At 41.8% G+C, this 126,106-nt stretch overlaps 7 protein-coding genes across 10 annotated transcripts; 4 read left to right on the top strand and 3 right to left on the bottom strand.

Moving 5' to 3' along the window:
- Positions 1 to 6,211: 6,211 nt before the first annotated feature.
- Positions 6,212 to 47,483, top strand: ephb4a (eph receptor B4a). The gene is made up of 17 exons (XM_004563983.4): positions 6,212 to 7,162; positions 29,259 to 29,329; positions 32,750 to 33,031; positions 35,768 to 36,158; positions 38,536 to 38,688; positions 40,610 to 40,945; positions 41,028 to 41,152; positions 41,497 to 41,665; positions 41,987 to 42,086; positions 43,171 to 43,235; positions 43,388 to 43,501; positions 43,940 to 44,187; positions 44,297 to 44,512; positions 44,919 to 45,068; positions 45,247 to 45,440; positions 45,982 to 46,140; positions 46,255 to 47,483. The coding sequence occupies exons 1-17, from the start codon at positions 7,084 to 7,086 to the stop codon at positions 46,361 to 46,363; spliced, it is 2,961 nt and encodes a 986-aa protein (XP_004564040.3). The 5' UTR covers positions 6,212 to 7,083; the 3' UTR covers positions 46,364 to 47,483.
- A 12,362-nt stretch (positions 47,484 to 59,845) lies between these two features.
- On the top strand, positions 59,846 to 81,848 carry LOC101487699 (voltage-gated potassium channel subunit beta-2). Of its 2 annotated transcripts, none has more exons than XM_012922695.4 (14): positions 59,846 to 60,592; positions 74,496 to 74,539; positions 74,634 to 74,671; positions 74,943 to 75,022; positions 75,292 to 75,336; positions 75,765 to 75,809; positions 75,912 to 75,955; positions 77,684 to 77,770; positions 77,924 to 78,009; positions 78,125 to 78,245; positions 78,336 to 78,430; positions 78,542 to 78,662; positions 79,097 to 79,185; positions 79,299 to 81,848. In XM_012922695.4, the coding sequence occupies exons 1-14, from the start codon at positions 60,297 to 60,299 to the stop codon at positions 79,386 to 79,388; spliced, it is 1,281 nt and encodes a 426-aa protein (XP_012778149.1). In that variant the 5' UTR covers positions 59,846 to 60,296; the 3' UTR covers positions 79,389 to 81,848. The 2 variants fall into 2 exon arrangements, with proteins under 2 accessions (XP_012778149.1, XP_004564039.1); XM_004563982.5 differs by lacking the exon at positions 59,846 to 60,592 and adding an exon at positions 63,927 to 65,374.
- Positions 81,849 to 84,430: 2,582 nt separating this feature from the next.
- On the bottom strand, positions 84,431 to 87,667 carry LOC101487017 (sialidase-3). 3 transcript variants are annotated; one of them, XM_076889106.1, is made up of 4 exons: positions 87,649 to 87,667; positions 87,107 to 87,242; positions 86,686 to 86,925; positions 84,431 to 86,571 (listed from the first exon to the last, which is right to left on the bottom strand). In XM_076889106.1, exons 3-4 carry the CDS (start codon positions 86,908 to 86,910, stop codon positions 85,570 to 85,572), a joined length of 1,227 nt encoding a protein of 408 aa, XP_076745221.1. In that variant the 5' UTR covers positions 86,911 to 86,925; positions 87,107 to 87,242; positions 87,649 to 87,667; the 3' UTR covers positions 84,431 to 85,569. The 3 variants fall into 3 exon arrangements, with proteins under 3 accessions (XP_076745221.1, XP_004564037.1, XP_004564036.1); XM_004563980.4 differs by lacking the exon at positions 87,649 to 87,667 and having other exon boundaries at positions 86,686 to 86,944; positions 87,107 to 87,614; XM_004563979.4 differs by lacking the exon at positions 87,649 to 87,667 and having other exon boundaries at positions 87,107 to 87,614.
- Positions 87,668 to 87,733: 66 nt separating this feature from the next.
- Positions 87,734 to 95,062, top strand: xrra1 (X-ray radiation resistance associated 1). The gene is made up of 17 exons (XM_004563978.4): positions 87,734 to 87,920; positions 88,588 to 88,733; positions 88,816 to 88,887; positions 88,979 to 89,051; positions 89,156 to 89,253; positions 89,414 to 89,562; positions 90,921 to 91,025; positions 91,244 to 91,353; positions 91,431 to 91,480; positions 91,569 to 91,658; positions 91,738 to 91,831; positions 91,917 to 92,032; positions 92,422 to 92,556; positions 92,674 to 92,803; positions 92,942 to 93,057; positions 93,153 to 93,258; positions 93,351 to 95,062. The coding sequence occupies exons 1-17, from the start codon at positions 87,809 to 87,811 to the stop codon at positions 93,503 to 93,505; spliced, it is 1,857 nt and encodes a 618-aa protein (XP_004564035.2). The 5' UTR covers positions 87,734 to 87,808; the 3' UTR covers positions 93,506 to 95,062.
- Positions 95,063 to 108,921: 13,859 nt separating this feature from the next.
- chrdl2 (chordin-like 2) lies at positions 108,922 to 115,846 on the bottom strand. The gene is made up of 11 exons (XM_004563977.5): positions 115,601 to 115,846; positions 115,055 to 115,167; positions 114,869 to 114,962; positions 114,614 to 114,759; positions 113,858 to 113,951; positions 113,615 to 113,676; positions 112,919 to 113,081; positions 112,608 to 112,796; positions 112,340 to 112,513; positions 109,978 to 110,070; positions 108,922 to 109,856 (listed from the first exon to the last, which is right to left on the bottom strand). Exons 1-11 carry the CDS (start codon positions 115,665 to 115,667, stop codon positions 109,723 to 109,725), a joined length of 1,329 nt encoding a protein of 442 aa, XP_004564034.1. The 5' UTR covers positions 115,668 to 115,846; the 3' UTR covers positions 108,922 to 109,722.
- Positions 115,847 to 117,367: 1,521 nt separating this feature from the next.
- On the bottom strand, positions 117,368 to 120,818 carry spag7 (sperm associated antigen 7). The gene is made up of 7 exons (XM_004563976.5): positions 120,660 to 120,818; positions 119,619 to 119,686; positions 119,425 to 119,513; positions 119,224 to 119,308; positions 119,049 to 119,138; positions 118,472 to 118,628; positions 117,368 to 118,384 (listed from the first exon to the last, which is right to left on the bottom strand). The coding sequence occupies exons 1-7, from the start codon at positions 120,742 to 120,744 to the stop codon at positions 118,269 to 118,271; spliced, it is 690 nt and encodes a 229-aa protein (XP_004564033.1). The 5' UTR covers positions 120,745 to 120,818; the 3' UTR covers positions 117,368 to 118,268.
- A 559-nt stretch (positions 120,819 to 121,377) lies between these two features.
- defbl2 (defensin, beta-like 2) lies at positions 121,378 to 122,725 on the top strand. The gene is made up of 3 exons (XM_076889105.1): positions 121,378 to 121,881; positions 122,161 to 122,272; positions 122,379 to 122,725. The coding sequence occupies exons 1-3, from the start codon at positions 121,704 to 121,706 to the stop codon at positions 122,398 to 122,400; spliced, it is 312 nt and encodes a 103-aa protein (XP_076745220.1). The 5' UTR covers positions 121,378 to 121,703; the 3' UTR covers positions 122,401 to 122,725.
- Positions 122,726 to 126,106: the final 3,381 nt, after the last annotated feature.

Raw genomic sequence — 126,106 nt, 5'->3', positions numbered from 1 at the left:
TTAAAGTGATTCATGGTTTGCAACCCTGATTCGCAGATGTACAAACACTCCAGTGCATGTATCCCGTCTTACTGCCAGGATGGGAGGGGGGGGGGTTCCTTTTAAACAAAAAAGGGTGCTATGATTTACCAATCACTCGGACCCAAAAGCAGCACAAAGTCAAAGGGAAAACGTCTAAAAGATTTATTGACTGAGAGATGGTGGACTGAGTAGAGGCTGAGGAGTGAGTAGTCTTTAAATGGCGAGCTGGAGAGTAATGCATTGAGCAGCGAGGGAGTGATTGAGCAGGGAGGTGGGCGAAGAGAATGGTTTGGTGGTCATCTGTCTGCAGACAAGCAGATGACAGTGAGCAGACAGGCGATTTGGCACACACAGGAGGCTCAGCGGAGGTGACCGTGCGATCTGCCTCGGAGGAGTACCGAGGGGTTGGTGTGCCGCTGAAGCTGACTGAAAGAGGACGTGCAGGTGTGGCGGCCGCAGGGACCTCGGGCAGGGAAAGGAGTGGCCATGGCCAGGGAAATGCAAACACACAGAGATACACAGAAACACCCACAGAAACAGAAGGGAGAATGCAAGAGAGACAGAAACACAGGGACCAAACCAGATTTCTGGCAGAGCCACGACAGAGGGATGAGGAATGAACGCTTCCAAATGTAATAATTAAATCATGCCAGTTATTAGAATCAAATTTCTCTCCAAATATGAAGAATGTGAAATCTGGTGGAAGGAAATTAATCGTTAGACTGTTTGATCTTATAACTCTGTGCAATGGAGCCTATAGTCATTATGAGTTGCAAGTCTGTCGCGTTCCACCGGCAATTATTCACAGCGGGCTTCAAAATGGGCCGATGAGGGAGCAGTGCCTCTTTTTACCTGTTGCTGTACAGAGCTGCAGTGACATTGCTGGATTTGGATGAAAGAACAGCTGACGTGCGAGTGCTGGAAAGAAGATTCAACTGAGAATATTTTTTTTCCTAGGTATTCAAAGCAACCTCCAAACCTCTGAACTTCTGTACGGGGAAACCGGTGAAGCATTTCAGTACAACACAAGCTATCGCACAACTCAAAGCCAAAAGCCTTCAATGGACCTGAAGGCCCCCTCCTGTGGTCTTCCTGGAACCTTTACTTTTAGTCCTAACTTCAGCAGGGGTAGCCTTACGAAAACAGTGGGATATTTTCAGTAGACAGGCCCACTTTTTTTCTTCTTGTTTTTTTTTTACAGTTGCATGAGCTGTCAGAAAGGCATGCCTGTATTCGTCTGAACAGCTGTAACTCTTTGGTTAAGCTAATCCTCTTACATCTACATGATAATATAGCAGGCATCCAGGAGTCTTAAAAAAAATTCACCAGGAACAGTCAGCGATAGGCTTGCTTCACCGAGATGCTTCAGTCACACAGCCAAACATACGGCTCTAACAGACGACTGTCAGTATCATTTGTTACCTTAATTACAACACGACAGCGGCAGCCTGAAGTGGAGGATCAAACGCAGAGCCATTCCTCCTCGTTCATATTTCATACCAGCCCGCTGTGTTTGACTGATCCCTTCTTCTCCTCGTTATGCTCTCGCACCCCCGAGGCCCCACCTGGTGCCAGCTTAGCTGTTTGTGCAGGATGACTTTGAGTTCATTGCTCAATTGTTCGTGTCTCTATTGTTTATCACGTGCCGTATTAGTAAATCTGGATGATGTCAGTTTGGATGCTTCATTGCTCTTTATCCATGTATCAGACTGTCTGCATGAAAATGAGATGATTCATCCTCAGACTGATGATGGGCAGGGTGTGGTGCAGGATTTTTGCCATTACGATGACACTTTACACCGGTGTGAAAACAGCTGTCATCCCAAATCCCTAGACCAAGATAATAACTCCTCCTGCAGTTAAGTCTAATGGGTTCCTTTGCTTTTCTCTGAGTCTTAAGGGCTCATTTAAAACACACATACACACACACACACACAGACACAGACACACACAGTGCAGTCAAGACAACCATCAAAAATATTTGTATGTGTTTTTCCCCTTGTTTCTTTTTGTGATAATGATTTGAAATGGATTGTGATTTTACTTCTCTTGAAAAAAGAGAAAAAAACCAAACTGAATACCCATGCGCACCCAATTAAAGTGAGGAAGGGCGGTTTGTGAGAAATTTTACCTCGTGCTTATTTAGCCGAAAAACAGCGACGTGGAAAAGATTTTAATTTTGCACCGTGAGGTTTTGCCAACCCGAGAGAACGAAAGCGATTTCAGAGTACAGCCTTGTGGTGTCACTTTTACTAAGCTGCATCTGCAAAAACAGAGCTTAACCAGTGAAAGCTTATAATGTCACCTGAGCCAAATGCACACGTTTCATTTTGTAGTATTAGTGATGAGGTACGATGCCATTAGGATGATGGCCCACAGAAACATGCCAGCATTTGCATTTTTAAATTTCTGCTTAATACCCCCGTTTGCCTACTGAGGAATACACAAAATACCAAATGCACACGTGTACAGCTGGAAAATAATAGATAATGAAAGCATGCAGACATTTTAGGGCATTTGTGGATGGCTCCTGTTCTGTTGCTTCAGAAAAGGAAGAGAAGCAGAGCTGAAAATATCCGATTGTGCAGTGAGTCAAGATAGAAGCTCGTGCGTGGCTCTGCCAGTAGAGCTTGGCTTACAAAATGTTAATGTGCATTTTTACCACTTGTTCCTGATGTGTAAATAGCTCTTTAGCTCATTACATGCTCTGTGTCATTATGTCACTGTGAAAACAATTTAAGACCGTTAGAAGTTCACATCTACTGAATGTCAGGCTGACCGGACTTAGACAAACCTGAGGATGCTAAAGATCAGCTAAAGTTTGATCTGCTATTGACTGCAAGGTGATTTGACATCCTTGGACCATCAAATGATTAGTTAAGTGATCTTGAGCAAAATCCTGAATGCCAGACTTTTAACAAGCCAGGGTTTTGCTACTTTTTTTTCCTTCCCAATACTGACATCAGACTGAATCTCATAATTTTAGAGACGTTAAATGTAAAACCACAAAAATAAACTTAGTAAAGGAAAGAAAAAGCGGAGAAAGGGATACTTCAAATCAGCAAATTAAGTCGATTACCTAAGATCCACAGACGGGTCCAGATTCTGGGTCTGAAAGGTGAAGTGCATTTAGTCTGCATTCTTTCTAATGGCCACCAGGGAGTAATCGCTCTCATTTTGTTCTACAAACCTCTATGATCAAATTCTCCGACTTCTCCCTTAGTTTAATACCTCCATAAACATTTACCTGGTGACTTTCTTGTCTCAATTGCTAGTTTGAAGTTCCATCTAATACAGCAAGGTGTCTATTTTGTAAATGATGGTGCTATTTAGAGTAAAAACGTATGATTAAGCCGAGTACGCTTTAGGGTGTGGCTATACTTGTGAGTGACAAGTTGCTACTGGATAAGCAGTGTTTTTGGTTTCTCAGACTTGGCTTCAAAAACCAAGATGTGGGCAGTGTGGCTACATTCATGCTTTATATACAGTCTATGATATCACCAGTGTCAGTGAGGTCAGTGAGATACATCACATGAGCGATGTTTTAAAAACAAATATTTCAGTTTTCCACTTTTTTTTTTTGACACATTTTACACAAAAAAGATAGAAAGCGGTCACCTCAAGGCTAATGCTGAGGGAAAAGTCAAAACACCGCTGAGGTCGGTATGATTTTTTGCTTTGTGGCGGTGATTTTTGCAGCTTTACATCCAGTTTTCATTCTAGACCGAAAGGACTAACCAGCTGACAAACTAACAGCTTCGGTGTATTCTCTGTGACCGTGAAGTGTCATTGCTTTGCCAAAGACAGTAAAATGACCTGCTTTGAGTGCGTTTTTACATACAACATCAACACCGTTAGAAGTCTGGCAGGAACGTTTTTATGGCTCCATGACATTTATCCAAGTACATCTTCTGCTCGCGTCTATGTTTGAATCCTCAAAACAACTAGCTCTACTAGTCTCACAAAGCTCTGCATTTTAAAGGTTTTGAACATTTCATGGCAATCACTAAAACAGGGATGACATTCAGGTGTCCTAACTAAGCGGCGTCGACAATAAACGGGGTGTGAAAAAAAACGCGGCTGACAAATAGCTTTGTTTTCTACCTTTAGTGGGTCATTCTGGTCTAAAGGCTCCTCTGGCTCACACTCTGGAGGTCTTAGAAGTTTTAGATTTATATTTTAAAGACAAATTGAACTTCACAAGGACATTTCTCATTTTATGTTTTCCTGTTGAAGCTCCCATTGCATCTTCCTGCTGCAAGAAGAAGAAGAATTTCATGCATTGAATACAGTAAATATGACAGCTTTGATGATATGGACACCCTCAAGCGGCATCTGAATGCATGCTGTCTGGACCCTCTGACCACTTACTGTATATAACAGACAAACAAACAGAAATAAAGTTTGACGCTTAGCCTATAAAATGTGCAAAAGGCTTTGTTACTGAGTCGGGATGAGTTGTTGACTTTTTGCTTGTACGATATTTGCACTCCAGTGAGATCCACAGAGATGCAGGCAATGCTTTTTCTAACATTTGACCTTTATATTTTCCGAACAACTTTCACAGCAAGTAAACAAATACTACTGTTGTGCACACGATATGTAGAATATAGACCCCTTCTCTTCATCATGTTCACATATAGCTCATTACAGACGTTTGCACATCTTCACAATCCATCCTCTGACATTTGTATACTCAGGTTTTTTGCAGCTGAGACTTGACCTCTGACTCAACTGTCCATTTTTCTTCTTCAGTCTTTCTCTCTGGGACACAGCACATCCTTAACCTCGGATTTTGGGTGATATACCATGTGCTGTGTTGTCAGTGGGCTGGATCATTTGATGGTTGGAAGTGGATGTACAGTAACCCAGATGTTTTACTTAATTATTCTGCTTTACAGACATTACATCAACAACAACAAAAATGAAACAGCTGACCCCAGGAGAACGGGAATTGCTGGTCTCGCCCTGCCCAAATTAAGCATTGGTCTGGCCTTGTTAGCAAGCTTGAAATGCTAATGTCTGATTTACATTTTATCACTTAGATTTAAAATATGCATTTTCTCTTGTTTATGCCGCTGTCTTTGCCAGACTTCCCAGAAAAAACAGCCATGAATTAAATAAGAAAATAGGTTGTGCTCAAACACCAGTGCTGTGATTTAGCAATGTTATTAGCTCTCTTGATATCACACTGTGGTCAAAATGACTGAACTTACAGAAGAACGAGCGGATCCGTGGCACATTTCATTACTTAAGTACTGGCACATCTCGTGGAAAGATGCGCTTCAAAATGGACAGAGAGATGGTACAAATTCATGCACCAGATTTCTAATGCTATTTTTTTTTAAAGAGAACACAACTTCTAATAGCCAAAGGCCATATTGCAGAAAAGTTGCATCATGAATCAGGTGAAGTAGTACTGAGCTGATCCATCATCATTTCGTATTCTTTAGCATTTCAGACCTTAGCTCGATTCCATCATACTTACATACATACAGGTTAATATCCCTCCCTGCTCCTTAAAGGCAATAAAGGCTCAAAAATTGTCCTCTCTGTTTTGTCCAAACACACTGATTTCTTATTCATGGGGATTAATTCAAGGAATATTGGCTGGAGTCTGATGGGCTGGATTATAAGTACCGCCAACTTCCTGCTGATTTTATCTACAGCACAGTTTACAAAAACTGCATGCCAGCGTTTGCAATAGGACGGAATTAATTGTAGTGTTGGAGTCAAGACGCTCGTGAAAGTAATCTAAGCGACACCGGAAATCGTGTTACATTATTGTCAAAATAAAAGCATTCCAGAAAAAAAAACAAGATACCAGCTGAGTGCGAAACTGAGATGCGCAAAGAAATGAAGTGCTTCCTATAGCGCCATGTTTTAAGATATTTTTATTCAACAAATGTGTGAAATTACAAACATGTTATCAAACAGACACCAAATATATTAGTTTGCAAATAGGAATTTATTTGTCAAAACAATGAATGGTAAGTTGTGAATCATGTAAAGGTCATATATTCTCTATTTAGTTCTCTTTTTTCCCCAACTTGCTGGTTCATTCGTATAAAATGTTATCGGCCTATATAATTTTATTTTGAAGGTGCTTGCCGGAAATTCCATAACTTTCTTTTGACCTACGCTTTTGACGCTGCTGTTATGGTAACGAGAGTGGGCGGAGCTTGCCCGTGCCATTCGACTCTGGGTTTGATGCGGTGTTGAAGTCCTTGGTGACCAGCTTACAGTAGTCAGAGCCACGAGCGCCCAACTTTTGATATCCAGCGCACATTCAGTTCGCTGACTTACTCAGAATACAAAGTAGACGTTTTCTTCCAGTTTCAGTCTAATTTTTCGAGTAAAACCAGGCCAGCTTAGACCTGTCGCGCAATATATCCCCACCACCTTTCGTTGGGTTTTTTCCCCCCCGCAGCCAAATAGTCTGGTTGCTGAAGGAATTAAAAAAGGAAATTAAATCAGACTTTTTTTCCTGGATATTTTTCCCGAACGTGGAGATGTGGAAGAAGGTATGAAGCGACTGCTATGTGAGGACTAAATGTGTATCTAACAGATATGCAGTGAGGTGCCCTGGTTGCAGTCTGCTCGGTCATCGAGCTGAGGGGGGAGAATCTTTCTCTTTTTTAGGGGGAGAAGTCGTGTGGTGCACAAAGAGCTTATTAAGCCGAGCATACAAGTTTTTTTCTTAACCATGCAGCCCGTGTGCTGACAGAGGGCTGAGCCTCACGAGGAGTTGCAGCACCGCGGTTTGTTTCTGCCTGTGTGTGTGTGTGTGTTTTTTCTAGACTTTCACCACAACACAAAGTTGGACAAGTTTTGAGCCTGCTTATAAACGCTCACTGTCAACGGAGCCACGTACGGACAGGCGTTAGTCAAAGTGTGCTTTCTCTCTGCGGCACAGTGTTGAGGCTTTTACTGAAGTCCAATTTAAATGCGGACTGGTTTTCGGTCAGTGGGTGCACAGCCGAGCTGCCAGTCGAGTGGCTGCCAGCGCCACTTGGTTTTTAATTCAAGTCGATTCATTTTTCACCTTCTGGTAACGACACCATGGAGCTGATATACCAGAGCATTGTCCTGCTGGGGTGCATCTTCCTGGACTGGGCTCTTCTGTCGACTGCAGATGAAGGTGAGTGGTTTTTTTTCCTCTTAAATATTTATTTATTTTCATATTATTATTATTATTATTATTTTCTTGACGTGCTGCCCACACTTGTCTGGGTGAGTGAAATGTCCAATTAGCATCACATCCCGTCTCTTACCAGCGGGAAGTGTCGTAAAACCACAATGCATTTTAAAAAGCATGCTGTGCAAAACACCACACAAGTCATTTTTTATCCAAGTAATCGCAGAAAAATCACGGCCACAAGCTCACTGTTACTGATAAATAGCAGTAAGAATGTCACTGTAGACACTGTGTTTGCAAGAAATGGCTTTTTTCTCCTCCATCTGGCAGTGGATTATTTAGTTTGTTTTGACAGAACTGTGTCACCGTGGTGCCAATCAATATTGTTTTGTTTTTTTTTTGTTTTGTTTTTTTACAAGCTCCTTGTGGCTTCAGAAAGGCCATTTCTAAGACCAGCTCACTATTGTTTTTTTCTTCTTTTTTTCACTTTTAAGTCATCACAAGGTTCCCACTCTGCTTCCTGGGGGATTATTAACCAGTTTACCTTAAAATCAATACTAAAACATTCAGTGGATAGAGGCTAGTACAGGCGTGGTGTGGTTTTAGTGGGTTAATGTAGAGTGCTTTTAAACTTTTACATTAAGCCCTGGAGGGAAAAAGGAAATCAAAACAACAAAAAAAAACATCTCACATTTCATATCAAATGTGTAATCTGGATCATAATTTCTATTCAGTTCTGGCAGCAGGCTTGACATTAACAGGCAAATTGTCCTGGATCAGCTTTGTGAACCATGAAGGGGGAGAAACAAGGCAGCCTGAAATTATCTGTCATAATGTTAAAGAAGATGATGGTTTCAAATGGTCTGGTTTTTACAAGGGAGTATAGCTCCACATCATCAGCATAACAACAGGGGCAGTGTCTGGATAATTTGCTTAATGCAAGGGTGGAAGAGTAACTCTGAGTGAGCCACGCTGACAAAAAGCAGAGGAGGCTGAGTGTTTATTTGTTCCTAGTCTTCTGACACGTCTCTGTCTTATTGTGACATTAATAGGGAAGTTTCGGCTACGCGGAGGGTACTGCAAACTGATTTGTTAAGGCTGCTGCCGAAACATCTCTCTGCAAAAGCCATTTATAGAAAATGGTCTTTGGAAATAATAGGCCTGTGTTTACCGAGGATCAAAGGATCACAACTGGGTTTCTTTAAGAGCTGTTGAACTGCAGGGTCTTTAAAAAGTACCTTACTGCTATGTAGGCTGCTCGCTCCTGTTCACCTGCGAGGACTACGCTTTATTCCACGTTGTGCTTTTTTGTTTTTGGCACTGCTTATAACTTTGCACACAGCACTGTAGTCATATTTGCTCACTGGCTCACAGCTAGTATGTTTATTTCCCTCTCCATCACTTGTTGGCATTAGTTAATCAAGGCGAAATGACATGCAGTCTATATATTAAGTTAAAGCAAAATGCTGGCGTTTCTCTTGTAGTTTCCCAACACGTGCTTCTTCAGGTAGTTTTACTAATTTTACCATTATTCACCCCCCCACCCCCCGCAAAAAAACCAAAACAAAACAATAAGGCTATTAAAAAAAAGCCCACTTTTTCCTGGGTATTTCCATTCCAATCGAAAACCGTTCTAAACAGGAACTCCATGTACATGCATGACTTCACATATACAGTGCTGTGAACACAAATCTGTCAGCTGCATCTGGTTTGAGGCCTCAACCCTCCCTTCTTACTGAGGCTTCCAGTTTGGCTTCATGCTGTACATACACATGGATGTGGCGTACATGACATGGCCCGCAGTTTTATTAAAGGGCTTTTAAGGATTGGATTTGCCACTTGTGCACGCACACCCGTCACATGTAGAAGTTAAATTACTGCAGCTACCGAGAGCCTGAATTCTTGCGGGGAAAACTTTGTTGACTTTGTATTTTGAGAGCGTAGTATGGGATTTTCCCAGACACTTAATTTTGGTCAGTTTTCTGGGAGTTCGGAATTTGGCCGTTAGAGGAGCTGGAGATTCTCCTCCAGCTGGAGCAGCAGGTTTTTTGCAGCTGAGACTTGACCTCTGACTCAACTGTCCATTTTTCTTCTTCAGTCTTTCTCTCTGGGACACAGCAGATCCTTAACCTCAGACTCTGTGTGGGAGGTGACGTCCCACATGTTTTTGGTGTCGGAGTTATTGAGCATCTCCTGAATAGCTTGTCAACTCGTCTCCGCTTGACCTTTTCTGCGTATTTGCAAAGATGCTGGTTCCAAACAGGTGCGGCGCAGACAGTGGCGGTGAAGAACTGGCGTGTAGACGGGAGCCGAGGCCTCGTAGCACCTTGTCGGCCGGCTCTAGAACATCTGTGTCTTGCCAAGTGTGAACAAGATGTCTGGTTTTTCGTGTCTTGGGTAATGACCCACTCCTCAGCCGGCACACTCTGGATCACTCCCCCCCCCTTGTTCTCCACCTAGTAGGGAATTCTGTAATGAACTGATGGGAGGGCAGATGAAGCTCACAGCTGCCAAATCTCTCCTCCTTTTCCAACTAAAGGATAAATGACTCATTTACACACCACTTGGTTGTTCAGAGCATGGATCTCTCTTCCCTCTGTCTTTGTGAAGATTAAAACACAGACCTTTTGATCAGATAATTAGTTTGGCTGGAAATTAATACCACTCTTTCTTTTTTTTTGGTTGAAATCTGCAGCGAGGATGAACACATACAGGCACACCAGACAACATTTTTGTCTGCCTTCCACAGAAAACACATAATTTACAGAAAATTATAACCACGGGTTTAAAGTATTAACCGCTATTAATAATTCCCACTTATGTACTACAATTTTAAAACATATTTGACTTCATAAATGTAAGCCATAATGACGCCTTATCCTCCCACACGCACACTCAACCTAGAAAGTGCTCATTTTGTTTCTCTCCCAGCCCCTTTATATCTTTCATGTACAATTTCTCTTTCTCAGCAATGCCAAGATGCAGCCGGTGACAGGACCACTGCAGTCTTTTCCACCTGTTCGGGTCCAGAGCTTTAATGATATGCCAACACTTATCACTTATCAGTTATCTCTTCCATCTTGCAATATGCGATGTGGCTTGAAGCCATTTTTGAGTGCTAGTGCACCTCTGTCACCCCTGTGATCATCTAAGAGGCTAGACGTAAATTCTTGATATGAGTAAATGCACTTATTTGGCTTAAATCTGCTGCAACTTTCATAAAATTGGGGAAAATGGATTAATGTAGGTGTGTTTTGTTGTTGTTTTTTCTCTATCCATTATTACACCACTGCAATTCTCCAGCGGGGTGCCATTAAACTGTAATTAAGTAATTAAAGAATGACTTCAGCTAAAAACAAATGAAAACAGTGTGGAAAGCGTGATGGGGAAAGGAAATGGCGTTTATGTTGATTTCATGTATTAATTTGAGGAAGGTTGTGCTCATTGGTCCACACTGATCACTTTACTGGTTCTCTTCTATCCAGAACAACTTGTGCTTTTCTTTCTTATCAATACATCAACTTTCCATGTTAGCCAAGTGTTATTTTTTGTAATCATTTCTACGATTCACCTTCTTTTAATCAAAGTCAACTGCACGTAGGTTTAATTGGTAGTGGAGAAATGGCTCAGTTGATGACTAAATGTCTCTTGAACTTGACGTAAACAGTTTTGAAATCCATGTCCATCTCTCTTGAACAGGAATGGGAAGTACATGTGCAATATGGATTTTTTTTTATTTATTTTTTTTACTGCAGCTGTTACTTCCTTATAATTTACAAGTCATCTTTTCACATAATGCACAACAAGAGAGTGCAGCTGCCAGAGTAATATATTTGGCTGAGGCCTGGCTTGTTGGGTTGAAAAATACAGACAGCACTTTTTTAGCTTCTGGCGATGGAGCGAGGAGGGGGAAGTGTCATCCTGTCTCTTTAGCGGTTTCTTCCATATCACTTTCTCAAACCACGGCTACCCTAATGCTAAAGCAGGTGATGGTAACATCTTTTTGTGTGGCACCTGAAAAGATGCACCATCCACTCTCTATTCCAAACAATGAGTTTGCACAGCTACAGGTTGGTGCCTTGGAGGCAAAGCAGTTAGTAATGAAGCCACTTTTAAAATAGTCAACTGCGTCAAAACGTATTGTGATACTTTGTCTGCAGGTAGGCATCTTTATCGACAGAAGCGCCAAGATTTTTCACTAACGAAGTTAATGAAGCTCCTGTTCTATTTTGGTGCAGATGCTTAATTAATGTGATTAGCAGCACCTGTGTTTACCTACTATTTCCTGTCCACATGGCAAATTTTTGCTGAGTAGTAAAGGCACTGAGTTTCTGGCATATTGTTAATTATTTCTGAAAAACTAATATAAAATTATTAAACCATCTGTTGAGACTATCTATTTTTCCTTATAAAATAGGCTAACCCCATTAGCTGACAGTGGTGCAGCTCTAGCTGACAAGTGGTGCATCTCCAAAGTGTTTTGGGTGAAAGTCACATGGAATGGCGAAGGTGAGACTACCCTCTAAAACCCAACGCCCATCATCGGTTTATTCTTTTTCCTCCTAGCTCGTCCAAGGCACAACTGCTGTGATGAATAGCGTAATGCCGCTCAGTCTAATCGAAACCCCAGTGTCTCAAATGGAGAAAGGATGTTTTTTCTATTTTTTTTATCCGAGAGGCCTTACTTGAGCCTCAATCCTTTCTTTCACAGACATGTATCCTTTTCTTTTGCTACTCCTTCCACATCCTCTGTCTCCTTGATGTTTGACTGGTGCTATGCTGTTTTCTCTTGCTGACTGTCTCCCCTGCCGTGGAAATGTGGATCGTTTCCCAGAAATCCTTTTAAATGGAACCGATTTTTATAAGAAAGGGATTTGCATTTAAAGCAACCTCCCCCCTCTCTGAAAGCCTGTAGCCCATCATCCTCAGTACCTCAATCCGATGATTAGCTTCCTCAAGAGTTAAACAGGCATCTGAGTGCCACAAGTACTCTCAGTCCGTGTCTCTCTCGTTCCCTTTCTCCCCTCCTCCTCTTCAGAGAGGGATACATATGGCAGCTGGGAGTTGCAGGTGGATGATAGTTTAGCTTGGTGAGAGGATACACCCCCAGCCCATACATCCATGTCAGGCATTCACTTTGGAGAGCCAGTCTGTCCTCCACCCACACGCTACTCTCTGAGAGTGGGACACAATGGGGACAGGCTGCAGCGGAGAGGGAATGAGGCCACAGCCTATCAGCCATAAGCACCAAGGAGAATGGCACTTTTAGAGGGATGGGGGTTCTCTTTGAAGTGAGTCAAGGAGAGATGGGCAGACCGGCATGAGTCAACGAAATGGAAAGAGCAAGTGCAGTGAGGGCAAGGAGGGTGCAAGTATGTGCACGTCTGCACAGCATATAATGAGCAAAGTTAGGTATACTGCCTATTTGCATTCTTTAATCACACACCTAGGGCCAGATATGAGAGATATATGCAATGGGCTAAATATGTGATTATAATAAAGGGATTAAGAAGGCCTTTAATTAGAAGACAACAACAGAGAAGGAGCTATTTATCTCGGGTCCATCTTTCTCATTTATCTTGCACACTAATCACAGTTCTCATTTGAGGCACACCGAGTATTGTGTTGGAAATAAATCCTTTGTGAAACGTTTCTTCATGCCATTGTTGCACGATACCTTATGATGTTTTTGTCGCTACATTCGAAAATAGAATGAAGTCTTAACGGGGAAGAAGCAACATGAGGCCAGCGAGACATCTGAGGCTGGATGTGCAAGAATTGATTAAAAAAGGCAACCTTGATTTAACAACAAAAAAAAATTCTCTGCTTGAAGCACGCTCCATCAGTAGACTTGATTCGATTCGTGTCTGGGATATTTTTCCTCACTGCGTCAGAGGTTGACCTACATCTTCCGTTTGGCTGTTTTGAGTTAAAATGCAACTCATTTGGTTCGACATCAACCTGGAGAGCACGTGCATATTTGATCCTACCTTCATGCATATGTACACATCTTGAGCGTGTCTCCCAGGTACTGCTTTCATATACCACTCTGAACCAAGTGGGCTCTGCTATATACGGCGTAACATAGAAGCACTGCCGTGTAGCTGCCCTCCTACAGTTCTCACACAGCTTAAAGCTTTAAGAGAATGTCATGCTCCAAAATAGAGAGGGTCAAAAAGCATTAAACACCTTTCTTTTTTTTTGCAGCGTGGTATCTTAGTATCTAAATTTCTGTGGATTTGCCACACATGAAAAAGTTCTTTACCTTCTTGTCTTCCTTCATATCCACAAATAGCTGCTCAATCCCATCCAATCATTGCGCTGTTAAACTTTGTCCTTTTTTCTGTCATTGGACAAAAGCGTGGTTTAGCAATTCAAACAGTTTGCAAACTACTGAATCCGCCTCCTAATGAAACCATAATGTAGCTGGCTGAGGAGGCAAAATAATGCTCTTTGTACTCGAGCAAATAGCTCCACATCCGAAGATGAGTTTATCTTTATTCCAGATATATCGGTCACCGCCACACAAGCAGCCAATTGCAGCCTCGTAGCGGCAATTCGTGGCTCAATGGAAGAGAATTAACTCTCAGTTGGGTCTGTTGTTGGTTGAATGTGGGAAAAGTGTGATGTGTCAGAATAAAAGGGAAAATTCTCGCCGAGAGTCTGTTCTCTTGTATCTTTACTTAGATGTGTCAATCCTTAGATGGTTTATTTAGCTGGAGTCTGCACTGTTAGCTTCAAGCTGTCCACCTCCCACAGCAGATTAGTCACTGGGAGCTGTGAGAGTGAGTGTGTGTGTGTGTGTGTGTGCATGCATTTTCTTCTGCAATTTCTTCCCCCCAAAAATGAATTGGAGATTCTGCTTTAGTCGAGGCTTTGATAAAAACTCAGTTGTAAGTACAGCAGCAGACATTTTTGGGGCTCGTAGCAAGGTCGTTAGATGCATCACAGCAGTCGATGGCTCTATGTGGGTTTTTAATCTTTTCATCTAGAAAGATTTGAAATAATATAGGTCACCTGTTATATATTATTTTATAAAAGTAAAGATTTGCATGTCTTTTCTCTCCTTTATATATATATTTTGCAGCTTCCAAAGCTGTAGTGCATCAATCTTTGTGAATGAAATAGTTTGGGTGTTTTTTTGGGTTTTTTTTTTTTTTTTGTAGTCACGACTAAATGGCACAAAGCTCCAATCATGCTAATAATTAATCTATAGTTATCTAGCTTGCAAACTAGCTTGTCTAATTATTAAAAGACTAAATCAGCACGGGGGTGGAAGAGTATCCTGCTGGTTAGGAAGATCATCCCAGATTTCGGCGCTGTGTGACTCCAAAGTATCCACTCTGCGGGGGTGCCAGCCTGTTACTGACCCAGACATCAGCCTTCCTGACAGGAGAACAAAAGTATGAATATCCTCTTAAGACACCGAGAAAGTGTTTGAAAACAAGAATGCAATTTGCACCTTCCCCTTTTGCTTTTGTCAGCTCTGGACTTTCAGTTTACGTTCTTCAAACTTTTAAGATGCTGACCTAAATTGAGGCTTGCGGGCATTTGAGAGCAGTGTTGACCACAGCGTAATGGTGTATGGTGGGTCAGTTATAGGGCAATGAAGTGTCTTTATAAACTGGTCACACCTGAATTTGGTCTATGAATATCTTCTGCTCTGGTTAAATAAGCAAATTAATTGCGTGCTGTAGGCCAAATGTTTATGCATGTTTGTAGAGGTATTTTCCTTCTTTGCTGTGATCAGTGTTGGAGTCGTTACTCAAAACGGCAATTATTACACATATTTCACTGAACACTTTTAAGAAAAGTAATGCAGTATGTTACCTAATTACCCCTGGGAAAAATTAATTTGTTATACTATTCGTTACATTACCTACTCGTTACGCTGTAAAATAGCTGAAACACACCGTCTCATAATCACCGTTTAACAATATAAACCTCAGGCTACAACCCCACACACCAACACAAATCCCTAATGAGGACACACATCTCTAAGTTCTTTCTCTTAGTAGAATACAAAGCTGACAACACAACCAAGGGTGGTTACAACCTGACTGCTCATCTGTTTGTTACCTGTTGAAATTCTGTATCTCAAAAGATAGAACTTCAGTGCTGATCCCAGCAGGCAGCATTCACTCAGCTTTCACTGTGGGTTCTTGACTATCTAATCCACACTCTAGATTGCATTGCTATTTTCCTCCTCTGACACTCGAACTGAAATCAGCTGATTGTAGTGCAAATGCAAGACCCGGGATCAATAGGCAGGCAGACTAACAACTCCAAAGAATTGGACTACTTGGAAACAGTTTTCTTCAAGAACCGGTTCTCGATTCCCATCTCTCATCCAGGGTGATTTTTTTTCTGATGTATAACAAACTGAAAATTTGTGACATTTGTCTTTTTGCAGTCAAACGTGCAATTGTGGCAGTTTCTTCTACCAACTCTATCACAGGATTCAAGACCATTTTATACCCAAAGTCAATGTTAGATTGATGTTGTGGATAGACGTGATTTTTGCACGATTTTTTTTAATCTGCTGCTTTGTGCCGCTGCTGCAGCAGCTGGGTTGGAGACACATGTATGATGGCGTCAGTCATAGTGATATGTCAGCAGAGAAGCTCAAAGATTTACAGATTACACCGAGGGAGATATTGCGACAGTTTGAAAAGATTCAACTTTGTGGAAAAAACTTTGAAAAAACACTGTAAACATCATATTTAAATGGATGATTTTTCATTTAGGCAGTTTCTGTATATCTCTGTACTCCAGCAAATATCAGCCTTTGTATCAAAGAAAAACTTTTTATCTAAGGCACAGCTGTGCAGGCTTCCATAACAGAAAATGGTATTGTAAAAGTCTCAAGCACTAAAATGCACCATCTTGTAAATGTCTGTTTTGTAAGATGCTTTGCTTTCAAAATCCTTGATAATGAGTGATAGTCTTTCAAGATCAGAAGCTTGAACTGAAAGATTAAAAGGTGTAGCACCCTCGCAAAAACATACCATGGAGTATTAGGGCCACCATTTGTGCAGTATTAGGGAACAAGTTTTGTTCATTTTGAAAAAGTTTCCAAGTGCAAATTTCAACAACAAAATACTATTTATAGAATAAAGAAAAAATTAAGTCAACTCCTTTAAGATGAATTTATGGCCCAGGTTAGCTAATGTGTTTGCTGTCCAGGGATAGTGGGTCTGTGTCCAGAGAGCCTTGTTGCTAGTTTGGGGCAGTGTACAAAGTATGTGGCCACTACTGCTTGTACTGTTGTTGGTCCTTCAACAAGCCAAAGAAATCAGCAAATATATAACATACTAGAAGCTGGAGCGAAACAAGTGGTAAAAAACAATGAAACATGTCCACTACAGTCCCCGTCTGTGCTTTCCATGCTTTATTTTTATATTTGAAGTTGTTGGGGTTTTTTTTTTTTCTTTTCATTGCTCTTCCATTCCCGGTGAACTCCGATGTCATTTGTTTCCCTATTCCGGATCACTTGTCAACCAGTCAGCATTTGACAAATGCATACTTCATCTGCTTTCAGCAATGCAAGGTTTTGGAGAACAGTACAGGAGCATGTAATGTGGCTCTAAAAGGAAGGCGTTACTTGTCCTATCATATTTGCATTTGGTGCCCGCTTACAAGTTAATTTGTTTCTTTAATTCAGTTAACTTTCAGTAACTATCCTGTGTAAATAATGTTACATTTTTTAAAAAAAATCAATACTTATAACCCTAATTTCAAGGAGCCTTCCTTCTCTTATCTCTGTGAGTAACAACAGGGAGCGTTCATAAAGAGAAACTAGATCAACATTTTGATGCATTTCTACATCAAAATGTAGGACCATGGCCACCTTTAATTGTCTTTTGAGATACAGAATTTAAGTTAAATTGCATAATATAGGCGATTTGAGGGAAAAGAGAATATGAGTATAAATAAGAGAAGACGAATGAAACGGGAGAATCAAGAAATCAGTCAGCTGACAGGATATACGTTGCAGGTATTTTTTCTGAATTGGATAGTTATTTGTCTCTTTTTTTAAGCAAAAGTGTCCAACCATGGAGGACTTTGCTTTTCTTTTCTTTTCCCTATGATACTTTAAAAGCAAACAGATTAATTTTAAAGAGTGCATTAATCCATTAATCACCACTAGTGGTGGGGTTTCGTAATTATGGTCTCCAGATTTCAGTAAAAATGATGCATGATCTGTTCTGCCTCGAAAGTCAACACAATCAGCCAGCACCAGTAATTTGTCTTCTTTGTATTTTGGGCCTCATCAAGTTATGTGTCTGTCTTTCTAATTTTATACGTTGTACAGTATCCGAAAGCAGAATGGCTTGTGGAATAGCAGAGGTTTTGAGAATTGCACTCTACCCTGCAAAATAAAAAAAAAGTCTCATCAAGAAAATCTTTTTAAGTTTTCCTTTGTAATTCATTCTTTCTTTTATAAGATTCTGGATCAGGAGGCCACTAGGGAGCTGGTGCAGCCCGCAACAATGTTCTCAAAAAGCCTTTCAGTTTTTCTCAGACTTGGGTTATTTTTGAAGAAGACTTGAGAAACTGTTGCCCATAATTGGAAGCAGCAGGAGGTGAATTCTCACAGTGGCAGATCAATATGCCAAAGAATGTGAAATATGCAGCAAGGCAATTTAACCAATCATGCTTTATAGAAGTGAGTGCAGGGCCTTACGTGTTTAAAACCTGAAGTTTTTAAATGTGTCTGCTTGGAATTTAATTTGGAATGATTAACAATTTGGGCAGAAAGAAGGACGATCAATTCCTTTTGCCGCTTCTTGCCAATATTAGCCAGTTGCTCGTGTTTGCGGAAGTCCATTGGCAGGTATTTTATTATAGAAGTACTCATACAGTGGGGCAAAAAAGTATTTAGTCAGCCACCAATTGTGCAAGTTCCCCCACTTAAAATGATGACAGAGGTCAGTAATTTGCACCAGAGGTACACTTCAACTGTGAGAGACAGAATGTGGAAAAAAAAATCCATGAATCCACCTGGTAGGATTTGTAAAGAATTTATCCGTAAATCAGGGTGGAAAATAAGTATTTGGTCACCACAAACAAGGAAAATCTCTGGCTCTCACAGACCTGTAACGTCTTCTGTAAGAAGCTTTTCTGTCCCCCACTCGTTACCTGTATGAATGGCACCTGTTTGAACTCATCATCTGTATAAAAGACACCTGTCCACAGCCTCAAACAGTCAGACTCCAAACTCCGCCATGGCCAAGACCAAAGAGCTTTCGAAGGACACCAGGAAAAGTATTGTAGACCTACACCAGACTGGGAAGCGTGAATCTACAATAGGCAAGCAGCTTGGTGTGAAAAAATCAACTGTGGGAGCAATCATCGGAAAATGGAAGACATACAAGACCACTGATAATCTCCCTCGATCTGGGGCTCCACGCAAGATCTCATCCCGTGGGGTCAAAATGATCATGAGAACGGTGAGCAAAGATCCCAGAACCACACGGGGGGACCTGGTGAATGACCTGCAGAGAGCTGGGACCAAAGTAACAAAGGTCACCATCAGTAACACACTACAACGGCAGGGAATCAAATCCCGCAGTGCCAGACGTGTTCCGCTGCTGAAGCCAGTGCATGTCCAGGCCCGTCTGAAGTTTGCCAGAGAGCACATGGATGATACAGCAGAGGACTGGGAGAATGTCATGTGGTCAGATGAAACCAAAGTAGAACTTTTTGGTATAAACTCAACTCGTCGTGTTTGGAGGAAGAAGAATACTGAGTTGCATCCCAAGAACACCATACCTACTGTGAAGCATGGGGGTGGAAACATCATGCTATGGGGCTGTTTTTCTGCCAAGGGGACAGGACGACTGATCCGTGTTAAGGACAGAATGAATGGGGCCATGTATCGTGAGATTTTGAGCCAAAACCTCCTTCCATCAGTGAGAACTTTGAAGATGGAACGAGGCTGGGTCTTCCAACATGACAATGATCCAAAACACACCGCCCGGGCAACAAAGGAGTGGCTCCGTAAGAAGCATTTGAAAGTCCTGGAGTGGCCTAGCCAGTCTCCAGACCTCAACCCCATAGAAAATCTGTGGCGGGAGTTGAAAGTCCGTGTTGCTCGGCGACAGCCCCAAAACATCACTGCTCTCGAGAAGATCTGCATGGAGGAATGGGCCAAAATACCAGCTACTGTGTGTGCAAACCTGGTAAAGACCTATAGTAAACGTTTGACCTCTGTTATTGCCAACAAAGGTTATGTTACAAAGTATTGAGTTGTATTTTTGTTATTGACCAAATACTTATTTTCCACCCTGATTTACGAATAAATTCTTTACAAATCCTACCATGTGAATTCATGGATTTTTTTTTCACATTCTGTCTCTCACAGTTGAAGTGTACCTCTGGTGCAAATTACTGACCTCTGTCATCATTTTAGGTGGGGGAACTTGCACAATCGGTGGCTGACTAAATACTTTTTTGCCCCACTGTAGATGTCAGATCTCCTTAAGTGATTTTTTTCTTCTAGTTTACCTGCTTTGGGAATATACCTCACAGCTATGTGTATTTTTGTGTGTTTGAGATAAAAAAGGACTGTTTGAGTCTGAGTTGCACAAGTGCTGTTCAGCAGTTGACATCACAGGTCAAGACTCATTATTCGTAGGTGGCAATATAAAAAAGCCACGGAGGCAAGCTGATGTCTCATATCCTCTTAACCTTAACCTCTCATTTTATGCCGTGGCTAAAATTTTTTCATACAATTGAGATTAGAGGTAAATATCCGCTGCGCGCTGACATGACTTGAATAAGTTAACAGTTTTTCTTTTCACTTAAACGCAGTTAATTAAGAGTGAATTGCAGTGCATTACAGGTGCACCCTTTGAATTCTTTTACCTTCTTATAAATCAATATTTGTTTTGTGTTTCAGAACCAACACTTTCTGGTGCGACATACAATAAAAGCTACTTTCCCTTATTCACAAAGGGTCACCACAGAGGGTAGCTCTGCATGTTTGAGTCTGTGTATTTTTATGCCAGATGCCCTTCCTGGCGCAATCTCAAAGGGATTCGTGTCTCCTCCTGGGATCAAACCAGGTATCTCTCGCTCGATAGGCGAATGTGTAAACCCTTTACGCTATAAACGTTTTACTTTAAAAGGTGAATTATCCAGGGATTAGGGCATACCTTCAGCAATGCAAGCAGTTTTAGTGTTGTAGTGAAATTATTAATAGCTAAGGAAGAGAGGGCGATCTTTCATACCGGTTCTCCAGCGTGAACTCGAAGATTCGCTGGGGAAATACACCTTCACTTGGAAATGATTAACATAATGATTCTGTCGAGCAAATCTCAGGTGACCGTGTAAGCCGGAGCCAAAACATTCAGAGGGCAGGTATTGTAGACCTGGTCTTAAATCCACAGAGCTTTGGGGTCAGTGGGTTTAATTCGGAGCACCGTTGATCTCTCTCCCAGCTTCTTTTGGTTTCTGTCCAGATTGAAGCTTCCTCCTTAACTAGGTCACATCCTGTCCTGGGACAGAAACCAACCACAACACTTATTGATATGCGTCCCTGCGGGCAAAAAAGAGAAAAGGTGTCGAGCATTAACACCTTCCCCAGCTCTTTCATCTTACTGCTCCTGTGAGGCTTACTTATAGTACCTGGGCTCATCCACATGTGCCTCGAGGGGAGGGGGTCTTTGTTATACAGTAGGTGGGGAGTGAAACTGTATCCTGCCCGGCTGCTGTTCACGTGAATGATGTATGCATTGGCGGCACCAGACCAGGAGACAGGAAAAGGACAGGAACTACAGGAAGCTGGTGTCTAATCCCAGTAGACACAACTTTGTCAAAGACACACAAACACGCTTTATACACATACATTCATTTCATCACTCGCTAAGCATTCATTTTCACGTGCACTCGCCGTACAACAATAAACTGTTGAAATGTGACGGAAAATCCCCTCTTCCTTCTTTTCCGTGTCTTCATTTGCACTGTGAGATAAGCTTGGTGTACCAAAAATGATCATTCTTGCATACTGTCAGTAAAGCCTGGAACACAGTCACTTCTACCTCCTTAGCTTAGCTAATCATACAGACATGACAGCGCTATCAATATTCTCATCTAAAGCTGGCTTATTGGTTGGTAAGCTTCAGAATCTCTCTCTTTAACACCTTGCAGCCCATTACCCACGATCCTTCATTCCTCCCACTCAGCGCCGTGTTTGGCCAGCTGAGTAGAGGTGACAGAGGAGCTGGGCATTGTACTCCTCAGTCTCTGCATTTGTAACTTCACAATATGCGACACTTCTCATGTGACCAACCCAATGCAACAATCTCTGTGTCCCCAGAGAGCCTGTCTGAAAATGTGCACCATTATCGCATCTTTAAACAGTATTGCATCTCTGTCAGCCATTCTCTGTGGCGACTTTTTACTCTAAGCTGCTGCTGTGGACAATTGTAACCCATCACTCCAGCCTTAATTCCTGGCAGGAAAGCAAAACGCTGAATGTTTAAATGTGAAGCGTGTAGCTTTCAGATGGCTCCGGGGCAACAATCATGTCTGATTTCAGGATATTGGCTTTGTAAAATTACATGTGCCAGCAGTGTCCCCTGATAAACAGAAGATTCTCAGTTATAGCCAGAGGACAGAAAAACTCCTATCAGGAATCTACTTTGCTGCCACCGAGAAACAGAACGACCCTTCATATCAAACAAAGAAGACAGCAGATTATATTCCAAAACTATCAAATAAGTAGTATCCAAGTGCTTTCCTTTATTTAGCTGTTTATTAATTATTATATTTGTGTATTGATTAGAATACTTGGGAGGGAAGGAGACCTGAAAAATGGTATCATATGTTCAGTTGATGTGATATAAAAAGGATAATGTGTTCAAATAAATTGTCAAGATGACATCAAGATGTTAGCGTGTTAGCTGGACAGGCTAAATATTCAGAGCAAGTTGCTGTGGAATGGAAAATACATTGAGCCCATCCACTTTTTATACATTCGTCATCTGTGAATCCCAAATTTTCCCCTTCTCACATTCCTCTTTTTCATTATCCCTGCTCTTCTCCTTTGTTTCAATTTCGCCAGGTGTACAAGGGTAATTGGCTCTCTGTTTCTTTAATTAAAATGAGGTCTAATTGTAGCTGAAGCAGGGCAAATGTTATTAGGCCTATAATTTCCCTATCATACTCCAGAGCCACAGAGAGAGTGGAAAATAGGCAGCAAACGGGCATGCAGGGAAGGAATGAACATACAAGTTAAGGATAGAGAATGAAGCAGTTGGGGTGGGGGGTCATTTATAATGGCTCCAGATCTTGAATATGAAGGCAGTTTGAAACCTGAACACGGCTCGATATAGAACATGGGGGTGAGGTGTTTTCTGTACATGCCCCAATTTAAAAAAATGAAGGGTCAGGTTTTACATTTCAAAAGAAAAGCATGTACAACACTCCCTGTTGTTGTCTTGCTTTGACATAGAACAGTTAAACCCATTTTCTTTTGATTCCACAATATTTTTTTTTAACTTTTTGCCTTAACAATATTTAACATGTTGATACTGTGTTTTTTCTGTAATTGTTAGTCGAAGGCTAAGGCCTAATCATCTCGCCACCACCCGTATCAGTTTAGACTTCTCCGGTGTCTAGTATTGCGTACAGTTGTCCTGTAATTACTGTACAGTTGTTTGTTTTGGATGTTAAAATTCATCCAGATGACGAATTTTCATTGTTCCTACATTTTTCGAGCACTGGGGGCAATTTTCCGGCGGTGGGTGGTCGCCGCTGCTGAAAGAATGCAGGGGAAAAGCCAGCTTCCTCTAACAGGGCTTAAGACTGTATCTACTTCAGCGAAAGGCAAGGCCATGCAAGCACATAATAGGAGCGCTCACCATCTCATAGAAACACTCACGCTCACGCATCCTGTCTCATAAACCTTAATGATAGAGCAGTGATAAACAGTGATTACCATGCCTGTGGGGGTGGGGATTTCATCTCTACTCCTTCAGAAAAAAAAGAAAAGAAAAATAATTATAAACACAGAGGCAGGTGTGTATATGAAATGTGGAGATGTGGAAATATGTATAGCCTTTGTGGTAAGGGTGTTTTTTAGATTATGCTGGAGTGAACTCAGGGTAGACTAAATGTGGGGAAATCACCACTCTGAACTTTGTCATCCAATTATCCTCCTCATCCACCTCTTCCCTCTTTTTTTTTTTTTTTTCCCCCTCTCTGCTCTCTCCAGGCTTTCCTTTCTTTTCCTTTGTCACCTTAGATTGTTGTTAGAAAGCTGGTGGGCTTCTGTGGTTTTGAAGTGGAAATGGCTGAGAAGCACGGTTGTGTTTCTTCAGCTTTCAAAGAGTGTAAAATTGTGAGATTATAAAAAAGCGAAATGGGGTATGAGAAAGGAGGACTTAATGACGAAAGTGGACCCGTTATGCTCATTTACAGCTCGCTCTTTTCACTTTTGGGCTCTACTAGAATAGCTTTGACTTATTGACAGCCTCCTTTAATCCAACTTTTTTTCTGATTGGTTGCACCTTGCAAACAGAAGGTTTGAAGACCAGGTGGGTGGAGCCGAACCCAAACTCAGAGCTGTGTGTTTTGACCATATTAAGGATGTCCCCTCTCCATGACATTATACAGAGCCAAGATAAGGGGGAAAAAAGCTCAGGATTTACCTGAGCTTTAAGTTCAAAGGGATTATTTGCACATATGTTGAACTTACTATTTAAAACATTATAGTTCCATACTAAAGCCACGTCCCTTTTTCTTCTCAATATGATGCATGACCTGTTGCATATGCAGTGCTGATGACAAGTGATGCCATGTCCTTGCTTTTATATGCAGGTGGAAGGCAGTAAAAAAGATTTGACTAATTTGCGTGTACAGCAGGGAGAGTGCTGCGGCGAGAGTGGGATCGAGAAGAGTGAAAATTCTGTGTTTGAGTGTGTGTGTTGGCCACAGAGAAAATGTATTAAATTAGCTGGAGAGAGAATGTGAGCGGTGGTGGGCGTGATTGAGTGATCAGTGAAATCATTATGGGAAAAAACAAAGAAACAAAGAGTGACCTGTTATGGATGAAACAGTTTATTTTTATTTCATAATAGTATTGTTATTGTGTTACTCATTTATTGTAAGTTGTGTTTGGTGTTGCGGATATGCGTGTTTAGAATAGGTTTATTTAAAGATAAATTATATAAGATTATTAGTTTAAAAATTGAGCACTGAGATTTAAGAACTTAATTACAGTATAGATAATGTATATAATTTGCTTGCTTTATGCATCCTCTCACAGAGTGACTGTGTCGTGTCTTCAGCTCAAACTTCACTGGGTGTTTTAGCCCTTAACCATGAGTAAACAGAGGTTGTGGCTAAATCACTGCCCACCAGCTCCAGGCTTCTAACCCCCCTCCTCCCTTTTATACCCGAGCCAACAAGAGGCTCTTTCTGCTGCTTCCCCAGTCCTGTGCACAGCTGTTTTCCTGCTTGTTCCCTGAAACTCCAACTGTAGTGTGCGACTGTGCTGGGAAACCTCTACACTCCACTTTTACAGGAAACAGCCATACTTAACACCTTTTCTCTCCACACTCCTGGATGAGGTTATGGTATTTTAGATTTGTCCTTTTTGTGAGACTCATCACAGCCGTTTTCCCATGGCCGCAGTGGTATTTGACTTCTGGTGCCGTCTCCGCCGGTGTTGTTTGTGCAATTCTTCTCATTAGTCGTATTTCAGTCCTGCCCATTACCATTGTGTCTCACCTTTCAAGCTTCTTGTCCTCTCCCACTTTCAGGAGACTCTGGGGGTATTATTCTGTTTTGTAATTGGTAACATGTTGCGGTGCCCTCTTGCACATAGTGTACATCAGGTTTCTAGCCTTAATCACCCATGCCAGACTTTTCAGCTGTCTTTCACTCGTCTTTCCAGCATCACCAATCAAAATCATTCTTGTTTGCCATCCAGTCTCTTCCTGGATGTCACTGGTTACCAGAGTTTACTTGCTGAATGGGATGCCACAACTGCAGATACTCTATAGGGTAACAGTGACTTTCCACCTGGATCTGCTGTGTAGAGCAGCTTTGACGTATTGATAGCTCCCCTTTTAACTTTCTTCTGATTGGCTTCACCTGGCAAACAGAAGGTTTAAAAAGCAAGTGGGTGGTGCTTCTGTAACTAATCTCTACTCTGTGTGTCTCTCTGTGTCACTACAGAGTCAGAGAAAGAAGTAGGACTTCTCAGAGATAATTTTTTTCTTTTATAAAGATAACAATGCCGATCTGATTAACAGTCACTGCACTTATGCTTTCTCACACCCTGCTTATAACGCCCCTCCCCTGCCCAATGGCATCAGGCAAGGCAGACGAGTGGAGACTGTGTAGCTTCTCTGGCAGATCACCATATAGGTTAGTTGTATGATGATTCCTATTCTCTAGCACCAAACAGGTTGAACTTAAACACTGGTTGTTTTAAATTAAAGAAAAGATTTAGCACAACCTAGCATTTGGACACCAAGTGTTACTGAATAGCTGCAACCCCTTTATACAGTAAGGTATTCTAAATATTGCTCTCTTAATAATATAATCGCAATCACCGCCCAATTAAAGTGTTAAGGTCATCTATTCAACTGCTCGTTAATGCAAATATGTAATCATCCAGTCTAATGACTGCATATTTATGCATTTAGGTATGTAGACGTGGTCCAGAGAACCTGCTGAAGTTCAAACTGAGCATTTAAATTGGGAAAGAAGATGATTTAACTCACTTTGAATGTGGCCATGGTTTTTTGCTGCAAGATTCGCTGGTCTGCGTATTTTAGAAACTGCTGTTCTACTGGGATTTTCCTGCACATCTCTAGGGTTTACAGTGAACGGTCAGAAAAAGAAGAAAATATCCAGTGAGCAGCATTTCCCGTGGGTGAAAATGTTAGAGGTCAGAGGAGAATGGCCATGCTGCTTCCAGCTGATAGAAAGGCGACAGTAACTCAAATAATCACTCGGTACAACCAAGGAATACAGAAGAGCATCTCTGAAGGCATTGAACATGGAATCAGATGGGTACCATTCCTGTTAGCTAAGAGCAGAAAAGTGAGAATACATTTCACACAAACTCACCAGAGTTGAACAATGAAGACTGGAAAAACAATGCCCAATCTAATGAGTGTCCATTTCTGCTGCAATGATCAGACGCTAGGGTGTGGGGGATATTTTCTTAGCATACTTGGGGCACCTTAGTATCAGTTGGGTATTGTTCAAATCCCACAGCCAACCTGAGTGTTTATGACCACAGTGTACCATCTTCTGATGACTGCTTCGAGCAGGATAATGACAAAGCGATCATCAAGGGCGATCGTGGCTCGAAGAGTTGGCAGTTCGTCTTGTAACCGGAAGGTTGCCGGTTCGAGCCCCGGCTCGGACAGTATCGGCCGTTGTGTCCTTGGGCAAGACACTTCACCTGCCGCCTACTGGTGATGGCCAGAGGGGCCGATGGCGCGATATGGCAGCCTCGTTTCTGTCAGTCTGCCCCAGGGCAGCTGTGGCTACAACTGTAGCTTGCCTCCACCAGTGTGTGAATTATATAAATGCAATCTATTATTATTATTATTATTATTATTATTATTATTATTATTATTAAAGCTTAAATCGTCTCAACACAGTCACCAGATCTCAATCCAGTAGAGCACCTGTGGGATCTGGTGGGACAGGAGATTTACATCGTGGATGTGCAGTCACCAAATCTCCAGCAACTGTGTGATTCTGTCATGAATCTGTGCCGCAGAAATTAATGGCAGTTGTCTGGATTTATAGGACATGAAGACTTGGTGAGCTAGAGTTGTAGCGCTTGACACAACAGGAGCCAGATTCAGCTTTACCTCAGAATCTTTTTGCACCTTCGTGTGTATTTCACTGGGATGTGGGCTGGTAAGTGGTAAATGCGATTGCCTCTCACTTCACACAGGATCACAGAGATTAGTAACTGTAGGCGTTGGAGTTATTTTTGTAGAATACTACAAGTGCTGGTGTTTTGCAAAATATATTCAAAGAGCACGAGGAGTCCATGACAGCCTTGATGTCCTCGTAATGTTCGGTGTTAAAGGTTTCCCCAAACACCCTCTTATCCTGTACACAATCTTTCACAGGCAACACAATATCTACAACATCCACAGAAAATGAAAGTAACTGAGAGAGCGATATTAGGATTACACTGTGAGGATGAATTTTCATAATTTTGGCAGCAATATTTATCACACTGACACTGCTAGTCATCAGTCTGGGGATGGTGGTGTGAGAAATGGTATTAGATGTAAGTATTTTTCTTTACTTAGGGCTTGAGTTAATGAGTGTTTTTATTATTGATTAGCCTCCTTCTTTTTTTTAAATAAATGCCTAGCACTGTTTTGTTTTCTTTTTTCTTTTCAGAGCCTAGTCAAATCTTCACATAGTTCTCACATTTTTGCTTAAACTTATCTGATGATAAGATTGCTGGCAATTCATCATAATTAACCACTGTGTTTTACAAGCTGACGGTTGTAGAGGAAAGAGAGAAATCATTTCTACTCTTGATGTTTTGTAGTGTGTTTTGTGTAGTTTAAAAGAAAATTCCTTTAATAAGCCTTTATTAAACTTCAATGGCTGAAGTCATTATTGAAGCAATAAAAGAAGCCCCATTGAAGAACTACGGGCTTTAGATAAATGCAGATGGAATCACAGAGTTTGTGTTTAATGCCGGATGCGTGATTGTATGACACACGTACGCAGCAGATGTTTTGAGAAACAAAGCAACATGTTGAAGCGAGTAGGCGGTGGAAACGCATCTTAAACAACTGAGAAAAGCAACACGTTGTCCTCATTGAGAATTCAGAGTAATTGTTTAGTTTCTGAATGAGCTGTTCAGCGGAGTTTGTCAGCTCGAGGTAAACGAACAGGCAGCAATGCGAGGCAAGATATTGATATGTTATTAAAATTAAAATTCTATTTGAAAGTATGGATTTCCGAGGAATTCGAGCACTGCTTTATTATTTATGTGAAGGATATTGATCTAATGGGAAAACGTGTGAGTGCAAAAATCGAAACGTGGGGGAAAAAATAAAGCACAAAAAGTGGAGATCTGGGGCAGATGAAGCGTTGTATTTGTCTGTGTGTGCAGAGGGTGTACTGCGGCGTTATGGCATGCTGACTTAACTGCCGAGCCTTATATTGGAAGCCTAATTCAACAAAGCACCTTACTAACCCCAATGATAAACCTCCTGCTGAAACCCCCATTTCCTCCAGCATCCATTTTCATGGAAGCGCTCCTTGGTTTGTAGCCACATTAAATCTGTTTATTCGTAAAACCAAACTGCGCAACCCTTTTGGGATGAGCTTCTGTGGGGAACAGGTAGGGCACTAAAAGCCACTCTGTGACAGAAACCGCATCCCATCAGTGTAAATATGACTCGGAGCCTGCTAATGCAGCTAAAGCGGGGAGGGGAAAAAAAAAAAGATGTCCTCACATCAAAAGAAGTCCCTGCACCCAAACTAAACTGTGCTTCCAGTTGCACGCAGTTCAGGTCTCGGATTTTATTGGGTTACTGAATCATAGCAGAAGTCCTCAGATTGTTTGTGAGCTGGCAGCCTAACCCTCAAAAGATTACAAAAAATCAATTCTATTGTAATCACAGATTGTGACTGGAAGGGCTTAAATCTTGGTGTGCCTGTGCACACGCCTGTGCATGCGCGCGTGTGCGTATCTGTGTAAGTCTGTTCGATTCTGCTGTTCTACTTGTCCCTGCTCTCCCTGGACAGACTCCTTTTTTTTGAGCAGGTTCAGTTCGACCGCAGGCGTGGCGTGTCGCTGGGAACTGGGGGGAGATGGGGGGAATAAAAACAAACATGAGAGGAAAGACAATTTTAGAGTAGTGGGAATGTTTCTGTGGATGTAATTGACTGGTGAAACCTCATCTTCTATACTAATCCCAGCATAAGCCATAGCTGATACTTTGCAGAGCGCTTGGGACTCAAAATATGTTCTCTCTGTGATTTTTAGATTCGATTGTGTGTTTTCTGAATGTAAATGAGCCTTATACGTGTCGTTTTTACATTTCCTGCTGTGAGTGGTGATATATTTTTTTTATCTCTTCTGCAGAGGTCCTGATGAACACTAAGACAGAGACTTCAGATCTCAAATGGACCGTCTTTTCCCATGCCAAGCCACAGGTATGTAACCTCAGCTTCACTGTGTTATCTGTATTCCTGCCACAGAGCCTAGTGGTGACTGGGGATTTTTGGCCTCCAGCTGTTCCTTTGTTACTTTGGCTATAAAAGATTTCCTTATATGGCAGGTAACTGACAGAGTAAAAGAAACACCAGAGTGAATGTGGGATTTAAAGTGTATTGAAAGCAGATGCTTTGATAGATCTCATCAACCTTGGAGTCGAAGTCACAGTCTGCTCGCAATTTTTGGTCCTGCAGCCAGAAAAAGACATATTTGTAATTTGATCAGCTGAGTAGTGGTTGCTAAGGTATTTCTGCCAGCAGCGTCTGTGACCAGAACTGCTCAACTTGCCGATTGCCTTGGAAGGAAAATGGTCCCAGTGATGGCGGTAGGAGGATTTCTGGTGCTGGACTGAAATACTCAACAAATGTGTCTGTGCTTTTGATTAAGATGCAAGGCTGAAGCAGGCAGACTGTCTCTAAATAGCCTGCACAGCATTTATCATTTGAAGCAGTTTATCAAAAGCTCTGTGTTGTCAGAAGAGTGGCCGGGCTTGTGTTTTTAAGCATTACCTTGGCACAAAAGAGTATAAAACCGTGATTTAGTCAATGATGACAAGCAGCGGTGGGGAGATGCCACGAGCTGTCTGCTTCAAAAGTGCAGACATAAAAGGGATACTGTATTATTCTTTATTTTTAGGATTAAAGGATTATGATACCCTTGTAGGAGATATTTGTGGCAACTTACAACCCAGTCAGATAAAAATTTCTGGCTTCTCAATTTCAAAAATACTTGAATGTCACTGTTGCATTAATAATTCATGAGGAAGCCAAATAAAGCTAATATTCATATTAAACCTTTTGGTGTAATGATGCGAGTGTGACAATTGTTTTAATGAAACTGGGATGTGCTTCCGACTAAATCTGTCACAGTTAGACCCTGTTGCATATTAACACACATCTATGGGCCTCCATCACACAGACGCGCACATTTGAAGGTAGTGCCATTGCGCTCTTTGTGCAGAGATCATGGCTCCCAGTTTTTGAACTTTTTGATTAGTTGTGCATCCATTTAAAACTTGACTGTCCTGAAACGACTCACAATCTTATTCATGAATCACTTGCTCTTTCTCACATATTAAGTGTACGCAAAGCTTTATTTTTATACTACATTTCATTCCAAGCAGGAGCACAATGCACTGCACAATGCACAAGCTCCTTCAGAGTGTGTATCACCAAACTATAAAGATGCTGTAAAACGAAAATGTACGTAAGAACGATGATAACCAAAAGTCAGTACAAGGAGTAAGGTGAAAAAAGTGAAGTAATAATTATGATCGTTTGTTGTCCAGTTAGAGTAATAAAATCCTTCAAGGTGAAGTCCACAAACAGTCAGAAATAAAGTAAAATGTTAAAGCCAAACAGCATGGATAAGCAGGACAGGTTTTAGTTTAGGTTTAACATTGATGATTTATTAGGTTTTTACAGTCTGCATTAGCCAGCATCAGATGCATTCAGTGGCCAATTCATTAGTTACCAGGTTGGACCCCTTACACCTTCGTGACTGACTTGAACGCGTGGCATAGATGCAGAGTGGCACAGATTTGTTGAACAGCAGTTTCTAAAATACTCAGACCAGCCCATCTGGCAGCAACAACCTTACCACGTTCAAAGTCACTTACATCACCTTCTGCTCACTTTGAACTTCAGCAGGTTCTCTGGACCACGTCTACATACCTAAATGCATAAAGATGCCATCATTACACTGGATGATTACATATTTGCATTAACGAGCAGTTGAATAGAGGTGTGGGAAAAATCCAATCCATCTGACAAGAACAGCCATGCAACATTCAAAGGCACTCGAATCACTTTTCTTCCTCATTCTGATGCTTGTTTTGAACTCCAGCAGGTTGTCTTGACTATGTCTAGATGCTTAAATACAGACATTTAATTGGCTGACTAGATACCTCATGAAGACGTGCCTAATGAAATTGCCAGTGTTTGTATATGTATAGTATTCGTCTAAGTTGGATTGGCCATGTGTGCTACCTACTGACTGCGACTCCACCAGAGGTTTACCTGGATCATTCTCATAGGTGCAGTTAGACATGAACACACACTTTATGCTAAATAGCTGGCAAATCAAAGAACATTTATTGTCCAATCTGACTGCGTTAGACATTTGCTCTCTACGTGTCTAGTAAAGTTCAGTTCATGCGTGAAAATGGCTCTAAACAACAAGGCAAAATCAATGATTGTAAAAGATTTGTTGAAATGTCATCAGTGCCGGATGTATGTCGTAAATGTCATCCACTGTGATGTCGAGACTTCAGTACTATTAAATACAGAAGGTGTGACTTGCTGCCAAAGAGATGTAATTATTTTTTTCAGGAGGTAATCTATATCTTGTAAAAAGTATTAGATTACTTTTTTAAAAGTAACACTATATGCTTTTTTTTTTAAAGTCCCATTTATGTAACTGCACTTTGTCTGTGTACTTGTAGCTCATTCTCTCATTTGCCTTCAAGTCACACTTCTCTTTGAATGGTTTTTGTCAAATCCAGATGAGTCCTCACAGATTCGGTGCATCTTCATCACAGAAAACATTTTGTTCACAGACACATGTGCTGCCAAAGTCCACGGTATTTATTCTTTTTTGGGATTAGAAGGGAAATTCTTCTTTCCAGCGTCTCAAACCTGGCTCTCGGTGCTCTGCTGCACTGTAATTCATTCACACCACAATTCTGCCTCACTCAACACATCATCTGAAAATGGATTTTTAAAGATTTACATATTTACATAACCGAATTTCTGAGCCTCAAGTTCAGCAAATCTGCTAAATTCTGCCCCGAGTATGTTAATTTCTTGCTTGTTTCCCGCTCTTGGGAACATAGTGATGGTGAACATTTTGCTGTTGACTCAGAAGTCAAACATTAAAGCATTTTTCTGTTGCATTTGGCTGCCCAACAAATGTAGATTTCTGTGCAGTTTTTTTTTTACTTCACTCATATTTGCGATATCCCCTCTTTATTCTTGTGTTTTAGGCTATAAATGTGTTTGAAAGGTGAAAGCTTTGTCTGTCTCGATGCTGTTTGCAGAAGTGTGCTTTGTTTGACAAGTGAGACTTGTATTCCCACTGGCTGTGCTGGAGCTCAGTGGGAGGAATGATTTAACAACCCAGATTCAAATTCGGGCTGGATTAAAATCCACAGTGGGCCAGATCTGTCCCACGGGCCTCTGACAGGTGCAGAAGGCCAACAAAAGATTGTAACATTATTATGATGAATAGGATTTTTGATGTGACCAATTATATAAATATATAAATACCCCAGTGAAAGTCTTTATAGGTGAAGTAAATCTACTCTGTGCTCACAAGTTATCTGGGTCAATCTGACAGCCCTTTGTTCTCTCTGCTCTCAGTGGGAGGAAGTAAGCGGTTTAGATGAGGAGAACAACAGCGTAAGGATCAATCAGATTTGCCAAACGGACAGTTCGTCCAGCCACTGGCTGCGCAGTGGCTACATCCAGCGACGGGGAGCGTCTCAGGTGTACGTGGAACTGCGATTCACCATGATGGAGTGCTCTTCCAGGAGCACACACCACCGTAGCTGTAAGGAGACCTTCAACCTCTACTACTATGAGGCAGACTCCAACGAAGCCACTGCTACGAACCCACCCTGGATGGAGAACCCCTACATCAAGGTACCCATTACATTACATTATAAAAAAATAATGCAGGTTTCTTTTCTGTTGGCTAGTCTGATAAATATTATAGGAGCTAATTCGTTGTTTAATTGTTTGAGAAAATCAATTGAATTGAATTCTCGTGGTATTGCCACTCGGCTTCTAAGACTGTTGTATTATTATGTCTTGCTCAGCAGGAACATTTTTATATTTGACAGCGTAATAAACTGCAGGGCTTATCTTGATTATCGATCAGTCTGCCTATTATTTCCACAATTAATCGATTGATTCCACTGTGGTGGCTCTAATTTGCTTTGCTTTACCCAAAAGTATAAACAAGTGATGTATATCAAGAAAAATAGGGTAAAAACTGCCTGAAATGGTCGTGTCTGAAATTGTACTCTTAAAAAAAAAAAAGAAGCAGCAAATCAATGGGAAAAAAAAGTTCTGTCGCAATGAGGGAACTCGAAGCTCCAAATCTGAAGGTTGCCAAGCAGTGAGGACCTGAGAAAAATAAGTTATTGAATAGCTGTGTGTATTGCTACCAGTGAAAGTCTGTTGCATTGAATTTGATGACTCACAAATACCCTCATAAACTGGATAAAAAAAGCTGTGCATGATGTCCAAGTCATTGTTGGGGAAAAAAATTAAATGATGAAACCATTAACAATAAGTATTCTTGCCTTTCACTTTTGCAGAATTATTTATAATCTCACCATGTTCTTGTTTTCGCTGACAAACAACTGTTTTTGAAGCCTCATAAGGCGCATGTGTGTACAGCATGCAGTACTGTGAAAAAGTACCAACTCTCACTTCTTCTTTATATAGGATATATGAAGCATATAGGGTAAATGGTGTGGCGATTGACTGAAATGTCTGCAAACAAACATGGTATATAAACAGAGTTTGTCTGAATAGCTTGAAACTCAATATTTGGTGTGACCATCTTCATTCTTCAACACAGCCTGAACTCTCTTAGACAAGCTTGCCTGCAAGTTCTCTAAATGTCTGCAAGAATAGTTTTCCAGGCCTCTCGAAGGACATTCAAAACTCTTCTTCAGATGTTGGCTGCCTTTTTTTCCCCATTTTCTGTAAAAATGATCCAAAACTTGCTTCATTAGTGTTGAGATCGGTGCTCTGGTGAGACCAATCCATGACTGATAGTGTTCCACTGTGTGTGTGTGTGTTTTTCATTCAAGTATGATTTTACTGCATTGCCAGTGTTTTTGGAATCACTGTCGTGCTGAAAAATGAAGCCGATGCCAAGCAGATTATAGCTGCATTGTGCATCATAATCTGATGGTACTTTTCTGTGTTCATGATTCCATCAATTTTGACAAGATCTCCACTGGCAAACTATGACAGATCCTCCATCGTGTTTGACAGATGGCTGTCGACACTCAGTGCTGTAGCTCTCTCCTGAACTTCTCTGCACATATTGATAAAGGCTTAAACCAAAAATGTCAAAATCTCGATCCATCACTCTGTAAGTCCAGTTATTGTGTAATTTAGCATACCGCAACATTTTCTTGCCACTTCCGTTTCTTAAGAATGGCCTTTCTGATGAGGCTTCACTTGGCCAGATGCATCTGCCAGGTCCTGTGTCAGGTCTTTGCTGGACTTTTTGCTATTTCTTAAGGACATGAATATCATATAGTGCCCATCTGTTTGGTTTTTAGGTCTGCGACTTATTCTTGTGTCCTCCACATGCCATTTTTTCTCATTTGTCTTTTAGGACACACTGCACTCCAAGTTATGCCAAGTTTTTTGGTTTACAGCTCTTTGTGAATCACCTTGTTGGTGCAAAAATAATACTTTATGCCTGTTAAACTGTTATTTTTTTATTCCTTTGTTAGTGTGAAGTAGCTTTAAAACACTTATCTGAAAATGTCTAGGTATTAGGACTGGATTAAAATGAGTAAAAAAGCAGACATGTCCAAAGAAAAACTTTAAAAGACCTTCTTCAGACCACTTTAAAAAGTTACAAGAAAGTCTGGCTCCTTGGAAGCAGGCTCAAGTCTTTTGCACAGTACTGTACACGTTTGTGACGGATTTCTTTCCCCCTCAGTGTGCAGCTTTTCATACAGATTCAAAACAAGTTTGCAGAGACCAAGATTTCCTTTAAATGTCAGTTTCACAACATCGTCAATGTTCGGGGACTTTTTTAATGTTCCAATCATGTTCTCGCCTCTTGGGAGCAAGCACTGCTTTAAAACCCACCTTGTCAGTGCATTCAATCTGTTTCACAGCCTGAATCTTTTCGTAATGTTTATCTTCTGGGTTTCATTTTCCAAACACATAGCTTAGGAATGCAGCACAGTCAATCTAATTGTCAAACCTTAGTTGTTGGCCGTGTCCTTGAACACAACACCAAACAGTGGCGTCAAAATAGTCCCTGCTTCTCAACTTCATTACCACCTAATAATGTAACTTTGACAGAAAAATAAAAGTGATGAAATGTTCGCCGTGATGAATTGCCTTCCTCTCCAGCAAGTTTCTCGTCCCTGCAAGTTGAGGTTCAAAGCACACTGTAATAAATGGGAAACAATGGCTGCCAGAAAGGCAGTGAATCAATGTAAAAATCACAGTGGTATGCTTTGTAAAATTTTCAGTAATATGAAGCATATGTAATTTCTAATTAATGGGCTAAACATGCAAAACTATCAGTTTGATCTTTTTCATGGCTGAACAGGAATGCAGGCGTGCAGGAATCTGGATATTACATAAGGTCTTTTCTCTTTCTCCCTGTCTTAGGTGGACACAGTGGCTGCAGACTTTCTACTAAGGAAGGACGGGGAGAAGAAATTGAACGTGAAGACCTTGAGACTCGGCCCTCTTAATAAGAGAGGCTTTTACTTGGCCTTTCAGGCTCAGGGTGCCTGCATGGCTCTGCTGTCTGTCAGGGTCTTCTTCAAGAAGTGTCCTCCCCTGGTCAGTGCTCTTTCCTCTTTCCCTGAGACTATACCGCGTACTCTTGTGCAAGAGGCACAGGGTGTGTGTGTGGAGCACGCAGCTCAGCAAGGTCCCCGTCCTCGGCCGCCTAAGCTCTTCTGCGGGGAGGATGGCCAGTGGGTGGGCCAGCCAACAACCTCATGTGCATGCGTACCAGGATTTGAACCAGCTGAGGGGTACACGAGATGCACAGGTAACGAAGGAGGCAAGGTTAAGCCAAATAAAACTGACATGCGTGCATGTATGCATATAGACTACACCCATATAGGCAACAGGGCAGGCAGACTAAACAAGAACACAATGGTAAGGCGAGGGTGGCGGGGAGTTCACTGAGGGTTGAAGTGTTTGAGAGGAAATGAGAGACCGAGGAAGTTAATGAGGCAGGGGAATGGCTGTGACACAGAGGGGACAGAAAGAGAGGTCAGGTGGAGCAGCACTTATCTCTGAAAGGAAGAGCAGGGTCAAAGGCTTACTGCTGCGACAACTCCTGGCTCAGCCGAGATAGGAGCGCAGGAGGACTGCAGAGGTGAGGGGCGAGAGGGAGGGGAGGTGGTGCTCGGGGTAAAGATCATAACACTTTGAGAACATCAAAGCAAAGCAGACAAAAAAAGAAGGAAGAAGCAGGATGATTCTCTCAGGAGCCGTGCAGCAGCTCTGCCTAATGAGTCCAATTAACAAGCCTCGCGCATGGACTACCCCCTCACACGCGCACAGACTCGCCGCATCGCAGCGACACAGATAAATGGCGAGCACTAAAAACACAGAAACAAAAGGAGAAATGCCACATTTTCCCAGGGAAACGCCTGGTTTCATCTGTCTGTGTTTGAAGGTAGGCTGTAGTTTGATCTCCGTGGGCGGTATAATGATTTTTCATAACAAAAAAATAATTTCCGACATTTTGCTCCTGGTGAGGTGGCATTTTCCAGCGTTCTGTCACAGAAGAGAGTTGCAAGGCAAAACATTCACAAGGCCATAAAGGGAAATTGCCTCGCAGAAAAGACCGGACAGTTAATTTGCTTGGGAGGCTGGTCATTTCGGAAAAATGAAATCGACGCCAGGGTTTAAAATTAAAATTCATTTTGCTGTAATACCATTATTTGCCAGAGACTATACATATATTTTCTGGGGCAAACACGAGCATTTAAATATAAAAGTTATGAATGCTGTCAAGTTGATTTAGTGTTTCATCTAAGTATGGTTAGAATATTTAAACCAGGTCTCTGAAATGAACTATAAGACCATAAATACTGCTCTGGGGGAGGGGTATATTTCCCCTCATGTGGCAGTATTGCTTTATTATTGTTAGACAAGTACATCATTATAAAGGTTAAAAACTAAATAGGTTAGAACTAGCCCCTAATCTACTCCAAACAAGATTCATTTCTATTTCAAAAGCTTTGTTTCGTTCAGGAAAAAATGCCAGAACCAGAATACTGACTTATCTTAATGTGAACTGCTGCAAGTGCTAAACAATCTTACAGCTGAATTCACTGAAAAGTTGCACAGTAATCGATAGCGACGGCTCCTGTAAATCACAGTGTTATTTGTGTCATCTTGTGGGAGCTCGTAAGCACCGAGGTTACAGCCGCCTCTTCACATGTGGCAAATTCCTTGCGGTAAATGTCAGTCAGGAACGATCAGCGAGAGCGTTGACCCTGTGAAATGTGTCAGTTTGTCGCTGCAGCGATGCTCCCGCTCGGTGTGAAAGTTTCTTGTTGTATTTCTCTCGCTCAGCAGCTGCGTATCAGCCGCCCAGACTGAACGCAGAAAGTAAACACGTTTGCTGCCATTGTGTGCGGTATTAGCAGGGTGACGGCTTATTACACATTCACATGTTAGAACAAGCGTTGGATCGGGCTTTGCTGGTGAGCAGAAGCTGAGGTGTGCACGGTTTCAGACCATGTAGTGACTGCAGCTAATGACTGTTGTCATTCTTAATTTCTACGTGTATTTATTTTCTTTGATCGATTGATTGTTTAGTCTGAAACGTCAGACGTGGTGATGTTTACTGCGATATGAAGCGAAGAAATACAGGAGTGGTGTTGTAGATTTGGTCAAAATTGTGCTTAATTGTTTTTCCATCGCTCGACTAATTGATTGTTCAGCCAATCCTTTCAGCATGAGTTCAGACTCCATTCACGGTGTCCTTACATGTTACCGCGGTGCTGGTTTGGGCTTTACAAAAGGAGACCTGGAACAATGTTTGAATCAATAAGCAATGACAGTTTTTTCATAAGGACCGCCACATGTCTGGTCTCATTATCCAGATATGGCCAGGTAAATTCAATGATAAGCAGCATGTCAGTCACAGGCAGTTTTTTTTTTCCTCCACTAAATTGACTATTAGTGTCAGTCTCATTACTGTGATTGTCTCAGTTTATAGCCCTCATTACATGCTTCTGTCTGTCAATCTGCAACCATCTGGCACCTAAGCACTCCGAAATAAAGGATTTATTTGCAAATTGAGTTTGACCCAGGCCTATACAGGACACAGTGAAGGCGTTATGCAATGTACTGTTGTATTTAATGCTAATGTGCCTTTATTTGTTCTCACATCTTGTCCTCTTCAGCGTGTCCTGTGGGCCAGTTTAAGTCAGGCATAGAGGGACAGTGCAGAGGCTGCCCAGGATTCAGCCAAGCCACCAACAGGGGGGCGTCAATGTGTGAATGTCGCCCTGGGTACCTACGTGCCGAATCAGACACTCCTGACACACCGTGCACTAGTAAGTAAAACAGTGCTTAATCCACATGCAAATATGGAGGTGCTAAGCAACACTCTTTACTGTCTCCTCCTCTCTTTTTTTGTCTTCCTCTGACACCTCTGATGCTACTTCTTTTTTTCCCTCCGGTGTCATTTAGCCAGGGTCCGCTGAGCTGCTTTGTGGCTTTTGTCTCACGGCTGGCCATTGAGATGCATGTCCTTTGTGACAGGTTGTTGGTGAGGGTGGGAGGGTAGGGCTTTCTGTCCAAAGTGAAGTAGGCATTGATGGTCTCAAGTGACACATCCATGCGGATTGAGGAATTTCAATTCAGGCTCATTTTGGGTGTGTGTGAATGGGAAGGGGGGTCTTTAATTAGGTGCGCTCTTTCGGAAGGGCCACAAAGCTGATGTGAAACAATGTGACACTGTGACTGTGGCTGTTACCCCTGCAGGTGTGATATAAATACCAACTGGAATTCACACCCACCAATTTTATTTTTTACTGATAACTTTAATTACAAAGACTTATCTTAATAATGCATCTCTTTAAGAAGCTAATTTCTATTATGTATTCTGTTGTTGTATCAGATTGCCTGAGCAGTTCGGCACGTAACGTTATTTTCAATTTGTATGCAAAGTTTTAAACCAGCCGAGCCACCTGAAATTCACGCCAGACCTTTTCCCTCCTGAAAATAGGCATACGTTTTTACATTTTTGCGACAGGCGTGGTGGTTTTTAATTAAGCGCATTGTGATTGCCAGGACTTAAAAATGCGTCACCTCCAAAAATCCCCTGTTGCCAAATGCTGAATTCAGAATTCATGCTCGCCCAGATTGAGCGTGATGTTACTCCACTCGGGTTTCCAATGAGAACACCATTAGCACTTAAGTTAGCTGCAGGCTCAGTGACAAAGCTCTCTCTCCTTGGCAGGAACAGAAACTCATTCACAGTGCCTGAGTGGTCTTGCTGTTTAGTTATGCTTGGCTTGAGGCAATAGCTATCTTCTTACAATTTTCAGGCGGTGATCATTATCATCCAGTTTTAGACAAACGTAATTGCACCAGTTAAATCCAGCAGCACATATGCTCCCGCTGTGACGCAAAGCCACTGCAAGAGCATTGTTCTGCTTCGTGAGTACATGTGCGGGCTGAGTAAAATGGCTTCAGCTTATATCAGAAATCATAAAGAAACAATATGTGTGGGTCATGGAAAAGTAAAACAGTGGCAAAATGGCACAGCAGAGATCAACACAGAACTTTCATATATTGTAATTTCACCGAGGCAACTTTCCACAGGGGAAAAAACATGAAGTACGATTCAATATTTTTTCCCATATAACTTGATAATATGTGAAGAACAGCTACTGGTGCTCCCTGAAGGTACTTTATCATAGCAAAAACAAAAAAATCATAACAGGTGATGCTGCTATATTGATATTGTTTAAATGGTCTTAAGAGGTTTAGAAAATGCTGCCTTTGGGATCAGGAAAAGGCCAGATTGAACGGAATAGTTTGACATTTTTGCGATATTTGAGTTTGATCGGATTAATGTGTAATTCTGTCATGTATACATGATGCTCCAGTTCTGAAAGAGAGTCATGTTCGGTGGGTTATGAAATCCCGAACATGCAACATGCAGGTCTGACCAACCATGAATCCTGCTTTTATGGTTAAGTCAAGCTAAGTGGATGCTGCCTGCAGCAAGAGATTTACTCATAATCAAATTTAACAACATCATTTGTTGTATTTTGTTTTAGTGTATATTACCTATAAGTAAAAACATTATAGGTAAGCACATACATGAAAGTTTCATCAATTTTCTCATTCAGCTCTTTTTTTTTTTAAGCAGATTGGTTCGCATACAGGAACTTGGATGACTGCCAGTTTGCAGTATTTTTTAAATGTGGAAAAAGCGTGCTATTTTAACTATTTCTCTCACTGTAGGAACTCCCTCGGCCCCTCGCGGCATAATCCGTAAGGTCAACTTCACCACAGTCACTCTGGATTGGAATGAGCCGCTGGACAGCGGCGGCAGAAACGACCTGAGCTACGCCGTCAGGTGCTCTCTGTGCAGGTCACCAAAGGAAGCGTGCCTCCCCTGCGGAGATGGCGTCAGTTACCGGCCTGCGAAGGACGGCCTGCTGGGTCACAGGGTAGAGGTGTGGGGCCTGCTGCCACACACAACGTATACGTTCACTATTCAGGCACTTAACGGGGTGTCTCAGCTCAGCGAGAAGGAGCCTGCCAGCGAAAGTGTCAACATCACTACAAGCCATGACGGTAAGAGCTGCAGGAGGATGGGTGGAAAGGTATAAATAGTCCGAATTTCACTGTATTTATAATTCTGCTGCCATCTGTGCAGTGCCGCCACTGGTGTCTGTGATTCGGAAGAGCGACTCCACAGAGAGCAGTCTGACTCTACACTGGTCGGCCCCGACTCAGCCACACTACACCATCCTGCAGTATGAGCTGCGCTACTGTGAGAAGGTAAGAGCTCCCTGACGACATCCCCGAACTTTCCCTTCAGATAGATGATCTATTTTTTTTTTAACAGGCTCATGAGAAGAAAGCACTCTCAGTGCAGATGTAGTTAAAGGGTCACGGCACGCGGCTTAGACCATGTGGATCTGTGAAGAAGCTCTCTAAATTGTGCAGTATACACTTTAACAATTAAGATATTAGTAACATATTTGTAATGTTTTTTTTAATTATTATCTGATGTAATTGAAGTTAGTGTTCAGTTCAGGACAGTTTGACTAATTAACTAGCTTGACATCATCATCTGTTCTTCTTTCACTATTGCCTTGGACTCATTCTTTTTTTGCTTTTAGAAGGAGCAGCGTAGCGAAGATCAGTGCCACTCCATACAGAGTAACAGAAACCAGGCTGTACTGACAGACCTCCGCCGGGCTAGTCAGTATGAAGTGCAGGTCCGGGCGCGTACCCAGGCCGGCTACGGCAGTTTTAGTCCACCAACCATTTTCCGCACGCTGCCCGATGGTAAGAAGAGGTCTTGTTTTCTCTTGAAGAGGAGCCACACACACATTACTCTTTTTTCTTATTTAAAAAAGTAATTTCCAGTGGGGGTGTGACAGTCATTTATCCCTGCATAATCAATCTCTGCATAGTTTCTTTTATGAATTTATCATCTACATCTTTGTTGACTCTCTTTAATAACCTAAATTCCTGCCCCCCACCCCCACCTTTCTTTACTACCTATGTAAACCTCCTGTCATGGCTTCTGTCGTTGTGTTGCTCTAACTCTCTCACTTTCTGTCTGCTATTTTCTCGTCTCTCTCTTTTGTTTGCCGTCTCTCCCAGGACGTGACTCTGGCTCCGAGTTCTTGGTACCTGGCATCTTTATCGCTGTCGGGATGCTGCTGCTTGTCACTTTCGTCTTTGTGGCCGCCTACTGCATACGGTGAGAACGGGAGGAAGGGAAATAGGCACAGGAAAACAAGATAGATTTGCAAGTGAAAGAAGCTCGCGGAATAACAGGAAATGGAGCGAAAAGGATAGAAATCAAAAACCAATAACAAACGTGACCCCAATTTTACAGTTTTGCACTGCTTTGTTCTTTTGTTTATACAAATCATATCTTATCAACGGTGGTTTTGCACTCTGTTACCCACACCTTTTCTTTTTTTTTCTTCCCCCTCTGTGAAGCAGTTCAGACACAAAGCAAGGCTCATGATTTCTTTTGCTTACACAGCTAAAAGCTATCCTGCTCATTAGAACATTTTCCTTAGGCTTCATTGTTTGAGTAAATAATGTCGGATGGCATCACGGGGAAAAAGAGAGGGAGAAGGTGCGTGCATTTGTGTGTGAGAAGGATGACGATAGAGGTAGAGGGCAGGGAAAGACAGGATGCAGGCGTCCCAACCCTGTTTCCACAGGACAGAACAATAGCTGTGACCTTGTGACACACACACACACACACACACACACACACACACACACACACAAACCAGTGAGTGAGGCCCAGATCTGCCACTAACTGAGGGTGGTGCATTATTGCTATTTTAGGCTTCTGAGGTGGAAGAGAGAAATGGAGGAAGGCAGCGATCCAGTAGCTACAGGGTTGTTACTGTACTGTAGGGATGAGTTTGCTCCAGCAGAATTATAATGGAGCCGCTTGCGTCAAAGAGCAGAACCATATGGGTTGTCTCAGGTATTCAGCACCACCACAAGTCACTGTGTATTGCGTGTTTACAGCACGGACAAAACTGTCCACAACAAGGCGGTGTTGGCTTCTCAAACCATAACAGTTATGATGTATTTTTAAGAGTGCATGTGGCTGAAGTGACCTCTGACCCGTGATAGCTCTGTTATGTGCTGTGCTGTTCTTATTGCATCTGAACAGTTGGTTGATGTGCATTACATTGGGTTGATAAAGCATTAGGAACACTTGTCCAAAAAAAAGTGAAATAAAACATCAATTCCTCAGATAAGTGCGCTGCAATCCTAATCTTGTTTCATTTATACTGATCTCTTTGTACCTGCAGCCGGCACAGCCGAATAAAGGATCCGGAGCTGAGTGACAAAAACAGCCAGTACCTCATTGGCCAAGGTAACACATCAAGGACATGCACGCTGAACCACAGCTCTGATTTACAATTCATTCACGTCGGGGAAATCATTTTTAATGTGACCGGTCTCTCTGTCGCTCATGGTTCTGTAACATTCCTGCTCCCACGCTTCTGTTTGTCTCCCCTCTCAAAGGGGTCAAGGTTTATATCGACCCTTTCACCTACGAAGACCCTAATGAGGCAGTGAGAGAATTTGCCAAGGAAATCGATGTTTCCTTTGTCAAGATTGAGGAGGTCATTGGTGCTGGTAAGCCCATCAGTATGCTTTTCCTGTGATTAATAAATCTGTAAACTTTGCCCTGGTCCATTCTTTCTGAGGACTTGCAGACTGCACAGGTTGCGTTTTGTTGTGATGTGTTGTTTTTATTTTTAGCATATTGTTCTCTCTCAAAATAACCTTATTAAAAAATACCTAATTACTAAATTAAATAGATTCAGTGACATTTAAAACCATTGCCCTGTTTCTTCTTTATCACTCAAAATTCAATTTGGCTGCAGAAAAAACACAATTAACTGATAAATATGTTCCCGATATTGGTGGCCCTCATTCAAACCAAAGGGCACTGCTAGCTGCGAGCAAGCGTTGCGTTTGTTAAATGTAACAGTTGTCTTCATAATGAGGTAAACTCATGCTGGGGAGGAAAAAACGGCCATAATAGTGTGTTTACGTGTCTGTGTGCTGCAGGCGAGTTTGGGGAGGTGTGTCGAGGACGGCTGAAGATACCAGGAAAAAAGGAAAACTACGTTGCAATTAAAACTCTAAAGGGTGGCTACACCGACAAACAGAGACGGGACTTCCTGTCTGAGGCGTCCATCATGGGACAGTTCCAGCACCCCAACATTATCCATCTGGAGGGAATCATTACAGCCAGCTGTCCAGTCATGATCCTGACAGAGTATATGGAGAACGGCGCTCTGGACTCTTTTCTACGGGTCAGTATGAGTCGGACAAACCAACGCCAAAGCACGCTTCTCTCAAAACACTGAAACACACCGTAGTGCCGCTCATTCTCAGACTGAACTGGTTCTGTCCTCTCCGTAGCTGAACGACAGCCAGTTCACACCCATCCAGCTGGTTGGTATGCTGCGTGGCATTGCTTCTGGCATGAAGTACCTGGCAGAGATGAGCTACGTCCACCGAGACCTGGCTGCCCGCAACATCCTGATCAACAGCAACCTGGTGTGCAAGGTGTCTGACTTTGGCTTGTCACGCTTCCTTCAGGAGAACTCCTCTGACCCGACCTACACCAGCTCTCTGGTGAGACAACAGCCATCCTCAGTTAATGCTTAAGGAGAAAAGCCTGTCATTCATTTCATACAAAGTAGTCTAGTAGGATGGAAACCATAGAAATGATCCCAATGTGTTAATTTTAATCTCTAGCACAGACATCAGGACACTGATTATCAACAATAGTGGTTATCAGTGTGATTTCTGCACTACAATTAGTTGTCAGTTAGATTTTTAAGATTTAAATAAATGCATAAATGAATAGCAGAGTTTTATTTATCCACATGCTTTTCATCTCTTGAAATATTATGTTGATCGTAAAACATTTTTAACTTTAACTTAGGATTTTACCTACCTTCAGTTTCCTCCCCAGCTCCCTGCTGGACCATGTTTACGTGAAGTTTCTGCATCACTCACTGTTTACCTTTCTGTGTAGGGAGGTAAGATCCCAATCCGCTGGACAGCACCGGAGGCAATAGCCTTCAGAAAGTTTACCTCAGCCTCAGATGTGTGGAGCTACGGCATCGTCATGTGGGAGGTCATGTCTTTTGGAGAAAGACCGTACTGGGACATGAGCAACCAGGATGTAAGTTGAAGCAAGAAAAGCCTTGCTGGGCTGTTTTTTAGATTTTTGGAAGGACTTTTCAGGTTTTGTTAGCCGAGTTTTTCCAGTCATTTCAAAACACTTGGAACTAGGTGATCAGTGAAGTGTTTAAATCTTGACTGTGACCATTAGACTCATGTTTAATGGTTGCTTCCGTCAGGTGATCAATGCCATAGAGCAGGACTACCGCCTGCCCCCGCCACCTGACTGCCCCACCCACCTGCACCAACTGATGTTGGACTGCTGGCAGAAGGACCGGTCGGCGCGCCCTCGCTTTGCGGAGCTCGTTAGCGCTTTGGACAAACTCATCCGCAATCCTGCGTCGCTGAAAATAGTGGCTCAAGAAGGAGCAGGGTGAGAGTGCTGATGTGTTTTTACAGTTGGATCAGTGAGGTTTTGGACCACCACGGTGGATTTTAAACCTAAACAAACAAAATGCGATTAAAGTGAAGCTTTTAATTCAAGATGTTTAACAAAAGTATTGCATTAATTGTTCAGGAATTTCCTGTTTTTATGTAGTCCGCGAAAAATGTCACACAGCAAAAATCAAGCATGTCTTCACAATGTCTTATTCTTAGTGTCCATTTAAAGCCCTGACAGTGACAGGGCAGGCATTAGCCTCCTGCTGCCCAATCTTGTGCACCACCTCGGTGTCCTGCTGTGACCTGTCAGCCACTTGCTGTTCCCATTTCCCTGTCTCAACATTCTGCCTGTCGGCTAGTTATATACAGCTGAGGACACTCCACCTCTGACAAATCCCATTGTTTGTCCCTGTCAGTCACTCAGTTCGACTTGTCACCTGGAATGTTGCTGCAGGACATGTATAAGCTTCTCACTGAGGTTTTGGTGACGGTGAATGTAAGTTATTCCTTTGTTTCTGGATCCTGTCCCCTAGGCCGTCCTACCCCCTGCTGGACCAGCGCGCACCTTTAGCTCTCCCGCCGTGTGCTTCGGTGGGGGATTGGCTTAGGGCCATCAAGATGGAGCGTTACGAAGACAGTTTCCTTCAGGCTGGCTTCAACTCAGTGGACCAGCTGGCCCCAATCACCACACAGTTAGTTCATATTCCCATTTTTTTTCCTGCTCACTTATTTTATCCAAGTAAAAATTTGTTTAGGAAAATTTGTCTCTAATTAGTTTTTTTTTTTTTTTTTTTTTAATTCTGTAGGGATCTGCTGCACATGGGTGTGACTTTGGCTGGGCATCAGAGGAAAATCCTTTCCAGCATCCAGACAATGACCTTTCAAAACAAGAGCACTGCAACTGTGACCTTCTAGCTGACCTGCCTCTTATTCTGGACATGACACCAGCACACAGGTGCTGCCAAGTACTGAGAGCACTCTGGATCCTCTTTCTGTGAGCCACTTTGAACACGGACTCGTAAAAGGGATTGGCGACTTTATTCGTGACCAGAAAAAATAGGGAGAAAAAACTATGGTGTGAACTGTTGTGCAGAGATTGGCAGGTCTCTGCCACACAGAGGGACCAGGTGATGAAGCTGTGCGGACTGACTGCTTCTTTATTTTTTTGTTCTTTTGTTTGTTTTTTGCAGTTTGTGCTTTTACATCCACCCAAGATTTGGACTCAGTACATGTGGTGAGCAAAGAGGAACAGCGGACCAGAGTTTACACAGTTCTGTATTGTCATGTCATTACAAAAAAACAAAACAAAAAAACCCAAACTGGTTTGTTGTCCCAAAATGTCACTTTGATCTTTCACCAAAGGAGACAAAAAAGACGAGAAGAAATGCCAAGATTTTTAGTTTTCGTATTGTTGTAATTATGAATGGGAACCGCTCTCGATGCCGACTACGTTACTTCAGAGACACCTTTCACATCAAAACGTGAACATTTTAATGTGAGATTTTACATTTTGTTGTTCTTTCTCCCCCATTTGATTTCAGTATTACCTCCTCTTTACTCAGGTGTGATGTGTAATGCAGACTTTGGAGAGCGCTGTACTTGCTCTAATCAGACTCCTGATCTTCCTCAAGTCTGGCTCTCACTTTGCCAGCTCAGCAACATGTGAGAAGAAAGGCACAGAGACATATCAGCACTTTTGTCATTTCAGAGTGAATCGTAATCTTCAGTAACTCCACGTGTTTCTCGTGGAGTGTGGTTGGTTATTTCTAACGCTGGTCTTTCTGCTGGCAGCTCAGTTTTATTATAGTCGAGCTGAACAAAGACCAAGTGGACTGAGAGACCACGAAAACTGTAGAATTGGTTTTCTTTATAGATAATAGCCAAGGACGCAGTCTGGCCTCAAACTTGTTTTTTCTTGATTATAACGGATACATTTTTAATTATCTTATTCTGTATTCTCCATTTTCCAGTGCCATTCATTTGTCTTTGTGAACTAAAATGCCATTTTTATAAAGCAGAAGCCTTTCACGAGTGATTCAGTTCTGTCTCATTTGAATGCACCTTAAAGGGTAACTGAGTAAAATGTGTCTGCTTTTGCTCTGAAGCGATGCAAAAAGAGGTTCCTAACAAAAAGCACGAAACACAATACATGACCTTAAATTAACACTCTAGCTTGTAGCCACTTTGGTTGGTTTCACCGGCAGTTTCGCTCTGCAAAACTAGTGATTCTCAGAGCTGTTGTCTTATTAGCAGGGCAGCACCTCTCACTTTGCCGGATGTAATGTCAGTAAAACATTTCTGCACTTGCACTAAAACGATTCCCTAAAATTTTGGAAGAGGAAACAAAGCACGGCTACCAACTGAGCCAGTCTGCTCAACGCAGTGTTTTTGCGTTTCTCAGAAAACTGCCTCTCGTACAAATATACAGTTAGCAGCTCGCTGTATCTGTTGCTTTCACTCATGACCTGCTCACAATACTTACTGTTTGCAAACGCAGAAGAGTTGAACTTCCAGCAGAAAGTGCCTGTGCTCCAGGAGCGTATCTTTGCATACTTTGTCCATATGAAGGCAAACAAATCTCTTGGCACATACAAGTTTGCACTTTTCAATCTTATCCAGGACCTGCCAGGATTTGCTGACTGATTGTTGTGCACTACCTACAGCTGGAGGCAAGGACATATGATGGAACAAAGCCTGGACTCTATGGATACATGGGTGCCTCCCCTGTAAGATATCCTCTGCCACCACAATGTAGCAACATTAACAAGTAGTCCAAAGGCTTTGCTCAGTTTGTCTTCAGTGGGTGTAAAATAAATGTCACATCACTCATATACCATCAAATACTCCGTTCACTAAATATTTGTAGAATATCTGTTTACAAGCAGTTTAAGTTACTTCCATGCTACTTTAGCTAACACACTGATGTCGCTAACATAGTATCTACAGCACTGAAAACTCTGGGTAAAGATTCCTTATCAGGCTAAACCCGGAAACGTTGGCTGATATCATTTGGAGTGTAATGCAGAATGATTTCATGCAGTCTGGTCTGTCTGTAACCATAAACGTCTGCGTTTTGCTTCAAAGGCGTGTCTTTACTGACAATATTCTGGCATTAAAAAGCATGAAAAGACCATTTTTACTTATTTAGATGATATTGTGGTGTCTGCTGAAAATTCTGGGTTAAAATGTTTTTTTCCTTTTCTCCAGTGCTACAAAATAAAATTGAACATGGGAAAGGATGCTAATAGGCAGTGGTCAGCTCACCGGATTGAGTGGGTAACCCATATGCTGAAAGGCTGATGGGGAGGTCAGGGTTTAGGCCTGCACTGAGGCCATTTACTTAATGTCTTCCCCCTGGTCTTTTTAAAAATCTGTCTCTTCACTGTCTTGGTAAAATAAAGGGTTAAAAAAAAGACCCAGAATGTGGAAACTGGATGCACAGCTAGCAGTAAGATCTGCAAATTGCTTTCTACTTTTCCCCCACAGCTCCGCAGAAACAGCTTGAAGTCATCAGTATCTTGTGAAATAAACATTTAACTGACTGGAGTTCAAAATGTTGAAATATTGCTCAAAGATGTTGCAAATGTTGAAGGATGAGACCAGAATTTTTGACATTTATGTGTATTTTACCCTAGATAGCAGTGCTTCAGGATACACCTGGGCTACTAAAACATACAGAAATGGCTCAGGTGCACTGAATCGCTTCTTCTAAACTTTTTAGGGTTGAGAGAGTTTTTAAAGTCCCAGAGTGCATAACAGTCATTTGAAATATGCAACGCAAACCTGAAATGTGATGCTGGTTATGACCTTACACTTACCCAGTGACAAACAGCAGACCAACACGTTCCTTTGTAGGCTTCATACTGAAGATCTCAATAATGGCAACTCTGAATAAGGGATAATGTTTATCCACCGTGTATATAGGTAAATATGAATATTTACCATCATTTCTCAGCTGTTTAACATGTCAGAAGGGCTTTGTAGATAGCCACGCTCATTTTTCACTGCAAGCGAAGCATGGAAACGGTTTAAATAAAAGGATGTCGTAGGAGGTCCATATCTGACCTGAAGTGATAACCCACATGGTTTACCTGTCTCCGGTCGTAAGGCAGGCTGTCCCAGTGACCCTGTTCGCTCCCGTCCCAGATTCAAAGAAAAAATGAGCACGCAACAAAGCAGCTACACTTTTGTCAAAAGGCGCACTGATGCTTCTGGATGTCTTTGAGCTTTTTTATTCCAGTGCTACTCAATGTGAACTAAATAAATGTTTCTTGGTTGTCTCGTTTTAATCTTTGGTTAAATAATGTGTTGCCTAAGATCATGTAAGTAAAATGTCTAATAGGATTTTTCTTTGTCTCCTTTGTGTCAGCCCTCCTCATCTATCCAGTTGGCCCGTTTTTAATAATGAGATGGAAACAAGAGAACGCAAGGACTCAAATGAGTCCCCAGCTTTGCTTTCTCGCAGCTTTTCCTCTTGCTTTCTGTTCCTCCAGAGAGCCTTTACCCCTGAGGGCTCAAAGCTTGTCCTCTTCTATGTTTCCTTTCCTGGTCCTCAGCCCTTTTAATCATGAAGAGATGTTCTTTTCTTCTCCTGTGCCTTGGGCTGAGAACAGCTTATGGCACAGCATAAGCTTAAACTCTCACACACACTTTTCTCCCCCTTCTTCTTCTTCTCCCATCTCCAAAGCTACAATAAACAAGCTAAGCTGCCAGGGCTTCCAAAAGCATTTAGGCTCATTGATTAATGTGCTTTGATTATCTCTGTGTTACTGACTCATTCCTCTTGTTCTATTGTTCTGGTGTGGACCACAAAGTATAGACCTGCGCAAGTACAGATTTTTTTTTTTTTTTTTTTTTTAAAGAAAAAGATGAGTAACTGTTGACTGTTGTTATGGTTTATTTTCAGCCCCACGGTGCATTTTGGTTTGCATGAATCCCAGTGTTGGGAGTGATTCAGTGCTTGAAAGAGAGAGATAAGCATTCATGTGGTTTCTACTTCTGTCAGTGCTTTGAGTGACCCCTGACCCTGCTGCATAGTACAAATCCAGCCTCAGCTTTGTCTGTGTATCTGAATGGCCATTCATTAGGGCTGCTGTCGGGCACTGAGTAGACCAGGCCGAGCAAGTTTTTAGCATTTGGTGGATTGTGTCATTCCCCTCGCATTCCTGCGTGCATTCGAGTGTGGAGAACGTGTGTGTGCGTGCATGGTCGCAGTGGGTGGGGGGCTACCCAGAGGGACAGGTACATGTGGATTTAAAGGAAAGGGGGAAGGGAGGTGATTTGAAATGGTTTCACCCTGTCTGGAGGAGTAAAACTCTCAGAAAATCTGAGAGTACACACATTAAATGTGTATTGGGAACGGTTTAGTCCAGCTAAGTGCACTCCCACAACACTGCAGGACTCAGAAAACTGATTTTTTAAAAATCTACGTCAAATTTAAAACAGTTGAGTCTGAAATGTTCTGGATTTGAGCTTCTGAAAAAAACACGTTATACCCATATTTGAATGATTATCCTATCTCACAGAAATCTCGGATAAATAAGTTTGCTTTGAGCAACCCCCCCCCCCAAGTATCCCTCATGAAAGCCCCAGAGCTGCTTTATCATTCCACCCTTCAGTTTTTGGAAACCGCTGTCTAATTTCATTTTCCATTAGTCTTCTTTTTCGATCCGCAGCATTGGTTTGATTTTTCCACAACAGCACTTATCTGAAGATGGAAGTTTAGGCTGGAGATTGTCACTCCTATGCCGCTCTCCCTCCGCTTCAGCTGCCAGATTTCCTCCCCGAGATGACTCCCAGACAGTTTGCTCAAAATGGCCCAATATTTCTGAGCAAATCCACCGAGCAGCCAGCTAAGATTATTTTTCACCTGTGTACGCATTGTGATTTCGGAGGCACATTGCTCGGCAGAGCGCTTCCACTCTGTTTCGTATTAAATCTGATCACTGGAAAAGTTGTCACTCCTCGCTGCTCTACAGCATTTCTGTTGACTTTGCAGGAGATTGTGCCAGGCCGTTGCCGTAAATAAGAATTTGTTCTTTGCTGACCCACCTGATCAAATAAAAGTTGTTGGAATTTAATTATACTTTCATGCTGCAGTACAGTTTTATGTGGAATTAGTCTAGTATTTTTAATCATGTAGTTAATCCACTTAATCAATGTAAACTTTTAGACCACAATCCCCTGCTGTCTCCTCAGTACTGATGTAGAGGAGTATTCAAATATTGTTATATTAGCTACTGTCAGGCTGTTGCTTTCACAGTTAAATCGTTTGGGTTTATTTAAATGTATTTAAATGTACTGAATAACTAAGATGAACTAATAACTGAGATTATTTCCCACAATCATCTCTAGGGTTTACAGAGAATGGCTCTAAAAGACAAAAATATCCAGTGAGCAACAGTTCTCTGGGCAAAAATACCTTGTTGATACCAAAGGTCTGAGGAAAATGACCAGACCGCTTCAAGCTGAAAGGAAGGCAGCAATAACTCAAAGAACGACTCGTTACAGCCGAGGTATGCAGAAGAACATTTGGAATGTGCAACACACTGAACCCCGAAGCAGACGAGGTACCACGGCAGGAAACCACACTGTTAGTTATAAACAGACAACTAAGGGACAAGATTTAAAAAATGTATGTGTTTTAATTTCTGCTGCCATATTCAGATGATGGGATACATGCTGCCTTGTATCAGCAGTTCAGACTGGTGGTCTAATGGTGTGGAGGGGTAGTTTCTTGGCACACCTTGGGTCCCTCAGTGCCACAGCCTAACTGCGTGTTGTTAGTGGCCATGTCCACCCCTTCATGACCACAGGGTACCCATCCTCTGATGACTGCTTCCAGCAGGATAATGCTCCACATCACAAAACTGAAATCATCTCAAAGAGGTTTCTTGACCGTGACAGTGAGTTCGGTGTACTCGAATGGTCCAAACAACAGTAGGGGTGGGTGATGTACCCACAAAATTTTATCAAGATATTTCAAAAAACATTTGTAATAATGATGTTTGTGACAATATAGAAAAAATACTGAAGGAAATTTTTATGGATGCTTGCACCTTTCAGGCAGCAGCATTTGTACGTGTAAGTAAATAAAGGGCGTTTTTCCATCCATGTTTTCCAATGAGCCACTGTCTCTGATGACAGACTGAAGTGTGAATCCATTGAAATAAGGTGCAGCCAGCACAGCATACGATGGTACAAGTCACGCTTAAGTAAAAAGGTAGCCTAGGCAGCGTTTTCCCTGGAAATTTAACACTTTAGTTTAACAATAACTAGACAAACTTAAGCTTGTAACTTGTCAGGAGCTGCACCATACTGTCACAGATAATAACGCAGAAATATATTTTCTACCTGAAATGTGTTATCTTGGGTTGAGGTTTTTTTTAACCAGCTGCATACAGCCCTGCTTTTCCACCATGTAACTCCATCAGTAATTTCCATCCACCGTTTGCTCTTCCTGTCGTATGGAGCGCAGCTTGTGATGCTTGGTCGAGCCATTTGATTACTTTTGGGTCACACATCACCAGCTGCTAGTATCTCATCCTTTGCAACCTGGTTGTACTCGACAGTGTTTTTGCCTCAAGCGGTGAAACGACTTTGTTGCTTCCACCTTTAGCGAGAACAGGGTTCTGACTGTGCTTTGTTGGAGGTTGTTGAAGTCGCTCCCTCTTTAGGTACTAAAATGCCATCAGAGACTGACACCTGTGTTTTACTGCCAAGCATTAATGTAAACCCATGGTGTTGCTATAGCAATGATATCACGATATAGTACTTTTATGCCACAGAGGAATTTATACCGGTATTATTATGGACCATGTGATATGGCAACAACAGTCTGGGATAGTAAGCTGTTGGGAAGTGGTGTAGTAAATATTTGTGCATGAGGAATATTTCCAGCACCTTTATGAAAAATTAAGACAGTTCTGAACTCAAGAGGGAGTACAACCTGGTACTAGCAAGGTGTACCCAGTAACATGGTTGGTGAGTATATCTTAGCTAAACCTACAGATGGATCGTTTACTTATAAAGAACGAATATTCAAGCGGTTAAATAGGGTTAGGATGCAGTTCAAACAACCCTTTATTTGTTTTAAGATTTTAAAATGGCTAGGTGTTTCTTTATATCCAGCTGTTTTATATTTTAATATTTGCTACTAGCTATACATTTAGCTAACCGATGCATCTTTGTAAGTAAGGGTTGTTTCTTTTCTTTTTTTTTTTGAGAGTTTAACACTTTGATTTTCATTTTTTAAATAATTTCTAGCTATATTGGATATATCAACATCTATCTATCCAGTACTGTATATTAGGGATGCCACAAACGATTATTTTGATAGTCGACTAGTCACCGATTATTTTTGCGATTAGTCGACTAATCAGATCATCATCCATTGGACGTACAGCGTACAGCTTATTGCACCAGCAGCATCTGGTCTTATATAACTATCATTAGCTTACAGCTTGAAGTGTTTGTGCTAACTAAAAATAAAGACAAGATGGTAGTTTATTCATTTTTAATGAAATTTGCAGATTGTTTCGGTGAAGTTTAATAAACTCCTTGCTTTCTAAAATATAACAGGACACCGGAGTATATTCTCCAGCGTCTCACACTTCTGATAATCAGCTGTCTGCTTGACAGTTTTAGCTGTGCAAAAACTATAACTTTAATCTCAGCCAAACCGATTTACTCAGGAACAAATAAAATACTAAAGAAAGCCAAACAATAACATTTTTAAGTTATCTAAGTGACTTATATATATGTTTAACCTGACTAGCGAAAGACGGCGGTGGGTTTGAAAACGATTTGCCGGGAGTCCGGTGTTCTCACGGCTCTAGTTAGCCTTGCCCCCGCCTAGCTAACGAGCTAGTGGGTAACAGACGTCTCCGAAAACGTCGGAGCGCTTTTGAAAATATGTGGCGTCTTGATAAACTGAGCAGATATTTGAGGTTTACACAGCTACATTCTCGCCTGAAAATATGTTAAACGTTTATTTTGTGACCCAGAAAGAATAATAAGAGTAAAGTTAAAACTAACTAGCTGCCGCCATTGTTGACAACTGCGCTGGGCTGCGCTATGAATTCTGGGACACAGCTTCTTCTTCTTCGGGGTTTAACGGCAGCTGGCATCCTTGTACATGCAGTGCTGCCATCTTCTGTTTCAGTCCGTTATTACACTCTTAAATCCTACTACTCATTCCTGCGTCCTTTGTGATCTTACAAAGCTTCAAACGATGCGTCGACTATTAAATTAGTCGTCGACGATTTTAATAGTCGACATAATCGTGACTAGTCGACTAATCGTGGCAGCCCTACTGTATATTTACCTAACACTGGATAAACATTTATGTTACCTAGACTATTAGGTAACAGTTAGCTGTAGGTTTAGCTAGCTTTTTCTACCTTTTGTTGTTCTAGGTTTTTTTTTCAGGTACTTTTATAAGCTGTTTTTATTCCTTTTTGCACAACTTTTAATTATCTAAGTTCTTTATAACATTTCTGCTCAAAGCTATGAAAGCTTGTGTCAACCACTGGGAACCCCCCCCCCCCCAAAAAAGACTTTATAGTATAAATAGTTATATATAGTTTAGTGATACTGATATATAGCTATGTACTTCTCAACCACACTTCACAGAAGAGACCACATTTGATGGAGGTGTTAGTGTGATGAAGAATGCGAATATGGGTTTCATCACCTTCAGGGTGAGTGAATGGCTCCTCCAAAGGTGTTTGCTGGTTCTTGCTCTGTCAGCTTTCAGCAGCCATCCATCTCCCCCATGGCACCCTTTTGTTTTCCACTCAGCTAAGATGTGCCTCTTGCCTTCTGTGAGGAAATGAAAGTCGTGTGACCTTCCCACTTCTTATCGTCTTCATGTGAATCACTCTATATTCTAAAACTCAAGCCACATGCGTCAAGGACCACTATGTTAAGCGGAGGGAAATAAAACTCGTGGGGCTTCATGTGGCAAAAAGGATTCTGCGTATGTGTCTGAAGTGAGGGAAAGTTCAAAAAAAGGCCATGATAGGAGATGGCAAACATCTCATGTGAAAGCTGTTTCTGATCAGTGAGATTGATTACCCTTTGTGAACTCAGATTGATGGCTTTACTCTTCAGTCTTGCGCTTAACCTCTCCTATAGGTCTCACCTTTAAGTCCTAACTCATCATAACTCCTCCACACTTCTGAACCCACTGGTATGAATCTTTACCCTGAGCTGAAATGTGTATGCACCCACAGTCACCTTGTCACTAACAAAGAACACACAGACTTCATAGCGACCACCGGGAATTTTTGAGGTTTGATTCAATCAGACAAAGTTTGTAGAACTTTGAGGATTTAGAGAAACTACCAAACAACAGCAATTTAAAACATGCACAAGGTTATTTTTTACCACGCCTCAAAAGGGCTTCTAGTTTTGTCTGTTTTCTGTCTTTTTCATAATTACAGTAAGGTTTGGCCTTTATATTTGTATTGTGGCCATAGATGTTTACCCTAACTGAATGTTTATCCTTCTTCTTCTACATTTAAATCACAGTTTGCCGAGCAATTGCCTGAATGAGCTGTTTTCATAAATGTCTACAAAGCAAATGAGCAGTAAACACAGAATATTCCAGTAAACAATGACACACATCTGCACTGAGAGCACATTTTTGTTTTCAAAAGCAAAGGTAAAGCCTTCTTCAGTCTTTTTATTTTTTTATTTTTTGGAGGAGTTGCATGAATGCGTATCCCCTCACAGCAGGTCTAAGGATTAAAGCACCCCCTCCTGATCCCCTGTGGCCCTCCTCCCTGAACCTACACCCACTCCTTTAGCCTGCTTTGGAACGACAGCCTGTCAGAACTATTGATTATACTGCAAAAACATGACCACTCACGTTTAGTACTGACCCCATGAGCACATTTGTGGGGGGACGGGGTGTGCTCAAATTGTGACAATATGGAGGGTAGTAAAGTGTATGTATGCGTGTGTTTGTGTGTGTGTGCCCACTTAGAAATCTGAGCATGGAGCATATGGTTATGATTTAACCAGCATCTGGATGCAATACAACAAGGTTTACAATACAAAGCATAAACTGTGTGCGTTTGAGGGAAAGGGTGTAGTATTGAAAGTAATCAGATTACAGAAATGAGGAAACTAACCTTGGGCTTATACCATCACCCATCAACCAAAATCGTACCCAGAATGGAAGAAATAACCGTGAACACACACTCGCTCTCTCAGATCTGTATTACTGTGTTTTGAGCGCCCTCTAGTGTGCAAAAACTTGGTTTATTCGATTTTTATTCTAATGCTGAGAGGAAAATAATTCATGCTTTAAATTCTCGTTTATTTACGAATCACGCGTTCAACCCTGATCATTCGGTAAACATGAAAGCATGAAATGCGTCCTGACTCTGCTTATCAGATAAGGGTTGAAGCTGCTGTCTGTGCAGGTTTGGGCTGAGCCTCGCAGACAGTGTCTCAGCATATTCTGACCCAATATCACTCCTACTCTTTACAATCGGAAAATCTGATTGTAAACACGGCGTGCAGTCTGCGCCACTGTCTCGGCTGGCAACGTCACGCAGAAGCGGAGAGAGGACTGGTCATTAGCAGTGATCTGAAGTCATGATAAATACATTCTGATTCCGAATCTGTTCTGTGGTCGTCCATCCGGACAGATTTGTTATTCTCGAGTTTTAAAGGTTGGGCGTTCAACAGCTTATCACAAAGAAAGAGGAGCAGCTCTCCTGCAAGGTAACTTTGAGGCAGGCTCACCATTACTCACCCGCGCTGCTTTGTCGCCGCCTGGTGGCCATGGCGGACTCTGACACCCTAAAGGAAAAGCAGAGTCATGTTTCAGTGGGTCGAGCTTAGGCCTGAGAGGATGCAGAGGAGGCGCCTGCTCTCTCAAAACGAAGTCCTCCTCTCACATCGGTGTATTGTGCAACTATCGCCTCTGTAAACATAGTTTCTGATAGGATTTGAACTATTTTTCGAGTAGGTCGAATGTGTACTTGTCTTTAAACAATAATGGTCCTTTGCTCTCTCTTCCCCCCCACCTAGGCTACACTACATTATGCACTGCGTTAAAGCAAACAAAAGAAAACAAAGACCACAGAAAAAACAACAGCAGTAAGAGCCACACCTACATAAATAACACACATGACCACACCTCAATGCCTGGCAGTACAACAAAAAGAAAACCACACAAGACAAAAAAGCTATACCAATGAGTCCTGCGGCAATAAACTTTTAGTTTAAGAAGTAGAAAAAGAAAAAAATGCATTTAGAGAATCGTGTGCTTTTTAAGCACTGAGAACAATTATTTGAGATACAGGGTTCAGTAAAGACAGAGCGTTAGTGCCTCTGAATCAGCATGCGCTTACGTTTAAGAGACGCAGCCCTCTTGGAGTTGTAGTAATTATGATAGAAGTGATGGATGAAGTCATGCACTGTTGTTATAGCGCAGGGAGGTGGTCAGGGTGGAGGAACGGGTCAGCAAAACGCTGGACACAAATACACGAGAGAGCCGTGTTCATTGTTTCCATCTGGCAGCGGAGACGATGAGCCTTTAATTGTAACCACCATGTTTCCCTAGCTTTAAACATGCTCTTCTTTTTAGGCAAAATATGGTCTCTCCTCTTGTTGTCTGGATTTAACCCAGCCTTGAGCCTACGATGCGATTCGTAAGAGTCTTAAAGGATTTGGTAAACTTTGTCCTGCTGATGTAAGCTTGTCTTTCATTTTTAAGGGGAAGATTTTTGTATGGGCCCCTAAGTGGGAATTCCTGATGTGTCTGCCTGATATTTACAGATTGCTTTGACAAGCTGTATAAAAGTAGTAGCAGGTGAACAGCACTGAAGTCGGGCGTGATTTAAGATGAAAGGCCTTTCTGGTACACCGTAGGGAAAATGCCTCCATCTGAGGCAGCCCTACTACTCACACAAACAAGCAAGCTCGCCTCCTTCTCATCACTGTACAGCATGTACAAGGTGGCAACAAATAGCTTGACTCCATCGCGCTCTACATTCCTGGGTTACTATATTGTTAGACTGACGAAATCTATCTTTGCGCGGTTACGCAACAGATAACTAAAAACAATCTTCGCTGTTCTAACCCAGATATGTGATAGTTATACAATGCAGACAGCAGGTTCTCTCTCTCCTTGAAATCAAAAGGTAAATTTCTATCATCTGGCCCTCGTGACATCACGCATAATTATAAATCCACTACTTTGAGGAAATACAGAGTGCTATGAATTACACTGACCTCTGCCAGCTGCCTGTGTGACTGTGGTCAATTGAATGAGTGATTGTAGCAGCTTAATCCCGGATGATCTCTGGCTCTGAAAGCCACTACAGCAAACGCAGGGAGGACTGCACTTTAGGAACAGTGCCTGACCGCCACGGCAGCTGGAAGATGAAGGGGCAGAGATGGTTAAGCAGATGCATGAATGAGCTGGAAGTTAATCATTGAGCTAGACGTCTGAGATACTGATGCACTTTTTTGTGGCTTTAATAATCCACATTTAACCCACTGCTGAATACGGCAAAAGAGCAGATCCAAGCAAACATTTTCACCAACTTGGAAACATGAATCACAGCTGATCTGATTGTTTTCCTATCAAATTTAAAATAAAAGGAAAAGATATAGATATCAAATCTAAATAACGGCCTGCAGATATTTCACAGCGTGAGGGAGTTGCTTAATTATTTTCACATTTGATGCGAATTTCATTTTTGTTTCCGATATTGGCTTTTAAGCTGGGACTTAACAGCCATGCACGGAGGAGATTAGAAGGTGGATTTCTTTGCGCAAACTGTCGAAAAGCTGATGGAGAGAACTAATCCTCTCTATCTGCATCATCATTCTTTAAAACTGCACGCTTTCTGTCTGTCTGTATTTCTCTTTTCAGCAGTTCAATTTCATTTTAGTGCACAAAAGATGACCTGCCCTTTTTTATGTTTAATTTTTTATGAACAGGGCACCAGTAGCCGCTGATTTTTCTTTCCCCTCCAGTGAAAAAGGGTTTCACACATTGTGCTCTGCTTTATGGTTTGTGTGAAAAACTGTCGCAGGAGGTTTGGCTCGCGCATTAACCCAGACCCCGACAATATCACGCTCAGCAGTGGCCTGAAGCCAGGCTTTGAGAGGATGCCACCCTCGCTTTGTTTGAGGGACCGAGGGCTCGATGGCAGCAAGGGTGCTGGTTATGATGACAGCGCCGCTGCAGATCAACTGATCAATTATAGCCACGCAGGTATGAAAAACAAAAAAAAAGTCATTATTAATTTATATCTGAAGAAAAAGGTCAGCGAGCTGAACTCTCACAGCCGCCGCTGATTATAGTCACAGAAGAACAGACACTTCATCCGGGTGCGCTCTTAATCTGAGCAAATGTAAGCTGGTGGTGCTTCGACACAAATCCCCCCACTGTCCTTCCTTTGAGAGATAAAGAGAGAAAGATACTGATTGCTTTTCCTATCCATTTTTACTCAAAGACGCACCTCACATCAGCAGGAGTCATTGTTTGTGACTGGGTGTTGCTGCTGACATGTCGAACTGGCTTTGTTTTATTTTGGAATTAGGCTCCACAAAGGAGAAATCAAGACTTTTTTTAAAATATTTCGCAGGTGCTTTAAGTTCTCCTTTCCAGCAGTTTGATGTCTGACACATCCTCGGGCCGGATGCTTCAAATCTACATGAAACTCCATCAAAATAGCACTGCCTTGTTATTTTGTTTCAAACTTAGAAGCAGCTTTTGTTTAAAGTAGATGTAGCAGGCAAAAAAAAAAAGAAAGAAAAAGTAAGCAAAGCAGAATCGAAGAGCCATTTCATCAGTCGGGGTGCTGGAATCTAGGCAACAATGTTTGCCAGCCGTGGTGGCAGCGGAGGAGGTAAGGGGGGGAAATACTCCGTGGAGGACCTCTATGGCATCAGTAAGAAGCCCAAGGCGTCGACCTCCTCAGGGAGTATTGTGGCCAAGGCTGGGACCCGGAGCAGCAAGAGCTCGGAACAGAAGACTGAGTCAGAGGCCTTGGCCTCTCAGATCCTGGAGGCAGCCCACAGACTGGTGGAGCGACGCCGGCTGGAGCTGTACCTGAGAGAATGTGGCCTCTCCCTGGCTGAGTGCGAGGCTGAGCGCTCTGCAATGCCGTACAGGTATGAGGAGAAGACTTTACAGCATGAAACCATGAGGCAGTTAGAGTTTGTAGTTATGACTTAGTACATTTAATTAGGCCACTAAAAAAAAAAATAAATAAAAGCAATTATTAATAATAAAGAACTGGAATGTACAGCCTACACAAGGCTGCAGATTTAACTCCGTTCTGGGTTTCGGCTGCTTTTTTAGCGAGTGCAGGACTCACACTGAATGTCTGGATTTTACAGAGATAATAAGAGACCATCCCGAGCACTCAGCCATCCGTGGATGATCCATTTTAATAACATGGTTAATATTTTTCTAACATATTACTAATGCGTTGATGTAATTGAGTGTTTGGAGAGGACTGCAATTGAAAGGCAGTGAGTGGAGACATCATTCACGAGAGATGGGGGAAAAAAAATATTATTATTTTTTGTTTTTTTGTTGTTTTTTTCTCACTGGTGACCTAAAAAGAAACATCAGGCGTTTGATGAGATTTCAATGCAGAGGACTGATGAGTGTACGTGGCCGGACTGCAGAAGCATCCGGTTGTTCAGGAACGCTAATGTGAGTTGTACGTGAGCCATTGTCTAATTCCAGCCTTTCCAAAAAACAGCCTGACGGGGTCAGGCATCAGTGGTGCAGAAGTTTGGGGTTAATGATGCATGATTTGACAGCGGGGGACGGGCGGTTGGTTGTTGTACCGCGTGCATCTCTCTGTTTAAAGTGTGGAGGCGAATGAACGGTGGTGTTGGCTACTCTTCAATCAGTTTACCAAAAACCTAGGGAAAAATAGATTTTTGTAAATTGAATGAGACCTGAAAAAAGGAGGGGTGGGGTGCTTGCAGAGAAGAGGAAGATACAGGCCAGGCTGCTGCATATTTCATTATTACTGCTTAAACACCATCATACTAAAATACTGAGTACAGATTCCATTACATTTGTCATTTTATTTGCTATAACACATCCAAAACATGCAAACACAGTCATCTAGTCTCCAGCACAGTTGCCTCTAGGTGGCAGCGTCATCATGGTGTGAAGACAAGTCTGTGACCAATGACTCAAAAGCAGAAAGAGGGACAATAGTGCAGGCCAAGGGGTATCATTTGCAATTTCACATCATTTTTATGCTCAGATCTAGGACTTACTTTATAGCACATTTGTACTGGCAGCGTACATTTTGATAGCTGAAACAAACTAACGGCGTACCAGAGTATGATTCAGTTGATTCGACCACCTCTGGCAGAACCGCTTCCATCACTTGAACTGCCCCACAGAGCCTCCAGTGGAAGTTGTTTCCACAGCCTCTGTGCGCCTTCATTTGCATGAGATCTGGACTCCCTCCTGACAGAAAATGATTACCTGTAATCAAAACAGAAGCCAGCATCTACCTTGACGTTCTTTCTCGTTTTCCCGGTTTAGCTGCAAACATTTGAGCTGCAGAAATGTGAGCTATTTAGATTCTGAAAAACAGACAACGAGGGCCGAATGAAACGAAGCTAATAGGTCAGACAGATTCGAACATGTGTGAATCTTCATGGATTATATCAAAGGAATTCTGTCCTCTTTTCGAGGAGCTGAATTACTTTTGAATAAAAACCGCGAGGAGAAACAAGATGCCTTCAAAGTCACAGGGTCAACGCCATCAGCTTTCTCAGAACGTCATGCGAATTTCATGTTGAGGCACACCTGCAAACACTTCTTAGCGTTCTTTAGTGCTATTTTAGTTCAAGCGTGTCAAAACCAACATGAACACCACCATGGGAGACGAGTTTTCTTGCTTCATCCTGCTTTAAAAAGACATTTACACATTTATTTATTTCTCTATTTACCAGGTTATGTCGAATTGTTCTGTTTTTAAGTGAAAATGGAGCCAAAAGGGTGACAGGCAAGTCCAGGTCATTTCATTCTGTAGCATTAAAGGAATATGCTTGCAAGCACTTATCAAAGTGCGGTTTGGCAGATTTTAGGGGATTATAGCTCAGAAAGTCACACTTTGTGATGAGTTTTTACGCTGAGTTGCATGAATAACCTACCTTTTCAAGGACGTTCAAATTATAGAAGCTCTTGTATAATCCAGCTTGAGAAGAAAAAAAGCCATCTACTGTATCCCCTTATTTTCTGATAATTTGATTCTATAACCTTATCATTACTAGAAAAATAAGGATGCACCACACATGTGCTCATTTTTGGTCTTTCTCCACCCAAATACTTCAACATGAGGCTCACAAGTGCTGGTTGTGTCCCGAGGTTTTAGCGCTGTAAGCTTCTGAAGTGGAGAACAGACTGAGTCAGTGTCATTACTGTGTAATACGGCGATGCCAGTGGCCATTATTTGGAGTGAAGGGGAAGGTTAAGCCTACAGGGAGATGAAGATAAAGAAGTCGACATGATTATGCAAAAGTTTGGCTATACAAAAATAATGTGCTTCCTGGAAAATAAGCGCCTTAACAGTGAAGTGGAAGTAATTAAATCTTCTCCTCTTTTGAAGCGCCACCACGGGCAGCATTCGTATTTTCTCTCTGCCTGTACAGCTGGAAACTTCCCCGTCCAAACTTGTGCTGAATGGTTCTTTAGAAAGAGCTGATTGCCAACTCAAAGTCACATTCTGCTGGCAGTGGATGCCCTGCAATCTGCTCTGGGACTGCAGATCTGCTTCAAAACACTAGATGTGAAACCAAATTGACAATGGTGACAAATGTGGGGTATTTTGCACATCGTCCTGCTATGTGAAGCAGACTTAGCGGGGCGAGCACTAACCACAGAGTAAAGCCTTTTGGATTGACAGTCCTCTCTAAGGATATGGCATCACACTTTAGATGGTAAACAAAGCCTGGAAGGGGCTATTATCATTGCTTGGCCACCAAAATGACACATCCATTTCATTTCATTATGATGGGCTGCAGGATGATCTGATATGCCCTGCCGTGCTATGCCCGTGATGTGATGTATTGTGACTTAGAAACCATCTATCCTCTGTTTGCTCAGAGGTAGTAATGAGTGTAATTCTGGTGATTGGGTCATTGATGGCAAATCAAGCTATCATTGGGGAGGGCAATGTTTTGCATAGGAAGAATAGGAATAATGGGAGTGGTGGGACGACAGAATTCTGGACCTTATGGAGGGAAAAAAGATGGTTTGGGGAGGGGGTTGAGTAAGTATAGCCTAATGTGTGCCTTTGTGATGAAATGTGTGCGCATCGGTGTGATGAAAAAATGTGGATCACACCCGAAAGAAAGGGAGGGAGAGGGAGTATCTATCCAAACCCCCACACTGCTTGTGTGTCGTGAACGTTTTGAAGCCTGTGGAAAAAAAAGGAGGGGGGGGGGGGGGGGGGCGGTCTCCAAATGATGCTGGAGAGCCGAGAGGCGGCACCGAGCGTTTGAAATGTCTGCTGCAGCTGATTTTGGGGCCAGTATGCCGGCATTTTTCTCCCAAATCCGCGCACCCTGAGATCCTGGCGAACAACGGGAGACGTGCACAGTTACCGCTGCTGCCGGTATGTGAACAACTTCTCACACTGAAGCTAAAGATGAACCGGCTCCGTGCTTGCTGATTTTGTTGGGTTTTTTCCCCCCCTTCTTCTTCTTTCTCCATCGCTGTTGCATCAATTGGATGCTGCGTGAAGCCGCTTGGTGATGATGCATTGGTGGGGTTTGAGTGTCTTTACCCCCGATCTGACTTTTCTCCTCGGCGATGTAAATTCGAGCTATTGAGCCCGATCTTTTTTTTTTTTTTTTTTTTTTTTTTCCCTTTTGCTCACCCACCTTGCGACAGTAAAATAAAAGGTGGGGGAGAAATATGAGTGATTTCGACGCGAGGTGTGAGGATGCCTGTAGCTGTGGTTGTGTCATTGCTGCGGCACGTTCCGGAGCTCCTCAGCTCAAGACAGTCTCAACAAACCTCAGCTGAAGAGAAAACAGCAAGCTGGCAAGTGCTTTATCACCCTACATAAGCCATACAGAGCCCGTGCATGTTATGTCGGACGAAGCCACTCTCCAGGGAGGGCATCTATTGCACTGAGATTTTATTGGGGTGGGAGGGTGGGGGGGCTTCCCAAGAACTGCCACATCCCCAAATTCGTCTGAGGACTGCTGCGAGCACACAAGCTCCCTGATGATTTTTGGAGGGCAGCCCTGATGCATCGTGTGAGTGTGAAAGCTCCGAGAGCCTTTTTGCCAGGTTTGCATCACCAGACAGGAGACTGAGCAGACGGTAACTCTGTGTGTGTCATGTTTAGAGGTTGGACTCTTGCCTGCTCCCTCCAACTCTGAGCCAAAATCTTTGACCTGCCCTGTCTGAGCCCTTTTGTATGAGCATCACGGCGCTGCCACAACAGCACGACGGGAAACGGTGTCGAGCAGCACCAACAGTTTGTAGACATTGCTGTTTGTGTGACTCCTTGTTTAAAAGACAAAAAACAAACCCAACCCTATACTCAGACTCTCAGAATAAGAGACACAGACATCAGCTGCCAGGATGCAGGTGTCTTTTGCATGCACTGAGCACAACCTCAAAAGTCGCAGCGAGGACCGGCTTTGTGGCCTTCGCACCGCTCCACCTCCTGGAGGGAGCAGTGGCGGAGTAGGGGGAGGTGGTGGCGGTGGAGGAGGAGGAAGTGGAGGTGGTGGTGGTGGTGGAGGAGGAAGCGGAGGTGGAAGCAGTGGACAAGGGAGCAATGGCAACTACATGTCTCAAGGTTCTGTCAAGACCAGGGAGGGTTCCGGGTCTCGTCAGACTCCTCAGGGTCACGCCCACATGAAGGAGGCTATTGGGCGCCACACCAATATGAAGTACAGGTGAGTATGAGCCTGACTGGGGGAGACGAGGAGCCGGAGCTTTATTGGTTGGAGAGATGGCTTTTATTTCGCTCTGATCACTGTGGCCTTTTGACCTCCACCAGAGGTGAAAGTCCTCCACCAGAAACAAGGTGTTGGGCCTCTTCTTCACAATGAGGCTCTACCTGCCTTGCCGGGCCTTCATTATTCCTAGTTCTGCCAGTCTCTTTGCTGAGATGTGAGGTGAATTCGAGGTTAGCTTGTCACCAAACATATCACCAGTGAGCAGACTGTGCAGACTGCCTACATATCCATTAGCCAGATGAGAAACACCTCAGTGAGAGCAATGACTTCGCTGACATTACAAAAATATGACATTTATTCCTAAAAGCGCTTATGGATATAAATAAAAAAATGCTTACATAAGTCATACTATATAGCCCTAATGCTATCACAATATTTCAGACAGTATGCATATGGGAGCATTAGCCACAGACTTTGCGTTAGCCTCTTTCTCATTTCAGCAGATTAATAATACAAAAAAAGCTTTCCTCCAATAACAGCTTCTCCTGAAACCACACTAGGACGCCCGGCTTTTCTTAGAGGTTTTAAACACATGTACTTTCATAAAATAGCCTTGCAGGAGACCATCGTATGCACAGAAAATCTCTGCTGCACACACACCAGGTCTGAGTCATAAAGTAGGAAGGAAATCCAACCAGATAAACAACAAGACAAGAATGCAATGTATGTTTTTCCTCTTTTAGTTTGTTGGCAAACTTGTGGTTTACCTTTGATGGATTAGAGCTTGAAGCTAAACAAGGACAGCTGTTCATGCACAGCTCATGCATGAAGGAGGCTCGTATTTATACATAAACATACATTTTTTTTAAAAAAGGGGGGGAAAGCACAAAGCATGCACTTTAACATTAGGCTGCAGACTTCCACAGGCTCACACTGTGTTTCCATCTTTGGGCTGTAAAATTCGAGAACTAGGAGGAGAGTTTTAACGACCTGGTTTCTTGGTAATCAGGTTGATTGAATTGCTGCCATTCTCTTCAGTCAATTTAGTTTCCACTTAATAAGATGCTTAAAAAGGGAATAAGGCACAGGACAAAACTAGGATATTTCCACTCCTATTTTTTCCCTTTAGAATCACACACATACAGGACTTTATGATTGGGCTGGATTTTTCCAGTTGTTCTGTCGTCTCTAAAAAAGTGTCACTAATAGGGAGTGCAGCAGCACAATAAGTCTATACAGCATATGGCCACTTCCAGTTGCCATTGGCAACACCCCAGGCATTGCCTTTAGTTTTTGTCTTATTTTCTAATCAGCCAGCACTGCTGTCGCTTATCAGTCCTTTCCTTAACTGAGTATGCTCAAAGCTCCACCACCTGCACCACAACAGTCTGGTTGTGGCGGCGTCGTGGTGGCCGCACATTCCTCATTTCACACCGTTATCACAATTACACAGAGGTCAGGAAGGAAGCAGGCTTCTGCCTTCACTTTAAACCACCCGTGAACTATATAGATATATAGAAAAGTGGGCCATGGCCACTGTGGTGTCATCCACTGGTTTGTGGAGTCCCGGATTTGACCATGTTTGGATGAATGGCTGGAATACAAAGGTGTGTCCAGAGACTGTGTAACTGCATCGCGCAGAAACAGATATCTGCTAATTATTGCTAAGTAACATAGAAATAGAATAAAAGAATATTACTCTGCAAAAAACACCTGAGCACAGATCTCTTGTTGGTGTCATTAACCACACAGTGAGTCCTGTGACTTGTCAGATGATTGCATTAAAAATGTTCCAGGGGGGCACAAACACACAGAAGAGGTCACGATGGGTGACGAAACATTTCCCAGCTTCTGCTCAATGGTGATAACGTTGAGTATAAATGAACTTATATTATATTATATATTTAGATGGTGAAAATGAGTTAAGGAGACCAATGTGCCAGGCTGTAAACATGCCCTATAATGCTGTTTAAACGCAGTGGGAGATTGAGTCACTCTTGTAGGCAGCCTCAAGTGGCCATTTGAGGAACTGCATTTTTTGGCACTCCAGCGCTGGTTTCTATTTCCAGTTCTGGATGCTGCTGCTTGCGTTGACCACATCTTTGTGGCCCTTCTGTCTCATTAACCCAAGTATTGATCACTCACAGGCAGGTCACAGATGCTCAGAGTCTTTCTTTGCGACTCTCTCTATCTTCTTTCTTTGATCTTGTTTAAGCTCACTGTTTTCTTTTCAAATGCTGCCCTTTTTTACTCCCTCACAGTGCACTGCAGCATTCTGGTTTGTGTGTATGTTTGTGTCTGTGTGCGTGTGCAATATGCTGGGTGTTCAGTGTGGCCACAGGGTATGCATTCGAGCTGATGGAGAGGTGACTGTAGCGGTCAGTTCTGTCACTCAGCAAAACGTCTATTTTTAAAGTAACTAAACCTTCTGTTTTCAACACCAAACTGTCCAGATGGCCCATTTTAAGGTTCCATTTGGCACAATACACTCAAGTTTGAGAAAACTGAATTAAAAGATATGACAAGATAATGCACATTTCACAGACAACGCCAAAAATGATTCGACTTTCCTCTGGAATCGCATTTTTGTCATGTTTGCACCTAAATATTTCAAAAGAGAATTTATCTAAAAGCATCATTCACAAAGTTGTCTGTGCAAATTAAAATGCACATGAGTTAGAATAAAATATGGTATATCTGAGCATCATGAATTTCTTAAAACATTTTTTTGGTATGAGTTTAAAAAAAAGAAAAGGGAATTTGATTTACATTAATACTGGAGAAGACCATAGATCTATCCACCGCTGTTCCTCACAGATGGCCGCGGGGCACGCTGTGTCTGTGGCGGATGCCTATAAATCTTAATGCATGCTTGAGAGATGGAGAATGTGAATAGGGAAGCCCTACTCAGATAAAACATTCAGCACTGACATGCAGTAAACTGTGAAACAAAGTATTATTGTTAAAGAGCCAAGATGTGAGAAAATCAAAATAAGTTCAGGACAGCTGGAAAGACATGAAGGAGTTTAGGAGCGATTACCCAAGAATGCCGTTCTACTGTATCTAAAAGAACTCAAGTTAAACTTAAAGACATGTGATTGTGAAGAGTGAGAACAAACTATTGATGACACTTGCACGTGATGTTTCACATCACAGCCAGCAGCTTAGACCAAAGACTGGAGACGAGGAGCTGTTGCTGGTTCCATGAAGAGTCTGTGACCTGATGGGAATTGCTGTGGTGTTTTTGCACTTTGGCTTTTGCAAGGATTAATCAAGTAATAGAGACCTTGTTAATCAATGAGCTTTAAGTTCTGTCACCTTAGGTGCACCAGTTGACCTCTATCATCTGCTTTGGTGCAAAGCAACCGCTCTCTGTTAGTGATGTGGCTGTACTCGTGCTACAGATCAAAATCTTAAGCTCTACAAAAGTTCCCTGATTTCAGATTATTTTGCCAAACTAATGTATTTCCAAGCTGTTTCTACATTTTTAAACATTTAGGACATGCTGCTCCAGTTAAAGCAGACGACAAACAAAAGCCTCAGCTGTACCATAAAGAGAAAAACAAGAAAAAGAAGATGTAGCGTTCATAATAATACCTGATACTGGGTAAGGTCGCATGTTAAACTGGAGAACAAAGCCTTCATGTATTTTCATGAGGATTTGAAGTGTTCTGACATTCAGCCATGCAGAGAGGTGTCGTTGTCTGGAGGAGCGGAAGGTGGAAATCTCAGTAGCGTAGTCGCAGCAGCTGAAGCTTTGGCGTCGAGCGGCCCTGTCGACTTTAAACACGCATCTCATGCTCATTTAGTGCTGCGAGACGGTGACCTACCCTGAGTGTTATTACTCTCGCCGCGTGCCTCTTCTTAGCATTCAGATTCTTATCTCGCCCGCGTTTATGCGCTCTGACGGCACAGCGGCGTCACCGGCTCGCTTCGTTAATTTCACTCCACGCGCCGTTCACACGCGTGCCACCGAAGGCAAAGCGAAGTGTAACAAATCCCCAGCAGCGACTAAAATATTCATCGTAACCGGCAGGTGAAGCGATAATGTAGTGATTTTGACCTCACGCTGTTGTCATGATTAACCACGGGAAATAAATGGCCTGTGTGGCAGGGAGGAGAACACGACTGCGGGCTGCAAAAACCTTGACCTTCAGCTCTCCCCTCTGTCGCTCTGGGACATTTATTTATTTATTTATTTATTTATTTATTTATTTTCAGGAGGGGTTCCAGTTGACTGGGCAGATTAGTGACTCACTTTGAGGTCTGGGAAGTTTTAGGCAAAGTAACGCCGGGTGTTCACTTGCTTGATTTCAACCAAAACATAATCCAAACCATGATCTGTTTACTGTCTGCTAAACTGTGGCTGCTTATTTTCATCTGCCACCCACTACTACAGCACGCTGTACGGTGCTTAATGTTATAATTACTGCATATATCGTGCATCTGAACAATATCTAGGCTGTTATTATGTGTGCAGCTGCTTGTTGGGACTTGATTAAGTGTATGCAGCGGGCAACTTAATCCTCTCAAAATGCAAAGTGACCTGCGTGTCAGTGTTGTTTGATGAAGCTCAGAGTTGTCGATAATTGACTGCATTTGGCGGCTTACTCTTAACTGAGAGGCATCGTAATCGCGGCCAGAAAATCCACATCACGTCCTCGGAGTAAGGCTGTCTCATCAAAGTCAAAGACTGGTATTGTCTTCTGGCAGAGCCATCATGGCCGCATGTTGTTATTATGTAAGAGCAGAGGGCAGCCTAATGAACAAGTGTCCGCATGCTCTGGAAAAGACTCAAAAGGCATTTAATTAGATGATATCAATTCCTCTTTCTTCTTTTAAAATCTTACTTTTATTTGAAACTCTTTTCAGTGTTTTAATATATTCATTTATTTAAATAAATCTTGGTAGCATTCATTTGCCTGCCGTGTAATACACTGCAAAATTCATTAAGGCAAAGTAGTTGAGCTGTTTTAAATCACAGGGAAACAGGAACACCAAAGAAAACCGGAGGACGGCGCGATACTCAAAAACATGCTCGCGATTGCATTCAATCACTTTGAATTCACTGCGCTGTCACTCACGGGGGCATGAGATCCGGAAAGCGCCACATCCCTCAAATACTCGTCTTTATCCGTCTGCCAGCGGACATGAAACAGAGGCAGAGTGCAGCGACCTTCTCAGCGAGCGAATTTCATTAACATTTGATTACATGTTGGGGCGAGTGAACATTTTTTTGGGGGTTTTTTTTTTTGTCGCAGGTCACGTGTGTTCCCAAACTTGGAATAAACAGTAATGACAGCGCATTGTGTCAAATTCAGCTTGTGTGAGCTCTTTCCTGCACCACTTCATTACATGCATTTTTAGTTAACGGGAGAGTCAGGACCACTAATAAAGTGTCAGCAGCTGATACGCAGAATTGGAGGAGAGCAGCTGAGATTGTGCGTGTGTGTGTCTTTGTGCCCCTTTTTCTCCATTCGCTCCCTGCACAGCATGTGTATTTTATAATTAGGACAGACCTGATTTCCTAACTGTTTTAATATAGCTGAATTAAAAAAAAAATCACATTTACATGAAGGGTCCATTGTTTAGGCTAATGCTTTTAAAAATAGCTACATCAATAATTAGTACACTCTTAGATGCTGGGGTTTTGATTAGTGCCAGGCCATGTGGCTAATTTGGTTTCATTTGTCATATAAACCCAAAAATGTAGCTCTGTTGGCATGTCTCTGGATTATTGAGAATGACAAGCAAAGTAAAAGTTTGTGGTGGCGTTTTTTTAGTGCCATAACTTCTGCCCACTCCATTGATTGTATTTAGGCAGGCACAGGTGAGAAAAATCTGTTCTCTGTAATTTGGGTGAAGTGACCCTTTAAAGCCACAAAACAGTGTGTGCAGCATTACTGAAAGAGAACAGACAGTCCACCATCTTCCCACACTCTGTGCTCAGAAAATGTGTGTCTAAGCATACACATAAAACTGACGTGAGTGTTATTAATATCTAGGTCTTCCCTCTGGAGAAGAGCCTGCTCAGCATGTGTGTGGCATTTTATGACAACTGCAGAGGGAAGGGGGAGAAAAAAAGTCCACCATTAGCACCTAACCATCTGTATATAGTGTCTTCCTCCTGTCTCAGGTGAAAACTAACTGTGAATGTCAGCACAGGTTAAAATGCTGACTAAACCGTGACGGAGCACCTGTGTGTCTCCTCTGTCTCTCTCTCTCCAGCGTTAATAATGTATGGACGAGGCAGCCAAGTTGCTACAATCATCTCGTTTGGAGATCATGATTTATGGCAATGGAAAAAATAGAGAAGAAAACACTGGAAGACCTACTTATAAAGGCTATAGAGAAGCATCTGTGTGCCCTGCTCAAGAGTGCATTCATGCATGTCTGCATGTGGAACTGTGCCTGCGTTCCAATGCAATTCCCATCAAGCGTGAATATTCACGTGAAAGCATCGAACCCCTCCCCATAATGACACATGCACAGCATAGATGTTTTCCGTTTATTGCACAGCGTCCCTCACATCCGCCTCAGATGAAATATAGGCCGAGCGTCTGGGTGTACTGCGTGCGGGAGATAGTGGGAAAAGACTGTCAATAGGGAGATAGTGCGAGGAAAGACAGAGCATGTGTTTCTCCAGACTCACTGATAGTAATTTAGCAGACTGCAGCATTGCAGAGAGCGGCGGAGTTGAGCGCAAGGGAGGGGGCGGCCAGTTGTCACACATGGAAACAGTGACATCCTCTATTGCTCAGAAGCACACGCGCACACACAGACATAAAAATGAGATTTTTATGTGGCTCGGCAATTGTGGAATTCGCCCAGTAATGCACACCGGTTTCAAATTTGCTCCCTGTCATGATGCGTTCACAAGCAGCGTTCACCAAACACGAGGCTGTCAGCTTCATGCACTCATCTTTAACAAGCATATCGGATAGAAGAGCATTTAACAGAAGAAGGAGAAGAAAACATTTGCGTAACAGCCGTATGCCACTGGATGCTTGACACACTCCACCGAATGCTGACTCATGTTTTGGTGGTATGTGTTTTTTCCTCACACGTAAGCCTTCTGTTTGCCGTCCTGGTCCAATGTGAAAAGGAAAGTATGGACAGAAGGTGTGTGACTAAGCTGGGGAACAGATTTTTATTGTCCTTAATTCACAGCTCAAAGCCATCATGCATAATTCTAATGAGTTTTTCTCAAGTTCCCTAAAAATAATAATAAAAAAGAAGGTAATAAACAAAAATAAAGTTGGGTATAAACCATATCGTTTATTTGCTCCCGGTGTGCAGATACAGAAGCTACCTCAAAAGCAATTTTGAATCAGTTTCAAGCTTTGCTTTAGAAGCTGATTAAAACTGTAGGGAATATTTTTTCCGGATGCTGTTATTGGCCCCACCTTGTCAAATGTTGCTTGACAAAAAATAAATAAAATCCCCTTTATTCTCATCCAAATAAAGTTGAGACAAAAAAGGACTGATTTGATGGATACTACAAAAAAAGAAGAGCCAACAAAAACGAACAAAACAAATGGTAAAATATTCAGGTAGCTCATTTGAAATAACCCAGTCTCTGAAATATGTTTTTCCCATGTGCCTCATTTAAATTTACTCCCAGTGTTCAAAGTGGCTGTCAGCGTGAGAGAACAGACAGAGCTGTCATTGGTTGACGAACCACGAAGAAAAGCCAGCTTACCATACAAGGAATCAGCTACATCCAAACCCCGCAGACACATTTCCCTTTAAATAGCTTTCCTGACCTTCCACCTGTGTGCTTTTTTAACAGTTTAACGTAATGACACAAACAATATGTATTTCACACCCACATGGAGTGCTCACATAAAGACTGATGCCCCCACTACACACACACACATAAAGATCGTGAAACAAATGCTTACATATGCAGGAATCTAAAAATAGCATAAGGTTGGGAATAGAAAATAGACCAGGAAAATAAAAGCGGGACTTGTTCGACTGAGTCTAAATGCTCTGACAGTCTGTCTTTGTGCATTTGGCTGTTTCGCAGTGGACGCAGGCAGACAAGCCGAGAGGGGAGAGGCGCTGGAGATGAAAAGACGGCGAGCAGCGAGGTGCACTGCAGTTCTGCCGGCTCTCCAGCTGGCTCCCCGGCTAATTAGAATGGGGGAGAGCACACAGGAGAGCAAAGCATGAAGCCCACATCATTTTCAGCTGTACATGCTCCTGTGGTCAGAAATGCAGCTCTCTGCTTCTCCCCCGCCTGCCCTTCAAAATTCAGCTGTCTGAATAATCAGATGTGGCATGTCAGTTAATGGACTCCTCTTTAGCTCACAGAGCATTTTTGAGCCATTTATGGTGCAGACCAAAGAAGCTTTTGCCAGGACTCTCTAACTGCGCTGAGCTCCGTCCCCTCCAGGTGTTTCACTGGCCCACTGTAATACACTGAACTGCTAACATACGAGGGATGAAAGGTCAATTGTTCAGAAATAATTAGACAGAGGAAGTCATTTTACCAGAGGCGAGAAAGACTTTCACTCAGCAGCTGCAGTGGAGGAGTGAAGTGTCGGAGACTACGATAGAAATAAATTACATCTGTGTCTGGTTTTTAATTTTGTGTCGTACTTATGTTTTACATGTGACACCAGGTTTGTGTTACATGCTGCTACAGAATAATCAGGATCTCATCAACAACATCGCCATATTAAGGCGACGTTTAGCTTTCAAATCCTGATGTGTCCAGTAAAGCAGTGAGCCAGCTCCCTCATAGACGTGAATAAATAGTTTATAACGCTGTAATGTAGTTGTGAGTGGATGTGATTATTAATAAACCGAAACTACTTCAGATGGCTCGGAGGCTTGGGTAGAAACAAATAAGACAAAATGTGTGTTAAATACAGTGTAACATTGCAGCTGCCATCTTTTTTAAACTCCACTTAGGTATCTCTTAGTCTCATCACTGCTTAACCACAGTGTCTCCCTACTGAGGATTGCTCATCACTCACATGCGTACATCTTACTGACTGTGTTTGAAGATTGTATGTCCAGATATATTCCAACTGCCCACACATTTTGTGTGTGTGTGCGCTTTACAGGCATTTCTCATCTAACCTCCTGATTTTTCCCCTTTCTATAGGAACCTGGGAAAATCGGGCCTACGTGTTTCCTGTCTCGGGTTAGGTAAGTTGGGATGAAGGCAGGGAAACATTCAGCTCAGCTTCAAACTCTTAAATAAAATCCGTCTGTCTGTCTCTCCCTCTCTCTCCTTGTTCAGGCACCTGGGTGACATTTGGATCGCAGATCTCTGATGAAGTGAGCATTCTCTCTCTGTGTTTGTATGAGAAATCGATTCCCGCACACCTTCACTCGTTTGGTTTTTGTGTAACACCGTTCGGCGCACTGTAAACAAATCTCAGTGTTCACGATCGCAGGAATATGTGTGACAGGCCTTAAGACTGCTGTAGCTTGGCGAGATATTGTCTGTATTATCCTCCCTGAGTAGTGCCCTTCATGAACGACCTCTGGGTAATTGGAATTTATCCGCCGTCTGCTTCTCTCAGTCTCAGTTTTTGTGTTCTCTCAGATGGCGGAGAACCTGATGACCGTAGCTTATGAGAACGGAGTGAACCTGTTTGACACAGCGGAGGTGTACGCCTCTGGAAGGTCAGACTTCACTTTCCTCTCCTGAGCCTCAATTAAACTTTTTTTTTTTTTAAATCGTCTGATTTCTCTCACAGCAAATACAAAAATTTAAACCTGTTTTTATGTGACGTCGTCTTTTATTGTCTGCCGTTTTCCATTCTTCTTCTCTACATTAATCTGGTTTTCTTTGGTCTGCGTGTCTTTATCATTTATTTATCTCGTTAAACGTTACATACAAATAAAGTTTATTAGCCTCAGCCCGTCACAACCAATGATGTGTTTCTCCACAGGGCGGAAATTACTCTAGGGAACATCATCAAGAAGAAAGGTTGGAGGTGAGATTACTCATTCTTCCTAACTGACTCACAGGCATGCAAACCTTTTTAACTCGACCAGATCACAGATTTACTTTAAATAATCCCTAATAATCCCTTCCTGAGATGAAATGCATTACTACATGTTTTTATTACTTTTGATAGCGGCACACCATTAAATTCTCTCAAGGGAAAGCCATGCTTGGGGAAAAAATGTAGAGCTTTATCCTCAGAGAGACTAAAAAGGATAAAAATGTTAAATTCCCTGATCAGAGATGGTGGCTGACTCACCCAGCTGCCTAAGAGACACATATTGGTAATAAAATGTTTTAATTTTAACACCAGAAAGAGAGAAAGACTGTCCGTACTATTAGATTTAGGATGAGCTGATTCCCTTAACTTAAATGTTATGCTGCAATCAAAATACTCACGACTCCTGTCCTTGCCAGACGTTCAAGTTTTGTCATTACGACAAAAATCTACTGGGGAGGCCAGTAAGTATAAGACTAAAACACTAGACTCTTCACATTTCTTCAACCCAGCCTCTTCATCATTTTAACTGAGGATCAATGATTTGTATTTTCACAACTTCACAGGGCAGAGACAGAGAGAGGACTCTCCAGAAAGCACATTATTGAAGGTACAGTCTACTCATGTATTTGCAAAGTGTAAACCAAATAAGGGGTTATTCTGGTCCAGTTGAAAGCAATTTAAATAAATTTCAGTTCAGTTATATTTATAGAAAATTCAACAGATCACACATCAGTTGCCTCGGGGCATTTTATTTTGAAAGTTAAATACCCTACAATAATACGGAGAAGACGAACAGAGCAAGTGCTTTGGCGACAGTGGGAAGGAAAAACTACCATTTAACAGGAAGAAACTTTCAGCAGAAACAGACTCAGGGAGGGACAGCCATCTGCCACAACTGGTTGGCGGTGAGAGGAGAAGACATTGGATAAATATTTTTCTGCAGCTTGACTTTAAACTGACAATTTAAAATAGAAAATGGGTCATTTGGAGCTGGACCACAACATCACCATAGATACTGTGGGGATCTCTCACTCAATGACTCAAATTAGCTGAGGTGAAACTTAGCGCACAGCTGGCAGAACTTTGATATAAAATGAAGTGGTGATTTACATATATAAAAAAAGGCAGAAGTGCCACAAACTGCAGTTTGTGGCACTTCTGCGTTAGCTTTAGGCTTATTATACATTAAAGACTATAAATGAAAGCCTTGCTTTATTAGGTTGCACTGCATCTTTATTTTGTATGGCATGTTTTCCTGTGTGTTACTTCAACCACTAATGATGTGGTTGCTATCATTCATTCGGAGCCCCCTTTACCTTTTAGTGTGAGCATTGTTTGACTCACTCAGTCAGCTCCGTGTTACACGTCACAGTAAGCACAACTTCATTTTTAACTGTGATGTCAGTGGACACTATTGGGATATGAGGTGCATTCACTTTGAAGCTATAGTACAGATGTTGATGGGTAGGATGTTTCAGAGGCCTGTCATCAGATTTGTTGGGGGGTCAAAGAAAATACAGAGGTCAGGTGAAGGTACATGTCTTGATTGCTGTTTTCCAGCCATTTCATCGGTTCCAAAAATAATCCTAAAAAAGCTAAAGGATATGGTGGTGGTCTTTGTTCCTTTTGTAAGCAGCACGGCCGCAGGATGACCATTTACCTTGGACTTGAATGACTTTTTTATGTCATTGTCATGAAGCTTTTGATTTGGGGCCGTTGCATAATGAGTGAACTACGTGCAGCTCTTAAGGCTTGCACCGCGTGCAGGGTCAACGCTCAGATTTCGACTCTATGCACTATTTTTCACTTTGCTCAGGAAAAAAAAGTCCAACTGCTGACTTACCCAAGGTTAGACGCTTGCCCAGAACATTTGAGAAGCAGAAAATCGAACATAAAACAGAATCACTCATTTTACCCTCCACCAGCACACTGTACTGAGGATAATCATTAATATCTTGGGAGGAGCTGAATGCTGTTTTGATGCCATGTAAACTTAAAATGTAAAAAATAAATCACTTTAGTGATCTGGCCTAAGATTAGGCACCAGCATGAAGTTTGTATTTATAGATCTACTGGATGAAACTCCATGAAATTCCAAACACACACTCATGTCTCAATCAGGAAAAAATGTAATAACTTTGGTCCTTCCCTTACGCTTCATTGAGCATGATTACCAGATCAATATAATGCAGCCTGATACTTTGGTTTATTGCCAAATAACTGCAAAGCTATTGACACTGTAATTAGACTCTCTGTTGTGTAGCAGTGGCTCAAAACATCACTGTGCCTTAAAGTTATGACCCTTAGTCCAATAATTGACTCGTGTTTCTCACAGGTTTACGAGGATCCCTATCAAGACTCCAGCTAGATTATGTGGACATCGTTTTTGCCAACAGAAATGATGTCAACAGTCCGATGGAAGGTCAGTTTGAACCGCTTACTACTGTTGTAGCACAAATATGGAGGGTTTTTGTATGGTAGTATGTTTTATTTGTGGAAATAAGCTTTAATCAGATGCGTTAGAGTTGTCAAATGAATGTAATTTAAGTGAGATGTCGTGTGCTGTGATTTGCAGAGATTGTACGGGCCATGACGTTTGTAATAAACCAGGGTATGGCTATGTACTGGGGAACCTCGCGCTGGAGCGCAATGGAAATCATGGTGCTGAGCTCTCACTCTTAAAGTCTTACTCTTCACAAATTCACGAGTGTCAGCTTTTTTCCAGATAACGCTGATCACTTACCATTGCATTGTGTTTCCATTTCTGCGGCACCAGGAGGCATACTCAGTGGCACGCCAGTTCAACCTGATACCACCTGTGTGCGAGCAGGCAGAGTATCACTATTTCCAGAGGGACAAAGTGGAAGTGCAGCTTCCTGAACTCTACCACAAGATCGGTCAGGCATCCAAAAACCCCACAGCAACATTTATCTCTTCTTTTTAATTAAGTTTCATTAGTTTCATTCACACTTTCCTCGCTCTGTCAGGTGTTGGAGCGATGACCTGGTCTCCGCTCGCTTGTGGTTTAATCACAGGCAAGTACAGTGATGGTGTACCGGAGTGCTCCAGAGCAGCAATGAAGGTCAGTTTGATCTTCCACTTCTTCTGGCTCCACATCAGCCTCACTATAGTTCTTGATTTTATCGGCATACAGTGTGAATCAGTGCTTTTCTCCATGTTGGTCCTGATGAAGGGGTACCAGTGGCTGAAGGAGCGAGTGAACAGTGAGGAGGGTCGGAGGCAGCTGGCTAAAATCAAGGAGCTCCATCTACTGGCAGACAGACTGGGCTGCACTGCTGCACAGTTAGCCATCGGTATGATCCGAGCAAACGGCCTTAATTTTTTAGTGCAGACATACAGAGATGCAGCTTTGCTTGTTTTCGCATCATGTGACTGCAGATTAAGACTGAATTGATTCGTATTTGAATGATTTTCACTCCTTAAATGACTGATTCATTATGTTTAATCTTACTGTACACACGCAGGTAGGAAGTGCTGTAACGGTTCTGGGAGAAGTGTTGAAAATCTATGTCTCCTGCATGAAAATAACATTACATAATCTGTGATCTTGTTAATTAAGTGCTTTGTATATGTATGGTCTGCATTAAGGCTTTCAAATGGAATCCAACCACTGGTTAAATCTGTTAACATTTTTTTTAAAAGAAGTCTAAAAAATCAGCTACTTTACTTCGGTTACAAACTGATATTCCTCCAGCAATAAAGTTTTCCTGGTTTGCTCTTTTTACAGCCTGGTGTCTGCGCAGTGAGGGAGTCAGCTCAGTACTTCTGGGTGTTTCTAATACAGACCAGCTTCTTGAGAATCTGGGTGCCCTCCGGGTAAATATGTGCTGTATTCAAATATGCTTTTATGTTTTGTGCGCAATAAAAAGAACCACCCAAAAAAACAGCAGATGACACTTTAAGCTGATGCCACCCTCCCCTTCTTTCAGATTTTATCTCAAATGACCCCTCAAACCGTTACTGAGATGGACGCCCTGCTGGGAAACAAGCCACACTCGAAGAAAGAGTCACGCGCTTGATGATTCAAATCTCAGCGACGGACGATGTTCCGAGAAGTTGAAGAAGACTTTGATATTGGGGAAACATCGCTTTTTGCTCTGCTGTATACTCAACAACTTGCATGTCCTCGGCAACATTTATGCTTCCAGTATGTGCGCATATCCATTCTGCGCAGTACATTATATCATGTAGAAGAAGAAAAAAAGAAAAAAGAAAAAGAGAACTCTCTCAATTGTGGAAGAAAAAAAAACATAATCGATCATATATTGCTCACTGTTGATTGTTCAGAGACTAATTATTTCAACATAGAGGAAGGCTAAAGCTGGTCAATCAAATGTCAATCCTAAAATGAGGAAAGAAAGAAAAAAAAAAGGCCACCTCTGCCCTAACATGCAACTTTACTGCGTGAACGGTGCTTTCATTAGACGTGTGAGTCTCCTCCCCTCACAGCTGCCTGTTATTCTGTGTGATGTTTAGTACCCAGCAGCCAGAGAGCTAAAGGTTAGTCCTTATGTGTCTAACCGAACATTTCCCGTAGTGTGCATGTGACTGCTCTGCCACACTCACCGCTTTATAGGGTTGGGAACAATGAATTACTTGTGAAGTAATAAAAAAAAAAACCCACAGCAAATAAGCCACTCTGGTATTACTTTTTTTTTTTTTAAATCACATGATTTAAAAGGAAAAATTGGCAAATGAATTTCAAACATGAAGGTTACAGAGTTAGAACTGAGTCTGGCAGAAATGTTGAAATAATAATAATAACTTATGTGTGCTGTTACGTTGTCAAATTGGCAATCAGAAATCAAAAGCCAGTGACATTTTGCAAAGTGACTTTTCCCAACCCTGCTGCTTTCTCAGCGGTCCGTTTGCCTCCTCTGTGCGCATGTCCCTTTAAGACAGAATAGCCCTAACAGGGTGTAAATGTGGCATGGCTTCTTTTCTTTTTTTTTACGGCTTATGTAGATTTGCAGTGCCCTTGTAAGCCATTTATTTATTTATTTTTTAAACTCTAAGCGGTCAGATAGTTTTATCCGACATAACCGTCCTGCTGGGCACGCTCGCCTTAAAGGCTCTCAGCAGTCTGCAGACACGGCTTGTGTGTCCATGTTGCATATAATCTTTGCATCGTCCTAAACTATGTCAAAAGATGCTGACATCACTTTCTAGCGGTGCCGAGTTGCTGATCTCGAGTCGCAGGTCTGAGACGGCTGGACTGAGCGGAAAGGTTGCTGGGTGTCTGACACAAAGATTGGGACATATTGTGGTGAACGTTACGTTTTCAAAAAGATGGGAAATAAAAACAATAAGTCTGAGTTTATGAAATGTGATACGAGTCTTACCACAGACCACTTAGGGTAAGATTTCGATTAATGTTAACTTTTCTTTTTGTTTGTGGAAGCCTGAAAACACAGCTTCTCTGCTCATTTCTCTCTCTGCATCGCTCCAAATTCGTTCCCATTCTCAAACACACGCACGACAGATTTTATACTGTGCACTTTGTCTTTTTCCCTTTAGTTTTGTAATGACTTCAACACTTTGTAATGTGAAAGGGGGGTGTCTTTTGTTTTGTTTTTCTCCTTTTTTGTGTGATTTGCCATGAAAACTAATCTCCGAGGTGGAGTTTTTGATACACCGGAGTTGTTTCAGCAGACACGAGGTTGCAATATATTGTAAATAGGCTCATGTGTTTTGACGGTGACGTAACAAGAGAGAGTTCAAGTCTGTGGTTCATGAAGGTTTTCTTAAAGGAGCCGCTGAAACGTGGCTCTCCGTGAGTCTGTCATGATGTACAGTTCGACTGAGCGTAGCTTCCTGTGTACATAGGTCCTTCAATCAAACCCTGAAAATGTAACTTTGCCTGCCTAACTTATATTTTACTGTCTTGCAACAAAGAGAAACCAAAACACAAACAAAAAATAATAATAATAAGAGAAGAGACAACTGATTGTGAATGTATCATGTCTGTTGCTCAAACCTACTTAAGGGACAAAGCACATACCCTGTTCCATGAAGTCCAGTGGTTTTTGAACCTGCAAACGTGCAAACATTTACATTGGGATTAGCCAACTCAAGCTTCTTGCACCCCCTTCTTTCAGCTGTTAATACAAAGTCAGATGAGATTTTTGTACTTCCAAAACCCGGAGTAGTCTAATCACAGGTGTGACGCTAAACCCCCAACTGCTAGCTACTCTTCCACGTTCATTTTTGGACCACCTTTTATTTGTGTACATGTGCGATGCAATTTTACGAGTTGCATATGGGCCGCGAGCACTAGTATTTGTCACAACCTTCATTCTCGCATATCATGTGCTCCCTTGATGGGTTTTAGCTTCCTTATGTACACTTTGATGATCAACACAATGTTGATGGACATACTTAGATGACTAAGACACTTAAACCTGTAATTGCTTCAGATTTTTGTTTTATTTTGTTCGACATTTTTATGCAGATAGAAAATAAAGCAGCTTTCAGCTACAGATTTTTATTTTATTTGTGGTTAAGCAGTGACTGGCAGAGGAATGTTCTTAACTAAAGTCAACAGAAGCCAGCAGATAACACTGAGTGCATAATGCATACCTGCAAAGCTCGTTTGTTCCTTCCATTTGAGGTTAGCCTGCACCTTTGTGTTGCTGCTGATATAACAGAGCCTCTTTGTGTTGCACCAAAACAGCACGAGTTGACCGAGCGTGGCGACGGGTGCTGACCGTGGAAATAGTGATTTTTTGTGTGTGAAAAGGCTCAGGGAGATGTGTTGTTTCAGAGAAATTCGAAATCTCCTCACTAAAGCGTAAAAAACTTTGATTATTCATGTGGATCTTCAGACTGTTCTTTCTGAGAGGGGGAAAAACGTCCCTCTGTGAAATCTGGCATTAAGACTGTTTGTGCTTATGTGGATTTACACTAATCAGCTCCTTCTTTTCCTTAGCGCTTCTTGCGAAGAAACGCAATGAGTTGATCAAACTTTTCCTTTTCTTGTATGTTGACGATGGTGACGTTTGTGACAGGCAGCTTTGTTGCGTGCAATAACAGACTATATTTGTAACAAAAGTCCACATCTGATTAATCACTTTGCAAGCGCTGGCTTACAGTATGAGCCACACAAATATTCAGCTGCACATCCAAAGGAGTCAAATTTGCACCTTGTAGTGTTATTGTACAATTACATTTGGGGGTTTGGTTAGCACTAAATCGCAGGTGGATTTAAAACACTAAAAAGCTCACAAATTCAAGAAAGGTGCGAGTTAAGAAGCCTTGCATTTATTTCCCTGCTTACATCCTGTTAAATGTGTGCCAGCTCTTCACCCCTGACTCTTTCAGATGGATGGTACGAGAACAATAACTCAGCCGTGTGTCCGGCGCTCTGTGCCGTGCCCGCTGGGACGCCACACATGTTTACAGCGAGCAGAAAACATCTGTGACGCCAGCACCGGTAGGCCTTCTCTTACTGGATTCCCAGGTGCCCTCAGAGCGACAGATGAAACACATGTGCTGAAAAATATTGACGTCCTCACCGCCAACACAGAAGAAGGAAACAGGTCTTGCCACGTGATTCATCCTCTGTGCGGTGAAACAAGTTGGGGATAAGGTTATAAAGAAAGAAGAAAAAACAGAGAGAAAGATGTTCAGAAGCACATTGGAGATCTACAAGCCCCCACATCTAATAAAGCACATTTCATACCTTACCCAGATGCTGTTGTTTTGGTCCTACAGTGAGCCGATTATATTAGAGGTCAGACCCGGTGATGAAATCCCAGGTAACCTGTAGCTTCTGCTGTGTTGACTAAAATCCTAATACAAATGTAATAATGCAGTGGAGCAAAGCAACCCATGTCAGCACGAGCTGAGCACTCGTGCACCGACTACATTTACTGCATTTGTGTCAATAAAGAGCCTGAAATCCTTCAGCCTCCATCAGAGTGCTGAGAATGAGCCCAGCTCAGTGTTTCTCGTAAGGCTCGCCTCTGCAGCCAAATCCTCATGAAGGTTATTGCTGTGTTACAGACCACTGGGTGATATCTCTTTGTTACAATAAGGATGGCTTCCTGCTACTTAGCACAGCATGAAAATGTGCAACAATCTGCTGCTTAAAATATTCAGAAAGAAGAACTATACGCTGTTTGAAGTAGAAACATTTGATAATACTACAGTGCCCTGCAGTATCTAAGACATAAAATCATTTTTGTTCTTATTAATTTAGGGACCGTTTTTAAAGATTTGTTTTACACAGACACCATGTGGAAGTCAGAAACAAGAAGACAAGCTAAATTAATGTTGATTTGGATCTTTGCTGATAATTCGAACACTTTGTAGTTATTGCAGTGGGCTCGCCAAGACAAGGACAGGACAGCGTTTCACATGCACTTATTCCAATAGAATAACCTCCTTCGCACATTTCAAAAAGAGTCCATGCAGATCGTTTGCTTCAAGGACACATACAACCCTCATCCTCCTAATGTATGCTGTCTCCACTGTGCCAAGCCAGTTAAATCTCGACTCCTTTAATCTGACCCCACCTGCTACCATACAATAAATGGATGAAGTGGACTAAGCTACTGTGGACTTCCTTTTTATTGCTGTATTTTCACGTGTTTGGCTTTCAGGTTATGCAAGTGCATATATATATATATATATATATATATACATATATATATATATATATATATATATATATATATATATATATACATATATATATCAGAAACTCCCATATTAGTAGAAATGTATTACTTAGGAAAGTTGGGAGAGTGGAGGGGGAAATAAAGAGCTCCCGCTTGTCCTTAATTCCTCCCCCTCTGTTTGCACATCTGCTGAATCACATTAAACTCCCCACAGGCCGCTTCACAACAGAAGTCCTCAACATCATTTCAGCGAGCTGGAGCCCTTCAGCCTCTGTTTGCTGCCATGGGAATGCATCTGAAGTGTTTTTTATAACTGCTTAAAAAAAAAAAAAAACACGCACACAACCATCTCTTTTACTTTTCCTGCTCTGAGTCAGCTTTTACAAGCTCTTCAATTACTTTACATTGTCACAAGGAAAAAAAGAGGAAAAAAAAGGAAGCCAGGTGATCACAGGTTACCTTTATTTTACTAAAATACACGTTTCATGCAGGGTTTTTTGTCACTTTCCACAACAGAAACACACCTAAACTAATGCCACCTCGGGGCTTCTTATTTTAAATGTTTTTTTCTTGTCTGCCGCACAACAACAGGCAAAGAGGGACATTAAAGTCACACGGTACAATATTCCGCATGTGCAAATTCCTAGTGGCTTCATAAATAGCGAGTCCTCATCTGATGTCACATGCCGTCATTAGCGAACCAATAGCGAGCCAGATGTATCTGGTCATAGCGACGCAGTTTACGCTGGGAAAAGAAAGTCATGCTCAATGCGCCGGAAATCAACAATAACGGAGTGCTGTATTGCTTTTGAAAATTAATGTCATAAAAAAATATGTGTGCGGTAAAAAGTAGCCTTAATCTATCACGTTTTAAAAACAAACAACCAAGAAAAACTTAGATGAAGTTGGTCAGCTGGATGCATCTTTTCCCTCCAGTTTTATTGCCACCTTTATGGCACCGACTGTGACCCTGCAGGGGGGGGGAAAGCACTGACAGGCCACGTTCCAAACAGTGGAGAAGGCATACGTGAATCAGAGCACATGACGTGTAAAAAAGGAGAGACTGAGCATGGAGGAAACTCTTTCCAAGGCCTGCTATGATCTTCGTATGAAAATAAAAAGAGGTAGGCAAATTGTCTCTGCTGCTCAGAAAACACTGGCAGTTTAATAAGATGCAAACGGGGATGAAGTGCTTATCAAACATGCTACACGCAAAGCCAGTTTTTTTCCCCTAAGTGACAGTCCAGCACAGCATGCCTGAAACAAACCACCTAGCCTATTCAGAATAGTGTTCTTCCTTATGCAGCTTGTTGCATATTAATAATATTTAATCTTATAATAACTTTTTTTCTTGTGTAAACAAGGAGACAGCAAAACACACGACTCATGCATGCATTATCATCTCCAGAATGTGGAACAATAGTAAACACAGACGGATGTTACTGCACAGCATATTTAGTGGCTTTTTGTTTTGTTTTTCTCTCTATTTTTTTTTCCTTTTTTTGTTTTTAGGCTGTGGGGGAATGTCAGAGAGCTTCGTTTGCTAACACAGAAATAAAAGCGACCACAGTTAGACCGCTCAACGCTTTTCTTTCCTGCCGCCTGTCTGCATGACATCATTAAGGGAGAACGACACGAAGGCAATCTGCTCGAGTTCACTCTCTTTCCCGCACTCCATCAGGCACGAAAACTGATCCTTGTCCCCGTTGTAAGCCAGGTCCGAGTAGCCGCTGGGCCCCCTGTGGATGATCCTGGGTCTGTCCCATCCGGATGAGTGCAGGGGGGATCGGTTCAAATACACACCCATGTCCCTTCTTCTGGACTTGCTCGTCGGGTGCATGAAGAGGAGCCAGGTTTGCGTGTCTGGTGACAGGAGCGATGTGCCGCAGGCTTTGCTTTCCGCGTCGTCGTTTGGGACAAATTCCGGCGCGGGAAAGCCGATGATGCTTCCCTGACATCCGTAGCGCGTTTCCACCAGCTCCGGGGCCATGTGGGGCTTGTCGAAGTAGACGCCGCTGTTTTCACTGAGAGCCTCACACCTGTGGCCCCCGGCATTACGAGCATTGCAGTAGAGGTGGCTCCTGCCCTCGTGGTCTATGATCTCGGCCATTTCACATTCGCACGACTTCTTCCGCAGCATCTTACCTATGTGCCACGTCTGTCCAAAGTCCTCGCTATATACTGACAGTGCACGTGGGTAGACTGTGCAAGGGATGGGGAAGGAGCAGCATCTGTAAGGAATGTAGTAGGCGTACGCAGGGATGATCAGTCGGCCGTTCTCAAGCTGAACACCGTGGCCGGGGCCCACGGCGAATGTGGCCCACTTGTGAATGGCCTCGCCGATCACGCTGTCAGTTAAGTCTGTCACTTGGCTCCAAGTCTGGCCGTCGTCTCGGCTGCTGACGTAGCAAAGACGAGTCTTGTTCTTACCTGTCAGGATCTGCTTCGCTTCCGTGGTTGTGCCCCACACACAGATGAAAAACAAATAGAGCGTTTTGGTGTTTTTTTCATACACCGGGCAAGGATTCATAGTGCGGTGGTTTGGCAGGCACACCGAAGACAGCTCCTGACTGGACGACCACTGGAAAAAAAAACAAAATCCCAGAAACATGACAAAGGCAACATTTGAAAAGAGGACAACAAATCATGTTAACTTCAACTATGAAAATCAAAGTGATCATGTGGCAATGGTAACCTGCATGGATCCATCCTCTTTCAGGGTGCCTCTCCTCATAACGAAAATTTTGGCGTCATTGTCACAGGGTGAGGATCTCTTCTCTGCAAAGGCGAGGAAGGTGTGACAGTGCCTCAGATAGACGAGAGCAGGGATTCTGTATGTTATCCCACTTGGCTCCCTTTCAAACAAAGTTGTTTTAGGAGGTTCTTCTCCGCTGTCTCCCTTCGACGACGTGTTTCCCATGGTGGATCAGAGCTCCTGTGAGCAATAAAATATCCTAAAATGCATGACAGAGCCTCAGCTTCTTTTATAGTCTTGTTATAACAACCTTCAAAGCACAGACTCGGTGAAGAGTTCACACTCCAGCAGCTCCCTATAAACACAGACCGCTGCATTGCCACAAACAGCTCGCACCGTGCATGCACAGCAAAGCCCTTACCTTCACTGATCGCTCTTCACAGGTCCCACTCGTGATCTTTGTCTGAACATCATACCGTCTATAATCGCACGCGAAACCAGAGACCTCTGATGTTCACGACACTGATGCTGTTGGTTCATCAGAAACGAAGCCGTACCTGAGACCGAGAGAGACTTTTACGCTCCCTTCCGCGTTCGCTTCTCAGCTAAACTAAACGTCGACTTTATGCAAATGAATATATCCACCTTCGTATTTGATTGTGTTTTTCTTACTAGCACTACCGCAATAATGACTACATATCAGTTATGGCTGTCACTACCTACGCCGCTCTAAAACGGCCTTCCCCCGCAGGGACGCCCTACACAGAAGCTAGCTAACTAGCCGGTTTAAACAAACACAGGTCAGGCTTAAAATCTTCCGAGAGTAATTATTTGCCAAACAATACACAAAATAAAGCATTTCCTGGTTGTAAACGTGCTTTTTTAATGTCTTTGAATGCCTCAGGTTGGCCCGGCGGAGTATTATCTTGCCATTTTAGTTAATCTTTGAACACCTAAACTCACCGGTCTCTTCCGCCTTTAGCTTAGAAAAGAAATGTTACTGCCCCCTGCTGGACGGGAGAAGCGGTACTCGTCTTACGTGCTGTTGCTAAGATACAGAGAGCTACACTGAAGCTCGGGATCAAACACATTGTAGCAGTTTTTTGACATAGTGTGGTGATAAATGGATTTGGCTGCAGTCAGGATGACTTCAGAGTCCTACACCGCTGACGCAGGGCGGAGCTATCCTGTAAATTGTTTCCCTGCCGGGACTTCACACCACAGAAGACGAGACGGTATGTTGAAATAAAGCAAGGTTGTAACTAGCTTATATTAATGAAATAAATATAGTGAAAACGAACAGCACCAAAACCAAGTTAGCTGGTTACTCTAATGTTGTAAATGCTGTAATGTGAGCTACTGCTATGTACAGTACAAAGTAAATATTATTTATCAAAAGGGGCCCAGAAGTTCAAGCAGTACCAAAGGGCACTTTTATGAATGGAATTTGGGCCATACCCTAAATAATATTTGTGCTTGGTCTACTGAGCTGTCTACACTGTATTAAACTGTATGTGTCTGTCTGTATACAGGTGTATGAATGGAGGGTTTAGTTGAGAGAAATCATAGTTGGCAAAAATCATAGTTTAATTTTGAACATACATGCCCACATATCCGTAATCAGACCAGCCCATCTGGAATCAACAATTATGCCACTTAAATCACCTTTCTGATCCTCAGTTTAAACTTCAGCAGGTCATCTTGACATGTCTAAGCCAAAATATACTGGGTTGTTGCCATGTCACTGGTTCATAAGATATTTGCATTAGTGAGCAGATGCACTGCTCAGTGAGAAAAGAACTGACAGATCCAGAATGAAGAGACTAACCAATAATGAAGAGTGTTTACCTGTGTGAAAACACCTGCTGGCGTGGTTTTAGTCATCCATCTTTGCTTTTATAGGTGCTGGGCACTGGCTTGCAGCTTACAGGGAGGCAGAGGAGCAAAAATACAGGCATCAACGTAGGAGAACAAAAGCAGCTTATAAAAAATGTGAGAGCGAGCTGGCTGATACTTCTCATGGAGTCACATTAGACAGAGCTTTCCTGGTATGAACCTTGAATTCAACACACAAACGCTTATCTGACAAAAGTTAGAAAAACAGTGATATTTTTTTATTTTCTTTTTCAGCTCCAGTTGCATCATGTTGACAGACCCTCTGAGCTCTGTTCTCTGGACATCAGCGAGCAGAAACTAAGCTCTGTAAGAGCCACCTTTTCCTACTTTTACTTACCTTTATCAGCCTGTTGGTTAAAATCATTTGTGATTAGTTCCTTTATACTGGGGGTCACAGGTCAAACCAGAAGAACTCGAGGTGTTTGATAACGTGGCTTACATCAACGCATCTATTAACTCCCTCTCTCTAGGTGAATATGCATGTATACATTATCCTGCAGATTTCATTCTAGCATCGCTGTGTGTGCCTTTTTCATGAAGTCATATCAGAGGCTGTCCATTGTCTTTGCTGCAGGATCTTTCAGTAGTTTTGTGTCTCTAAGAGAACTCAACCTGTCATTAAATGAGGTTAGCGACTTGATGTTTGATGCTGCTGCCTTCCCTCTTCTCGAGGTAAGATGACTCGGCGGTGCTTTGTAACTGTGAATGTGCAAAAGAGATGCTGACATTCAGAGGAAGAGTTAAATGTGTGCCATTTTTCTTCTTCTTCTTCTCTCCTTCTTCTTTTGAATGTGGTTAAGTTCACCCGAACAGTGCATTTTAATCCTCGCAGGTTCTGGATTTGTCCTACAACTGCTTATCACCTGATGCTATTGTTTCTCTCGGTCGGCTCCCACGTCTTAAGGTCCTTCATCTAACTGCAAATCAGCTTCAGCGTCTCCCTCCTAATCTGGGCCCCTCACACCAAGACCCCACTCAGCTGTAAGTGCCTGAAATAGCAATCTATTTTTTACCACGTTTCATCCACGATCAAGAGACGTTAGCCGTCCATCAGTTCAGATGATGAATTTGCTCGTCTTTCCTGCCCACTTTGATGTACGTTTATACTGAAAAGCTTCAAATGAATAAACTTCAGAAGTATGTGCACATTGGTACTGGGCAAAAACAGAATTTGCGAGTGTAGTCTTGGTCTTCTATCCCCACCTCACACACACACAGACACACATACACACACAGTTCTGCCCTGCTTTGTGTTAAATGACTGACAACAAAACAAACTTTAGGTATAAAAAGCTGCCTGATTTACAAATTTACAAATCCAATAGTGGTAGTCATTAAACTGGCTGAATCCAGCTCCCATAAATAATTAGTAAAATATTCCAAGATGAAATAATTTATGGCTATCTTTTAAAATCTGTGTTAACTCAGCATGTTTTAAGTGTTATGATTATCATGATCCATGAAGTTATCCAGTACCTTGGTTATGATTTCATGACACATTTCATTCCTGAAACATTCACAAATGTAGTTTTCAAACCCACCAAAAGGGGGAGCACAAATGCTCCAAATTCACACTTCTGAGCCGGTAAACCTGCACTCACAGGCCACTTTGTTAGGTACACCTTGCTAGTACCAGTTTGGACAGTGTTTTGACTACACAACTGCCTTAAAGCTCCATGGTACAGATGGAGATGGAGACAGGGCATATCCTGTTGGAGACAACCACCACAAGATGGGTACTGTGGTCATAAAGGGATGAAAATGCTCTGCAGCAATACTCAAGTAGGCTGTGACATTTAGACTAAGGTAGTGTGCCAAGAAAATGTCCCATTACACCACCTGCAGTTGTCTGAACCACTGATACAAGGCAGGTTGGATCAATGCTTTCATGTTTTTTCCAGTCTTCTATTGTCCAGTTTTGGTGAACTTGTTTAACTTACAGCCCTTTTTTCCTGCTCTTAGCTCACAGGAGCTTGGTTGTAAAGAGTGGATATTTGAGTTGCCCTTGCCTTCTTATCAGCTCGAAGCAGTCTGGATATTCTCCTTTGACCTCCACCATCAACAGCACTTTCTCCCAGAGACCTGCCAGTCAAGGGATGTTTTCTCTCTTTGAGGTCAACCTCTGTAAACATTCTGATGCTCGTATTGAACTTCAGCAGGTTGTCTTGACCATGACCACATGGCTAGAGGCAGCGAGCTGCTGCCCTGTGATTGGCTGATTTGTGTAAATGAGGGGTTGAATGGTTTACCAAAGTCACTGATGAAAATAGATACATAAAATCTTATTTCACTTTAATTGTATCATCACACACATTTAGCATTTCTTCGTTTACGTGTAGGCCGGCTAAAGATGAAGACACATGCTTTCAAGCTCTAGAAGTCCTGATGCTTGATGATAATGAACTGACCTCTGGAGTCTTCAGGAGCCTTAAAAACCTAACGAGGTCTGTAAGTTTTCCTGTAAAGACTTTTTGCATACAAAATATTCATTATAAATGCACTTTTAAAAAGTCTGCATGCATATTGCCAGCCTTTGTGCGTCACAGTGCAAGTGAGAAATTGCACTTTTAAATAAAAGTGTTTCTTAACATGGACTCCTTTATCACAAGGCACAGCAAATTAGTGGAAACGCTCATTAAGCATTTTTAATTGTTGATTACAGGCTAAAGCATTTAAGCCTACAGGGGAACTGCATTTCTGAAATACCGTTCATGCAACTGGTGGGTTTTTCCAAACCTGTGCAGACTGCCACTGAAGAAGAGGAGGAAGAGGGTAAATACTCGGCATCAGCTTTGTGTAATTCACATGTGTGTCCAAAATTTCCTTTAAAAATATCTCTCCCGATCCAGCACTCGCTCACTCGGAGCCTTCCGATCAGTATTTGACAAGAATCTCAGAGGTAATTCGTCCATGATCTTTTAGATGTGTCATCACTGTAGCTCGGTGTTATTCTCCCATTAAACTTGCGTGTCTCGTGGTCACTCTAGATCTTTCGCAAACACAACTGGGAGCAGAACCGCAAAGAATCCAGTTTACCTCTTCCAGCGCTGCAGTACCTCAACCTAGCTGACAACAAGGTGTGCTGCTGCTTTTTATAAATAAATCCACTATTTTTGGGAAATGAGGTAGCGTGACACACCGGTGGTTTCTCATCAGGTTGCTAAGGAGGAAGCACTGATGGCTGCCACTCTTTTCCCAAAGCTTCGTGAAATTGATATTCAGTTCAACCCCATAACCACGCGGAGGAGAGGTAATATTCCTCCTGTAAAGAATCATTTTAAAATAGGTGTTCGGGGCTTCAGAAACAACCTCATCATGTCTTTGTTTAAATACAGGAGATCCTCCCTTGCTGGCCTACATGCAGGAGAGACTTGGAATAACAATAAAGCAGAAGAAAACACCGGAGGTTGTGAAGCGCCCGCTGAAAGTGTCCACTGAACCAAAATGGAAGGTTGGACTTTTTTGTGTTTGATCACGATCCGTTGAATTTTGCTGTATCAATGTCCAGGCTGGAGTCTTAGGTTTAGTGATTTTGCAGAAAGGACGTGTGATTGACTCCAAGGTGGTCATATTTTTGGTAGCGTTTGCCTCTAAACTTGATCGTTTTTTATGAATTCTGATAAAACTCTGTAAGGGCGTAGAGTGGGGTCATGCTAACAATCCATTAAAAGTGGATTTGCATGCACTAAGGTCTTCAAGGCCAACTTAATGATTGATTGCTCAGAAATGGATAAAAATAAGTCTGGTGTGTGTTATCAAGCTTTTTGCTTTTGTATTAATCACTGTAAAGTTCCATTTCAGTGAATGAATCATTATGTTTTCAATGTTTTCATATTGGAGGTGGATGAAAAAATACCAAAGGTGTCAAAGAAGCTAATACTGCTGAATCCACAAAGCCAGGCTGGCAAAAATGAAGGCAAAAACAGCAGAAACCACACCTTCCATGAAAAAAGAAAACCCTTCTTTCTTACTCAGGTATGTTCTTCAGTAGTTTTCCTCATTGGGATATAAAAATCCATCATTTTACCAAGTTTTTTAAATGTTAGTTAATGCCGCAGCATTTTAACGTAGTCAGTGTTATTTCATGCTCAGGCAGCAGATGGACCTGAGTTTGAATTTGGTCTTCTTCCTGAAGACAAAGAAACTGCAGACAGCAAGGAGAGAAAGCAGTTTGATTTCTTGATGGATGTCGAACCGAACCCTCGTGTGCTCAAGCTCAGTGGTGAGGAAGGAGGAATGTATTTTCATCTGCAGCCATTTCGTTTTTTTGTCAATTGTTTCAAAGCCAGTAAAGTTTGGCTATACAGCGGGACCGTGGAGAATACTGATGCTTTCTTTCTCTCTTCCTTTCTTTGTGCAGGAATTCAAACAGCTGTTCGGATGCTGGAGCACACACTGAAGAATCTCCATGTTTACAGGGACTCGAAACCAAAGCTCGACAGCATCCAGACGCCGTACAGGGAGCGAGAGAAAAGGGTTTGATGTTTAGCCACGCAAACTTCATTTGCAGGCTCGTAAATTGCAATAAACCGAGCGACTTTAACTACGTTTTTATTAATTACTGCACACAGATTAAGGAGCTGCCACCTCTGAAACCTGTGAAGCAGCTGACTGAAAGGGTAGAGGACATGATCAAAGAAATCAGAGAGAGTAAAACAGTAAAAGTGGTCCCTTTAGGTATGCACATTTCCTACTTATACGCAGTGAATGTCAACATATTTCCCCTGTAAAGCCCTCTTTCTTTAAATAACACTCTGTTTTCTGTCCAGCCACTACCCTACAAAGCAGAGGTGTCAGTAAGCAAGAATATAAGGAAGCTCTCTCGCTGATGAGGGACATGAAAAGAACATATAAGATGGTCCACGCGAAAACAATGGAGCAAGAAGCCGCCATCAAGTCTGACAGAGACTCTGACCAAATCTGAGTTGAATCTCCATCTGTTTAACAGTCACATCCAAATAATTAGCCGAGCAGATTTTCTTTGGCTTGAAATGTTTTCTTTGTATTACTGTGAGTAGAAATAAGTAAATCGAGCAATGTTTTCCTCGACTATCAGCTCTAGAGTTGAAGTGCAGAGTTCACAAAGCTGTAGCAGATGCAAGTGTGTCTAATTGTAACTAAAAAAGTGTGCCACTGTCTGCTCCCCGTAAGCCTGACAGTTCTGAGCAGCTGTGCCGCCACGGCTGTGACCAGAATCCATCCAGGATGAATGCATTGTATTCATTAGGAGTTTGTCAGTAGAGCTCATTGCAAAAACAGAAAGTAGAGAGAGCTTTTTCTCTCTTTTTGTTTTGTTTTGGGTGAGGAGAGGTGTTTTAGACTGTTTGTGCACATTTATATGCAAACACCCTGTTCTGTTGAAGGAACACTGGGGTAGATTAACAGTGCAACAAAGTCCACATCAAGCCCTGCTGTATTTGAAAATGTTGTACACCCTCTAATGGTTCCCAATCAGCTATTCTCCATGGGTATTGTGCATCACCCTCTCACTCACCTTTTATATGGTAAATGGCCTGTATTTATATAGCGCTTTACTAGTCCCTAAGGACCCCAAAGCGCTTTACATATCCAGTCATCCACCCATTCACACACACATTCACACATATATGAGATTTTCAAAAATGATTATGTGGCTGATTATTATCTTTTCGTAACTTTGAACAGACTTCTGCAGTGCAGAATGATTTAGGTTTCGATGCCAATGTGCGGTATTACTACGAGTTGAGAGTGGTAGTTGTTTGTTTTCGTTGCTCATTCCCTTTTTGATTTCATGGTCTTGTCCATCATATGATTTTGATTATTTGTCTCGAGTGCAGCGTGCAGATGTGGAATGCATGTTCAGCCCCTGTGGAATAAATCACTTGGCACTCTGAAGATACTGGGTGCAGGGATTCTGGGTTTTTACATTCATGTCGGGACATTTTTCTGCTCCTGTATGGATTGAATCATAAAACATTTATGCATTTCTTACGCTAAACAAAAAAGCGTGCTCTGGCAGGGGGTTCGGTTTAAGACGGGACCCAGATTCAACATGCGAGGAGGTTGTAGGGAAAAAGGTGATAAAACTTTTATGGAACGAGCCGAGGAACAGCTGAGGTGTTGATCTCGGGAGGGGAAGACACAGAAGAGACGAAGAACAGGCAGAATGGGCCTAATGCAGCACAAACAATGGATCAGAGTCACCTGATCCAGCCATAGAAGGAAATTTTGAAGCCTAATGTTAGAACAGAGAGAGTCTGCCTTCCAAACCCAAACCTGGAGCCTGGTTCTGCCTCTCATTATGCTCCCGGAAACAGTGGGAACCACAAGTAAGATGTACTCTGAGGGTTAACATGCTGCTCCAGGATCTTTAGGATAAAAGCAGCTTGGTTATAATTTAATTCTGCATTTCACTGTCTTTTTCAGTTTGATCAAAAATGTAAACACAACAGAAGATAGTATGTCTGTGAAGGTTCTCAGTCATCCAGGTCATCGTAGTCAAAGGAGCTTGCAAAGAAAAGCGTCTGGACTTCTTTAAGTTACTTGAAGACGTTTCACCTCTCATCCGAGAAGCTTCTTCAGATCTAAGGTCAAATGGTGGAGAGTCCCAGATATAAACCTAGTGGGAGTTTCCCCCCACAGAGGGACAAAAGGACCCCCTGATGATCCTCTAATCGCCTGAGCCAAGGTGTGAAATTGGGTGTGGGTCCCAATCAGCCAGAGTTTCGGGTGAGTTCATTGTGAAACCTGGCCCCACCTTATCATGCGAATTCCTGAGATCAGATGGCCCAGGATGTGAGTGGGCGTTAAGGCGTCTGGGAAGGGATCTCAAAACTGGATTATAGATGGCAGAGAGTTGGTGTCGTAAACCCCCGCCTCTGTTCAAAGATGGTCGCTCACAGTGGACATAGATGGCTTCTTTCACTCCTCTTTCAAACCATCTGTCCTCTCTGTCCAAAATGTGAACATTGGCATCCTTGAGAGAGTGTCCTTTATCCTTAAGATGCAGATGGACTGCTGAGTCTTGTCCTGTGGAGGTGGCTCTTCTGTGTTGTGCCATGCGCTTGTGAAGTGGCTGCTTGGTCTCTCCAATGTAGAGGTCTGGGCATTCCTCGCTGCACTGTACAGCATACACCACATTGTTAAGTCTGTGTTTTGGCGTTTTGTCTTTCGGGTGAACCAGTTTTTGTCTGAGCGTGTTGCTGGGTCTGAAATGCACCGGGATGTCATGCTTGGAGAAAACCCTCCTGAGTTTTTCTGATACACCGGCTACATAGGGGATGACAATGTTGTTGCGTCTGTCCTTCTTATCCTCCCTCGCTGGTGGAAGCTTCTCGGATGAGAGGTGAAACGTCTTCAAGTAACTTAAAGAAGTCCAGACGCTTTTCTTTGCAAGCTCCTTTGACAACAGAAGATAGTGCTTAGTTATTGAAACCGGGGTGTCTGCATGATTGGGCGTGCGCTGCTTTAACATGGTGTTGTGGTTGTGTTGTATAACTACTGTGAATTTCTGAAACCTTGCCCCCGGGAAACATGCCTAATAATAAAAACAGTGAAAAAAATTACAGTAGCTGCTCACCATAGCAATGGAGTGCATGCAGAAGGAACTCTTTTAGTTTTGTGTGTGGAAGAGTCAGCATTGGGTTCCAGTGATATGTTTTAATGAAATCAATCACTGAGCTCTAGCATGAGAATCGCTGTCATTGTGGTGTCACACAAATCTTAGCGATAAACAACTTTCAGCATTGTAATTAGTTTAAAGCAGTGTTCTATTATTTTTTCACTAAAAAGTTAGTCTTGATGGATGAACAGTTTGACACAGTGAAAACAATCGGTACAGTGCTGCTCAGTGCTATCAGGCAAACACCTGGTCTCCAGTCTGATGGCCTTGTTCAGGTCTTTTCATCCTTAACTATATTTTTGCTGGTAATGAGGAGCCTGTGCCAAATGGCAGAGACACCCTTCTACAGAAATACTCTTTTCCAGTCCAGTGGAGCTCAGCTCCACACAGCCGAGCTTGTCTGAGCTGCAGCGATATTCCACAGTATTGGACACAACAGCTGCTGAAAATCCTCGATGCTAAATAGATTATAAATGATCAGATTGTTTTCATTATTGACTCTCAAATTGCACTTTTACTCCCTATCCAGGCTTGGGTGCGACTCCATTAAAGTGCCCTGAGACTTGTTGTTGCTTTCACTAACATTATGGATTTTGTTCTGCAGCCAGGAAGTCCTAGCATGAACTTATTTTGTTTGACCAGATTGCTGTTACAAAGTAATTTAGAAATGATAATGATTAGTACTTGCAGTCCAGTGCTGTCATGTTGTAATTCTTTAATGCTGGAAGAAAAATAGACATGTACTCTTGTGCAAGAGGTTTGTTACACATGTTAGTTTTCCACATTTTTGGGAATAATCAGTCCCTCTGATGGCTGTCTATTCCAAGTACACTCTAGGCGTTTACTGACCTCATCACAAACTTGGAGATCTCTCCAAGAACTCTTCACGAGATTGTGAAAAAATAACTCAGATGCACTTAGTTGGTAAACCTTCCACTTTTTTCACCAGCTCTTTTGGGACATACACCTTCCTTTTCTTTGTTTGTGTTTGTGCCAACATGTGAAAATTTTAGATTATGTAATTAATAAAGCAGATGAATCTGATCATTTCTTTTCCCGCATTACCGTTGTGCAGGCGATGAATCCTGGCTTCATGCTGTTACCTCAGGCTCCTTCTGCAATTCTAAAAGAATCTGTTATCAGGAAAAAGTCAGAAGGATAACTACCAAAGCAACTACAAATTCCCCTTTGAGTCTGATCAGTCGATGAGTAATTAATCACAGCCAGTTGTGCTTGAATCTGCCAACACAGTTTCAGTGTGAGCAGTTGCTTTATATAGACATAAACAGTACCCCAAAATACCCCAAGAATGCAATACAAAGGGATGTTTTATACTAACAGATGTTTTTATATTTATCAGCTATGTCAATAAATAATGACAGATGCAGGACACAAAGCTGTAAAGGCCCTGTGGTACGAATGGCTTCAAAACCTCTGGATCCTACACTTCCCAAAATGCAATTTACCCAGTTTGCACTTAAACCCCACATTCCCAGCATAAATAACCTCGATGACATCAATGTGATATCATGAGCATTATTTTTTGTTGTCATATATAATTGATTTACTTGTAGACGCCTCATGGGGGTGCTTAAAAGAGGACCTCTTATGCTTCTCTTTATTTTCTACCACATATGCAGCCACATGAAAAACAAAGTACTCTCACATCTGGTGAAAAGCAAACACAGCAAGTCAGCACAAACACCTCATACTAACTGTCAAACACAGTGGCGGAGGACTGAAAATTTGGGCTTGTTTTGCAGCCACAGGACCTGGGCATCTTGCAGTCATTGAGTCAACCGCGAGCTCTTCTGTATACCAGAGCATTCGAGGGTCAAACGTGAGGCGATCTGTTATCTGTCAACAACTAAAACTTGACTCAGACTGCAACAGGACAAAAATCTCAAGCACAGCAGCAACTCTACAAAGGAAACGAAAGAAAAGAACCAAGATGTTGCAATAGTCGAATCAAAGCTCAGACCTCAACCTGACTAAAATGCTGTGGCAGGACCTTAAGAAAGCTGTGCATAAATAAACACCCACAAAGAAAAGTGGTACAAATGACTCTAAAACGATGTGAGGAACTGATAAAATTGCATGGAAAACAATTCCTTTTAGTTATTGCTAAAGGCTACAGGCTACTGAATAACTGGCTGTAGGCCTACTTTGTTTTTCCCCACAGAGCGCCTTCTTTTTCACTTAGTTTGTGACAAATAAATATTGATTCATATTGATGTTCATCTGAGATTTTCTTTAATTAATTTTAGAACCTATGAAGGACTAAATCTTTTTGTAATAGGTCTTAACATGTAGAGTTTTGGGAATGTCTACACCTTCTGTTTTTTGCACAACAGTAAATAGACGCCAGAGCAGTCTAGATGCTTGGACTTTTAGTTCTGCATGATAGTATACCTATATATTAGGGGTGCAACGATACACAAAATTCACGGTTCGGTTCGATATTTTTTCGATACAGAAAAAAATGTTCATGCCTTTTTAATTTGTCATTTATTAAATTTTCACGGCACATTCCGCACCACATCTCTGTGCGTTCATCATTTGTTTGAAGCCAGCTCACCTCCTGCAACTACTTTTCCGAAAATACGTGCTTCTTTTGTGGTTCGGACTCCTGACATTTCTTTGGAGGTGGAGGAACATCACAGTAATTGCTTAAAGGAGCTTCTTCGACATCTTTAAGAGTTCTAAACAAATGTCGGTCCTCCTCCAGAAAATCTTATGTACGCAAATGTAACGGAGGCGGAAGGCTGATTCTACTTCCACAGTGGTTTTGTGCGAAGGAAGGAAACCTTCCTCCAGACGGATTGAGCAGTGGGAAAACCCGGCGGCGTCTCGCCGCCCTATCAATGTTTCTGTTCCGGTTTCCCGAATGGGCAGAGCTCTCAACTCTGCCACCGCTTTCCTGTGGCAAACCAAGCAGCACCAGCCCGTCTGGGCTTGTGGCCGCCGCCACCGCCTGATACCGTTCACTCTCCCAGTCCTCACTCCACCATCAGTGTCTTCTCTCTCGTCTCCCATCACTCTTATTGGCCTCCGGGACCTCACAGGTGTGTTGGGTTCATAATCAAGGAGGGGCGGAGACTTTCCAGGACAAGTCACCGATGAATACCATAAAACATGCAATAAAACCCATAAGAATACAACACTATACAATATTAAAGAAAGTAAAACACAACCAAACATGCACAATAAAAATATCTTAGGTAACTTGTCCCTCTCCACCCCGTGACATCCCCCCACACTAAAATATTAGCAGTCCCTGCTAAGGCCCAACTTGCGGTCCTGCAACCTTCTTGGAGTCTGGTTTCTTTCTTTTTTGTTCGGCCCCCAAGGAAAAATACAAAGTGCGCCATTCTGTCCAGTTCCACAACAAGCGAACCATTTCGCATTCCATAGCATAGCTACCCGGAAACCATTAGGTCCTAAGCTGCACCTCGCTGCCACTGTGGGGATACTTCCAGGCCTAACCTGGGCTTCATGCTTCATCCCAAGCACTGCTGCCTAGCAGCAACCCATAACCCCACTTCCTGCAACCCTGCAGCTGACCTCCCATGGCAACCTCGGTCGAAAGTTCCTCATTTACTCTTCTTGTGGGCAACACTCATACCTGCGCACATTATCCATACCCATCTGCTCAGGGGTCCTTGGCTTTGGCTCCAACAATCCATCCTTCTTCTTTTGTCTAACCCTTTAAACTTCAAAAATACCGGGGCACCAGAATACACATACATCATCAAAGTTGCTATTCCCTCAGCTACCCCAACTGCTCTTGACCGGATTCTGTCGACGACGCCAATTATGTAACGGAGGCGGAAGGCTGATTCTACTTCCACAGTGGTTTTGTGCGAAGGAAGGAAACCTTCCTCCAGACGGATTGAGCAGTGGAGCCGCCAAGGGAAAACCCGGCGGCGTCTCGCCGCCCTATCAATGTTTCTGTTCCGGTTTCCCGAATGGGCAGAGCTCTCAACTCTGCCACCGCTTTCCTGTGGCAAACCAAGCGGCACCAGCCCGTCTGGGCTTGTGGCCGCCGCCACCGCCTGATACCGTTCACTCTCCCAGTCCTCACTCCACCATCAGTGTCTTCTCTCTCGTCTCCCATCACTCTTATTGGCCTCCGGGACCTCACAGGTGTGTTGGGTTCATAATCAAGGAGGGCGGAGACTTTCCAGGACAAGTCACCGATGAATACCATAAAACATGCAATAAAACCCATAAGAATACAACACTATACAATATTAAAGAAAGTAAAACACAACCAAACATGCACAATAAAAATATCTTAGGTAACTTGTCCCTCTCCACCCCGTGACACAAACACGCATTGCAACTTCTTATCTTGTGCGCGTTTTTTATTTTGACAGCGAATGCGCACCTGCGGACCACTTATGTGCACCCCTGGTTATTTAGCTCGTCATATTGCAGCCACAGAAATTATTTTGTCCATGAAACCATAAAGCTGCACTTTCTTTTTGCCTTATAGTCTGATTTGTCATAACTTTTCCGTTTTGTGGTAAGCTTTTCTTTGGCTGTCACTTCTTCACCCTGACCTGTCTTATTTGGCTCAGCAGAACTAAAATATATATCCTGCTGCTTTTACACACACACACACACACACACACACACACACACACACACACATAACGGTCAGCGATTCTCTGCGCGATCAACCTCTCACATGTTTAAGCTTGCTGCGGGTGAGTTCACTTGTCATGTTTGCATAGTAAGCTAACGATTAATAAGACGATGTCAGAGGAATTGGTGCGCAAATTATCATCACTCACAGATCAGTGCTGTCGCTCTCTATACACAGTTCGCACGATTGCAAAGTGAAAGCAAAAAACAAGCGCAAATTCAAACGCGATTTCAATATGTCACATATTGACAGTGGCTCACCGATGCCAATGACATAATTACCCAGCTACATTTCCGAAAGAATGCAAAAGCATTGACATATATTTTTCCTTCCTACGATAAGCCGATGGGCAGGGCGGAGATAGATTTTGGTAGCCCGACTGGAAAAATCGCTAGCCCCGGGACGTTGGGCAGGCGATTTTGCGAGCCCTGTATCTGATTGAGGAATCACTCATCTTTGGAAAAGAGAGTTTATTACAGAGAAATGTCTCTTTCCAAAATAAAAGCTATACTATACGCTTCTTCTGGGCTATATTCTCAGCAGCATATTAAACATATCAGGTCCCCATAAGGAGAATCATGTGCTAACGGCTGTCTAAACGACTCGGGTAAAGTTTGTAGCATGCGTGCTTGTTGTTTTTGTCTGCTTCCACTTGTCTTTGCACTAGGATGATGTCGGAGTAAATGTGCAGTCATATTCGTTGCGTTCCCACTAGTGCTGTCAGCGTAAATCTCGTTGAAATGACATTAACGCCACAACACGGCAAATCTCCGTTAACGAGCTACCGCGGATCGCCCGTGCGTGGGGCTGGACGGCCAACACGTTAACAAGCTAACTGCGCTAACACACTAGTTCCCACCCATGTAATTAAGCATTGCGTGGCACATCCAACATACTGTTTTACTTTAGTCCATGACGCGCTTACCTTCAGGGTCATACGTCACATGAAAACCAAAATAATTCCAAACGCCAGATCTGAATGAAGGTGGGGGAGGCTCAATTTGCCATGTTGCAAGGAGAGCTTAACTTCTGTCTCGCTAGCTTGCCCTGCGCTCTTCCTTCTGACGATGCTGTCTGTGTTGAGCGCTCAGTGGATCTGCGCTCGACAGTGCAGCCTAGGCGGAGTAGTCGAACGCAGATTCACTGAGCGCTCAACACAGACAGCATCGTCAGAAGGATAGTTGATAAAATAAATTACAAATTTTGTATTGTTCGATACATATGCGTACCGAACCGAAAGCACTGTATCGAACGGTTCAATATCGATACGAATATCGTTGCACCCCTAATATACATATATATATATATATATATATATATATATATATATATATATAGATGAAGGTATACCTTCATCTCTATGTTAAAGTCCCTCCTACATGCTGTTTAAGCTCTCTTTAAAAGTGGAAGCCAGGCATGAAGCTAGCTTAAAAGGGAGGGTGGTCTCAAAAGCCAGTTTCACACAGTGGTTTGAGTGAGATGCTGCCCTAAGGCCCAGAACAAACTAAAAACCATTATTCAGCACTGTGACTCATGCAACACTCCTATAGCAGGGTCCAACTTTATAAATAAGGAGCTGGAAAACATATGTCTATGTTCAAGACTGGAGACATAGTCCACATAGCTTATTGTAATACACACAAAGCTAGTTTTACTTTAGATTGCAGACCAAAGCCAATAGAGAACCCTGTTTCTCTCTGTTTTCATTGGATTTTTCCTCACATTAACATTAACCGCAGAATAAACACATAAAAGCGACTTCTTCTGTAACCTCTTTGATGTTACGATGAAAAACTGATGAGTTGAGTTAATAACTGAAAACACATTTCATCCGCGCTCTTGGTGATATAACAGAGTCTGGCAGGGGAGTCGGATACTCTGTCCAAACGCAAAAAGAAAAATAACAAAAGACATGGCGAAGAAAGGCGCTGATGTCTTAGGCACGGCACATCTGTTTACATATTTATACGTCTCTTTTCTGTACGTCTCAACGCGGCACAGCTTCACATCTGGAGCAGTCGTCACAGCAATCAAGCCTGAGAAATGTTTGGGTAAGGTTTGTTTGACTCTCAAACTGAGGGCCAACAGTTAAGCTTTGAGGATAACCCTGTGGAGACTCAAACACCAGATTTGGCTCGGAAAGAATAGGCCTGAATACCTCATCAACACTCCTCATTACTCAAGTGCCAAATGAGCTCACTGCGGACTGAACCTATTCATTATTTCCTTTGATGGACAATTGAACTGTAACACACTTATCATGTAATCCTGGAAAGGCTTCAGATATTCTGGCTGACATTTGAAAAGAGGCCATTGTTAATTATAGATCATAACTGTAAAGTTGACACTTATTTCGAGGTGGGGGGTGGTGGGGTATTCCACCCCGCTGCGATCTGTCTTTAATAGTTTATTGCCATTGCAGGCATGCATTAATATTTCTGACCTTTAACCCTCGTCGTTCAGGGGTAAAGGAACGAAGATTTAAGCGTTCGTGACATGTAGCCTCGTACTGTCCGTATTTTTTTTGGCCCGACTCCAAGCATCGGCTAAAATGATCAGGGCCAACTTAATTAACAGGAGGGTTAAGGGTGTAAAAAACAGAGCCCTTGATAGATTTCGGAAGTATTTTGAAGAAGCATAAACTCAGGGACTCTGCTGAGCACCTTAATCAGCTATGAAAGCAAACACATCTATCAGACTTAATTAACTCAACACAATTTGGCTCCCTTTGAATCAAAAGACTGCCTGATTGATTTGCAATGCTTCAGTTCCTCAAAAACACCATACGCATCTGTGAGGATTTAGTTCCTGCAGCCATTTACAAGATGCTATATTTGATTTTTTGTAAATGTAATCACCTCTACTAAGCTGCTCTTTTTGTCAACACTGCAAGCTTAAAAAGCTCACATATAGTTACTCTGCACAAACATGCAGCCTTTTCTGCAACGTGCACCAACTGTTCTCACAAAGGAACTCACATTTTTAAGCAACAGCGAATCAGATTTGTTAATAATCACAATTTTGGCCAAGAAGTGACTCCAATCCTGGGCCGAGTCATGACCCCGAATCTCACATTTTCTTCCCTTCTCACTGAATCGGGGCTGCATGGGCAGCAGGGTGGAGTACACATACACAGGGAGCTGACCGACTGCATGATTTATACCTACTGACTGCCCCCAGCTGTTACAATTGCAAGAGCCAAGACTAAGCATGCATAGCTGAATTAACCCACGAGACGAATTCAAACATCCACAAAAAGTGGACTGATAGGATTTCCATTAAAAATAAAAACATATCACAACATCTGATACTGACTAGGCTGCAGCGCGTCTTTTAGAGGTAAAAAGTAACTTGCAACTCAACTGACTTGCTCAAAGGAAGGGAGGGCACATGGAAACGTTCGTTTAAGTTTAATGCTGCTAATTTGAGTTGGCAGCATCAAAGTAGAACACCCCTTTCTCACACTTTTCATTGGAACAGCCTGATTGGGCAACTTAGAGACAGACTGTTGTTAGCTGTCAGGTCTAACAGCTAACACAAAAATATGACAGGTTTTTTTGTGAGAGTAATGAAGGCACACAAGGGAAGTGCGTCGCTTTCAAAATATTGTTTCATGCCTTTAGTGAGAGATGGACAGAGCTGTCTGGCGCAAAGTGTGAAAGCAACACAATTGAGTCATTGTCTGAGGGGAGGGGACAGAGAGAGCATGTCGGGGGTTCACAGAGAAGGGAAGCAATATTATTCTGAAGCGCCCACGCAGTCTACCAAATCAGCAATTGCACTCTGACTGAAGCATGGGAACCGGCAGTAATAATTTGACACCTGTTGATCAAGCTGCCCTGTAGAAAGACTGCACACAGTGCTGCTGAGCAAAATAAACCTTTGCTGCTCCCACAGATCCGCTTTGTAGCTCATTATTTCCACGAGCAGGTTACACTGTATACGGTGTTCTCACTAAAAGGTGGTTTTGTTGTTGCATTGATGTCCTTTACCCCATTTTTATAAAAACAGATACTTGCAGTCATTCATCAGATTATAACAACAGACATAAATTCTAATTATTTGACTCTCTGTTCTTCATTAAACCAAGAACTGAAGCGTGGATCCAGAAATAAATAGCAACTGTGTTGTTGGTGTGCCTGCACCATTTTTGCATTTTAAAATGATTTAAAAAAGTATTTCCAGCAACAAAAGTGATTCCTTCCATAGGCTGCCATGTTAAAATGGCCAACTAAAGACCATTTGAAAAAACCCAGTGTGGTAAACAGCACACCAGCATGGCACTGTGGTGGTTAGCACTGTTGCCTCAAAGCAGGAAGGCCCTGTCTCAAAATCCACCTTTTTTCTTTCTTTTTTTTCTTTGTTCTTTGTTCTTTTTCTTTTTTCCTTCTGGAAAAAAGACAATTAATCAATGTTAAACACCTGATTAATCCTCCATTGATGGTCTATAACACAGGCTGGTTTTTTTTTCATTCATATAGTGAGGCTTGAAGTTAGGGGTGATCACTTTGCCTGACAGGTGTGCTAGCACAACATCATCCTCTGTAGGTGAAGTCACTGAAATCTCCCAGCCTGTCCAAAAAGATTTTTCTTTTCATCCTCGGTCAATAAAATTCTAATTTTTTTGTTTTTCTGTTTTTTAGCACTAATGAGCAAGTGTGTGTGTCTGTGCATTGCACCCATACAATTTAAGACTGCAGTTTGACTGAGAGCGTCAACCCATAACTACTCCGCGCCATCCATCCATCCATCCATCCATCCATCCATTCTCTTCCTCTTATCCAGTTCAGGGTTGCAGGGGGACTGGAGCCTATTACAGCTACCAAGGGGCGAGAGGCAGGGTGCACAGAGGACAGGTCACCAGCATGGAGAGCATACTCCACTCATTTGTCCAATATGGTAACTTTTTATTCTAAAGAAAACAAAACACTAACACTGAGGCTTCAACAAACCAAAGAAGACTTCACAGTGGCTACGTCCATGTTGGTTATGATTCAGTCTTATTTGACTCATTCTATGTTTTAATTCCACTGATCATTGGAAATTCTGTGAAGCACCTTGTATCTTTGGATTAGAAAGGTGCTATAGAAATAAATGGTATTAATAATTCATTTATTTATTTATTCCTATTATTGTGTTTTAATAAGCCATAATTTCCTCTGGCCCACATCTGTGTAATATGGGATTAATATGTAAGATTTACTGTGATTAATTTCACACAATATTTTGAATTTCTCCTCATATTCCTTTAAGTTATTCACTATGAATCTTAGAAGATTACAAGAAAAAATTAGTATGCTGACTTGCTAATAGGGCCCTTTTCCCCCCAGTTCTAGGCAACAATGCAAAATCTCTTAGAGCTTCAAAGCATCACCGACCTCCTGCAAAATTTTGGCACACTGTGAAAAGTCTAACAATTTTATTTGAATATTCCTCTCCTGGCATTGATTAAACCCCTAAAAACTCCTTTCTATTCATGAGAATTATTTATTAGAGAGTTATTCCCTGAATAATAAACACTTTGTTCTTGCTGGTTTGGATGTAACTTCAGTTATGCTTGTTCAAACCATTAAGCCCTATTAAAGAAGGCAGAGAGCACGATATTGATCCACCAAGCCGATCCATCAGAATGATGACGTATATAACGTGTCACCATTTATAACTTTACAAACATTACAGTGATAAATTCAGTGAGCCCTTAGTTTGTCTAGGATATTAAACACAAGGTGCATATGCATCACTTACTTGGAGGGGCTGACAGTTCAAGACAGTTAACGCTGCAGTTTTTAAATAATGATTTCATTTCTTAAGGGAAGAAAATAATTGCCCCTTAACCAAATAACTGGTTGTGCTGGCCTTGGCAAAAATAAAGAACTGCAATCAAACATTTACAATAACTGGCAATGAGTCTTTCACATCACTGTGGAAGAATGCAGACTTGTTTTAATTCAGGCACACTGGAGGGTTTTTGAGCATGAAGGGCCTTTTTAAGGTCATGCCAAAACATTTCAATCTGATTATGATCTGGACATTAACTAGGCCGCTGCAAAACCTTTATTTGTTTGGGTTTTTTCTTTTATTTGTGGTTTTTAGCCATTCAGAGGTGGAATTGCTGGTGTGTTTTGGACCATTGTCGGGCTTCATAGCCTGATTGTGCTTAAGCTTCAGGGTCTGATCTGATGGATAAAAAGCAGAATTCATGGTTCCATTGATTACAGCAAGTCTTCAAGGTTGTAAAACAGCAAAGCAGCCCTAGATCATCACACTACCACCACCGTGCTTGACTGTTGGTGTTCTTTTTATGAATTCAGATGTAATGGGACTCAAAGCTTCCAAAAAGGTTTGCTTTTGTCTTGTCCATCCACAGAATATCATCAGTCTTGCGGCTCATCAAGATGATTTTTGGCAAATACATTTGTATAATAATTTTAAGAAAGAAGTTACTGGAGTGGAGGATTTTACTATTAAGTGGACATATAGTGCAACAAATTAATTGTTGTCATTTTGGTTTATTGTTGTTGTTATTATTAATTGTTATTAGGAGAAAGGATTCAGTCTCAAATTTGAGTTTTGGTAGATACACCTTTGGTATCAATTTCGAACTCCATGGCTCCTCATTCTCGGCCACACCGCCTGCCAGCCCACCCAGCTGCCCGATGACCTGGTGGAGTGACAACAATACCCATCAGCCTTATACAGCTGAAGGGCAAAAAGTAGAGGGTAACTCAATGTTAATTTGGGATCACTTAAATGAGATGACAGGATGATATTGTCAACAAAAAATATTAAATTCAGATAAATGGAAATTTTATGTATATTTCAGTGAAAGTGTCAGAATCTTTTGACCACTATTTTATACATTTAGTAGCCACCATTGCTCTGGGATTTTAAGAAATTGACATCAGTATGGGAGCTAACCTTTATTTTTAAGCATGTTTCAGAATTAGAGGTTCAAAATTATGAAATTATTGCGACCTTCACAAGCAAGGGATGTTTTTGGTAAGGACACAATATAATGATGACAAATTTGAGAAACACATTCACAAATCCAATTGTAAAAACTGTCAGTTTGTTGTGGGATTGGTCCAAAGTATCTGGAAAAGAGCTGTTCCTACACCCATACATAAAAAGCTGTGATCGTTATGGTGGCTGTAGCTCAGGAGGCAGAGCAGGTCATCTACTAATCAGAAGGTTGGCTCTCACTGTGGTTTATTTGAGTCCCAAAGCCTTAGAAACGACCTTGTAGCTCTTTCCAGACTGACAGATGTCAGTAACTTTGTTTCTCAGCTGTTTCTTTCTTTTGTGGCATGTGTTTTTTTGTTTGTTTGTTTTAACTCTTTTAGCCTACCTTACTTTGTCAGATAGGTTCTCTTTAAGTGATTTCTTGATTCAGCCGATCTGGCATTAATCAGGCATGTGTGTGGCTAGTTAAACTGAACTCTGGTTTCCACAAAAAATGTGGTTAATCACGGTTAATTAACAAGGAGGGCCATTTTTGTTTTTTACACAGGGCCAGGCAGGTTTGCATCGCTTTTTTTCTCTTATTTACCTGAATGATCTTTGTCTACTATTACATTTTTTAATGCTCAGAGATACGTGTAAAGTATGATAAATATGCAAAAAAAACCCAAAAACCTAAGACTATGGAAGAAGGCAAACATGTTTTCAGGGCACTAACATCTCAATTCCTTGAAACCAACCTTCAGTGGTTTTTCAGAGTTTATGTCTTAATGTGTCTGAGTTGTATTTGGTGGCACAAATATACAAACTATATGGGTAGTTTGAATGTTGTGGCTGATCAGAAAATATGAGTTTAAGGTTTAGTTTGAGCTTCTGCTTTTGATTTCCACGCCTCTGATAACATTTAATTTCCAGCTGGAACACAGTTTATCCGGCCTTCCGGAGCTCGATTTATTGGAAGCCTCCAGGCGATGAAGGTCTTAGGACTGCACTGCTGTAGCTGGCGTGCAGACCACTGATGAATCAGCAAATCATTCTCAAAAACAGTTAGACACCCTGCCTCAAGTAGAAATCCTGATTCCTACTGTGACTGAAATGCATCATTTCATACATAACAGCAGGACACAAATCAGAGAAAACTTTAAGGTATTTATACCCATGAGGGGTGGTACAGAGTGCATTCAACTACATCCGCCACTGTAAAATACACAAAAGGTATGTGGAGCAGTAAAATATCAGGATATTACAACAAACTGTGCAGCTGCATACAAAAAGAAGCTACAATAGGTCTTTAGCTAACAACAGAAAAGGCACAATTGTAAAAAGCTGTGCATTTACTCCCATGTAATGCCTGAAACTACTTCAAGAAAAATAAGAAAAACATTCAAGCAGTCACATGTATATACACAGAAATCATATAGGAAACAATACCCTTTAAATAAGGTGACAAAAACTTGCTGTATTTACAATAAATACTTTGATGACCACACAAACAAACAAAATGTGGCTTCTATCCCAACTTATATTAAAATACAAGTTCCTTTCATGTACTTAAGCAAAGCCTTTCCCTTCTTCCACAAATACTGATCCCACTGAGTGAATGCCAAAACAGTCTTTGAAGCCTTCGTCCCAAAATTACAACTGAATGAAGCTGCTAAGAAATCTACATTTCTTATTCACATGTTCACATTTTGTTTATAATTACAGCACCTAGCTAAATTCATGATAGTTTTTGAATTATTACAAGTACACATCATAAGCAAGTCAGCTGTCGAGCGCACTGCTACAGACTGTGCAACCTAACAGTTTAAAACTAAAAATATGTGATGATTAAACATGATGGTCAATGATGGATTAAAAACAGTATAGATAATATATTTGACTTGCACATCCAAGTAGTTATTCTGAATAATGATACATATAGCGACAATTAGGGTGAACACAGGCCTTCGGTTTGCTTAGGATTTAGGAAAGTCACAATCTCCCGAATGCCATCTTCACAAATCGTGGTCTGAGGAGCTTTACTCAGATTTTCTCCTTCCTCTTTAAATTTTCTCCATGTCTCTGAAAAATAAATGAGAACTGATGTAAACCTGATACACACACACACAAAATCACAGTAAGATAAGTCTAAAATAATGATTTCCAAATCTGCCACATAAATCAGTCGCTTCAAAAAACAAACCTTCATCGAGTGTTGTGAGCAACGTGCAGTTCTCTGGATGATCCAAAATGTCTTTCCTTTGAATGTCGCCAATTTCCATTAATTGCAAAACGCCTGTAAGAATAAAGGACTCAGAGGAGAATCACACAGAGGTGCAGCCGTGCTGTATGTTTGTCTTGCTTTTCACATTTTGGAAACTATAACCCCAATTTCAGAAGAGTTGAGGGGAACAAAAATAAATAAAAACGGAATTAAATGATGTATTTTTCATAGAACGATAGAAAAAACATTAAACGTTTAAACATGTGACTATTTTACAAAAGTAAGCTTATTTTTAAATTCGATGGTAGCAACACGTCTCAAAAAACTTGGAACAGGAGCAACAATAGGTGGGAAAAGTAAGTTGTACTAAAAGGAAACAGCTGGAGGAACGTTTTGCAGCTAATTAGATTCATTGGCAACAGGTTAGTAACGTGCCTGGGTAAAAAGAGCATCTAGCCAAGGCAGAGTTTCTAAGACATAGTCATCTCTTTTCATTCCCTGTGTGTTTATACAACACTCTGCATTTAATCATTAATAGTTATGAAACTCTGTTTCTCTCTCCCTCCCCTCACTTCCAACCAATCACAAGAGATGGATCTCCCTTCCTGTTTCCTGCTCAGTGGGAGTTTTTCCTTGCCACTGTCTCCAAGCACTTGCCATAGGGGGACGTGTAGGAGTGTCTTTCTAATATTGCAGCATTTTTACCTTGGTGCTACATAAAAACAACTAATTGAACTGAAGGTAGTCACTAATCTGCAAAAACTGCAAATAGTGGAGCAAGTTCAGAATCATTTTTCTTGGTATAAAATTAAAAGATTCCATCATCTTAGTACATAATATCACCAAAAGATTCTGAGAATGTGAAGAAATTTCCGTGCTCAAAGGAAAAGGCCAAAAATCAGTACTGGAAGCCTATGATCTTCGGTATTGCATTAATCACTTCGTGAGCTCAGTTCACTGTGCCATCAACAAATGCAAGTCAAAGCTCTGTCATGCAAAGAGGAAACCACATGTGAACATGATCGAGACACATCGCTGTCTTCTCTGGGCTAAAACTCTCGAGGCAAAGTGGACAACTGTCCTGAGGTCAGATGAATCAAAATCAGAAATTTGTCTTGGAAAACATGGATGCCGCATCCTTAGAACTACACAGGAGGAGCTCGGTTTGTTGTCCAAAAGTTCAAAAGCCTGCATCTCTGAAGTATAGAGGTATAGAGGTGCATTAGTGGCTATGAGTTTGGCAGCTTGAAAGGCACCATCAGGCTTGCATCTCGGCAAAACAATGCTAAACCGCATACTCCACTGCAGTCCAGACCTTTCACCAACTGAAAACATTTGGCGTGTCACGAAATTAAAAATACAACAAAGAAGACTGTTTTAGCAATAATTTTATATTGGACAATAATGGGACAAGATTCCTCTCTTAAAAGTCCACACATTTATTGGCTGTCGTTAAAAGAAGAGAGGTGGTACACACTGGCAAACATTACCCTGTCCCAACTTTTTTTGAGGCATGTTGCGACCATCAAGAATATATTTTGATCTTAAAACTGTACATTTTCTCAGTTTTCACTTTTAGATGCTTTCTGTGATCTATTGTGAATAAAATATGGGTTTATGAGACAAATCACAGCATGATGTTTTTGTTTGCATTTTACACAGCATTCCCACTTTGTTCTAATTGGCTTTCTATTCTTTTTTGCTCTGTTGTCAAGTGTTAGGTGAGAAGAACGACAGTCGTGACACACACTATATCTTTAATATAAAGGTACGACTAAGCTGTATATCAAAGATGGATGTAACCACCATAAAGCTACTTTAGGGTTTGTGAACTACCAATTTAAAGCCTCAAGTTCAGGATTTCTTCTATTGCTGTCTTGTTTTTAAACCAAAGCTGAAGGCACTCCATCCTCACGTGGTAGCTTGAACCACAAGGTAGACCCTCTTTTTCTCATAGATTTTCATGTGTTTTTGGTACAAATCAGAGAAGTTGTTATTAATAATTTAGATTTAAGGCACTTCTGCTGGAGGTTCAGGTCTGAGAGCTGGAGCAGTGGTGCAGCTTTTATGTACAGTCTATTGGAGGGAGTTAAGTTACACTCTCATAAAGACTGGAAATATGAAGAAAATAGCTTGGCTCAGGTAAGAGAATCTGCTGACCAGCACCTCTAAAATGAATGAAAGCCACTCTGTATGCTAAGTGAGTGATGATACTGAACAGTCAGGAAACCTGTACATGCTCACAATCTTCTCATCTAATACTCGGCAAGAAAAAATGAGCACGTTTGAAAAAAAATGTTAACTTTTCCTATAATATAGCTCAGAGGAGCGGGTGCAGTACCTTCTATAGTGTTCCATACTTGTACTTCAACTTCAGCAGTACTTTGTCTTTCAACAGCAATGATCCTAACTGCGTTGGGTGAGTCAACATTCAGAGCTGATTCAACTTTATACACCAAGAGGTTATTTTTATGTCCGAGATAGCACTGGGTCTGGTTACTTTCAGCTTTAGTCTCTGGGGAAAACAATTAGGAGAGCGGTTGAATGGATGATGTTTACAGTCCATCAACATCAGATCTGTATAAACAGCCAAAGTATTGTTTGACTACCTGGACAAGTCTTGCAGCACTTTCCCGCTGATTTCATAGGATGTTGGCAAGGGTACTGGGTAGGACATGTGATGCGTTTGCAGTCCGATATCCCGTCAGTACAAGTGCACAGGATGCATTCCAGGACTTTACCCAAAACTGGGTGCCACATGTCTCCATGAGAGTATGTCTTGCCATTGTATAAACACGCTGAGAGAAATGGAAAACATTTGAGTGTTGCGCTACATATGGAAACGATTGTAAAGTTGTGAGAAGCATGTACATAAAATAAAATGCCTACAAATGATCTTTCTGTTTTGACAAAGTCTCACCTCTTTGGTGTTTCCTCTGCAACAAAATCTTCACGGTGGTCTCTGAAGCCCCTTTAAGGTTGAGTTTACTGAGACTCGGGCCTCTAGGAGAGGTCCTGGGTGCAGTGGCGCGGTTGGACCGCACCCTGCTCTGTTCTCCAGAGCACTGATCAACCGAATGCCTCTATGTAAAACAGAAGACAATGCAGTTATCCTTCATGTATTTAGCTACTGGAGTTACTTGCTTTGCCCCCAAAGTGAAAACTGAAGGAACATCAGAATATGCCCCAAATCATTAAAGTTAATAACATTGCTAAAGACATCTGAGTCACTGCTTTTAGCTCATTTTTTCCCCTTTAAATAGGATGACAGTGCAGCTCAGTGCTGCGCAGTGATTGGGCCAAATGAACCACAGATTGTGCCTTTGTCACTAACAATCACAGCAAATGGGTGATTCACAAAGAATCTGAACAATATGATGCCAAGTTGGGCGGATAACTGCATAAGGGGGAAAAAATCAGCCTGCTTGCTCCGACTTTTGTCGTGATCACGGTGACACGGACGAGGACAGCTTACCAGATCCTGTTAGATTTCAAGCCCTATAATTAAACTGCAGCTACTAAACTGGTGAGACCACTTTGCAGTCTTAAACTAAATTTAAATATAATTTTCAAATGCAGGCAAATTTCCCACGAAAGCAATCAGCAAAATACATACAACTCCTCTGTTTAGCTGATGGTTTCCATCCTCAGTTGATGAGGACCCACTGACGCCATGATCTAAGAGAAAAAAAGGGGAATGTAGATCAATATAAAAAAAAAACCACTCTTATTAACCAGCTACATTGCTCAGCCCCTAACCTATATGTGAAAATCCTAAAATAGTGCTCCTTACTGCTTCGTGAATTCCATCTTGGAAACTGAATAAAGGCATTTTGTCAGCTTAGAGAAGATTGACTACCTTTACACAGCAAACAGCAGGTATCTGGAACAGACGCCGGGGAGGAACAGGTGATAGGTTGGCAGGTTTTCAGAGCACAGAAGATGTTTCCATCCTGTGATAAGAAAAAAATCCAATATTAAGAAAAAAATGACATTCGAGAACTATCTATTGTAAAAAGTGGAATGAATTAGATAATATTATAATAATAACCATGCTGTGATAGCAAAATGTATTTTAACAGCACATCATATCGCTACCAAAAAAACAAATTGCCCTTTGTTCAGATACAGCACGGCAAAGAAATGTGCCGAAAGCTTTTTTCACTGTTTTTAAACCTGTACCTGTAAGTTATTCACTGGTTAAATAATTGCTGTTTATTCTGTTTTTGTACAACATTTTAAGCAAAAAGCACTTAAAAGCTTAAACATTAGCTTGTCATGCTGCTCTATATTGTAAAGTACACTTTGTATTATGTGCATGTCACAGCCAAAGCAAGACAGCAATGCATTTCACTTACAACTGCATAACACTGGCAGCTACTTCTTCTCATACATGCAATAACACTATACTTAAAAAAAACACACCCCACACATGTATATAATGATTTTTCTTTACATATCTAACATTTCAATATGAATTACATTGCAAAGGTTCTGAATATTCTCCTATTTCTTTTGCATTTTACATCCTTTTTACAATCAAACTCTCTCTGAAAAATGAAAACTCTTTATTCAGAAACTAAGAAATGAAAGTATCAAATTAGACTGAACTCACAGAGCATGTGCACATAACACACTGATTGCTTTGCTTGGATGGGAAGAGGTTGTGTTTGGTGAATGTCTCCCCGGGCTGATAAATGCTCCCATTATACCTGCAGGATTTCACCGAAGCCCTCAGCCCTGCAGGAATCCTCGGCTCGTCTGGGAGAGGGGGGAGAACACACCAAGCAGGACGGGATGCTTTAAAAACCACAACAGAAGTAGTTTTTCTCAAAAGCTTAAGCTGACAGTGTGTGACGAGTCAGTCTACCTGTGCATCTCGGACAGCATTGCTGAGGCTCAGCTACAGGGTTTTCACATGGCAGGACAGGGCACTTGATTGTGTTACATTTCACATGGCCTGTCTAAAAGAGAGCAAATCCCAGAATTTATAGGCTGCTATTTAAGCAACTTTGGCTTCTTTTGGTGTAATATCCCTTTAATGTATCAACTTTACCTCTGTGCAGACGCAGCGTATGCAGAACATGTACCCAAAAGGCTCTAGATAAGGATGCCAGCTGTCTCCTGGGATATATGTCTTGTCTTTGAAAGTACACACCAAACCGGACCCTGAGAGTTAAACAAAAAAAGATGAGCTACTGAGAAATGCATATGGCGCAGATAAACGGATCGGCAGAAAATAAAGACATTCACACTACTTCAGTACTGCATAAAACATTTTCCAAAGCAACTGTCACCTTTGAGTTGTGTAAACTGGGTTAAAACGTGGAAAACGTATCAGATGCCAAACAGCGGACTGTTCCCTAAGACTATTTAGAGAAACAGAAGTCATGATTTAACTTCTGCTGACTTCTGTGACAGCAAAAGAGAAAGAAAACTGTGCAGCAAACACGTTAATCCTAATATACGAGTCGCGGAATCCGAGCAAACTTTTCTCATTTGAGTCGCATTTTCATGCTTTTCTCCCCCTCCTTAACATTTAAAGCCCCCCTCAAAGACACGTTTGATCAGGAAAGAATAAGCATCAACAGTCTGCTCTTACCTTTCCGGGGTTTTAGCTCTGCAGCTGCAAACCAAATAATGAAAATGAACAAAAACATGGACTTCATTTCTTTTCTTGCTTCTTTTTTTTTTTTTTTTTTTTTTTTTTACATGTGCCCGACTGACTCTTCAATGCGCAATAAATATGTGTTTCTGCGGGACAGAAACTGCAGGACAGTGTGAAACAGGAATTTTAAAAAAAATCCTACTTTTTTTTTGTTGGATAATCTATGGCGCCTTCTTCAGGAGACAAACAGGGATGGCATTAGAGTGGACGTATCACAAGTGAAACAGCTTAAACAGCGACCGCGTTACAGAAGTGGAAGAATGTCACTGTTTCAAGAAAAAGTGTCAGTTCCTCTCTTTAGAAAGTAGAAAGTACCAAAATTACGGCAATAAAAGCACTTAAATAATTTAACCTTGCACTCATGTATTTGTATCAGCGTTAATAGGAATTCCCTAAAAGCGTTTCTTTAGCTGTTTGAGACAGGCGCCGTTTAAAATGTGGATTGAACTGTTTTAATCTTTAACAGTGTGCTGGAGTTGTAGCAAAGAGGTTATGAACCAGGATTTATGCTTTGATTATTCATAAAGTGATAAAACAAAGATGTTTGTATTTTTTTTTTATTAAACGAATCAGTAAAAGTGACCCTCTGTGCAAATGATCTTTCCATAAGCTGCTTGGGAGTCACGTGTTAAAGCTACTGCTGTTCACTGGATATTTACTTCTTCCAGACCATTCTGTGTAATCGTCAGAGATGGCTGGGCAAAACTTCCAAGCAGATCAACAGTTCAAAGTCACTTAAATTACTTTTCCTACTCATTCTAATGCGACAGGTCCATCTTGTCCACATTTTTAAAATCACTGGGCAGCTGTCATGTGATTGGCTAATTAGATGTTTATATTATCAAAAGGCTGAACAAGTGGAGTGGCCATTAAGTTTACATACAAAAACTATATTTCCTGGCAAAATCTACATACTTCTGAAAGATTTATCAGAAGAACCCACTGGTAACAGCAAAATATCTGCACAACTCTTTTTTTGTTTTAGCATTTAGTTATATGAAAGAAAAACAGTAAATCAAAGCATCGCTTTACATGTCAGTTTTGCAACAGAAGACATAGTAAACGCCAAAACCTCATACCAACCGTGGAAGGAGTATTGTAGTTCGTGGCTGCAATGATCAAGGAAACAATAAATTCACAACTGTAAAAAATGGCCTGTATTTATATAGCACTTTACTAGTCCCTAAGGACCCCAAAGCGCTTTACACATTCAGTCATCCACTCATTCACACACTGGTGATGGCAGCTACATTGTAGCCACAGCAGCCCTGGGGTGCACTGACAGAGACGAGGCTGCCGGACACTGGCGCCACTGGGTCCTCTGACCACCACCAGTAGGCAACGGGTGAAGTGTCTTGCCCAAGGACACAACGACCGAGACTGTCAGAGTTGGGGCTTGAACCGGCAACCTTCCGATTACAAGATGAACTGCAGAGAAAGACATTACCGGAGGATGTCAGAGCAGCAGCCCCTGACCTCAAGCCAAGGCAGCGTGTGTGATATAAAACAAGACATCAATAGAGAAAATGTAAAAAAGGAATTTAGTGCAAGTAGATACACTGTAACTGCCATTATGATTGGACAGTGATGTATCACAGTTGCTGATTTGATTATAAGATGTTTATGCATGTAGCTGTATTGAGTGAGAGCTTTTCGCCCTGCTGAGAGAATAGAGACGGGATCAAACATACAAAGAACTAATACTTTTCTCCATTTATTAATACATTGGGGATAAAACGATACAACCATGTTAAAAGAGACACTAAGATGCTGGGAACACCTGCATGAATTCTTGTTTGTAACAAACAAAAGACATGAAATTTAAAAAAAAAAAAAAAAAAAAAACACAAACCCAAACAAACCAGAAAACAAAACTGAGAGCACAACATCCTAAGAAGAAGTCTGGTACTCCGACTCCTATTATGATGCCTTTTGTAAGCAATCACATGGCTTTTTAATAAAACATTTACACTGGAGTTAAAGAATACACAGTCAGTGCAGGTTTACAGAAAGATTTCTAAAAGAGGGTTTCCTCATGTGACAGACAAAAATGGTATGCTTCCATCTTTACAATGTGACATAGGTTTAGACTGAAAAGAAAAATTCAACAAACCAAACCCTTGTTAAAATATGAGATTACGGCTTTAAAAAAAAAAACTGTACTGGACATTTTGGACACTGTCAGTGCAGAGTTCAATTTTAACTACCTAACAGCTGGATTTTTAAAGTTCATCCTGCGCAGCCGTGCTTAAATCTGCTAAAAATATTCTGCCGTTATGGTTTTATGCATCTGAACACTCATATAACATGTTTATACTATACAGTTCACATGTGAGTGTGAGGCAAATGTTAAATGTGTTTAACAACCCAGTTCTCAGACACCAGCACACCTGAAGATCCTCCACTGAGCAAGTTTTTATAATTTTAGCACAGTCTTGGTCACAAAGCATGAGAAAACACTTGCTTGTTGATACATAAATTAAACGTTTGTACATCTGAAGTACAGGATATTGCATTATAGGATGAATGAGACACACATAAACGCACTTACGTGCTCGCACACGCAAACAGCAGACAGACAGACGGCACACGTGCCGGAGACTCAAGAGCTGCTGCCGTGCGCCCCCGTGTCGTCCTCGCGCTTCTGCCGTTTCTTTGCTCTGATTGCATTCATGGCTTCTTCTATGGAGCGAGTGTCCCTCTTGTTGGCCACCGGCACTGGGACAGAAAACAACCAACACAATGACCAAAGATAATGACACAAAGCAAAGTGTTTCATTTCTGTAAGCCGGCCTCTACACTCACCACAGCCATAAGCCCTGTTGGCCTCAAGTGTATGTGCAGCATCTTTTGCAGCTGAAGTGCCAATCAGGTGACTGTACTTGTCTCTGTAGTTAGAGTTGGGGCATATTTGTGACTTTTCTGTCTGACTGGATGCTGCTTCTTCCAGTGCAGCCTGTTCCTAGAAGTGACAAGAAAGGGCAACATGGTGAGAAATTCAAGGTAATCATCATCAAGCACCAAAGTGAAATGTGATCAAGAAGTTAATTTTTTTTAAATTCAACTTAATTTCTTTACCTCAGAGCCATAAAGTGCCTCCACTCTTCCACTTTAACACAGAAGTAGCATAAGTAGCAACTACCATTATCACTGTTTCAAACTTTGCATATGTATGGAAGTGTTTTTTGGAAGCTTCTTAGAAGGTACATTTGTTTAGTTTCTAAATATTTAAATATAGGAATTATAACATTAGACAAGAAGAAAAAAAATAAAAATTATATATATAATTTTATATATATATATATATATATATATATATACATACACATATATATATATATATATATATATATATATATAAACAGAGGAACACCAGTCTTACTTTTAGTCTGCGCCGCTGTTCGGCCAGTTTGGGGTCCCACTCTTCTCCCTTGCGATAGGCTTCCAGCTCCTCATCTGATGGAGCAAACTCCTGCCACAACAACATTTTCCCATCAGTCATATAAAACTAAAAAGATTGTTTTCAGATCCAACACTGGATTTCAAAGCACTCGTACCTTCTTGAAAAGCATGACGTAACGGCTCTCTTCATCCTCCCCAAAAGAAAAAGACGTCAAACCAGCCACCTCTGCAACATCATGTCTGAGAGACAGGAAGAGATGAAATCTTAATAGTATCGACAAGTGGGGGAGAAATGTGTTTCAAGGCAGATAAATGCTTGTTTTACTTTTTAGTAATGAAAGAAAAATAGTATGTACAATATACTCCTTTCAATCTTCCCCATGGGATTGTATTTTCTTTTCTGTTGTGAACTGTCTTGGATGAAATCTGACACCTCTTTCTCCATCTGAATAAAAGATGCATGTGATAAATAGCAGGATTAATTTAGGGCGGTCAGAAAAGCTCTGCATCACAAATTCATTTTGTCTTAGATAACACTTAAAGGTCTCACCTTTTTCCTGAACTCTGCTTTCTTTCTTTTCTCCTCTTCTTCCATCTTCTTGAGCCTTGCTGCTTGCTCTTCAAAGAACAACAACTGATTTTTAATGTGTTTACTCAGGCATTTTAGTACTGAAAACTTTCAGAGTGCCCCGCTGTTAAACACAGAACATCTAGTCCTACTGCAAAAACTGGTCGTTTTCCTTAATGACCCAAGGATAGTAAAACAACGGGCTTCCTGTAATCCCAAAATCACCAGGCATCAGATCCTATTATCTGTTGCATGTCTGTGATGTTTTATACAGATGCACACTCTCTAAAGTTAATTAAAGAGATTTGGTTGTGCCCATGTCCTCACTACAACTGAAAAGACATTTCTTTGTTGTTTATTTGTACCAACACTCCACTCAGTGTTGCCAGTGTTTTGAGCAGGACTCTTGAAAGCATTAAAAGTGCATCTACACAAACAAATATCCCATTTTTACTGGAGCCATATGAAACTTAAGAGTTACTGCAGTTCTTAGTACATGTGCTTTTGTTATAGCTGCTGACTGTAACTGTAAGCTTTAAGCAGCCTACACAATATTTATCAATTAAAGGGAACCAAGGTAGGAAGCACATTCCCAGACCTAATAGTTAAGATTTTGATAAGATGTTGGGAGACAGAAAGGGTTAATGACCGGTTAATGACCGTGAATTCGAATAACTTGGGTTTTCAGGAAACTGCATTTGAAAGCCGAGCATTGTGAAAGCTCAGAGGTAACTTAATCAGATGGCAAAGACGGACTGTTCTCGGCAGGTTTGCGTTTCAGCAGCTGCCCGTAGCTCAGACTTGTCTGCGACAGTCTGCAGCATGTTGTGTTGAGGCGGTGCTAACTCTTCAACCAGGTCAGCCGCCGTTTACTGAAAGCTGAACTGACCAATGGCAGCTCAAGAAATGCCTGGTTCGCCTCTTCTTTCAATTTTCACATACGTTTAAATCCCGCGTCACGTTCATTTAAACGGATTCAGACTAGCTTGACGCTATTCGCTGTTTAGGCGATACAATATGTACCTCGTGCCTTTCGTCGGCTTTCCTGGTCGCCGACTGTAGGAGGTTTTTCCATCGAGTTTAGGATTGAACCGAGGAGGTCCGCCATCTTGAAATGATAGCGCAGACCTGTAAAGGCTGTTTTTAGCTGCAGCTGTACAGGCTGCGCAGGCGCGGATGAACTGAGCCGTCTTCGCCGGGGCAAAATATCCGCATTTCAATTACACAGCGCCACCTTCTACCAGAAGGTTGTACTGCACAACTGTAGTGGAATCGATTTAGACTTCTGTTTCTCTAAATCGCAATTACATTTACCAGACCAAAAACAGTAAGCGCGTTGAAATACATAAATTGCTCTGTGCTTCATCTTGTTGCAGACAATCGTAAGGCTGCTGGGCTTCTCATGCTCATTCTTTTTTTTAAATTTTATTTTCAATTTGAAAAATTGTAGCCGAAGCCCATTTCTCATTTGATTGGCCCAGTTTCTAGGTTTATATGTGTATATAAATATTTGTTTTGTTTGTGTTGTTTGGGAGGGCCAAACATGCCAGCAAATAACTTTGCATGAGCAGTAGAGGGCATGCTGTCCAATTATATATATATATGTCTCTGTTATTGTTTTGTTAACAATCATTCCCTGCGTCACTGGACCAGCATGTTTTGTGCAGTTTGGAGTTTCCCAGCATCAGCAGTAACACATGAACTACTGCCATATTCAGAGGTGGGGAGAGCAGTACGTGCACAGAGGCTTGAACGTGCAGCAGGACAGACAGAACTGTTCTGCTTACCTTCTGTAATACAAATATATTAGATAGTCCTTTACCTTTAAATGCTACATTTTCTTTTGAAAGAGTCCACTCTCGTCTAAATTAACTGCTCTGCTCTGCCATAGGGGCATATCCTATAAGAACTAGTTTGTGTTTTGCATATTGACAGACAGTTACAGGGATGGTTCTTTTGAATAATAAACAAAAAGAAACTTCAAATTCTCAAGAGGCTGCAGCTGTTGATTATGCTGAGTGAACCGACAGTCCTGACCTTCAGCCCTCAGACTCTCATCACTCAGTGATGCTCTGCTATTGTGATTTGGACAGAGCACGCCGGACTCCTCCCCCGTGCTTCAACTGCTGTATAAATGCAGCACCAGCGCGTCAGCGGCAGTGTCTGAAAGCTCATTGGTACCCAAACATGAAGGGACTGAGCTTGGTTCTCCTCGTGCTTCTCCTGATGCTCGCAGCTGGGGAGGGTAAGGATTGAATGCATCCGCTTTGTCACAGTAAGAGACTGAAATGAAGCAAATCAAAGTGTCGCATATGCTCAAACTACACCGTAAGTGTACTGGGCCTGTTTGTGTTTGAACTGAGGAGAAGTAAGACATCATAAAACGATACAACTTTCTATGTCAGATACATTTTAGGTGCTGTAAATATCTGAAGGATTCGTTGCCACCATAGCTTATGGAAATGCCAGTAAGCCAACATTCATCAGGGATGCTGGAATGTCATTTTTAAATAATTATCTACAGGAACTGATCCAGAAACGCAGTACTGGACTTGTGGGTATAGAGGACTCTGCAGACGGTTCTGCTATGCTCAAGAATACATTGTTGGTCATCACGGCTGCCCCCGAAGATACAGGTAGGCGTGGAACGATTGTTATAGTGCTTTTGCTAAAGGTACAAACCCATAAGAAATTATCTCTAATTGCAAGTTTAACTGAAGTTTTACTCTTCTATTTTTCCAGGTGCTGTGCTATGAGATACTAGCAGCGCTCCACTTGCCTAATGCTGCCTGAAAGTTATCACATCATCAGTTCTGACATATTCAGTACAGGCAGCTGTGGTCATAGTAACGCTCCTGGATGAAACTATGACAACTTTACTGTCATTCGACCCCTCTTGGCCTCCCAGCATCCTGTGGGATCTGACAATGAGTGCTTTTGAAGTGGACTTTCTGTAGCTAGACAAAGCTCATTTGCAGCTCTTAGGTGTGTATCTGCCATGTACCTCGCATTCTTTACAACAGAACTGTTTGAGCTGTCACCTTTACCTCTCTGGTCTGCAGTGTTGACAATAAATGCATTAAAATAAATGTGCTGATGTTTGGTTTGTTGATGCCATTAAGTTGGGATGCTCCCAGTCAGTCTAAACATAATTTACATCTGAAAACCATTTAAAATATACAATTAATTTCCATATTCCACCAATTACGCCAACTTGGCTTGACCTTGGGAAAATAAAAGCATAGAAAGCAGTCTGGGTTGAGTCTGGCATGCTGTCACCCCAGCCCTGTACTGACAGGAGACAATAATGGTCAAGTGACTGACCCAAATAGCTGTGATGGATGGAATAGAGCTTTTGTGAATGAAGTGTTATGTCTCTTGTCTGTGTTTATGTTATCTCACCATTCTGTCTGTCTGGACAACATTGTCTAGAACAGACAGGCAATGTCAGGATCCACCAGTCACGACTGCAAAGCAAATTCATTGTCATGTTATCTGCCTCTCTCTGATCGTAAGGTCAGATGTTCTTGCTGATTGGCTCTGTGATTTTCATTATCGATTTCATTTTACGAAAACGTTAAACTGTTATGTTTAAGCACTCACCACTAATCCACTGCAAAAAGGCTGCCATCATATATTTTGCAACACTGATATTTAGCAACTAGCTGATTGAAACATTAACTTATCCTTATGGTCATGATGTAGAGTCAAATGAGCCATGATCCGAAGGTGGTCAATAACTGCTTTGGGGTTGTAGGTGTTAAAGGCATGGATGATATTTGTAAACATGAGCCACTGTATTGTGCCCTGCATTGTCATCTGGGGTGAACTATTCAGACAGCACAGCGTGATCAAACTACAAAAGGGAACCCACCCCCCAGCCAGACCTGTTTATACGTCCGTCTGTCTTCATAAAGCTGACAACAACAGCTTAAAACAGAAAGTTGTGTTTCACAATGGACTGCTGGGAGTATTGAGGTACTTTTAAAAACCTGACACTTGTTTTTTTAAAAACAAAACAAAAAACTGACACTCATTAATCACGTGATAATGGGAGGAATGAGCAATGTAGTGAAGAAGTCAGAGAGCTGAAATCTGATTTTAACAATTCAAATTCCTGCAGTGTCTTTGAAGTTGAAATACATTTATTTTTAACAACATGAATATAACACTCACTGGCAACTTTGTTGGATAGGCCAGTTCAACTGCTTGTTAATTAGCCAATCACATGGAAGCAACTAATTGCATCTAGGTATGCAGACATGGTCAAGAGAACCTGAGCATCAGAATGAGGGAAGAAAGTGACTTTGAACACGGTATGGTTATTGGTGCCAGTCTTGGTTTGTTTTATTTAAGCATGCAGGTGCTGTTTCATTAATGATTAAAGTGAAATGAAGTTTAAACAATATGCAGTTAAGAAGAAACTCACAGAATTACTCAAAGAGTAGTCAGTGCGGGAATGCTGATCAGAGAGTGCGTGAACTAAATTGCAGCATTGCTAAATATGAAGAATGAGAACACAGGACTCAATGGAGTCCTATGAAAGACTAATTACATCACATAATTCAGTAGCTTGCAGAAGCACCTTTAGCAGCAATAAGCTGAAGTAATAACTTGTTTTCTGCTGACTTTATCAGACGCTGACATCATTGTGAAAGAATTTTTGAGCCACTCCTCTTTAGAGCAGCTTCAGTTCATTGAGGTTTGTTGGTATTTGTTAATGCAAAGCTCTCATTTCAGTTGGGTCGAGATCTGGACTTTTTTCAGCCGTTCTGTTGTAGTTTTGCTGCTATGCTTGGATGCATAGTCCTTGCAAAACAAGCCCACATCCTCACCTATCCACCACCGTGCTTGATAATTGCTATGAGGCTTCTGATATCCTATGTTTGGGTTTTTTGCCAAGCATTGCCTGGTGCGTTATGGCTAAACATCTGCACTTTGGTTTTTATCTTGTGGTTGGTTCAGATGCAATTTTGCAAACCTAAGCCTCTGATGTCATGTTTTTCTGGAGGGAATATGCTTTCCCCCAGCAACCCTTCCACACAAGCCATACTTGTTCAGTCTTTTTCTAATTGCCATGAACTTTAATATCCTGATGATACTGCTATTGTTGATCTCTTTTATAGGAACTCTAACATTAACTATTTCTTTCAGGTACATATGTTGGAAAAATGGTGTAAATCACGTCATTTGTTTATTAATAACAACAAAACAAAAGAGCTGGTCTTATTACACATGCACCGTAACAGGTCTTTCACTTTCTGGTCAGTCTGCAGAAGTCATTAATAGCTTGAAGTATTTGGGAACATATATTGATGACAAGTTTAACTCTGTGATTAATGTTGACTCAGTTTGCAAGAAAATAATCAAAGAATCACAGTTTCTTTATAGGATGTTAAGCGACTTTGGAGTTGGCCACAAAGTTTTAGACAGACTTTATGTCAGTTTGATTGAAAGCATCCTTAAAATCAATATTTCAGCCTGACTGTGGCAATTAAGAACAAACTGCTGGAAAACTTACTAGAGATGGCACGATACCACCGATACCGATACCATAAATTTGGATATCTGCCAATACCGATATGAATCCTGATATCCTGACTGATGTGAGTCAGCTGTGTAAAAGTATTTAAGCCCAGGGAAAGGTGAGCTCTGGGCCAGAGTGCCATTTGTGTGGTTGCAGCTAGTGAGCTGCTCTCTTTTTGACTTATTTTTTACTGTATTGACCAACGGTTGAGTCTTGTTTGTTTTCCTTAAATGGTGATAGCGGCTTGTCCGTCTCTTTTAGTTGAGCTACTTTAATAAAACTCTTTAATTTAACCCTTTTGCCTCCTTGACTCCTTTTTCTGACCCGGACACTTTTTGTTACTTCCCCCTCACCACCTAGACCCCTCAGGGGAACGTAACAGATATAGTGTTTTTTAATCAATAAAACTGTTTTTTTAATATCTTGCTGCATTTTGTATAAGTTCATACTCAAATTTTAAAACAACAACAACAACACTAAGGCTATTCTGTTATACCTGTATGCAAAAAATACACTGCACCCAAAATATTTCATAATTCAGCAATACTGATCAGTCTAATAAACTTAAGCCTACACCATCCTCCCTATTCTGGTATTTTAAAGAGTACTTAGCGTAAATATTAAGCAACCTAACTAATAGGGTTCCAACTCCCAGCAACAACAAAAAAAAAATAGGGAACCACCCCTCACGCTCCACCTCATGATGCTTAATCGACGTAATCAACCTTAATTTGATGCAGTGTGGAAAAAAAATGCACAGAAATCAATTATTTTCCAAGAAATATTAAATAGATTCAACATCTTTCTTCAACAGAATTGCAGACTACACAGATGGTACCTTTACCAAAGGAAAAAGTACTATAGCTTACTAGGGTATATTAGACTTAATAGTTACTATATACAGTAATGAACTTCTATTCATTTTACATAAAATTAAAACTTT

The sequence above is a fragment of the Maylandia zebra genome, linkage group LG10, assembly GCF_041146795.1.
Source record: "Maylandia zebra isolate NMK-2024a linkage group LG10, Mzebra_GT3a, whole genome shotgun sequence".
Taxonomy (NCBI): Eukaryota; Metazoa; Chordata; class Actinopteri; order Cichliformes; family Cichlidae; genus Maylandia; species Maylandia zebra.
The sequence above is the reverse complement of the archived record's forward strand: the minus strand, read 5'-3'. Positions and strand labels throughout refer to the sequence as shown.

Excerpts from the sequence above, each read along its gene's own strand:
- xrra1 (XM_004563978.4), top strand. The coding sequence starts at position 87,809 with ATGGATTTGGCTGCAGTCAGGATGACTTCAGAGTCCTACACCGCTGAC. Across the intron at positions 87,921-88,587 it reads ACACCACAGAAGACGAGACG|GTGCTGGGCACTGGCTTGCA; the intron begins GTATGTTGAAAT and ends TTGCTTTTATAG. Across the intron at positions 88,734-88,815 it reads CATTAGACAGAGCTTTCCTG|CTCCAGTTGCATCATGTTGA; the intron begins GTATGAACCTTG and ends TTTCTTTTTCAG.
- defbl2 (XM_076889105.1), top strand. The coding sequence starts at position 121,704 with ATGCTCTGCTATTGTGATTTGGACAGAGCACGCCGGACTCCTCCCCCG. Across the intron at positions 121,882-122,160 it reads GATGCTCGCAGCTGGGGAGG|GAACTGATCCAGAAACGCAG; the intron begins GTAAGGATTGAA and ends AATTATCTACAG. Across the intron at positions 122,273-122,378 it reads GGCTGCCCCCGAAGATACAG|GTGCTGTGCTATGAGATACT; the intron begins GTAGGCGTGGAA and ends CTATTTTTCCAG.
- ephb4a (XM_004563983.4), top strand. The coding sequence starts at position 7,084 with ATGGAGCTGATATACCAGAGCATTGTCCTGCTGGGGTGCATCTTCCTG. Across the intron at positions 29,330-32,749 it reads TTTCCCATGCCAAGCCACAG|TGGGAGGAAGTAAGCGGTTT; the intron begins GTATGTAACCTC and ends CTCTGCTCTCAG. Across the intron at positions 45,441-45,981 it reads GTGGCTCAAGAAGGAGCAGG|GCCGTCCTACCCCCTGCTGG; the intron begins GTGAGAGTGCTG and ends CCTGTCCCCTAG.
- LOC101487017 (XM_076889106.1), bottom strand. The coding sequence starts at position 86,910 with ATGGGAAACACGTCGTCGAAGGGAGACAGCGGAGAAGAACCTCCTAAA. Across the intron at positions 86,572-86,685 it reads AAGAGGATGGATCCATGCAG|TGGTCGTCCAGTCAGGAGCT; the intron begins GTTACCATTGCC and ends TTTTTTTTCCAG.
- LOC101487699 (XM_004563982.5), top strand. The coding sequence starts at position 65,055 with ATGCAGGTGTCTTTTGCATGCACTGAGCACAACCTCAAAAGTCGCAGC. Across the intron at positions 74,540-74,633 it reads TGTTTCCTGTCTCGGGTTAG|GCACCTGGGTGACATTTGGA; the intron begins GTAAGTTGGGAT and ends CTCCTTGTTCAG. Across the intron at positions 75,337-75,764 it reads ATCAAGAAGAAAGGTTGGAG|ACGTTCAAGTTTTGTCATTA; the intron begins GTGAGATTACTC and ends TGTCCTTGCCAG.
- spag7 (XM_004563976.5), bottom strand. The coding sequence starts at position 120,744 with ATGGCGGACCTCCTCGGTTCAATCCTAAACTCGATGGAAAAACCTCCT. Across the intron at positions 118,629-119,048 it reads AACAGCGGCGCAGACTAAAA|GAACAGGCTGCACTGGAAGA; the intron begins GTAAGACTGGTG and ends TGTCACTTCTAG. Across the intron at positions 118,385-118,471 it reads CAACAGGGCTTATGGCTGTG|TGCCGGTGGCCAACAAGAGG; the intron begins GTGAGTGTAGAG and ends TTTCTGTCCCAG.
- chrdl2 (XM_004563977.5), bottom strand. The coding sequence starts at position 115,667 with ATGAAGTCCATGTTTTTGTTCATTTTCATTATTTGGTTTGCAGCTGCA. Across the intron at positions 115,168-115,600 it reads AGAGCTAAAACCCCGGAAAG|GGTCCGGTTTGGTGTGTACT; the intron begins GTAAGAGCAGAC and ends TTTAACTCTCAG. Across the intron at positions 110,071-112,339 it reads AGTATGGAACACTATAGAAG|GCGTTTTGCAATTAATGGAA; the intron begins GTACTGCACCCG and ends TTATTCTTACAG.